The 109,908-nt window shown below is 52.4% G+C and overlaps 1 protein-coding gene across 1 annotated transcript; it reads left to right on the top strand.

Annotated features, from left to right (window-relative positions):
* Positions 1-28,363: 28,363 nt before the first annotated feature.
* On the top strand, positions 28,364-104,521 carry CDH22 (cadherin 22). The gene is made up of 12 exons (XM_021540884.2): positions 28,364-28,457; positions 52,368-53,301; positions 57,201-57,495; positions 66,987-67,106; positions 76,108-76,275; positions 77,222-77,409; positions 78,218-78,471; positions 85,393-85,529; positions 92,496-92,617; positions 92,891-93,008; positions 99,918-100,169; positions 101,578-104,521. The coding sequence occupies exons 2-12, from the start codon at positions 53,077-53,079 to the stop codon at positions 102,114-102,116; spliced, it is 2,418 nt and encodes an 805-aa protein (XP_021396559.1). The 5' UTR covers positions 28,364-28,457; positions 52,368-53,076; the 3' UTR covers positions 102,117-104,521.
* The last annotated feature ends 5,387 nt before the right edge of the window (positions 104,522-109,908 follow it).

Genomic DNA, 109,908 nt, shown 5'->3' with positions numbered 1-109,908 from the left:
CTAGCTTTTGTAGTTTTTAGAGTAGAAATAACTTGACAGAGTTTCCCAAAGGGATAACAGTACAATCTTTCTCCTGGCAGGAGCTGGGTATTAAAGTGAACTTCTCATATTCTGTTTGAGAGCCTGAGCCATTTTGACTAAACGGTCTCTTTGTTGATCTTGCTTCTTAGTTTTCAGATATGAAGTATTTCTTGATGATTTTAATCAAGAGCATGTCCTGTAAAAAACTGGTTCTGAAGAAAACTTTAGTTATTAGTGATCATCTTTGATCATGTTCTGGTAACTGGCTTCATAGCAGACAGCAGGTGGTGCAGCTTCCTCATGTAAAGCTACTGAACCAGCACGTCCACACAAGGCTGGCAGACCAAGGGATTTTGTGCATCAAGTAGAATGTCTGGAGCTGAAAATTACTTGGTCTGACTCTAGCTGTACTTTCCAATAACTGGGACTTGTGATGCTTCCAGCAGGATTCACCCTGTTTACCCTGCCAATAGCTGTGAGCTCCAGGCCCCAAATACCCTGTACTTGATGTGGGGCAGTGGCACTTTCTGCCCAGGAGCTGTGTTCAACAGTATCACAGCTGCTGCTTCATTTCACTTTCCACTCACCTACAACTGAACCTTGGGAATCCTTCTGCTGTGTAACTCCCAGACTGAGATTTCCTGTCCCTGTAAATCCAAGGTAAAGGCAGTTTCATTTTCAGGCCAGAATTTGCACCAGATATGGTGCTTGAATATTAAATCCAATTGTGCTTGTGACCTGCAGAACCATAGTCTCTTGCTTCCAGCCTTGTTCCCTTTTTAAGAGAGAAGTGATGCCCAAGAACTCCAGCTCTGTCTTGGAGCTCCTGGAACATGGCAGAGATGTGGGCAAGCTTGGGAGGGGTGGGATGGGACTGTGCTGGTGTAGGGCAGTGCAGCAGAGTGTTAAAGCAGCACCACGCCTCTGCTGAACACTGTCTACCTTGCTTGAATGGGCACTAATATTTAAAAAAAGGAGAAAGAATCTTTGCCCACCCTCGTATAAGGAATAAATCCTACTGTGCATTGAAAATGCTGGAAATGGAAAAAGACACAAAGATGAAGGACTTGGAGGAGGGAGCCAGGAGTGCTGCAGCAATGGCACAAAATAAATGAGAATGCACAATCCTGTAGTGAGTGTTGAAGTACAGACTGTAGGCATAAAAGTAAAATTGGAGATTGGAGTCTACTGAGGAGGAAGGATGGACGTATGGACAGGATGGTAGTGGGAGCTGTTTGCCTCTGGAAATAGCCCTGGGTGGCTTTGCAGTGCCTTGGCCAGAGGTAGTCAAGGCCTCTTAGTGTTGCTGAAGCTGTTTGAGGCTTGGATTGATGCAGTGGGCTTGGGATGGAAGCCCTGGGAGCATCCAGCCTTGTCTCCTGCCTTTAGGAGGTCTCGGTGCCACAGTGTGGTCCCTGTGGCTGAGAGGAGTGGTGCAGCTCACTGTGCAGACCACTTTCTGACAAGCCTCAAGCCAGGGGCCACTTCAGGGGCCAGAGGAAGCAGTTTTCAGTACAGACAAACTCTGTGGCACAGTTTGGCTCTGCCCCCTTCTGCAAAAGAAGTGTGTGAAGGCTTGAATGTCCTGGAAGCACTCTGGAGCAGGGCAGTGCCAGGGACACATGTGCTGCAGCAGCCCAGGAGGATGAGCCCTTTTGTGGGGAGGGCTTGGGGGTGTGTTTGTGCTGCTCAGACCTCCCTGTCTCTGCCAGCCCCACACCAACACAGCTACCCTGGCAAGGGAGGCTGCCATTGAATATTGATGGTGTTTGAACTCATTAAGCAGCGGAAGCAAAGCTGAATGAGTCTCAGAAGTGCTGCACTCCTTCCTCAAACTCTGTTCCTGCCTGTAAGACCAGGTGTTTACATGTGTGATGATTCTGCTTCCCCACACATCCCCCGGGGAGACCTCTTTATTGAAGAACAGATGCTTGGCTTCCTGCTAAAATTTCAATACTGTAAACATCCTGAGGGCGAGGAGAAAGTGTCCCTGCAGACCCCCCTGCACTCCTCTGGTCCTCCGCCCAGCAAACAAGGTATGTAACACCAGTGGGCTTGCAGTGGGGAAGCAAGCCTGTCTCCAAAACACACAGGAGTAGCAAGGCAGAGCAGCAACATGGGCCTGGTGCCAGCAGTAGGGACGCCTCAGGATGTGCTTCATTTCTCATTTCAGCCGAACATCTCTGTAGTATTAATTACATGGTTTGTGGTTGGTGCCTTGTGAGGTGGGGAAGGGGGAGCTCAGGGTATAGATGGGAGGAATGCTGGTTACTGCCAGCCTGGGGCTTTAAAGGGCTCATATTCTCCTGCAGACTCTGCAGTGGTAAAAAACTGCCTCTGACTCTGATACCCCTGCTGCTGCACTGAGGCTCTCTTGGTGTTTCTCCTTGCTGGGGTATGCAGATTTTGATGTTCACAGACTTGGATCTCTGCAGGGTTTTTCTGGGAATTGCATTTTCCATTGTCCTCTTGCTGTCATTGGCAGAGTACACCTGCACCAGCCCCCTTCCTCACTGCCACATCACGCCCTGGAAGGCAAGGAATGGGGGAGGCTTTGAGCAGAGAGGTGGGTGAAGAGCAGCTGGGCAAGAGAAATTGTAGAAATGGCAGAAGACAAAGAATTTGAATGTGATGTGATCACCATCACAGCATGGTTCAGGTTGGAAGGGACATTGGAGGTCATCTTGCTCAAGCCCTCGCTCAAGCAGAGCCAGCAAGAGCTTCTGCCCTGGAATGTGTCCCAATGGCTTTGAATATCTCAAGGATGGAGACTCCACAACCTTTCTGAGCACCCTGTGCCAGTGTTCAGCCACCCCTGGGGGAAAAAGTGGCTCCTGGTGTTTGGAGGGAGCCTCCTGTTCCAGTTTGTGTCCATTGTGTCTGTCTCTGGGCACCACTGAACAGAGCCTGGCTCCATCCTCTTTTCACCCTCCCCTCAGGTATTTATTGACATTGACAACTTTCCCCTGAGCCTTCTCCAGCTGAGTAGTCCCAGCTCTGTCAGCCTTTCCCCAGATGTGAGGTGCTCCCAGGCCCTTCATTATCTTTGTGGCCCCTTGGTGGCCTCCAGCATGTCCATGTGCCTTGCAGTGACGAGCCCAGCTCTGGGCACAGCACTGCAGGTGTGGCCTCACCAGTGCTGCATAAAGGCAGGAACCACCTGCCCTGACCTGCTGGCAGTTCTTTACCTGAGGCAGCCCAGGATATTGTGCCCGTCTTGGTGACAAGGCTGTTCACTCAGGTGAAGGTGCAGGTGTGCAGCTAGAGGGCAAGAACCTGCCCAGCCTAACACTGCCAGAGGTTTGCTGGGACAGAGAGCTGTCCTACAACACCTACAGTGGCACAAGTAGCCCTTCCATCTCATTTTGTGCTCTCCAGCCTTGCAGAGCTGTGTAATTGCTGTATCTATCAGTGCTCCTTGCATTAACAGGCAGTAATTGACACCTGTGTTGAAGAGCCTGGTTTCAATTACTGCTGAATGCAGCCCAAACCCAGAGCTGGGAGATTACAGGGGGGAGGAGCTGGAGTGCTCACGTTTACGCTCTGTTTTTCCACCAGGTGCTCCTCTTTCCCCAGAGATGAATCTTTTTTCCGTTTCTTGCTTGTGCCTTGAATCTGCAAAGCTGCCAGCAAAGGCTGCCTGGGGAGCGTGGGGCTGTGCCTCAGGAGCAGAGCCCAGCTCTGTTCTTCTTCATCTGGATGTTTCTTACAGAAGCCTCTGCTACAAATCCTGCACTGAATGGCGGGGCTGCAAGGTGTGGGAGGAAATCAGTCTTTGTCGGTGGTGGTGTTCCCCCAGCCCATGCAGCAGCAGTCCTGGGGCTTTCCCATTCCCTGCCCTCAGCTGCACCTCCCTCTCTGCTTTCCAGTGCATCAGCTCTCCCCTGTGTGCTGCCCTGGCCCCTCCTGCTGCCATCCATCATTTCTGATCCAATAAATTACAGTGCCGTAAAAATGCAACAGGGAATTGTTCTCTGTGTTATAGAGCCATGAGCCCTTAAATTTCCATTTGTTCAGTGGTTGATGAATGGACAGTTGTGGCTGGTGCTGGAGCCATGTGGAGTGGTGGGAGAGCTCTGACAACAGTCAGGGCTCCCTCCTGCAGCCTCAGCAGCACAGACCTCATTGGTTATGAGGGAATACCTGTCTGGGGCTCCCCTTCCCAGCAAAACTGCTCAGTTCACAGCTGGGGTCAAGGGAGGGGTTTGGAGAGGGTAAATCAGAACATTCAGGCTTTGTTCCTACCCTGTGCTGGGTGTTTTATCATGTCTGGGAGGGAGCTGCTAGGGGGGATGCCAGGGTAAAAAGTTGTGCTGCAGAAGCAGGACTGGGAGTCCGGGGCCCATCACTCCCTGAAGGACTGGAGGAGTGGGAGCCTGATATCAGGAAACGGGGATAAATTGAGGAACTTGGCACAGTGTCAGGGCAGTGGGACGGGGAAGAGGACTGGGATAGCTGGTATAAATGCAGGTCTGGCTACAGGCATATGGGGGAAGGCTGTGCTGGCATCCAAGGAATGCTGTGGCTTAGTGGCTTCCCAGTGACAGAAGAAGTTCAGCTTGATGCTGGAGGTCAGCATCTGTGCTGCTGTTGTCTTTCTACTCTCCAGTAATCTGGAGGCTGCACCTGGACCACAATGCTTAAACTGTGAAAATGGCATGTGAGGGGCATGGCCACCACTGCATAGTTTGCTTCCCTTTTTTCCTAAGTGGCTATTCTCCTCCAAATGTGGTTTTAAGTCAGTCTTGCAGCACCTGGGACCTGTCTAATGGTTTTGACACTGGATGTAAACTTAGCTGCATGATTTGTGCTGCAGTTGAGTCTGAGTCCTGCCTTAAGCAATAATAAATTCCTGATCTAAGCTGCTCTGCCTGCACTGCTGATGCATGTCATGTTCTTCTCCTCTTCCCTGTCTCTTCAGACTGCAGGCCACTGGGAAGAGCCTGGGAGAGACCTCCAGCTCTGTGCTCCTGTTCCAGGGGTACAGCACAGCACTCATTCCACTGCCCCGTGATCCAGCACTTGCATAAGTGGCAGGAGAAGGCACAGAAGGAGTTAATCAGTGCTGGGAAAATTGGTATTTAATCCATTGCTGTCCCTTCTAGCTAACCTAGATGTGAAAATGCCTCCCTGTTGGAAACAGCACCTCTCAAAAATGGAAATGCAGGATGGCTGGGGATTAGGGTGCCTATCACTGGAAATGGGTTTCTTATCATCTCTCTGAGCTGAATTGGTGGGACAGCCTCTGAAAATTGAATTGCCTTCCCTGTTTTGGTTTCTGCCATTGCATCCCTCCTGTGCTCCAGCTTTGCACCCACCTTCCCAGCCTCTGGCTGCCTTGTCCCCATGCTCAGCAGAGCAGGGGCTACCTCTGAGGGGCTCTGTGGAGAGGGACTGTTCCAGCTGCAAGGTGGGCAGGACTGGCTACCTCTGGGAAGATTCACCATTTGGATTCTCAGGGCCAGGAGGATGGAGTCCCTCTTTCCAGGCTTCCCTCTGACCTCGCAAGGGCAGTGATGGCCTGGCAGAGCCTGGGTTAGGTCAGCCTGAGGAAAGGTGTGAAATGATCAGAGGACATCAAGCTCTGCTGGTGCTGAGCAGCTGAGTCCAGGATGGATGAGAGGCAGAGAAGATGAGGGAGCCATAAGAGATCCAAGAGGGACCACGTGGGAACATCAGAGCAGGAATGAGTGTGATTTTAAGACTGTGGGCAGCCTGAGCCCTGGTCTGTGCCATGCCAAGAGGAGGCATCTCTCCCACCAGCTGTTCTGGGATGGCCAAGGAGGCTTTTCCAGTTCCTCCTCACAGTCTCTGCACACCACAAGCAGCAGCCAGCCTGTCCCCACCATTGCCCCCACAAAACCTCAGGGGCTCAGTGCTCCTCTGGCCCATGATGGGTGAGGCTGAAAGCTGATCAAACCCTTTCTCATGGTGCAATCTGCAGGTCCCAGCCCAGGTGTGCCCAGGTGTGCCAGTGATCATGTCCAGGCACAGTGCAGGGACTCCTTAAAAAGTCTTTTTTCCAGTGTCTGGTTTGGGAATAATTATCTTTTACTGAGCTGTATTTTACCATAGGTTTCCAGTGCCTAATTTCATCCTTGTCTCTGTCATAGTAGGTTTGGATTTTTTTGAGGAATTTCCCATCCTCTGTTAGAATTAAATGTGAGCCATAGGCACAAGAGCTGCTGAGTGTCCACCTGTCTGTGGCTTTTCAATTCACCAACCTGCAATCATGCTGCTCCAACACACAGTTGGTGCCCTTGATTCTTTTTCTGCCAGAACACATTGAGTTTGAAAGTAAAAATTATTTAGAACTAATTGGGGATTTTTTTTTTTACTCTAACACTATTACTGTCCATAGTTAATGTAATCTGAAGCAGATCTCTGTCTCAGAACAGCCCCTCTGCACTGAGCTGGAACACATAAAGTAATGCTGCCTGTCAGGGCAAAGCACTAACCAAGGGCCTGGCTTCTTTTGGAAGAAAAGGCTGTGCTCAGGTTGCAGAGTCTTGCTGTGTGCCCTGAGAAAGAGAAGTCTTCTCTTCTTGCTAAGGTGTTGTTCTCACCCTCTGCTGAAGGTCTGACTCAAATTGCTGACAAATAATAGAGAAAAGGTTAATTTTAATCATACAAGTGCCTCCTTTTATGCTGAGGGAACTCTGTGGTCAGGTGTAGCATCACGAGAGGGGTGGGGAACCTTTATCTCTGCAGAAGAGGACATCATGGCCAAAGGCTTTAAGCTGTTTGAGGGCCCTGTTCCAGAGCCCATCCCTGGAGTGGGATGCAGGTTTGCTTGTTGGTCCTGGCTGCACCCACCCCTGTGTGGGAGAGCACATTGACACAGGCTCAGCCTGCAGTGTGGCCTGCAAAGGAGGGACAGGGATGGGGGCACAGCAGTGGCAGCCACAGGACAATCCTTAATGCAATTTTGCAGATTTTCCTTGTTGCCATCCCTGGAAGCATTCAGGAAGCAACTCAATGTGGCACTCAGGGTATGGGTTTGTTGATATGGTGGGTTTTGGTCAAAGGTTGGACTTGATGATGTTGGAGGTTTTTTCCAACATCTATCTATTTTTCTATGATTCTATACTTCTTCACAGCCTCTGCCCTGCCCCAGGACCTGTCCCTGGGGAATGGACCCATGGAGTTATCCCAGGTGGATTTTTCAAGGGGGATGTTTCCCCAGCTCTTGGTCCAGGTCCACCTCCACTCAGAGCTGTGTCACCTGTCAATGTGAATTGTCACCAGCTGGGCACAGGTGCCCTATGGGGCCATCACAGACTCCTGGTCATGAGTGGTCATATTTTTAACAGTTTATCCAAAGCAACTTACTATTTCATTTTGGGTTAAAACTGATAAATCAAGGTGACTTTGGGGAGAGAAATAATTCCTTTTGCAGGATTTGCATAATCCTGGCTGGTGATATGATAATGGTGTTTGTTAAAGACAGAACACAATGAATTAATACAGTTAAGTTGCTGCTGCAAAATGCAAAGCAGGTAATTTACAGTGGGTGCAAGCAGGAGAGTGACTCCAGCAGGCTTGGCAGTGGAAGCATCAAGCCCAGAAGGCTCCTTGCCTCAGCTCCAGCCAGGGACTGGCACAGAGTCAGCAACAGGTATCCCCTGCACTCTGTTTGGCCCTGGCTAAAGGCTGTGCTTGGCTTCCCCAGGGGAGGATTCCCTCTTTCAATCCCTTTTCCCACTGTCTCTGTGGGACTGGGACCTGCTTTGTCCCCCAGATCATTCTGGAGGGCCACCCATGCAGGGCCACTCGCTGCTGGAGGGACAAGGGAGGTGACAGATGTCATGCTGGCTCTGAAGAGCTCTCTGGGCACAGAGATGCCCTGGCAAGGAGATGGGCTCTGGCACTGGCCTTGATGCCATCCTGGGCACCCCCAGGAGGCTCTGGAGGCCTCTGGTTCCTCCCACAGCAAAGATGGAATCGTGGGGAGGGCACAGCAGCCTGGGGACCTGCCAGCTCTGGCCTCAGCCCCCAGCTCCCGCCCTGCTCAGCTGAAGGAATGGTGCTGCAGTGAGGAGGAAGAGCTGGCGTGAGGCAGAGGTGGAGGGAGGTGTTTGGGAAAGGTGCACGGGTGTCTCGCTCATTCCCTGCGCTTCCAAAGCCATCCTTCCTGCCAGACCCCGCTGGAATCCTAATGCACTGTTTATCTCTGCAGCTCCACAGCTCTGTGAGAGGGAGATGCTGTGCAGGAGCCAGGGCAGGATTTCAAGCTAATTGGATTCTGTGTCTCCGTGGCTTCCCGTGTAGGCAGGCGACTGGGATTAGTGCAGTGTTTCTGAGGAATGCAGGAGAGCAAGGATGGCCTGCATAGGGACTTCTTCCTGCACAGCTTCTGCTGCTACCTTCAGGAAAGGACTGAGCAGGAAGGATTTTGAACAGACCATCTAGGTGAAAGGGCCCAAAGCAGCATGTCCCCACCATCCAAATTGTTTCTGTTCTTCCTACATCTTTGAGCAAGGTGCAGTTCCCTTCCCAGAGAAGGAAACAGCTCAAATACCTCCTGAGCCAGCCTGACATGGGATTGGTCTCTCTTGCTGACTCCTTGTCAGGGAACCAGAAATGGAAATCAAAGAACCATGGCTCTGTGCTCCACCACCACCTGCCTGGCTTCGCTTCCCTTTCCCTCCCCACTTCCATCCCCAGGCCTGGCTGCTGCTGGGAGCAGAGCACATTTGAACCTTCTCCTCTGCTGCTTGCTGTGTTTCAGAGCCTGTCAGGGCAGGCACAGGATGCAGCTCATTAGCACAGATTTATTCCTGTTTAAACATTTCATTCCTTTAATTGCACGGCAGTCACGCCGCCGGCAGCAGCAGGAGCAGGTGGGACATGGGGCTGGGCACTGCCACCCTTGTGCCACACACCCAGGTGCCCATGGGCACAGATCTGAGCTGAGCAACGCAGGATCAGCCGGTCTGGATGAGTGTGTGGCCCCAAGCACTGTCTTAAGGGATGACAGCAGGTCTGTGGGGTCATAGAATCACAGAATCCTAAAATGGCTTGGGTTGGAAGGGATCTTAAAGATGGTCTCGTTCCAACAGCCTGTCATGGGCAGGGACACCTTCCACTGTCCCAGGCTGCTCCAAGCCCTGTGCACCCTGGCTTTGAGCACTCCCAGGGATGGGGCAGTCACAGCTTCTCTGGACAGCCTGTGCCAGGGCCTCCCCACCCTCACAGGGAACGATTTCTTCCTAATATCCCATCTAACCCTGCTCTCTGTCACTGGAAAGCCTTTCCCCTTTATTCTGTCACTTCATACCCTTGTACAAAGTTCTTTTCATCTCTCTTAGAGCCCCTTTAGCCACTGGAAGGACCTCTAAGGCTTCCTCAGAAACTTTTCTTTTCCAGGCTGAACAACATCAGCTCTCAGGCTGTTTCCAGAGCAGAGATGCTCCAGCATCTCCCTGGCCACAGGTCTGTGGTAGGACTGGAGTATTTGCCTTGCTGTGCAGAGGAAAGGGCAGATACCCAGAGGTACCCAGCCCCTGGCTTTATAGGCAGTGTAGCAGAACATTGAGTGAACCCCTGTGTCAGAAGCTGTGCACCCCAAAAGCTGCTGGGATTCTGGGTGTCTGTGTCTCTGCTGTGCCAGGCTGGGCACCTGGGCAGTGGGATGGAGCCTTGGCATGGTGCTCATCCCCACACTGAGCCATGCAGGAAGCTGAGGGTGGAGAGAGGGCCTGAGCCTCCGTGAGTGCCAGGGGGGGTTCCCCAAGGAGATCTAGGATGTGGCTGGTTCCTGCCCTTTGCCAGTTACTCCCTGTGGCAGTACCAAAATGCTGCCACCTCCCAAAAGCTTCCTGGCAATCCCTTTCTGGCAATGGAGCACCTCTGGGGCCCCACTGGGTCAGGCATTGGTGCAGGAGGGTGCACCCAGTCAGCAGTGCCTGCTGGGCTCTGAATGCAGGGGTGCAGGGACTTGGAGACCTGCTGCTGCAGCTCATGGTCTCTTCTCCCACATCTTCATTCAAATGTTAATTTTATGGATGCCTTTATAAATCTTGTGGCTTTCCCCTATCCACAGGCTACATAGATTTCATCTTGTTGAGAGGTGACACTTCTGGCCTTTGGTACCAGGCAATCAATTTAATATTCTGAGAGTAGTAAAAGACATGGGACCATATTAACTCACCATTACTCTGCTGCTCCTTCCTGTAACTCTTTCTGTGCCATCTGAAATGCCAGGATGATGAATAGGTGCCTCAGCTGCTGGCAGAGCCACAGGCATGGGACAGCACCAGCCAGAGCCAGCCTCCTAGCTGGAACAGCTGCATGGTGTCCAAATTGTGAGCTGCTATTCTTCTGCTTGCCAAGAAGACAGAGGCTTGTGCCCACCTCTTTGTTAGACCTGGCAGTCTGGAGAATTGCTTGTACCTTACCTTTGAGGCCCTTCCATGTTCTGAGCAGGGGACACCTGCAAGTCTGCCAGCCACCCAGCACATTGATTCACCAGGCTGAAAGGAAAAGGCACCCCTCTGCTCACTGTGAGGCAGCCTTGCTGCTGACCAGCCTGGAAAAACATGTTTGGGTCATTCCATCAATGTAAAGGTTAAATGTTTAACTGCAGCTATTGAAAACAAAGCAACAGCAGCAACAACAGCAGCAGCAGAATAGCTGGATGCCTTATCAATGTCTGGAATTAAGATCTGCATCTCAGCACCTACCAGGTACAGTGCACTGAGCTCCTGTCTGGGCCCTGCCCTGTTGAGTGTTGCCTCTCAGCACTTTGCAGAGCTGCCCGTAGGTGACAACAGCTCAGTCTCCATTCACCCCAGCTGAGAGCTTTGCAAAATGGATTTTTAGACTCTTATTTTTGCCTGGGAATTTTGAAGAAGCACCTGATATGCTCTCTGTGCTGATAAAGAGGGCTTCTTTATGTTGTATCCTTATTTTCAGCCACTGAGCCTCTGTGAGTATGCCAGTGAGAGTTACTTGAATACAGGTCCTTTGTTAAGTAAATATGGACCTGGAGGTGTCATTGTTTTCCTACCCTTCACATCTCCTGTTTCAGTAAATCAGTAGATTTCTCATATATTTAACTCTTGTTGTTTTAGAAAAAAGCAGTTTCTATTTTAGCATCACAGAACAGGTTGTCATTTGGAAAACGTGGCTCACAGCTTTCATGGCTCCATTACAAGTTGCAATATGCATATTAGTGAAAGAAAACTAAAACCTCATCATGACACAATATATCCAAGAGTCCCATAATCCCGAATTCCCTCTTCCTGTCACATTTGTGGGCATGTCACAGAATTGTCCTGCTGCCAGGCTGTTGTCTCTGGAGTCTGGGCTCACCCCTTGCAGTCAAATGCCTGGCAAGCCTGCAGAGTCCGAGGCAGACACCAGGAGACATGGGCAGAGGTCCTGCTCCATGTTTACTCCTCCCTGTGCTCTCTCTCTCTCTCTGTGCCTATTCTTGTCACTCTGTCTCCCAGGATTGATGTTCTTCCAAGCTCTTGCTGGCACAGTCACCCTGCGATGGGCCCCTCTGGGCTTGAGCTGTGATCCACTGCAATCCACAACCAGCTGGCCCTGCTGACCAGCAGTCTGATCCTCTGGGGGACTTGATCCAAAGGCTTGGTGGGAGCAGCTCTGTGACTCTGCTGGCTCCTGACTGGAGCCCTGGTGGGATGCCCTGGCTCCACGAGCTGCTGGGCATCAGCCCAGCCACAGCCTGCAGCCAAATGAGGCTGCTCTGGGATGCAAGGGCCCAGTGAGCACCAAGATCTTTGCTGGGCTGTCACCTGAGGAACAGCAGCAGATGGATGTGGAAAGCCTTTAAATTCAGCACATGATCAATACTAAACTGATCTTCTGGAGTCTCTTATAAGATTACCCCAGTCTCATGCATCCAATTGCAAAAAAATCACTCAGCACACTAGGGAGATGTGAGAAACGCTGCAGCCCCCATTTAGAATGCATAGAGCTAGAGTAAGTGACTTCACAATTGTTTATTGCAGTAAATAATTCATCCACTTTACATTTGGTTTTGTTGCTACCCCCATGCCCCTGCCTCAGCTCCTTTCTCTTAATCCTAAAATTCCCATGCTGGGTTGTTTCTGTGGTCGTGATTCCCAAACGCACACAAACACAACCCTGTCTCAGTGCAACCCTTCCTGGCTGTCATACCAGGGAGAGCAGTGCTGAGGGAGGGACAATCCTGGTTCACTGCTCAGCTCAGCCCATGCCCAAGTCTGGCTTTGCTGCCTTGGTCTCTGCCCCAGTTCTGCTTTCACACAGTGGCAATGCACAGAACTGTTTGGAATACATTAACATTGCTAATAGTGCTTTTATACTAATTAATAATGACATTTGAACAAACTAACACAAATTATCAGCTGGCTGGGTGTGGAGTGAGGATTGCAGCTGAGACAGAGTGATGGTGAAGGGGTGGATGCTGCTCTGGAGTGAGACCTGGCTGGGACAGGTGCACCCCACCCTGGGCTTGGGTCCCTGGAGGCCTCTGGGCTGGGGTGCCTGCAGGGCTCTGCCCATCCTCATCACACACACTTGCCTGGGTGGATTCTGGTGGGCTTGCTGAGCCTGACAGCTCCTATCTCACTGCAGGTTGTTTCACCTGCTAAAAACAGATTAATGAGAGTCCCTGCCATGGGATGAAGCTTTTTGAGTCCTGTCAGCTGAGACAAGATTGTTATATGCATCTCTGAAGCCCTTGGCAGCATGCTAGCTCCTGCTCCTGGATAGTTTTGTCAAAAAGACCAAGTACAAATTGGCACGTGTCTCTTTGAATTGAAAATTGTCTAGAAGAGTGTTAGGAAGAGCATCACACCAGAGTGCTCCAGGCAGCTGTTCTTGGCTACTCTGGAGACATAACACAGGCTAGGAAAACTCTTGGGACAGATTTTGCTCCTTCCTCTGGAAACCATCTTGACTGTCTGTGCCTTGGAGCCCTGCAGACACTGTGCTGGGAGTGCTCTCATTTGCACAGGTGGGTGCTGAAGCTCTGATCCCACCTCTGGTTCTGTCCACTCCTTATCACTGTGGAGGGCTGGAGAGTTGAGATCATGGTGGCAGTGGTCTGACCTGAACTGCATCTTCAGGGATGGATCCTCCTTTACAAGCATTGCCCAGGCATCTCCACTGGCTCTTTCAACACTTCATCCAGCCAGGCAGCAGGTGACCTTTTGCAGTAAAATGATCCCAGCATCCATACGGTATTTTGCATGCTGTCCTCTTGGGATCTGTAAGTAGAGGCCAAACCAATGTTATTTTCATCCACTGCTTTCAGAGGTGCCAGTGAGATTTCACCATCTGGGATACAGTCACTGCTCTGGGTGATTTTTTTTCTCCAGGATAGAATCCCTGAAATACTTCAGGGTCATTTCTTGATGTGGCTCCTTGGAGCCCTTCCTGGGGCCTGGTTTTTGGGGGCTGGAGCACCCTCAGGCATGAGCTGCTTTTCCAGTTTGTGATTCCTGCTGCTCCTTGCCCCAGACTCTGACTGCAAAGAGGTTGTTACCCCTCCTCAAGGTGTCAGTCCAAGGCCCCCAGTGCCTTGGACACACAGAGGACTGCATTCCCAGCAGCTCAGGTAGGCAGCTGCACAGGGTGGGTGATGTCCCCAGGAGTGACCTCTGAGCTGTGGAAAGGGTTCTCCACCTGACCTTGGCCTGAGTTTGTCTATTATGTCCCATCAGGAAAGCCTGATTCCTAACCTGGGATTGTAACCAGGGTGGGTGGTAAGGAGGTGTGTGCACAGCCCTGCCAGATCCTCAGCTCCCTGCAGGCTGCCAGCGAGTGAAGGGGGCTGGAGGAGCACAAGGTGGGTGCCCAGCATCTCTGCTGTCCCTGGGCCAGTCCCTGGAGCAGAGCACTCTGGATACCTCTGCAGGTGGCAGCTGGTGGCACTCAGCACCTCTGGAGCCATTCTTAAGGCTCTGAGCTTGTTTCCATCAAAGGTGTGTGCCTTGGCTCCAGCCCATGTGCTTCCCATGGGTTTTGGCAGGCTGTTCCCATGGGGCTGGCTGCTGACAGTCCTCCCGTGCCAGCAGATAGCAGCTGGGCCTGGGGCTGCACTGAGCGTCAGGCTGAGCTGACAGGCCTGGTGTGAAACAAGATGAATGGGCTGAAGTTGGTGAAAATTATTCTAATTTATAATCTGCTGCTTTGTGGAGCTCCCCAATTAATTCTTTCTAGATACATAAGTAGGCCACATGTTTGCTTTGCTTCAAATGTAATAAACATTACACTCTGTCCCCTGCTTTTGGTGCTGGTTCCTGTCAGGGCATTAGTCCCTGTAGCTAATTCCTCACACCTGTCTCTGGGGCTCCTGGGACCTAGGCTGAGCACAGGGCGGAAACGCCAGGCTCCAGGAAACTTGTGGCATGGAGAGATAAATTGCTGATCAAAGGGCTAATGCACAGTGCCTCTAAATATTTCGTTGTAGGCACGGCAGCCCAGCCAGCTCAGGGCTTTGTTCCTGGCAGCACAGCGAGCACCAGGGATGGGGTGCTGGGAGCTGTGCAGCCCCAAGCACAAAGAACTGGGGAAGAGTGGGGCCCGTGGGGTGCAGTGTCTGTGGGGAGCTGCCCTTCACAGCTCTGGTGTCAGCACCAGCCCTGGGCAGGAGCATCAGCCTCTCTGGCTGGTGCAGAAGTGACCCCTGCACCCACCCTGGGGCAGGGGACTGATGTTCTGCCCTCCACAATGCTGCAGAGCAGGAGCTGAGCACAGCCATGGCTGTGGAGTCAGACCAGGAGCTGCAGCCTCATTGCTCAGAAATCCTGGAAAAGCCAGGAAGAGGTGGGGAGGTTCCAGCAAGTAGGAAGCAGTGGTTCCAGAATGTCCCTGGGATATTCACAGCCCTCAAGTGCCAGGATGTCCAAGGAAAGGCCCGTACTGCCTCTGCAGCCAAGGACAGTATAAACCAAGGGTTTGGGCACTGCTGGCCCAGGCAGTGCTAGTCCTGCTGTCAGGGGGAAACAGAGGTGATGGGCAGCTCCTTGTTCCTTCTGTGCATGTAAAAATAGAACCAATTTTACAATGCCTTGCTGATCCCTCTCACCTCCTTCCCTACGTGCAGGGGATGGAGGCTGATTCTGGATTTGCTGATAACAAGGGGGCAGACAGATTTGCAGGAGCAAAAGGCAAGTGCTGGATGTTGGGCTTTATTTTCTGTTATGATTGTCTTGTGACTGATCACAGACATCACTCTCTGCCTTGATTTCTACCTCCTCTCCTGGTACCATCATTGTGATCTCATCACCTGTCTAACAAGTCAAGCCCACCTCACAGTCCTCGAGGGTGAAAATGAGTTGAAAAGCCCAGGTTTTACCATTTCCACCACATCCATCCTCCACGTAAATTCCAAGAATTTCCATCACTGAGGCAGCAAGCTGTGATGCAGAAGCATACATGACATTTTACTGAACTAGAAGTGACCCTGCTGTTTGTCCTATTGCCAGTGGTTTCCAAGGTCCCAGGGAATCTGGAGACTTTCCCCAGGCCTTTTTCTCCCTTCCACACACAGAAAGCATCCTCCATCCTTGCCTACTTTCCCCCAGCCTGCTCATCACCCTGGCCTTGCTCTGGTGCTGTGTTCTATCCACAGGTGAAGCAGGGTAGAGCTGCTTGGCTTGCTGAGATGCCTTTGGTGGAGGATGAATGAATGGGGGCTGGTGCCTGCTGCTGAAGGTGCCCACTTCCACCTGGTTTGATACAGTGATGTCTTCTAGCTTGCTGTGCAGAAGAGTGGGAGCAGATTACTTGGCACTTTGTTTGCACCATCTGCAGAGGAAAGAGAATTTTAAAAATAAGTTTAGAGTGTAGTTTAATAGTGGATTGCAGCATTCCTGCCACGAGCACTGCCTTGCTCTTTCCTGTCACCTGGCCTTACCCCTCACCTGCACAGCTTCTCTGCTGGCATCCAAGTGCAAGGAAGCAGCTGCCTGGCCTTTAGCTCCTGTCCTGCCCTGGGTGGTCCAGAGCCAGCAGCTCCATGTCCTTCAGTGAGTTTTGGGACAGGGATGAATTCCTTGAGCACTGCTAGGGAAGAGGTGCTGGCTTTGCACTCTGAGCCCCAGCACCTTGTTCTGTGAGTGCCACAGGCATGAGGAGCCTGGCTCAGCATGTGCCAAGGGTCTGAGCACACCGAGGGCTGCATCTCCCACCTACCCTTCACCGTGGGGGTGAGCATTCGCTCTACACTCCCTGGGGGTGTTCCAGCAGGAGAAGCTGTGCTGGGGGCTCTCAAGGGCAGAGATGCCAGCCTGGCCTCAGGGCACATGGTCCCCCCTGAGTCCTGCAGTGCCAGACACGGGCACCTGTGTGCCCTGTGCAGGCCTGCCAGGGAGGGAAGCCAAGCAGCCGCCGTTATCAGACTCACACAGACCTTTCCCATCTGGCTGCTCTTCTGAGGAGTGATCCAGACTCCCTGCAGGTGCCAGCAGCCAAGGCAGGAGGTGCAGCTGGTCTGCTTGCAGGGTCTCAGGCTGCCTCCTCCAGTCCAGGCTGGTGCAGCCCCTGCAGCCCCTTTTCTCACCTCAGGTGGAGCTGACAGGGAGTCCTGAGATTTGAGTTGGCTCAGACAGCTTGAGATGTGTTGCAAAAGGCTGGAGACACAAAGCTCAGCCTTGGTCTGGGTCCTGGTCTGAGTCCAGAGCACAGAGGAGGGAGAGCTAGTGTGCAGTGAGTGACAAGAGGATGCACAAGATCTTTGAGATGCTAAAACCACCAGTTCTCTCAACTGCTGTAAGGGCCAGTCCTCCCTGAATCCTCCCCCCAGCCCTGCTGAGGTCTGCCAGGGCCAGGGGTCTCCTGGCAGGCATGGTCTGTGTCAGCACTGGTGCTCTTTGTCCTCCTCACAGCCATTTGCAGTGTGCCACTGGCAGCAGAGGGGGTTGAAGGGAGAGCTGCCCACCAGCCTGGGTGGAGCTCAGAGTGAACACCTTCCCCGTGGTGCTGTCAAGCTCTGTGTCTGCAGAGCCACTGAGGCTGAGCCAGGATGTTGTCATCTCCCCTGTGTCTCCAAAGCTATCCCCCCAACTTCTACAAAGGTCTGATCTAGGTGGGTGTCCACCACCCCGTTTCCAGACTCTCTTGCAGAGCTGTGGGGCTTGGGCTGGCCGTGCTGGGGAGGTTGAGCTGGGCTGCAGCCGTGCCTCTGCCTGCGGACACTTCTGCAGGGCACAGGAAAGCAGCAATCTTGGTGCCTGCAGCTGGCTCAGCCCCTGGCAGATGGGGAGGGGTGCTGGCTCCTGGGGGGCTGTTCCAGGACACGTCTGCAGGCCTGAGGTGGGAGTGTTTCTCCCTGATGCATGCAGTTTGTTTCAGAGGTGATGGAGCACTTGCTGCAGGAGCTGGTGGACCAAAGCTGGTGGGCAAAGGGGCAGCCCGGCTGCTGAAGCAAAACATTTCAAATGTTTTTCATTCCAGCTCTCTGCAGCCCATGCCTTGCCAGGGGCTGCTCTCTGTTTCCAGTTAACATGGTAACTGCAGCAGGACCAAGTAAACAAGCTTTCCAAGTATGCTGCAGGAGCCAAGGCAGCTCTGGGCATCTTGGTCGTGTCCCTGGGGGCTCAGTGCTGCTGGGTGTTGCTCCTGCTGTGACACAGCTGCTCCCATACCTTGACTTTGGGGATCTCAGCACCTTCACTCGGGAGACTGAGCCGGGGGTCTGGAGAGGGAGAGGGCATCCCCCAAATGCATCCTTGGAGAGCAGGACTCTGCTCTCAGTCTGGGCTGGACACTCCAGCAGGGTTCTGCATGTGTTTCCTGCTCTTTTCTCCTTCCATCTTCACCACAGACACAGGACAAAGCATCATGAGGAGTTAGAAGAGGTAACAGAGCAGAGCACTCAGAACCACCAAGCCCTGTCTTTCATGGCACCCCACTACTCAGAGAGCTGTAAGTGCCAGACCCTCAGCTTCCCTGTCCTGGCTTGGCTCCTGTTCTGAATATATTTTTACATTTTGTGACTCTCAGAGGTTTTTAAATTTAATGGGTTCCTCTTTTTTCCTTCCTCCTTCTTATCACCTGAGCCGGATCCTCTCTGAGCTGCTGCCAGCTCCAGGGATTACAAGTGAATAATTTACATCTGATGGCACATTTGAAATTTAAGAAAAGGAAATGGCAAGTGTAGCCTGCTCCTTATCCCTGCCCTAGAGCCACGGTGCAGGCTCCTGCTGTCTCTCCAAAGGCAATTCCAAGGATTCCCTAAGGAGCCATACTCTGCACATGGCATGGCCCTGCTTGGGCACGGCCACCCAGATCCTGGCAGCCTGGAGCTGAGGGATGCCAGGGCACCACAGGAGCAAAGGACCCATTTTCACCCAGCTGCCTTCCAGGCTTCTGCTGTGCCAGGAGGCAGCACGAGGATCCACCCCGTGTGTGCCATGGGCTGACCTCCCTTCCCCAGCCCGCTGCCAGGAGGGTTTCCCTGCCAAACCTGGATGTGTCCTGGCAGCCCTGCAGACCAGACAGGCAAGGGGCAATGTCTCCTGCTGCTGGGCTGGCTGCTGGGGCTGCCTCGAGGGCCACCAGCCTGCTGTGTCCAGCTGCAGGGGGAGGAAGGAGGGACCGGCTCCCTCAGCTGTGCTGAGCACAGCACACGCCTCTGCTCGACCTGCACAGGGTCTGGGGCAGAGAATCCCAGAATCCACACCCAGGGGCTGTGCTGCCGCTGATGGGCTCTGGGCTGGGCTTTCAGAGCCCAAACTCGTTGCTAATTCTCAGTGCTGGGGCCACAGGAAGATACTCCAGGAAATTATTTTTAATTCCCTGCAATTCACTCTTCAGAGCTAAGTCACTTTTATCAGTGCTGGTTCAGCCCCAGTGAAGGCAATCTTTCCTCATACATACACTTCTCTCTGCAAGGTGGCTCTGACAAAATTTAAATATGAACTTTAGTGGTTTCCAGGAGCTCTTGGAAGAACTAACAAGCATATCACAGGGTCCAGCATTAAATCCTTCCCTGCTGGGATGCAGCAGAGAACGGAAACTGTCAGGCAGTTTGAGATCCACTTAGCAATTAGTGCAGATGAAAGAAGCACTAACGTGAAAGCCCTGGTCTCTGTGCTGCTGGTGGGAGGAGGAAAGGAACGTGTAAGAGAAACATAACAAAATGCGACTGTGTATCCCATAAAACAATGAATCATTTTAACATTTCCAATCCTTTTCAAGCAAGCAGAAACAGTCGATCAATATGTGACAGAATTAAAGACCTGCAGTAAAACCTTGGAGCTGAGGATCTGTGAGAATTCTGAACACAAACTAATCTGTGAAATTCTGCATATGGCAATAGCACACCAGGAAAGACCAGCATATGTACAAGAGCCAGAAGCTGCAACAGAACAAGTCTGCTGGGCAAGAAGGCTTCTCTGCCCACCCAGAGGAACACCCACTGCAGAGGAGAAATCATCACTGGCAAAGGATATGCAGCAGCTACAGAAAGCAGGAGTATTTCCCAGAAAACTCAAAGTTACAACAAACGTGGCCCTAAGCCATATCCTTGTAAAAGCCTGTGAAAATGTATTTCCAAATGTGTATTCATAAAAGCTGCAGCCATAGCCATGGCTCTGGAGGATTTTGGGTCAGTAAGAGCATCTCATAAGCATTTACAGTCTGAAGTGGTGGAAACAGCCAAGAGGTGCCATTCCATGAGTGTGCCACAGCTAACTTCAGGAAAATGACAATTCCAAGGCAGGTTAGTAGGACAGTATGCCTGGAAAAAGGAAATGCAGGCATACAACAGCTAAACAGGTGACTACTTAATTATGTGCTCAAGGGAGGTGATGGACTGTGTTTGAATCTATTCTAAAAATATCTATACTGGACTGTGTGAAATGTAGTAGGAAAGACACAAGTATGCAGTTTGGAAATGCTAGTATTTTTTAAAAGTTAGGATCATTCTTTGGATCCTGGCAATTGAGTGAGCATAGGAGCCCCACTGATGCACTTACAGCATGTCTTTGGCAGGTTCAGGTTCCTGCAGCTGCACTTTGGAAAAGCTGTAAAACCCTGTCAGATACTCACAGAAGCCTGCTAGTCACAACAGCAGGACAATAAATGGCACAAGGAAAGTGTAACTTTAAAATCATTTGCAGTGGGACTGCCACAGGATGAAAGAAGCCAGGGAACTGACTGCATGTGCACATATATTGCCAGTTAATTTAACAGTGGTGGTGGCTGAGCAGGATTTGAGTCAGAGGGAACAGGGCATAATGAAAGATAGGCAGAGCTGGGGCTGATGCTGCACCTCCAAGACACTAAACCAATGCCCTTGGGCACAGGAGGGCTCTGCAAGTCCTTCCCAGCCACATTATGGGGACCTTCCCAGCCGGAACTGCAAATCCTTCCCAGTGCTGGACTCAGCACTGGTGTACTCCAGCAGTGCTCACATCACTCTTCCTTTCTGGGATGTGAGTCCAAAGACCATCCTAGTTACAGAAATAAACAACTGTTTTCCAGCTTACAGCCTCTCCCCTGCTTTTTGCAGTTACTCTGTGATGTTCACTGCACCACAGTTCTCCTGTAATTATCACAGGAAGATTGCAATTGCTCTGAACCTCATTTTTCTCTGCCTTTGGCTGACCTCAGGGCTACAGAAGAGTGTGTGTGAGAGAGAGTGTGTGCCTGCATGTGTGTGGACTAGGGAGAGAAGGACAAAGGGAGGCTGTATCGTGGTCCTCCTGCCAATTAGCTCTGGTCCTAAGCTTTCCATCTAGCTGGGATCCTTGGATACAACCCAGACTTGATCACCCCAACCTCTTCCTTTCCTTATTTTCTTTGCCCTGTCTTTTTTATATTGCATATCTAGAGCATAGCTTCAATTATCCACTCTCCTGCAATGCCTAGGTGGTGAGCTGTGCATCTAGGTGTAAGTCTTGGGAGCAAACAACTTGGAATAAGCTCCTGTGCCACTGAAGGGAGGGCACTTTGTGAACACATCCCACAGCAGGGGCAATTCATCTGCCTGCCCATTAGCAGAGCCAAGTACTTGTCATTGGTCTTTCTTTGGTCTGGGCCTGGACCAGTAAAGCAAATGTTGAATGACTGCTACAAATAACTGCCCCAGCCACCAATTTTTATAGACAGAATGGCAGCATTTCACGCTGGGCACAACAAGCAGTGGAGATGACAGCTCAAAGCCAAATAGACATCACAGAGCCAGTACAGATGTGATTTATTAAAGAAATGTCTGGATTGCAGAGGAAGCAGAAAGGTGTATCTTGAAAGGAACCTTTAACGCCTATGAGTGAAAAGGAACAAGGGCTGGGAAGCAAGGGAAGCTGCCAGGGGCAAAAGCTAATGGGGCTGGTCCTGGGGTGTGCTGTCAGCAGGGGACGTGTGGCTGCAAGCCAAAGGGTGAGCTGTGCTGCTTCATCTGTAGGCATAAAAGCAAGAGCTGAGTAAAAGGGCTGCCCAAGCTGAGATGAGAGGCAAGAGAGTGCTGCTGGGGAAGGGAATAACCCCAGGCTCCCACATGGGACTGACATTTTTCACTGGTTTGTGCAGAGAAACCAATAACCACACACCTGTGTCAGCAGGGCACATTGCATTCTGCACTTTCCCAGGGACTCCAGCTCTCACCTGGTTCTCCAGACCCTGTTCCAAGTTCTGACCAGCACCCCCCATCCATCCCTCCTTTCCCAGTGTGCCAGCACAGCTACTCCAGGCTGGTTCCAAGCCTTGGGCCTGCCCTGTGCCAGGACAAGTGTCCAGCTTCCAGCAGCTGCCCAGGCCCTTCCAGCTGCACACGCTCAGGCCAGGCTGAGGTTCTTGTGGGGGGAGTTTTGAGCCTTCCCTTCCCATGCTGCAGCCCCCCACTGCCCAGCCTTGTGGCAGCCCTCTGCAGGGACAGTGCCAGCACATGCTGTGCCAGCCCTGGAGCCACTCTGAGCAGCAGAATCTGCTGCATTAGGTCGATTACAAGAGCCCCTCCAGGTCAGTTAGCAATTACCTGCACCAGATACACGCTTGGAAAGGAGCTTCTGATCTCTTCAATGCACTCGTTTTCCTCTTTCAATTTCAAATTCGCCTCACTGGAAATAGGCACTTCAGCCTCTTTTACAGACCATGGTAAATTAGGATTTTGTCCAGTTCTGTTGGTTGTGCTGATACAGATATTTTCCTGTGCAGAGGCAATGCCATGGCCAATCTGAGGTGTGTCCAGACCCTTCCTGTTCAGCCACTTCCAGCTGAGCCTGTGGGTGATGTCTGGTACTGAGTGTTCCTGCACACACCACTGGCCCTTCATGTGCTGAGCAGCTGCTCCTGGGGTGGGCACCCTGGTTCCAAAGCTCCTGTTACCAATTCAGACCGGTGTCCCATGCTGTTGAGACATGGCCAATGAGGAATATCCTCCTTTGAGGAGCCAGCTGAAGTGCAGGTTTCCCCCTGCATACTCCAGTCTTGTCCTGGAAGGGGAAGGACTGGAAAGAAGAAAATCCAGTGTGTTTGCATGCGTCCTTATATTTGTGCTGAAACCTGAGTGCCATCCACTTGTCACAAAGACATTTTTCACAGTGACATCCTTCATGCTGAGCTTTTCCAGCACTGCCCTGGTCACACTGTGGGAATGCTCCAGCTGGCTCATTCTGCTGCTCAGCTGAGGGAGACACCTCTCCTGCCTGTGCCCGAGGACAAGCTCCCAAGGGAAGGGAGGCTCACTGCAGTCCTGCAGCTGCTGCATCTGCAGCAGCCTCTGGGGCCAGCATGCAGCCATCCCCTCGTGGTCCCTCCACAGGCTCAGCAGAGGCACCAGGGCCAGCAGGCACAGGCTGCTGGGAGGGGGTCTGGCAGTTTTCTTCTTGCCTCATCACAGGGCACCCAGAGCCCGATAGGGTCATGCAGAGCCCTCTCCCAAAACTGGGATTCAGTGCTCAGAGGCAGAAGCAATTTTACATAAAGTTCAATTAAATATTTGCTTTATAATTGCGCAACAAATTATTCATAAAGGCATTGGAATCTAATCACAAGCCTGACACCGTGGAGTCTGCAAATGACACAGTACTCGGAGAGAATAAAGATGGGGGGGAGCTGCCAGGCTGTGGTGACAGGCAATGCCTGAATCTGTGGGGCAGTGGGAATGTTCCAGAAAATGATCCACAGCAGCACAGAAGAACCTCAGCAAGGCAGGGTCACTTGGCTGATGAGTAAGTAGGGTGGCATGTGAGAAATGCCTCTGGATGAGAGTTTGGGGCATTTGGCTCAGATGTGCCCAGCAAACAGGGCAGTGCTGGGGCTGTGTCCCTCCCAATCATGTTTTGTCACCCCCATCTTTGTGTGGACACACTCTGTGTTGTGTTACAGTGTCCCCAGTTCTGCAGGACTTGTGTGAGCACAGGACTGCTCCCTTCAGCTCATGTCCCTATGTCCAGCAGGAATCATGGGGCTGGACCTTTTAAGGGGTGCAGAACCTCTCCCACAGCCATGGGTTATGAAGAAAGCCATGTGGTACAACCTGCCTGTGGGGTCCATCCTAAACCATCCTAAACCATCCTAAAGCAGAGCAGCACCCAGGTAAAGGCAGGAGGCAATCTGGGCATGTAGCAGGGCATCCCACATTGCAGCCCTCCAGAGACGGGCAGTGTCTCTGAGACAAGGATGAGCAGCTGGCAAGAGGGAGCTGAAAAGCACAAGGGGAGCAAATGTGACCTCCCAGGGACCCTTTGCAGGGAGTGTGCCAGGGGGACTTGTCCCCATGCATCTTCATGGCATCCTGAGCTGCAGCTCTGTGAGCAAAGCCTCTCTGCCAGTCCTGACACCCAGCACTCAGCTCCTTTGAGGGTGAATTTTGGAGGGCAGCAGACTGAATCTTCCCCCCAGAAGAGTGAGGCTGTTGGGACTGAGCTGTGTGCGTCTCTGTTGCTCTGCTGAGACAAGGTGGGGAGTGAACACAGCTCTGCAGGACAGGTGCTGAGCCCAGCAGCCACTGCAGCCAGGATCTCTTTGCCTAACGAGTGCACATCCTTCCCAGATTCTGTCCCCCACTGTCACTCTGGGCTCTGGGCTGCAGGCTGCCCTTGTGCTGCCAGGGAGAAGCCCTGCAGGGCACCCAGTGTTAGGAAAGCTCTGACTGACAGGGGAGCTGGATCCTGGACAGAGCTCGACTGGAGATGGATTGCCTGCCTGCCAAATGTGGACATTAGACAGGGAGTTAGATTAATGGGAGATGGCTCTGCCAACAGAGAGGTGAGTCACAAAGCTTGTCCTGTGCTGAATCTGTTTCTCCAATAGGGAAGGAGTAGGAGGATTTAGCAAGATTAATCTCTCACAGAGTTGTGAGAATAGCCAAGATTCATGGGCTTCTCAGCAACAAATTTCCAAGTAAGCAGACAGCACTTGGGCTTGCTCCATGTGACACAGCACAGCTCTGTGCTGGTAACTCTGGAGTTCCCTGCCACTGGTCACAGGTAAGACTGACCATACTCCTGTGCTCACACACAAGCCCTGCAAAGCACAGGCTGCACAGGAGCACCAAGAAAAGTGGCTTGAAAGCATCAGTTCCCTGAATTTCCCTGAAGTGGTCTGCAGCTGCTATACCCCAAACAAACAATGCTGGACCTTGCACAGAACACGAGAAGGAGCTAAGAAAGAACTCCTTTTGGCAGCTGAGAGGAGCTGGTGACACATCACCTGGGAGAGTTTGCCAAGTCTCTGCCTTCTTTGCATGAAGGAAGAGTAGGAGCAGGGTTGGAAAAGAGCCAGAGCACCTTTCCTGGTGTGACCAGCACTTCCCTCTGGATTGCAGTTTGTGATCCAGCACTGACACACCTGGCAGGATCTGTTAGAGATGGGGAAGGGAGAGCAGGTTGCTCACAGCTACTTTTTTGGCAGATGATGGGGAGCTCTCAGGCACCCCTGTGTCCACCCCCTACAGAACTGAAGTCTCCAGGAAGGAAGATGAGGCCAGGAAAATGAAATCTTGGTAAATGGGGTTTATATTGTGGTAAATGGGGTTTATGTTGTGTTTTAAGGAGCTGTGGAGAGAAAAATCTCAGTGCTAGTGAAACAGAGAAGGTTATTTTGGAAAAGGAAGATTTCCATTCCATGTTGGGAGTCCTGTTTCTTTCTGATATTTCTTCAGTTGTTCATGTCATGGCTCTTCAGTCTGAGCAGTTTTACAAATGTGTTGTGGAGATGAAAGCACCAGGGAAAGCTGCTCAGGATCAAGTTGGAAAAGCTTTTAACTTTCAACTCCTTACAGACAAAGGCACAGAGAGGAAGGGGGGAAGTGCAAAGACTGGGAAAAGGAAGAGGAAGAAGCAAAAAGAGATAAGGAGAATAGAAGAGTGAAAGGGACAGAGCAGAGAAGACAAATCACAACAAGAAAAGGAACAAGGCATCAGCAGAAAGAAAGGGAGAGATAGGGAGAGAACAAAGCAAAGGGCCTGGAGCTCAATGAGATGGGGAGAGTATAACAGAGTAAGGGAACAGTGCTGCAGGTAGAGGAAAGCTAAAAAATACAAAAGAGCTATTTAAATGCTGGGGTAAAGCATTGCTGAGAATAAGAGGAAAAGAGAAGCCAGATGAGGACTAAATTCTCATGGAGAAAAAGGGGATGGCAACAAAGTCAAAGGATAACCTGTCCATCCTTCTGTCACTGCACATACAAGGCATGACATGACAGTGACATGTCAGCTTCTCAGAGGGGCTGAGACACAGCTGTGAAGGCTGCACCCAGTGTTCATGGGGAGCCACAGGAGAAATCACATCACAGGTGGTCCTTAGTTCTCCTGCTTTGCATCCTCCATCTCTCCTTCCCCGTGGTGGCTGCTGGCCATGTGACCTGAGCATACTCTGAAGCACCACTGATTTTGGGTGTCATGGAAGGACTGTCATAAAGTGCCTTGTGGTGCTCTCCAGGGCTCGTGTGGCAGCTGGGTGGGACAGGCTGCCCAGCCTTACCAGCACCTGCATGGCAGCAGCAAGAGGGCATGGAATCATGGAGTCATAGGATGGTTTGGAAGGGACCTTTAAAGGTCATCTAGTCCAAGCCACGTGTGATAAGCAGGGACTTCTTCAGCTAGATCAGGCATGGAGCTGCTGTGCCACAGGGGAGGAGAGACAAATCTGTGTCTTCAGAACAAGGGTGTCTTAGCAAAAACAGGCTGGAAAGAGCACCATGACTACAGACAAGTGCTGGGACCATCTTCCAGTATCACACCAGCTTACTGGATGCTTTCAGTCAGGTAGTCTCAATTCCACCTGCACTGTGCGAGGTGACCTCTTGGCTGTCCCAGGGAAAGGATCTGGGTGTTCCCAGTGCCAGTGTCATAGCTGGCACAAGAGCCTTGCAGCTGTCCCAGGGCTAGATTGGCACTGAGCACACAGTCTCTGTTTGCAGCCTGTGTTAGCAGTGCAGCAGCTGTGCTCCAGGCTTTGCTCCTTTCCCTACAAGAGCATCAGGCTCAAGTGGGATCTACTTTGGCAGCAGTGCTTGCAGCTGGCAGGTCTCTCAGTCTCACACTGGGATTGAGGACATTTCTAGATGCTTCTGTGTCTGAAGGGGCTGATGTGGAGCATTTTTAGGATGTCTTCAGGGCTCCCTTGGCTTTTGAGGGTGGGGGTCATGCAGCAGTAGGATGGGGGGAAGCCTTGTGCCAGCCTGTGCAAAGGTAGGAAATAAAGATGCCAGAGCCTGCTGCTGGATCTGCGTCCTGCTCATCTTTTGGTCCTGGAAAGGAAGAGCCACTCCTCCTGGATCCATGCTGTGCTTATAAGCCTCTCTTTTGCTTTCCACCCAGCCCTCCCTCACCTTCAGGGCACCTGCCTAAACAGGAAGCACCAGATCCACGGAGTCTGTGGATAACCTGCTCCTGGGTTACTACTGTTTCTTGACCAAATTGGCCATGCAGAGGATTTGTTTCTGTTGTACACAAGGTGTTGTACAGATGGAGCAACACCACATTCCCTCCTCTGGTGTTCTCTTATGTTCTTTTCAGGGCCAGACTCCAAGTTCAAATAACAGAGAGTGCCATGGACACAGGAGAGTATTTTGTCCAGGTAAGATGTGTCTCTGGGCAGTGGAGACTGGGAAATGTCCCACTGGAGTCTGTTTGCCTGAGCTGTGACTAAAACGTTACTTGCAAGAGCAGATTTATCCGTCCCCAAATACAGTACTGCAGCCTCACCAGCCTTGAGCTTCTTCCCTGCTTCCATCTTCCACTGGCCCAGAGCAGTCTGTACACCCAGCATCCCACTGCTGGTGGGTGACTCTACTGCAGGCAACAAGCCTCCACTTCTGTCCCTGCACCCTCAAAATGCTGCTGGGCCAGGACAGTGCCCACCGTGCATCGAGCGAGACTCTGGAGAAGGCACCAAAGAGCTGAGGTGGGTGCTGAGGATACCAGTAGCCATGGCCACCTGGTGCACAGTGGGAGGGGGTCTGACAGCCTCAGCCTCAGCCCAGAGATGCCCGGAGCCCCGGACAGAGCTCCTGCCACGATGCCACTGGGCCATCAATGCCTGGCACCACTCACAGGCAGCGGAAGCGTAGCCTGGGGTCTCTGTCCCTGACCTGTCCGATGCCGTGGCAGCCCGGCTCAGTCCTCTGCTCCCCGCACTGAGTTAGATCTCAGCACCGGGCTCAGGAGGGCTGGCCCTGACCTGGGGGTGGCCAAGTCTGCCCCTGCCCCTGTCCGCGCCCTGCTCCCGCCCCCGGCGCGGCCGGCAAAGGCACCGGAGCGGCGGAGACGATGCGGGCGCCCGGAGCGGGGGCACCGCGGGGCGGGGAGAGGACCCGAGCTGCGGGCAGAGCCTCCCCGGCCCGCCGGGGCCCGCGCCAGCCCGTGGGGTTGCGGGGCCGCTGCCCCGGGGCCGGGGACGATCCCTGGGGCGGGTCCCTGGGGGAGGCCCCGGGGCCAGCCCGGGGCGCGGACCCGGCGCTGCATTCTCAGAGTCTCCAGCAGAGGCTGGGCCGGGCCGGGCTGGGCAGGGCTGGGCTGGGCTGGGCTGGCGGAGAAGGAGGGGAGGCAGGCAGGGAGCGAGGGGGAGGAAGGCGGCTCTCGCCGCACATGCAGCCCCCGCCGCGCACCCGCCGCCCGCGCCCCGCCCGCCCGGTGCCGGCAGCCGGCTCCGCTCGCCGCCGCCGCTCGGGGCTCCGCGCCGCTGCCGGGCTGCGATCGCTCTGTGCCCGGCTGCCCGGGCTGCGATCGCTCCGTGTCCGGCTGCCCGGGCTGCGATCGCTCTGTGCCCGGCTGCCCGGGCTGCGCTCCGCTCCGCGCTGCTGCCGGGCTGCGATCCGCTCCGTGCCCAGCTGTGGGGGCTCCGCTCCGCTCCGTGCCCGGCTGCCCGGGCTCCACTCCGCTCCACGGTGTTGCCCGGGCTCCGCTCCGCTCCGTGCCCGGCTGCGGGGGCTCCGCTCCGCTCCGCTCCGCACCGGCGGGGCCGCGCAGGATGCCGTGGGAGGCCGAGCGCCCGGCGCGGGGGAGCCGCCGCGGCCGCCGCCCCAGGTAAGAGCGGGCTTGGGGCGGGGGTTCGGGGCGGGGTTCGGGGCCGGGGTTCGGGACGGGGGTTCGGGGCGGGGGTTCGGGGCCGGGGTTCGGGGGAGCCCAACTTCTCCGTCCCTCGCCGCGCCGCAAACTTTGCCGCCGCTCGGCGGGGCTGCGGCGGGCGCTCCCCGCGGGTGAGGCGGGCTCGGCCCGGCCCCGGGGTCGCCGCCGCCTCGGGCCGGGCAGTCCCGCGGTGCCCCGGGGTGCCCGGGGGCCCCGGTCTCCTCGGTGTCGGCGGGCGAAGGCAGAGGTTTGATGCCTCCGGCGCGGCCGCGCCAGCGGCGGGTCCGAGCACACCCTCCAGTTGAAACAGTCCGGTGCTTGAAGAGCTGCGGCTCCTTTTCTAACCGGTGGTAGCTTAAAACATCCTCTTCGGGCTCGTCCTGCCCAAGATCCATCTCCCCATTTCTCTGGCTGAGACCAGAGCCTTTGCACCCATTCCGTGCCCATTCCGCACGGAATTTGCCTTGGGCGCGTGTGGATGTGTGGCTGCTGTGCCCGAGGAGCCCAGCGGGGGCCCTTTAGAGCCGTCCGGGTAACATCTCTCTTCACAGAGCCACATTTTTTTCTAACAACAAACTAAAAATAACTGTTCTAAAACTAGCACTTTCCTCATTTAAAATGTGGTTCCCAACTGGCTGAGCACAGGCCTTCTGGGAGCGAGATGTGCAGCCGCATCTGCTCCCTGGCGTGCCCCGGCCCAGTGCTGCCACGCCAGGTGCCTCTCACCGGGCAGCCCACCCTGTGCCATCTGGGCTCCTGCGGGCACTTGGCCGTGGGTCTGGGAGTGGAGGGATGCAGTCGATGCCTCTTCATTTTTATTTGCTTTCTGACCGTTTTAACATCCTGCACAATCTGGGGACATCTGCTCTGTCTTCTCATCTAGCCTGGTTTTATGCATGAACAAGACCAGTTACAGGGGTGATGGTGTAGGCAGCAGTGAGGAGGGGCAGGCTCAGGAGTTCAGACATAACTTCATAAGACAGTGCAGTGCACCTCAGGGAAGCCTTTGGACCTGAGAGGGCTGCGAAGGAAGGATGGGTGGCTCTGCCAGAGCTCTGATTCTCCTGAGCTTGTTTTCATGGCCTGAGGAAATAAATGGGGGAATGTGCCTCTCTGTCCCTGCTCCTGGGTTGGTACTTGTGCTGTTAAAATGCTTGTGTTGCAACACAGTCGTGCATACCACTGAGGAAATCTCAGCCCAAGACTTGTTTCTTTGGGACCTGTTTCTGTCTCTTCAGAGTACCCAATGCACAGAGCATGGCTGCAGTCTCTGTACTCATAGACTGCATGCCCAGCTCAGAACCTGGGCTTTGCCAGATTTTCCCTATGAGGCTGATGGATGCTCTCCACTTCTTTCAAGAACACTGGGTAATGAGTATTTGCAGAAAACAATTATCAGGGTTGGAGATCATTGTCCTGGTACATGAGTTTTTAAATGCTGAAAATAAATTGTTTCTCTGGCTCTAAGTCTGAAACGGTTTCTCTGTTCTGGTTCTGTGTTTGTTTGTGTTCAAGGCCAAAAGGTGGTTCTGCTGCTCATTGATGAATTCCTGAAATGTTGACAGTACCCTGAGAGTAGCACAGGGTAGAGCCCACTGAAATCTAAATAAGGTGGCCCAGATTCTGTGCTGACTTTTGTCTCATGTACGCCTCTGCTCCAGTGAGGTGAGGGTCAGATCAAGTGAGGTTTGGTCTCTGTATGAAAAGCCGATTGCTGAATAATACAGTGCTGAAATTGGTGGGCTTATGAAAGAAAAAGTATGTGCTGTTTCATAGTTAAAAAAGCCAGTTTTGTTCCTTCTGAAAAAAAAATGCCCTTTGCTTTTTGGTGCATTGACACTTTATAATATGATATAGTGATTTCATACCTATGACAGACAAGTGGCTACTGGAACAAGGTCAGTTTTAAAAGTCTTTTTCAAAAGAAGCTAGCAGGACTCCAGAAAAAAAAATTGAACGAAAAAAAGTTGTCTTTGGGTTAAAAATAGCAGTTAAAACCCTATTCTTCCTAGCTCCATCACAAAAATATTATATTTTCATGATTTAAATGCAATGTCATGTTTGAAAAATTCATAGTTCTTTCTTGTGTGTAAGGATTATGAGAAAAGGGTCACAATTTACTGTTGTTTATATTCTCTGGTCAGCTTTTGGTGTTTTTTTGCATTAAAAATAATATTGAGCTAGCAAGGCTTTTTTTTGCAGCAAATTTTACTTTTGTGCTCATAGTCACTATCCCATAGCAGTAAAATTTGGCTGGAAATGTTGCAGCAAGAATGTTTGTTTATTTGAAGCCCCTTTTTCAACCCACAGACTTTATTTCATTAGAAGGATTAGATTGTTTATGAAAGCTTTGAAACAAAACTGGACTTCAGGTGGGATTTAACCTGCTGTTATTCCTTTGAAGTACAATTACTTATTTTTTCAAATAATTAGTTTTTATATTTTAAAAACCCACATTTTAAAAGTAAAGGAACAGAGTTTGAAAAAGAAACAGTGTGGTGACACTTGGGTTCTTCTGACATCATGTCGCTAAAGAGTATTCATGCATAAGGATACAGCCATGTATGAATTTTTGTTATCTTTTAACCATGTGGTTATGCAACTGTGTTTGGGTTTACAAGCAGTGACACTTCTCTGCAGATAAGTCCATGCATATCCTGAGGCACAGGCCATTTTGAGTGATCTGCTTTCTTGAAAAATTACATGTAAAGATGAGGTGGGTGTGAATCCCATCCAGATTGCTTGCCCGAGGCTGTAGGTGGACACGGTGTACAGCTCCTTGCTGTTGCTGGGATCTCTTTTGTCTCTAGCACCAGCTTACCCCATGGTGTTTCTCGGTGGAAGAGGTGCCCAATGGGGAGGGATGTCACCAGCTCAGCCTCAGCCTGTTTGTTGCTCTGGGAATGTCCTGGCCATGCCCCCAGCACCCGTGTGCTCCTTGCTCTGCGGGCAGCAGGGTCCCCTGTGTCACCTTGGTGTGCCCTGGGCTGCAGGTGGGGGCACAGGGCTCTGTGCTTTGGCTCGGCCACTGCAGCATTCACAGGGCTCGTGCCTGCCTGTCCCTGTGAGCTGTGGTACTTGTGAAGTCCCAGCTCTACCCCAGCAGAAAAGCCAAGCCTTTGTGGCTGGATTTCAGCAGCAATTGCTGTAGACTTGGAGCATAGAGTTGGACTTGGACTCAGCTTTCACCCAACATGAGCTGAGTGTCCACTGCCTGCTCAGCTCTGTGGGACATCTGTCTCTGCAGTTGGGTCCATTTTTAGGGTTAGTTTCTGCTCTGGAGAGCTGTGGAGGGCTCAGGCATGGGGCTCTCTGCTCCTGCTGGCAGCCACTGCAGAGACCCATCCTTCCAGTTACTTCACAGTTTCTTTTTCATTTAGTCATCACTTTCTATTATTTGCGAAGTCCATAAAAGGAATACAGCACATTACAGTAATTTTCAATTTTATCCTTTGCAACAACTCTGCTTTCAGAGACTAGTCCAGGCTTTACTTTAGCCTGGCTCTGTATCTCTTGCATTTTTCTTTCTTTTTACAGTCCTTTGTGCTGTGGCAGGAAGAAGGGAGTTCTGGTTCATCCTGCCAGGGAATGGTTGTCGGATGGCATTTTTGTACTGGTTCTGCAGGACAATGTCTGGGTAGCAAAAGTGGATCTTTCTGCAGCAGTGTCTGCCTTTCATTACCCCACAGGGCTGGCTGGGATGCCTGCAGAGGGTCTAGGTCTAGCTCTGGGTCTTCTTGGTGGTGCTGCTCCTCAGATCCTCTTGCAGTGTGGATTTCTTCTTGCAAATGGATGTCTCAGCTCTTTGACAGCATTACAGCACCTTCTTCTGAGGGCCCGTGGGACTCTGTGGGCCTGAGCAAGTGGTAGCTGGCAGCTGGGTGTGGGGCCCAGGGCAGCCCCAGAGTTCCCTTAGCTATTGATGTTTCCTGGTGTGTGTACAACAAATGGGGGTAGAGGACTCTGCTGGGAGGTGGGAGCACAAGGAGGGACTGTTCACAGCACACGGGTTGTCTGGGGGTGCCTGTGCCTCAGTGGCTGGGCATTTTGTCTTCAAATGGGTTTCCAAGTGCTGTCTCAGCTGCTTCTGCACTGCTGACCCAGCCTCGGTGCTGGTGAGGGCACATACCAGTGTCACCTGGGGGTAGCTCTCCCCAGACTTCCTAGAAGACATCTTTGCCTAAAAGTTGGGGGACAGACCCTGCTAAGCTGAGGCCCCAGCACTTTTGTTCTTGAAAGCAGGTGTAGTTATGCCCTTGGGCATAGGAGAGGCAGCCAGCTCAAAGCTGGTCCATCTGTGCTCCAGCCCAAGGGCCAGGTTCATCTGGATCATTCATTGCTGCCACACCTACAAGCTGAAAATCAAGGTGCTTTTCAGAACGTGTCTCCTTTCTGCTGGGTGCCCCATCTCAGGATAGCTCACTAAACACAAGGCAAAGTTGCAATACTCATTGCAGGAAGGGCAGCACTTCTGTGTTCCCAGTCCGGCCCTCCTGCTCTTGTCTGGGAAATCTGCAGTTGCCTCCTCTCTGCCTGCTGTGCCCAGTTCTGCTGTCCTGCTTTTACTCACTGCCTTGCTCTGGCAGTGCCATCCACGAGCCTGGAGAAAACAAACCCAACAGAACTCATCCAGTTTTGACTCTACTCAGTGCTGCACTTCCTAATTTCAGATCTCTTGTGAGAGAGCCATGCTTTAGCTCACACTCCTCGGGGCTGAAGCTGTGGGCTAAGTGCCTGTTAGCAGTGCTGTCACACTGTTGTGGGCAGGGGGTGCTCCCCAGACAAAGCCACCTTGCTTGTCTCACGCTGTCAGTGCTGTCATTGTGCTGAATTTGGCCCTGCCTGGCTCATGATGAAAGCTGTGGCTGTGATGGAGGTGATGCTGGGCCTGGTGCTTCTCAGAAGCATCTACAGATTTGTGTCTGCCCTGTAGGAGCATTTAGTGAGGTGCCCTGTAGGAGCAGAGCTGGGAGCTCTGCCAGGGCACTGGTGTGTCAGGGCCGGTCACTGCATGGACTCAGATGGTCCTGAGCTTTGGTTATGGCAGTTCTGTGAGCTTTGCTCATTGAGAAATCCTTCAGGGAATCATGAAAGCAGAATTGTTTGTCCAGTACCCTTTTGCAGACACCCCCTGCCCCTCCCTGTTGCTCCTCCCTGCTACAGTACTCGAGGGAACACCAAAGGGAAGGAGACGTGGGCTCACGCCTCTCCAACACTGCTGTGCTCACCATTCATTGAGGGTTTTGTTAAGCCCTTCCCAATTGGATGTAGCCAGTGGCATCAACAACTGCAGGTGACTTGAAGCCTGAGGTCCTCAACTCACCTGAAGCTGCTGATGGCCAGAAGCTTTCCACAGCCAGTGATGGGATGTGAAGGTAGTCGCCATAGAAACATCTTGGACAATAAGTGGAGCCTTGAAAGCTCTGAATGCCTTTTGGCAGGAGCCCACGTGTGAATGTGGGTACAGGTAGTGATGTTCACCCTGCACACCAAGGCTGTGAGTGAGACATTTGGAAACTGCAGCTGTGGAAGCAAGCACAGGATCTGAGTAGTGCTTTGGTAAGCTGGCACTTCCCTGAGGTTTTGATGGCAAAACAGAGTCAGAGCAGGAGGGTGTGATGTGGTCACAATACTGGCCTGGCAGGAGGGAGTTCATTCCCACAGATGAGCTGTCCAGTTCTGTGCAGCAAGCAGCTCCTCCTGGGTGCTGCAGCCACAGGCCTGGGGCAGCTTCATCCCCAGTGCTGTGCCCAGCAGCACTTGGGGACTCAGCACAGCCTCTGCAGGTGACACCTCTCTGTCTCTGGACTCCTTCTCGAGCACTGCTGCCCTTCCCCATGCTCTGGTGAGCTGTGTGCAGATAGACACCAGCCAAGGAAGGGCCCCATGCCCACCTGAGAGGTGTTGGAGCTGGGTGCCCTGGGCTGTGTCTCCTTGGTGCCCCTCTGCTGCCTTTGGGGCAGAGCCTGGGTGCCCCTGGCTGGCTGCTTGCTCAGAGGTCACAGGCTGCCCAGGGAGCCTGATCATCTTGATGGGAGCTTGTGGGACAGATGGAACCTCTGGCTCTGAGGCCCCACTGTTGGCCAGAGTCAGCAAATACAGATAAAGTTTTGGCTGGCACAGAGAAACCATACTGGTCTGGCCATCCCAGGAGGGAAGAGAGCTGGAAGCTGTGGGACAGGGCCTTGTTCTGGCAGCCTCTGCTCTGGAATGGATGTTCCTTTGTGCCAGAGAGTAACTTCTGTGTGTGCCTGGGGATGCTGCAATTCCTTCTCCAGTCCTGCTTCCTTGCATCTCTGTCTGTCACACTGGGATTATCTCCCTCCGTTCCTACTGCAGCTTCTTCCCGGAATCCCAAATCCCCAAAATGCTGTTTTTCCAATAATCCTTGTCATTAAAAGTGGCTCCTAAGCTCCAGGCACCTCCTCCTGTCCTCATCATCCTCTCTAGAGAGAATCAGTTTGAGTTGTGCATATACTAACAGTGAGCAAATCATCTTGTTAACCTGAGACAGGACAGTTTTGTTCCCCCCGCCTCCCCACCCCCACTACCAGACTGCAGAGTTACCCTTAGATCTTTCTGTATTTTCACTATTCAGTGTTTTTAGCTGTGTGAAAATGTGCTTTCTTTGCTATTGTTATGGCCCCAACTAGGCATGTGGCTGTTGCTGACAGTGTTGTGCCTGTGTGGGAGAGGGAATTGTTTCCCCTGCCAGTGGAGTCTGGAAGGTCAAGGATAGACAGGTGAGGGAGGGGTTTGCATGGAGAGCTGGACTTCACCAGCTTTCTGAGCTTGGCTGCCTTCCCACTTATGAAATACAGCTAAACCTTTTGATGGCAGGTAGGAATAGCTGAGCATCAGCAGAGTCCTTAAGAAATTACATCCCTGCTTAAACTTTAAAAAGTCAGCTGAACACCCATTTGCTACAGCCCTCCCGGGCTGTTTCCTAGCGGCACGGTATTTTTTTTTTCCAAAATAATTCCTGCTGCAGCAATGCTGTCCCGAGGCAGGGCACCCCTTCCCTGGGCATCCTCCGCCGTGCCGCAGGGATGAGAGCTGCGGGATGCGGCGCGGGGTCAGCCGGGCTGCGGCTGCTCCCGGTGCCGGGGCACGGGCGGGGGCTGCTCCCGGTACCGGGGCCGGCAGAGGGAGCCATCCTTCCTCCTTTCCCTGCACAGCCGCCGTGCCAATTAACCAATTAATCTGAAAGGTGCTGCCCGAGGTGAGCTGAGAGCTAGGCTCCTCCATCGGGCAGCGGCTCTGCTCGTCTCGCTGAGGAGTGACCGTGTCTTTCCCAAATCCCTCTTTCCTGCCTTGTTGCCCAGATTCATGTCTCCGATGAGCCCTTGGGTGGGTTTGATCCGGCCCAGCGTGATGCAGGAGCGGAGCAGCCCCGTGGCAGCTATGGCAGAGGCTGGTGCCAGCTGGGTGTGTGAGCGGGGGACAAGCCCCAGGTGTGCCAAGGACTGGGGCTGCCACTCTGAGTCCCCTGGCATGAGCGGCCAGGGGCTGTGGCTGACCCTGCAGATGAAGACATGGCCTTGCCCAGGAGTTGGCAGTGGATTAGTGAAGGCAGACAAGGGCTTTGGAGAGCTTTAAGTCCTGCTAAGAGGACTGACTGTTGTGCTGACAGATGATGCTGCTCCTGTCCTTGGCACCACAAAGCAATGGCTGCAAGGAGTGAGTGTAGGCACTGAACTCTCCCCAGCTCGAGTAGCCACCACAGGTGGGCATTTGTGGATTTTTCTCTGAAAAAGCGGTTTACATTTTTGTGTAATGGGAGACTCACGTCTGGCTAGGAAGGATGCTGGAACCATCAGTTGAGGCTCTAATTGGTTTTGCACCTAGAGTGCTAATATATTTCAGTGGATTAGATGGGGAGTGGGGTGGTGCTTGGCTGCTCCAGAACTGGAGATGTGAGCTCTCATCACAGGACTGAGAGGCTCAAAGCATTGTGCAAGGAGAATGGCAGCTTCTCACTCTGCCACGGCTGCTGCTTTCTGGTTAATGCATTTGGAAGGGTTCAGTCTGATTTCCTCTGCTCTGGCTGTGAATGTGGCCTGCACTGGTGCAGCCGAGTGTTTTGGGCCTGTTATGGGATAGCCATGGTAAGCAGCTAAGCCCCACACAGCCAATTACTCACTCTCTCATTCCCAAGTGGGTCATGGGAAGAGGAAAGGAAGAGTAAAAGCAAGAAAATGTGTGGGTTGAGATAAAAATGGTTTAAAAAGTGAAAGTGAAAGAAGAGAGAAAGAAAACAAGGGATGTGAAGGCGAACACTCACTACCTTCTGTGTGTGAACTGATGTCCAGGAGTTCCTGAGCTAAGGGTGGCAACCCCACCCCAGGATCTCTCCTCTCCCTTTTTGTTGCTGAGCATGATGTTAGATGGGACAGGGTAGCTTTGTGGTTGATCTGGGTAATCCACTCCCAAACTCTTGTGCACCCCCAGTCTGCTTACTGGGGGATGTGGTGAGAAGCAGAGAAGGCTTTAACACTGCAAACACCATTTGGCAGTAGCTAAAATATCAGTGTGTTACCAGTTTTGTTTTGGTCACAAACCTAAAACTCAGCACCAAGCAAAGCTAATTAACTCCCTCCAAACCATACCCAGTAGAGGACATTTAAACATCTCTTAGTGCTCACACTGAGGGAGATGCCTTGGAAAAGAGTCCTTGGGCAGTAGGAGATGGGGCCTCTGTCCTGTGGATCTGCTGGCCAAGGCTCACTCAGGCTGACCAGGACAGAGGCATGGCACTGCCTGGGTGCTGCCAGGCATGGGAGAAGCTGGAGAAGCAATGGAGTGCTGGAAAGCAAGCCTTGGTAAGCAGGGCTGTGTGACAGTGGTGAGCTGCTCACTCAGCTGGTGTAAATTATTCTCAGTCCTTCAGAGTGCTGGAGCTGGCAGGACAGGCTCTGACCTGGGACTGCTCAGGGCGGCTGCTCAGCATCTCCCTTCACGTCCTGGCCACAGGCTCCAGTCAAGTTTGGTGCTTCTAGGGAGGCATTTTCCAAACCTTAGGCTGTCCCAGAAGGAGAAAATCCTGCAGCTGAGCTTGTATTGCTTATAGTAAGCGCTGTCAGGGTTGTGAAAAGCTGCTGTGAAATAGAATCGAGAGGGAGGGACTGTGAAGCACCAGGCTGGAAGGCCTTTTCTTTAAACTGCAGCTGAGCTGGGCTTAGGCAGAGGTAGGACACAATGTCTGGTCCTGGTTTCCAGAAGGCAGCACATGCATTTCCCTTGTGAGTGATCAAAGGCTGGGACTGAGACTCATCTGTATCTTTTTTATATCTAGTCCATCACTATGCTATCTGGTGCTTCCCAAGTATATATAGAAATAGCTTTTTTTTTCTTTGTCCTCTTCTAGACAATGCCTGGAGTCTTTGAAAACTTCTTATGTTTTGTATGTTTTTGTGTGTGAGGTCTGACTGTGCCTCTGTGTACCAAGATGTAGAAAGCTGTTTCCTGAGTGAATGCTCTTGGTGTCCTCCACCCTGGGGGCCCAAGGAGTGCCCAGATGCAATGCTTGTGTCTGGCTTGGTCCTGAAGCTCTCAGAGATTTGTAATCAGCCTTGCTCAGGGCAGCTGTGTCTTGTTTTTCTGTTTTGGAATCACAATGACTGTGTGTTCAAGGTGTGAGTTTCGGTGTCACACCACTGTGAGGTGTGAGGGGCAAGACATGTACAACTCAGAGGTCCAGGGGGGCTGGAATGGCTTCTTGGCTGGACACTGCTTGGATTTGGATGCCCAAATTCTGCCCGAGGTTGCTGCCAGCCCAGCAGCCTGAGTTAGGTGGTGGGTGGGAGAGGAGGACGTGAAGTCCAGGTTGACACATTCCAGTATCCAGCTGGAGCAGTGGGGCCTGGAGATGGTTGTGGCAGCACTCAGGGGGTGATGCGCAGTTTGGATTTCAGCCCTTGTGCAAGTGACCACATAGGTTGGGTGTGGTGGGCTCTGGGCTGGGGACTTGGGGCTGTGTGAATGGGCTCTGATGTGACTGCCATCAAGGGAGCTAGAAAGGAGTTGAAGGGAGAGGTGAAGCAGCCCAGAGGACAAAGGCAGTGCAAGCAAGGGTCTGCAGTGCAGTGACAGAGCAGGATGCAAAGGGTCAATGTGTGTGAGGGTGACAAAGCTGGAGAAAACCATACAGGGAAGCGGCTGTGTCTGTACATGTGTCCTGCCACTTCTCCCTCTTGCAAGCACTGCTTAGGGGAGAGCAGGGGTGCTCAGAGCTAGGGTCTGTCCGTGTCTTTGGTTGTGAGGATCTTTCTCTGTCAGAGTGGCTGCTGTACTGAGTGGGGAGGGTGGGTCAGGGGAGTCCTGCGTGTGCCCTGGGTGTTCTCAGGGAGATCCCATGCTGAAGCCGTGCCAGGCTGCCAGCCTGGGGTGGGGCAGGAGGAGTGGGAGCTGCAAATGGCTGCACCTGCCTGTGTGAGTGTCTGTGCCCTCTCCTGCACGCCCACACTCCCACATGTTCCAGCACAATCCTGCTTGCTCACGTGTATGTGTATCTACTTCATTCTATTCTTTCCCATGCACTTTGTCCATTCGCCTTTCTGTCCTCCCTATTGCTGCTGTAATCTCTCTCTTTCTTTCTCCCTTTGTTGCCTGGGCTGCTTTGCTGCCTCTTACTTTACCATGTCCCTCTTTATTCCTTTTGATAATAATAACATTAGAACATACATACAAGGCCCCAAGGTCCCAGCTTTGTGCAGATACATGAGGAAAGACCCTTCAAAGCCTCTGTGCTGGGTTGAGAAGATTCTCACAGTCTCACTATTTCCCGGAGTGTCAGAGGCAAAGGGCTGGATTGTGAAATGTGAATTTTGACTGTGCAAAACCTCACGCTGCGTCCTCTGTCCATCCAGGAATGTCAGAAGTGAGGATGCCAGTCTTGTTTGATGGAGTTTTACACCAAAGCCCTGAACCCCCTGTGCCTGATGGAGGAACTGAATGATAATCCCCCTTTATCAGTTGTGCTGAGCAGAGTGGTTGTTCCCAGGGCTCCCAGTCTGTCCCTTCCTCTTTGTGCTGTTGGTCTGGTAGTGACATTAAAGTGAAGCTACTTGCAGATTCTGTTCCAGTCTGCTGTGTTCATGTGCTTCAAGCTTTCAGAAATGTTCTCCCTTTCAACTGCAATTTGCACATTTGGCCTCTACTGAGAGGTGACGCTTCAATGGGATGCTGAAGTCTGGTGGTTGGAAAGCAGTGTTTCTGGTGATGCACTGAGCTTTGCATATGTGATACCCACTGTATTTCCTGTGCTTGAGGGCCCTGTGTGGCTGCTAGATGCTGGCTCACAGTCTGAAAATACAGCAAAATTTAGCTTGTTGCTGTTGTCTGCAAGTTGGAGGAGGAATCAAATCCGACTTTGTGGAGGAGGAATCAAATCTTTTTCCTCACTCGACATAGTGGTCAGAATTTCTTGCAAAAGGAAGGCTGGTGCTGCATCTGGCTTGCAGAATCATATCCAGAGACCCACAGGCTTGTCATAAGGATGTATCTTTGCTGTGCTAGTCCATCACAATTCAGACCATAGCTAGCAAAGGGCTCTGAAATCAGGAGACACATTTAACACCTTTTATTCCTCTTAAAGTCCTCCAAAGAATGTACTTCCTACGTGTAGTGGTCTCTTTCAGCCTTGTTCAGCCACACTCCAGTTTTCTGATATTTCCACTTCAGCTCTCTCATAGGTGAACCTTCTGTTATTTATGCCTGTGTCCCAAATCTCCTTGCTGAGAGCTGGATTTGGGAAAAGAGCAAGCAGTAAAATCAAAAGCCATCACCTGTTCCTGTGGTTTGCTGCTCTTTGCTGCCCTTTGAGTTTATGTACAACAAATTGTCTGTTGGAAAGTCTGTCCCTGCAAACAGCAACAGGCTGTTTTGGGATATTTGCTTCTCCTGTGATTTCTCTTTGAGCAGCATGACTCAAGAACAGTAGAAGGAGATAGGGGTGGGCTGTAGCAGCAGGACCCTCTGTTTTTGTCTCTGCAGTAAAGGGGCTGTAACACCTGTGCCAGCCTTTTCCTGGGCACCTTGCACCACTGTGGAGCCTTTTTGCCAGTCACTTCATTGGGACTGGCTGTCAGCAGGATCATTTCCTTCTTTCTTTGGGCAAAGTGCCTCAGAGAGCCTGAGCACACTTTCCGAGGAGAAAGTTGGTCTCTCCACAGACCTGGGGGAAGATGTCATTTGTGCATGCAGCAGGGTTGGCAGCTCTGGGTCCTGCAAATGAAGATTTTGGGAATTCCACCTGGGAGCACCTATGTGTCAGTGCTGGCAGCAGAGAGCAAGGCCAGGGACTCCCTGAGCAGGTGGCCAAGGTCCTTCTTGATGAGATGTCCAGTCCTGTCCCAGGCTCACCACCCTGGGAAAGGGAAGTGGGTGATGTTGCTGCCCTTAGGTCTGCCCATTGTTGCTCTGCACCTTCCTGCAGCGCTCAGGAGAGTCCCTGATAGGTGAAGGTGGAGGAGGAGAGTGATTTCTCCCTGGGGAAGTCATGTTGGAGAAAAATGAACTGGATCTGGCCAGGTGAGATTTTTGAACAGTACCTGTAAATTCTGTTGGGGCTACTCTGTGGTGGCTGCTTCTCCAAGGGTGTATATTGCTTTGAACTCATCCTGAAGCTGTTTGGAATGTGGAGAATGGCATCATCCTGCTTACAAGGGGTTTGTGAGAGGTGTAATATTGCTGGCAGAGCAGAGAAAATTGGTGCCTGTCCAGTACAAGGCACTTCAGACAGGACAGAAATTGAATAGGACCTCGTCAACTGTTGTAACATTTACTGGTGTGTGTTGGAAGATTTGCCCTTCCTCGAGGCGAGGAGGAAGGACCAGCCCTGGAAAAGACAGTGGGACTGGTGTGCATCTTTCTAAAGTGTCCCATCATTCCTGGTCTGCAAACTCTCCTCCTCTTGCTAGTTAATATTAGTATTCCGTCTGTGGAACGGGCGATGCAATTAACACAAAGGTACAGTCATTCATTCTGGCTGGAGGACTCATGGGATCAGATGTACTGGGGATAGGAAGCGGAGGCTTTCTGCTGGGAAAGAATGTCACAGCACAGCGGACACAGAAATGAAAAGCTATTAATAATGATCCCGGAACTTCACTTCCATCAGCTGTTTATTTAAAGGTGCTCCATATTCAAAGCCTCCTGATTTATGTGGGCAATAACACTTACAGTCCTGGGATCACTTTTTTAAGCAAGGCTAATGGGGTGAAACCATCATACTGCGACAGTAGAGATCAAGCTGGGAAAATGATACTGGAGAGAAAAATAAACTATTGCCTAGATAATCCCTGAGCTATGCTGGGCTGGGAGCTGGTGTGAGCTCCCTGGTCTTCCAGTATTTATTAAGGCTTTTACTTTTTTTTTTTTTCCTTGGTCTTTGTGAACAGAATTTAGTGGCCATGGAAGGATATCAAAATTTGATTTCTACAAGACTGGATGCTAAAATGCTTCTTCATTTGCATGCAAGTGACCTGGGACATGTGGTGTCTCTGCCCCTGTCTCCAGAGCCCCCATCCAGACTCGGTCCATTCCAAAGGACTGGTTCCTCTGGGGAAAGGTGTCTGTGCCCTTTGCTGTGTGGGTTTTGTCTGCAAAGTGGTTGCACAGCACTGCCTGGGGGGATGCAGTTGGGATGTTCTGAGCTGTGGCACTGAGGGGACGAAGGTCTGCTCTGCTCTGGGGGTGTCTGGTTTCCATGTGGGTTCTCTTTATGGGGCTGTTTGCCCTTGCAGGAAGGGCTTCTTGGTGGGGCCCAAGTTGGGCCATTGACATGTGAATTTTGCAGGAACTCAGAGTAGCTACCTTGTTCTGCTGTTAAACCATGGCAGTAGGCTGGCCTCAAAGTGCAAGAGGGACTCTGGGCAGGAGAAGAGTGAGTGTGGTGCTGGTTTCTTCTGGCTGCAATGAGCCCTTGGTGGACAGGAGTTGGTTTCAGCAGCTCCCTCTGGACACGGGGCAGTGCGTATGTGGTGTCTGCAGGGCAGTGAGCAGCTTTTGGCAAAGGCTGGGTGTTTTCCTGGGGAGGTGAAATAGCTCTGAGGTCACTGAGCTTTGGGCTGAGTCGCTCTGGGCAGGGAGTGACTCCTGGGACATGACTGTAAGCACTGCTCATTGTCAGGAGCTGGTAGTGGTGATGTGATTAGTAGAATGAAGCAAATTATTCCAGATAAATAATGAATCAATCATTAATGGTTGAATGGAAAATTTAGCCTGTTGCTGTTGTCTGCAAGTTGCTTACAAGGAGGTCAGTCCTTTATTTTGCAGGAGGCTGTTATCTGCAGCTCGTGGCCAGACGCTGTGCTCTGAGTATTCCTGGCACAGCTGCCCCAGTGTGTAGGTCCCTGGCCCAGCAAGATGCTCTGGTCTCTCCTGTTTGTTCTTTGTGAGGGGAGAGTTGGGCTTTGTTTCCAGTGAGTGTTTACCGGGGTGACCATCCAGAGGCTCCTGTGGGGCTGTGAAGCTCCGGGGCTTCTTGTCGAGAGCTCTGCTCACTGCTGACCTGTTTGTGCTCAATGTGCAGCCTCAGGGACCCAGGAAGGGACTAGGAAAGCTCTGATCATCTGGGCAGCCCCTCTCCTTGCTCTGCTCCTCTTGGAGACGTTGGCTTTCAAAAACACTTGGCCAAAATGCACTACCAGTGTTGGAGACTCAGCTGCCAGGAATTTTTGCAGCTGTGGTGTTCTGCACAGTGCTGCGTCTTAGCAAGGCATGTTTGCCTCCTCTTTGGGGGGATGAGGCTGTGCACCATTCTGCTTCAGATTCCTAAATTCCTGTGGCACCTGGATTCCTTCTTCTCTTCCTGGTGCTTAGGAATTCCTGGGGAGCAGGAAGGTTTGGAGCATCTTCTGCCAAACCAGAAAAGCCTGTCTGTATGCAGGGCAGTGTTGGATTTTAGCAGGATGTTGCAGAAACAATTTTCTTACCCATTATACTATCTTGTTTCTAATTTTTATTTAATGAGCTCCTCTCAAAAAAGGAAAATCGTTGTAACAGTTTTCTTAAGTGTGAGAGATCAGGTTGAAATTGGCATTAAGAAGACTAATTACACTCATTCTTCCACCTTGCTAACAGCTGTTTATTGCTGCAGGCTTGTCCTGAGGTGCTGAGGAAGTCACTTAGCTTAGCCCAAAGGCACCCAAAGAGGTATCTGCAGTAGAAAGTTGGTCCAGGCTTCTAATCTGGGCTGTGCTCAACCAGATGATCTTGTTACACTGCAGACAAGGACTGTGAAAACTGCAGATGCAGCCCCCCAGGTCTTTTCTGGTTTTTTGCTGCTCTCCTGTCCTCCCTCACAACCTTCAGCTTCATTGTGGAGGAGGATCCTGTGGGGGCCTGGTCTTAGTCTCAAAATGACAGTGTGCTGTCAGGGAAGGGACTTCCTCGGGCTCACGCCTTCTGTGAAGAGAGGTTGCAGATCTCCTGTCATGAAGATTGAGGGATTTCCAAGGACAAAATTGCTAAGAGGATTAAGATGTATAGGGAAGAAGAGTGAGCAGCAGCAAGACACCTTCCTGAAAGTGATGTGTGCCTGCCATAGTATTTATTTCAGCAGAGGACTGAGTCTGAACGTGACCTTGAACCTTGAGAAGCAAATTGAAGGAGGTTTCTTTAAACCTTTTTGACTCAGTATAATACCCACTTGTTATTCTGTGTAGGAATTTGAGGAGTCTTTCACAAGAGGTAGAAAGTTGCAGACAAAGCTATGAACATCTTCAATTTTCCATTTAATCACACAATATTGAATGATAAATAATTCATGCATCTGCCAAACATTGGCTTAAAAGAGCCCAATTCCCTCCACATTTGTCAAAGCTGAAGAATTCCATTTTGTGCTTTTTTTATTTTACTTTGTCCTTTAATTCCTATCCGAATGGCCCGTTGTCTGGGCCATCAGCTTTGATTCCACCTGTCCTGTTTGGGGTTCATGCCTTTCCTTTCTTGTCACTTTGGCTGGTGTCCAGGGCCCAAAGCAGTGGCAGCAGGAGGCAAGGAGGGGGGTGATGGTGGTCCCTGTGTGTCCTGGGGCTGTGCCACAGCTCAGCTCTGGCAGGGGAGGCTGGTGGGGGTTCTCTGCCCCACTGCACAAGAGCACTTCAGGCTCCTCAGGTGGTGCTGGGGCATAAAAGATGCAGCTCTTTTAGGAATGCAACTTCTGACTTTATACAGGGTATAAGGGAACGACTTTCAGATACAGCTCTCTGTCCAGATCCTAACATGAAAGGCTTGGTCTGAGCTCTGGAGCTCTCTCACCACAGCAGGAGGAGCTCTGTCTGTCTCAGAAGTTGTGACAGAGGTGCTGTGATGGCTGCTTCCACCTCCTCTCAGAGACTGTTTTTAAAGACAAATTAAAAGTATTGTATTCATGTAGACAAGGCATGAAAATTCCATATTTGGAAAAGAATTGCTGCAGAGCGAAACCGTTATGGCTGTAAAAACCTCTTCCCTAGGGCAAATGTTGAGATTTTCTTTGCAATTAAAATTTCTTTGAAACTTGGACTAGAGAAGATTTGGAGGAAAAAAAAAACTCTTCTAAACTTTGAAAATTTTTTTTTCCAAACAATGCTTGTGTGAGAGCTTTAAAAAATACTGTTCCTCACAGTGTGTCTGATAGCAGAAAGTGACTGAACATGAGAAGTCAAAAGGTTGTGAATAGCGCCTGCTCTGGCAGTTGCCTCATTTTTCTATTATAATTTCTTAAGGCAGCATCAAAGGGGACAATAATTAAACTTAAAGCAACTTAAAAAGAAGGGAGAAAGAGGCATGTTTAGTCATACAGACCTGAGCATTGTGTAGGTACACATTCCTCTGCCAAAACAACTTTTCTCAACTGTGTGCAAGTTGATCTGAGAAGAAAGGCAGATGAAGGAGTTCCTTGCTGAGAGAATAGTTCCAACGAAGCAGAAAGAGAAAATCCAGAGAGTTACTTCAAAAATAAGCATGACTAAACTTTTACTACGGATAATGGATTTTCTGCCCTGTTGTTAAAGCTGAAGCTATGGTGACATCAGACAGAGAACTTGATTTTATCATTGTCTGTCTGTCTTCTGTGCTCTCTATCAAGGCTGAAGACTTGCTGAAAGGCAGATTGATACCAAATGTTGCCTTGCTCAGTCTGGACCTGCATTTGGGATATACTTATCCAGTAAATGGTTACATGACCCTTTCACTGTGTAAGTAAAGACAAAAGTAATTTAAATATCTTAATTCAAAAGGCTCTGCAGTTTTGGATCCTTTTGCCACTGATCTCCAGCATTTGTACACAGTGTGATGCTATGTGCTATCCAGGTTAATATCTCTTGCCATCTCCTGCTTGATTGGCAAATTTTGGTGATATTCTGGAAAGGACACTGGGTTAGAGTCTGCCTTCTGCAGGATCCATTTGAGCAGAGGGTGCAATGGGAGTTCCAGAACTTGCAGTGGCAAAAACCTGTCTAGCTTCCAGATGCTCTCCGTGGCACCAGTATTCTGGTACTTTGTCCAGCTTTATCTGAACATTGAGACTAAAATGGCACTGATGGGATCTGCTGTGGAATGAGAGCTTGCAGTGCAGTGGCTGTGACCATCATCTGTCTTGATGGGAGTGGGCATCCCACTCCTTTTCTCTCAGCAGTGCTGCCACCCCTTACAGAATTAGAGATGTATGTTCATGTTTTCCAGTCAAGGACACTGGTGCCCTGAGCATTCCATTGTCCAGCCCGAAGCCTCTTGAATTCTGGAGAGGAGCTGTGGGAGGCAGTGGGGGTATGGGTGGGTGCTTGGCCAAGGTGCTTGGTGTGGTACTGACATTTCTTGCCAAGAGACAGTGTGTGGGATGCTGGAAGCTTGATTGTGATACACCTGCCTGGCCTGGAGCTGAGAGTATTTTATGTCTGGCAAGATTGCCTCATCTCTCGTCTTTATATTTCAAGGAGAAGTTTATAAAAGGGAAAAAAGTCTCATCTTTGCCTCATCTTGTCTTACAATATCCAGTAGAGAAAGTGAGCTCCAGAGAGCCTGAGTTCATGTCTTAGCCCTAGGCTTGGAGATTATGAACCATCTTAGAGCTTTGCAGCAGCCTTGCCATGCTTGTATTACCTCCATACAACAGATCTGGGGAGTGTGCTCTAGCCAGCCTGTTCCTTTTCCCAGGAAGGAGAGCTTTAAGAGGATTTGAATCCTGTGTAACAGAAGGAGATGTGGTCACAGCCCGTGCTGCACTGTAGGCAGTGCTGGAAAAGAATTTCTGTTGGAGTAATTGCTGCTTTGTCCTGCCCCATCTCCCAGCAAGGGCTGTCTGAGGCTGGGCTGTTGTGCTGCCCACGCTCTCAGATGTGAGGCAGGTGGGCCCCTTGTGGGGTGCAGACTGAGCTGGTACTAATTTGACTCCCAGAGCTGCTCTGTGGCTTCAGCTGCTCCCTCGAGGTGACACAGCTGACCCGTGTGGATGGTGCTGGAGCCAGTGCACAGCCTCTGAGCTGTCAGGTAAAGCCACAGTGGGGTCAGAAGGAGCTGGGCAGAGAATGGAGGGGACTGGTTGGTGTTGGAGGTTGGCCCCACTCTTTAGAAAGGGTCTCCAGATAGGTTTGCATGTTCTGGGAGCAAGCTGGTGTGAAACTTGTGCTCTTCTTGCTGCTATAACAGTAAGGCACTTATGACTGCTTGCTGGGAGTCAAGTAGGAGCTTTTGTCCATCTTTCTATCCTGGGTTATCTCCAAAAGTGCTGTAGTCCTTCCTGTTGGAAGCAGAGCTGCAAACCATTGACAAAGCTGTGACTGTGCTCTGTCTGCATCTCCAACCTGCCTCTTGCATCTCCCCATGCTCTTCTCTGCAGCCTCCCTGTGAGGTAGCTGTGGTCAGTGCCCAAGCTGGCAGAACAGTGCTGGACCTGTGTTGCTTCCTCATGACTGGTGAGAGATACCTGCTGCAGAGCTTGGGGATGAAGGCACACCACAGCTCTTCTCATGCCCCTTTGTCCCTGCATGACCTGCCCTTGGGAGGGCACATTGTAAGGAGCAGCTCTCTGGCAGCATGGGAGTCACAAGCTCCCAGTTTTCAGCCATGGGGCTGGGATTCTGCATGCAAGTGCTGGCAGCCACTGCTGTCCCCACCACGAGGACTGTCCCTGTTGTGCTGCTGTCTGCTCCGTCCTTGGAAGTGGGTAGTGGGGCTGGAGCTGTGTAAGGAGTGCTCCCATAAACTCCTTCTGCAGGCAGCTAATCCAGCAGCAAAAGGACTGGGGATGTCAGGACTGAGGTATTGCCTCTGTCCAGCAACCATCCTACTGCAGCCTTCATTTCCTTGTGTTCTCCGAGGTGTGGAAGGGCTGTGGTAAAGCAGAAGAAAGCCCAAGCTTTAAGGAGCTCCTCTCCTGTGCTTGGTGTTCATGCTGTGGCTCTGCATTCTAGAGGATGGCACAAGCAGTGCCTTGCTCCTGCCTTCCTCCTCAGCAGCCTTTGTAGCACCCTCGTGGCTGTTCTGAACAGCTGGAGCAGTCCTGATGCTTGTGCTGGTGGTTGGTGCCACTCTGCTGGGAGGAGTGGGGAGCCAAAGCAGGACATCCAAGCTCATGTTTGTTGAGGCTGCAAACTGGGGTTGAGGAGAGAGGGCTCTCTTTCCCTGCCTTGGCATTTTCTGGTACCTGGTGGGCAATTCTGCATTTTTTACCAATTATTAGGGCTTGTCAGAGGAGCATTACTGGTGTGTCAACCCTTCCAGTAAAGCTACATGCATGGGAGCACTGCATGAGGTCCTGGGGATGCTCCCTGGCCTCTGGGTGGGGTAATCTTCCCTGGGCTGTCATGCAGGACTGTGGTGTACTGGGCGCTGCTATCCTGGTGTGCTATTGCCTGCCCATGTCTTCCCCCTCCCCCTGCCTACTTTCTCCTGCATCAGCCTGCATTTGTAAAATGAAATAAATATTGACATGGACAGGATGCTATTCAATTTGTCCTGATCACTGGGCTGCGGTGAGTTCTGACAGAGCACAGTGTAAAACATAAGCTCAGGATGTAATTTCTACTGTCAACATGATGTACAGTATAGCTGTGCCAAATGCACACCAACAAACTGCACGGGCTCCTGTGGGGAGGGGAGGGGGGGCTTGTGCTGATAATTGGAAGCAGGATGGCAGAGCAGCAGGAGAGGGGACATCACCCTGGGCCTGGGGCAAGTGTGAGGGTCTGGTGCTTCACACTTGGCATGGAAACCTGCTTGGTGTGGTAGTGCTGCCAGGTGGGAGCACGTGTGCTGCAGTGGGCTGGGCTGGCTGCAGCAGCAGCTCCCACTGGTTATTTACAGCCCCACTGCTCTCGTGTGGGCACTTCCAGCTGTTGGTGAAAGGCTTTCTATAACACAGGGAAATAAATATTGTGCTAGTCCTGGTTCCTGTGGATGGGACCTTCTGGGGTGTCTTGACTCCTGCTGCTGCAAGGGCATGAGTAGGACTGGGGGCTCGTGGCTTTGCAGCCTCTGGAAGAGGTCTGTGATGTGACAGCTGGAAAGAAGGTTTTGCACACTGAGGAGAGACATGACCCTGAAGCTGCCACAGAAGAGACACAGGCTGCAGATTTGTCACTGGAGAAGAAGGATCTAGTTTGCAGCAATGAGCCTCACTACAGATATATCTGTGGGCCCACATTTTGTGCTGCAGGGGACTGGAGGTCGCCACAGGTTCTGTAGTTGGGCTTTGATGTCTGGGACCTGGATGAGGCAGCTCAATCCAGCATTGCTGCCCAGAGGAAGAGCATGCAGACAGCTCAGCTGAGAGTAGCTGAACTTTGGACATGTGACACTATCGCCAGCAAACCACATCAGCTCAGATGAGAAATATGTTACCTATAAAAAATAGCACCATAGCTGAGACTACACATAAGGTTGTGTTTCCCACAGCAACACAGCCCAGCCCCATGGGTGCTCAGCAGGACTCTCCATGGCAGAATCTGCTCTGTGGAGTGCTCAGATGCAACAGGGCTGAACAAGTTGCCTTGGGAACTGTGGGCCAGCTTGTCTGCCAGCCAGGGAGCAGCTCTGCTCAAGTGGAGCTCCCCACTGCAGCATCTTCTGCCCTCACTTCTCTTTCCTGCCTTGCCTCAGTGTCTGCATTTAAGTTGTTGTTGTTACTGGTTTATTGATACTGTTTGGGACTGTGCTGCTTCCATAGGTGTGCTGTAGCTCTGATCAGGCTGACAGAGTGGCCCAGTGTCCATTTCTGAGCAAGGAGCAGTTCCATTTGTGTGTGCACAGGGCTGTCTGCAGTGTGTGCTTGGGGCAGCTGTGTCGTGCAGGAAATTGGGCACCGTGATGAGGGGAGTGAGGGTGGCTGCTCCTGCTGTCACAGAGCCAGTGCTGGTGCTCTCTGCCAGCTGTGTGCCCGCAGTGCTGGGCTCTGGAGGCAGTGGCAATGTGCTGCCTTCATGTGCCAGCTCGGTTGGAGACCCTGGATGCTGATGTTAGTTGTGGTGCCAGGATTTGCTCCATTGGACTGGCTTCCTTGCAGCCTCCCCATGTGCTCAGAAGGCCTTCAGTGTTGCAGAACTGCACCCTGGCAATGGCATTGCTGCCTTGTCAGGCTTCTGGCAGGGCTTTATAAATCAGTGTGGATGGATCTGCTTGAGGATGGCAAGGACAGGATGCTGGGTGGGCAGAATGGGAGACTTCAGCAGGTGGTGGCTGCTTCTCCCCAAGGCTCTGGCTGACACAGTTGTCCTGAGACCACATGCAGATGGATTATTTTTTGAATTCTCTTTCTGGCAGTTGAGCTTACCAGCTACAACTCATTTGTACTCAGATTTTGGATGCAACTGGAGGTGTTGCCTGCAAAAGTGCTGCAGAGTGACAGGCAGAGATGCTGGGTAGGGAGTTCTTCCCACACTTACTGTTTACTCTTGCTGACCTCAAACTCTTGCTCTGGAACAGCTTATGCTGCTCAGTTTATTGACATGTCTCACTATCTGGCTAACCTACTGCAAAATAACCAGAGATCTCCTAGGTGTGAGAATTTGGAGAGGTGCTGTTTGTGACAGTGATGAACTATGTCTTGCTGTATTTATCTTCTGTATACCCAGGTAAATGTGATAAAGCACACTTGCACTTGTGCTGTTTTTGTGAGTGCCTTGCTCTGAAGCCTGCTGTGGGTTGGGCAGGCTCCGTTGCTCCAGAGCAGGGACCCCAAACTCTGCATTTGATCTGTGAAGTTTCTTTACCCTCTGCAAGGGAAGAGATGGCTCAGTCTGTCTCCCACCTAACAGGTCATCGCTCCTCAGTGTGCAGTGTTAAATACTCTGGTGTTTGATAGGGATCCTCAGCAGCTGCCCTTTGGGAGCAGGAAGTACTTCTGCATGGGGAGGCCTGCCTGCAAGACACAGTCATGGCATTGCCAACAACCTCAACTGGCTGGTGTAGAAACACCTTTATAATAAATGGGCTGGCAAGGAGGAGGAGTGGGGAGCAATGTTACTGCTTCTGTACCATGATTGCTAACATAAAAATACATTGGAGACTCTGTTTTCCTTGGAGCATGAAGTGCACAGGGCTGGCCCATGTGACAGCAGATGTGCATGTGTGACAGGCAGTGTGTGTACATGGAGAGGAAATGGGTGTGCACACTAGTGAGGCACAAATAGACAGAAGAAGCCAGTGTGTATGAGTGATCATGGCTGTGCATGGGGTGGGATGTGTGTGAGACCTTTTGGTGAATGGATTTGTGCACGTTGTGTGACACACAACTTGTGAGCCATGAACAGGCAGTGCAGAATGAGGCGTCGTGGTTCTCAGGGAAGCGTTTGTCCAGACAAGTGAATGCAGACAGCAAAGAGTGCAGCAGACATTCCCTGTTTGGGAAGCAGTCCCATTGGTGGAGTCACACTGGGGAATGGCAGGTGAGGGAAAGGGCTGGAGAAATATGTGGGAGCTGTCCCTCCTCTGAACTGTTCACATTCATGCAGGGGTCAGTGCAAAGCACAGTCCAGTTTCCTTTCTATGGGGAGCAGATGAACATCTAGTCCAGTAACATTTGCATTTCCATTCACCCTTTTTCTGCTTCCTACTAAGAGTAACAGCTGAACAGGAGATTAATTCTGCAGACTGGTGCATGTTTCATGCACCAGGCTGTGGCTGGTATTGCAGAGTTCTGGTGGACCTCAGGGCATTGGTGCAGGGAGAGATAGATGCTGCAGCCCCATCTCCTGATGAGATTTCTTCTCTCCATGTGCTCACTGGGTGCAGTGTACCCTTGGTTAAAGGTCTCATGTTTCAGCCCTTAGTGCCTTGAGGATGGCTTGAAGCTTACACCAGAGCCCTTTTTCAAACTGTTACCTTTAGAGTCAGCCAGGTGGCAAATTCTTGAGCAGATGCTTTCCTCTTGCCCGTGGCTGCAGAGGTGAGATGACAGAAAGGTTCTGCAGGGAAGGCTTGCAGAAGTGTCTGCACAGGCTGTACCTCCCATGCTCAGGTGCTGGTATCCCCCAGTGTGAGCCTTGTCTGCATGTGCAGGACTGCTGTGGTCTGGTCCTGCGCAGGCACCGGCAGCTGTGCTGTGCCAGGAGTGATGCTACACATCCCCTAACAGTGTAGGTGGGCACCAGTGACTCCCTCCAGGCGCAGACCTCACTCCTCTCAACAGCCAGGACCATGTGGTGAGGGGGTGCCCTTGTCAGCAGGGTCCTTGGTCTCTGAGTCCCTGCTGGAGCAGATGTCTGCAGTGCTGAGAGCTCTGCAGCCTTCCCTCTTGTGCTCCTGCTCTGGCAGGACCTGTGGGTTTTGGCTCTGCTGTGGAGCACCTGGGGCAGGGCAAGAGATACTGAGCAAGGCTGCAGGAGCAGCACAGGGGGACATTGGGCTGTGTTTTCATACCAGCTCTGACACTTTGGCTTTTTCCAGGCTCCTGGAGATGCTGCTGACTGCGCTGCACCTCCCTGCGTGAGCCAGCAGAGAATGGAAGTGACCGGAGTCATCTGGGCAAAGGACCCTTCACCAGGCACTGGGATGGTGTCCCCCTGGAGATGGGAGTTACAAATGGCCTTGTGAACTGCACAGACACCTGCACTGCCACACGCCTGGCACAGCGGTCCCAGGCTGCCACAGGGCAGGCAGACGTTGGCCACAGCAGCTCATCCTGTTAACTCCTCTGCGAAAGCCTTTGTGGAAGAGCTTTCCTTCTCCTCCTGTGAATGCCAGCAGTGGGTGTCCGTGCCCCGTGTGCCCGCCGGCGGGGTGGGCAGCAGGCTGTGCATCGCCCCCTTCCCCAGCGAGACCGGCGGCAGCCGAGCAGGGAGCCCTGCAGCTCTGTCCCGGGGGACAGATGCCAGCTGCCAGACTCTTCTCTGGAGACCCAGGAGCAGCCTGCGAGGCACCAGCACTGACTGCTCCCACGGCAGCAGCGGGCAGTCCGGGACACCTCTTGTCACAGATGTGACTCACTCAGGACGGGAGCGCTCCGGCTGCAGGGCACGGCATGCAGCAGGGACGGGGATGCTCTGTGCTGACCGGGCAGCCTCACGCTGCTAGTGCGGACTTTCCTCCTGCTTTTCCCTAAAGGATGCTGGCTGCACATCCAGAAGTTCCTGCTCATGCAGCCTCCTAGAGTGCCATGGCGAAGGGTCTGCAGGGCTTCTCGTGGACCATGCTGCTGCTGTTCTGCGCCATCCAGGAGCTGGGCTCCTGGGCCATGCACACGGCGGTGGAGGGCCCTGGCCTCGGGGAGCCCGGGGATCCTGCACTGCTGGCCAGCGGGCGAGTGAAGCGTGGCTGGGTTTGGAATCAGTTCTTTGTGGTGGAGGAGTACACGGGCACGGAGCCGCTGTATGTGGGGAAGGTAAGCTGACCTGATATCTCCATGGGGCTGACAGAGCTAGGGGCAGGGTGGACATGCTGGCAGTGCTGAGCAGAGAGAGGGCTCATGCGAACGTTGTTCATGGCAGCCTGGCTAGAGAAATACTCTTTGGACTGCAATGGCAGGAGCCTGGTCCCTGCTGGGGGTGGTGAGGTCAATGTGCTCCCAGAGAAGATAATAGAACAGACCAAGATTTACATCTGTGTTCTTACAATTGTATACTGGCTTCTTGTGATGTCTGGGGGTGGATGCAAGCAGCCCTGTCTCTGTGGGAGCTGCTGGCAGGTGACAGTGCCTTGCTGGGCAGGACTGGGTCTGCAGGTGGGAGCTCGCCACACTTCCCTGGTGTGTGACCTCCTGAGAAGGCTGGACATGGACCTCTGCTCCCTCCAGTCCTGTGGTTGAAGGAGCATTTCACCTTGGGGTTCCTGGGCTTTATCCTTTTCTAGGAGCTTTGGAGAAGCAGCTGCCCCAGGTGTCAGGCAGACAGGGTGTTTGTATTTGGATGAAGGCAGTGCTAGCTGGGACCAGTCAGAGGAGCACACTACAATCCAGCTAGAGCTGGAGGCATGGGCTCAGCCCAAAGGAAAGTGCCCAAGAGCTTGTGCAGCAGGGCTGTCTGATGGCCTCAGCCGTCTGGGCATGAGTCTGGAGGAGGCTGAAAATGGGTTTCTTGGCTGGGGGCCAGCAGGGATTTCAGCGGTGATTTGTGTCCGTTCCAGCAGACGCTCCAAGCCGCGCTCCTCCGCCGCCCTCGGAGCAGGCACAGCTAATTCATGGCTCCCCTGCGAGCAGAGGAGGCACCGGGCCCTGTCCCAGGCCTGGCAACGCCTCAGCTCCAAGTGAACCGAAACCTACAACTCACCCGTTTTACAGCCCCTTTCCACATCAGCCACCACATCACCCGCCCGGCTCCCAGCAGCAGCACTGGCATCACTGCCTGTGATCCCCAGGGCTGAAAGCCAGCAGGGCCAGCCTTTTCCTGCTTCTGGAGAGGATGGAGTGCTCGCCTGGGACACTCTTTGTCCCCAGCAGTGTGCCAGCCCTCTTAGCACAGTCTGTGGGTCCAGAGCCTTCCTGCACTGGGGAGCCCTGCGGAGTAGCTGGGGCTTGCCCTCGGTGGATGCCTCTCACACACCTACATGTGCTTTCTGCTGGGCCAATACCATTTCCATAAAATCTGGGCTCTCTAGCTAATCCTTCTTCTGAACTGTAATTTCCCCTGAGGCTGCTGTCAGTTTGATGTGGATTTCTTTGGGTTTTTTAAATAGAATTATGGGGTCAGCACTAGTTACAAACTTCTGCATGTGGACAGATCTATTTTAGATAGAGGAGAGGATTAAAGGGAAAAAAGCAGATTTAATTAAGTTGCTAATATTTAAAGAAAATTGATGAACTCGGGCTTTATGAGTTGGAGCAAACAGAGTGCGCCTTTATTATGGGCTAGTTTTTATTTGATTTTCTTTCTTTTCTAGCCCCAGAGTCATTTTTTATTTGTGTGTCTGTGCTTTCTGTTTAATTGCTTTTAATAAGGAATGTGCACCTCTGTTCATATTTAATTTTGATTTAATTATTAGTGTGTAATTAATGGCTTCGTAAGAATTCCGGTTGTAGTCTTCTAGGACAAGAAAACAATTTTTCTGTTTAACGAATGGGACAGATCAGCCCATTGTCTGCCCTCTGGATGTCCCAGTTCTGCAGACACTGCTGTCCTTGCTTGGGGCTGAGCTGGAGGCAGGGCTGGGTGGTCCCTCTGCCCGTGGGGCACAGCGTGTGCCAGAGCTGCATGACTTCAGTCTCCTGCCATGCCCAGGGGTGGAGGGAGCCCTGAGGCTGAGTGAGAGAGTGGTGCTCCCCAAGCCTGCTGTAACAGAGAGGAGGAACATCCCTGGGATGTGGTCGGGTCTCTGGCATCTCCTCTCGTGTTTCTGTAGTCTGCCATCCAGCCCTCCCCCATTAGTTGCTGTTTAGCCAAGCAGCACAGATTTAGCTCTTTTAATCTTCCCCTGTAAATCAATCTCTGCAGCCCCTTGAGCCCAGGCTCCATTTTTCTTCCTAGCATTCCGGTTTGCAGGGACGCTGGTGTCTGCTCCAAGCAGTCAGTGATGAGCAAATATGTGAAGAGGATGTGCTGAGAGCTCAATGTGATGGTGGCTGCTTTATCTCTAGCCTAATTATTAATCATGAGCCCGGTGTTCAGCAGAAAATTCAGGTTTCTGCTGCCTGCGCTGTACAGACCTGCTGCTCCTTCTTTGTTCTGAAAAGCTAACGGAGTAGCAGTGAGAACTGGGGGAGGATGATGAAGAGGGCAGCAAGCTCTCCAGCAGGCAGCAGGGAGGGTTGAGACTGGATGGCCAGGATGGGATGACCATCCCCACAGACCAGGGCAGGATGCTCCAGGCAGCCAGGGTGGGGTGACCACCCCATAGGCACGTTTGCAGCCAAAGCCATCAGGGTGGTCCCAAACTCTGCTGGGCTCACAGCCCCATTTGTGAGCTGAGTGAAGGTCTCCTTCCAGGCAAGCCTTGAGAGATGTGTCACCGTGGGCAGTAATCTGTGAATGTTGTGCAAAATGCACTGAATTGCCTAACGTGCAGGTCCCTCACTTGTGAAATAAATACATAAACTGTATCTAACAAGACAAATATAATGAAGGCATCGTAAAAAAAGAGGCAGCTCTGGTATAAATTCTTGCTGGTAGAGCTGTATGTCTGAAAGGTGGATTATAGAACTGCAGTTTGGAAGATTGAATGGCCCATAAACATTTTCATATTTCATTAGCCGATTAATGGACGGCTTTTTCCTTTTTGTGGCGGGGGGACATGAATTTGCTGATTCTAAGCAAAAATTGTAGGAAACAAATGAAAGCAGCTGATGAAACCTTTCCGGGGGCCTGTCCCATTATGGATTGTCCCAATTAATGCCCATGCTGCTCTCTGTCAAGATGCATTCTGCCTGTCCAGTTACTGTTAATAGATTTCTCATAAGTGGCTGGATTGTAAAAACCTCATAACTCAGTTTAATGCCACCAATAAAATTATCTCTGGACGTCTGGCCTGGATTCCAGTCAGCTCTTGGTCCGTGGGGAACTGCTGTTTACCCTTTCTTTTCCTAATTCCAAACATTGTCTTAATTAAGAAATGAAGCAGCAGAGATTGCCTGCAAAGGCATCTTCCTCAGGGTCTGTTTTTAGTCCTGAACATGAACTGATTTGTCACAATCAAGATTTTGTCAAAATCTTCATAGCTTTTGTCCAAGTGGGGCTCTGGGCACGATGATAGGATGTTGTGACCCTTGTTACCCTGCAGCATAAACCCAGTACAGGGATGCAGCAAGTGTGTGAGCTCTTCAGCAGGGAGACTTGTCAGCATCAGCTGCCCAAATCATGGAAGGTAGCTGTGGCTGAGGCAAAGCAGGTGGATGAGGATGGACTTTGGGCAATTGATTGCATAGAAGGGGAGGGATGCAGATGGTGAGGTACCTGTGCAGCTTGGGAGAGGTGATCCCATGCTGCCAGAGTCCTGGGTCCTTGCCCATAGGGAAGCCTCTTTCTTTGGAGTGCAGTTGAGTTATCCTTTGCTTCTCCATCATCTCGTAACCCCTTATTAAAGGGATTTTTCCCTTGGTTTGTAGTGGGGGTGGGCACTGGCAGAATCTGTAATCTGCTGAGCTGTAACAGGAGGCCTGAAATTCCAGTTTATTGGGCCTTCCTTTATGCACAGGAGTTGTCTGGTGATGCTCTCTGTCACTGTCCAGTCCAACAAGAGCAGAGGGAGCAGAGGGGCATCACACAGGGACCATGGGCATCTTGTGCAGGTGGCTAGGGTTGGGTACAAGCACAGCCCCAGCCTGCTCCCACCCTCTCCCTCTTTCCCTGGCAGATCCACTCGGACTCGGATGAGGGAGACGGCTCCATCAAGTACACCATCTCCGGGGAGGGCGCAGGGACCATCTTCCTCATCGACGAGATCACAGGTGACATCCACGCCACCGAGCGCCTGGACCGGGAGCAGAAAACCTTCTACACGCTGCGGGCACAGGCCCGGGACCGGCAGACGGACCAGCTGCTGGAGCCCGAGTCGGAGTTCATCATCAAGGTGCAGGACATCAACGACAGCGAGCCGCGCTTCCTGGAGGGGCCCTACATCGGCAGCGTGGCGGAGCTGTCCCCCGTCGGTAGGTCGGCTGCGGGGCAGCGCGGGCTGGGAAAGCTGCACCTCGCTCCTGTCAAGCCTTGAGCCTGCTGTACCTCACAAAAACCACTTGCAAATCTCAGGGATTCCAGAGCTAGGGAGCCAAAAGGGAGAAAGAAATAAGGTGGCTTAAGGAAAACAAGTGGATAAATCCTCTGAGCTGATTGCCAGCCTTTGGCTGAGCGCTCAGTCTCAGCCCTAAGCCGTGCTCTGGGGATGGGTGGTGGTGGTGGCAGCTGCCTGCTGTGCATTGACTGTGGCTTTGCGCAGCCCCCTCCCTCCTAAATGCTGGGTGGTTGGACTAAACCCTCACAAATCAAGGGGCTCCAGTCTGCCTGTGGTTCAGATTGGTCTGGGTGGTGCTTCTCCCCCAGCTCAGGCCATCCTCTGTGTGCTGCCTTGCTACTCTTCCGAGCCCAGACATCATCCCCCCATGCAGAACTGCCAGGCCCTTCTCAGCTGGATCTGCTCTTCTCTGAGGGGCCAGGTCTTTTTGGCTGAGATTGGGGAATTCATGTCCCTGTGACAGAAGTGTGGCTTCCCTGTGCTAGCCTTAGCTGCCGTCCCCTTGGCACCAGGCCCCTCTTTAGTGTGTTGGTGATCAGCCTCACTGAAGCTCTGAGGGTCGGGCTGGGGTGGTGGGGCTGCACGAGTCTATCCCACTGGGATGGCAGAGCAGGACAGTTGGCTTTGTGCTCACCCAAGCCTCGGGAGGGATGCAGGGAGGTGATGTGTGAGCTGCAGCACTGCTGCCCTCGCTTCTGCTGGGTTCCCATGCCGTGAGCACAGCTGGAGTCCAGGAGAATGGCTGGTGCTGGGCTGCCTGAAGCCGCACCGTTCCCTGTGCACGCTGGGCTCTCTGCTACCCCCACAGCAGGCTGTGTGTGCCGGCATGTGCTGCAAGCAGGAACTGTAAATCACTGCTCCCAAAGGCTGTGTCCGGGTAGCAGAAGCTTGTGAAAGGCTGACATCGACGATCAGGCAGGACCGCAGCAGTGTCAGCAAGGGATGAGTGAGCACAGGGGCAGTACCAGTGCCAGCACTGCAGAGCCCCAGGGCAGGGGCAGCAGCTGAGCTGCACCAGGGGCGTGAGAGGCCAGCTCAGGGCAGCCACCAGGTCCTGCTGTGCTGCTGCAGGAAGCTCTGGCTGCAGAGGCATCTTGGCAGCAGAGTGCAGGGAATGGTGCTCAGGTCTGTACTGCCTCAGGACAGAGCTCCAGCTCTCCGTGGTTTGTGTGCAGCATATTGTAAGGCTGGTGCGTGGCCTCCAGCAGGTACAGATGTACAGGAATTGCCTGCACCAGAGGAGCTGCTGCTGCCTGGATTCTCTTCATGTATGGAGAACAAGCTCTTCTGAGGCATCCCAAGCTCTCCTGCTTCTAGTTACCTCTGCAAATCCTTCCCTCAGTCAGAGAGTGACCCCTTGAACTATTGCTGGGTGCTCCTGGAGAAATGAAAGACAGCATGTGGGCACCAAAGCAAGAGGCATCCTGCTCCCAAAGGGAAGAAAGAAATTAAATTAATCTGATTTGCTTGGACAACATTTTAAAACGCAAGGAATTCTCAACTCTGGGTATTAGACAAGGATCCCAGTTCTTTGAAAATCACTAACAATTATGGAGCTGCCTGATCAGACTGATGTGAACAAGACATATCAAAGGAGACAGTTTCTATGCGAAATTGGAGATCAGAGGGAGAAAGAAACACGGTTTCACAACATGAAAGAAGGCGATTCCTGCAAATTAAAATACTCGGAAGTTAAAAGTGAAGTGCTGTGAACGGCGTGGGCTGCATTTGCCAGCTGTGTGCTTAGAGAGGGGAGCTGGAGCCAAGAGCCTGTTCTGCTTTCCAGGCTACCTGCCTGCCACAGCCTCGGAGCCTTCTGCAGTCTGGCCATCCTGGGGAGTGTACGGGCTCCTCCAGGGCAGCCCTGCCTTGGAGACAGCCCAGGAAGGGCCTCACACATCATCTTCCCTTCACACATCATCAGTGAGTGCAAGAGCTGGAGGGACCCACATGCTGCTGCTGCTGCCAGTCCCCAGCTCCCTCCCACTTCTCCCTCAGCTTACCAGTGCTTGCCCCAGGAACAGGCAGCACAAAGGACAAGGTGGACACATCCTGTGAAAGCATAAACTGGCAAGACTGGCAAGGAACTTTCTGTTCAACCCTCTGAGGTTCAGCAGCTAGAGGTAGATAGGGCTGGTTGTGGACCTGGTGAGAGAAGTTCAGCTCCAGATGCTGTAGGAAGGGCTGAGGGTGCAGGATATGGGAAGCTGCTGGGCCAGAGAGGTCAAGTTCAGGATATTCTTGTGGGAACAGACCTGCCATGCCCTTTTTGTGTGGGAGTGCTCCTTTTGTGGCATCAAGGCTGGGTGCCGCTGTGCTCATGGCTTTGTTGTGGTTGGTGTTGATAGTGACATTTGCTGTCTCTGAGCTGGACAGAGCACCTCCCCTAGAGCTGTGGGGTATTGTCTGACTGAATGGGGAGTGTGCCGTGCTGCCTTCCTGAGTGGATGGAGGTGATCCCAGCTTGGTGTTGGCCAAGCAGGAGAACGAAATCTGGAGAACTTAGGTTGGCTATTAGTGTATCAAGATCAAAGCCTGGGGACCTGCTGGTGGCCATGCCTGCTCTCAGCACCACTTGGATTCAGCTGTGCTCTGCTGGGGAAGGGGCTGGGACGGGGCCACTCTAAGGACAGGGCTGCTCTCCAGCATGGAGCTGTAGGGAGCTGCTCCTTCCCTGTCTCTGCTGCTCTGAAGCCTTTGCTCTGTATCCTAGCCTGAAAAGTTAAGGGTGGCCCCTTCTTTCTCCTCTCAAGGTCTTGCCTTCCCAGACCTCACTGGGGTTTGTGCTTGGGTGGTTTTTGTTCTCACTCAAGGCAGCTCTCAGCTGCCAAAAGCAGAGTCCCAGCTCCCAGAGGTGGGTGCCTTCCTGGGGCATGAAGAGGAATAAACCAAATACAGTCAGATCCGCTCTGTGACAGCAGGAGCAGATCAAAGGACATTATTTGCATAATGAAGGAGTACTAATTGGGAGGGAAAGTCATTTGATTTCCTAGTGTCTAAGAGGGAATAAAAAATGAGAGAAGTGCACAAACTCTCAGAGTAACTGGGAGTGCTTTGCAGCACAGCTGCCCCTTGCTCTGCGCTGGGGCCAGGGCAGTGTGTTTGTATGTTCTGCCTGAGACTGTGGCACTGAGGGTGGACTAAAGGCCTCTTTGTTCCAGCATCTTGCCTTGGCAGTGGCCAAAGTGCATTCTTAGGAAGGAGGAACAGCACACACAGGACATGTGATGCTCCTCTTAATATTCTCCCAGCCAGCATCTGTTTTCAGCTTGGAAATTTCTTTGTCTGTGGGTGGTTTCTGGGGGTTTAGTCAGCTTTAATATCTGTCTTCCATGAACTCATCCAGACTCACTGTAAACCTCTGCAAAGGGAAAAGGAAAGGGATTGCTGTTGTTATCTGATGAATCAAAAGTGGCAGATGCAGGATGGTCAGGAGGATAAGGGATTTGTAAAGGGCAGAGGTGGTACCTGGAGCTAGCCCCAGCCTATGAGCCAGGCTGGAGAAGTCATTGTTTTCTGCACAGGGATATCCTGCACTTGGAAGAAGCACATCCAAAGTGGAAGCTGACCCAATAGCTTTATCTGGCCTCCTTTGGCACAGCAGAACCAGCTGCAAAACCAGAAGTTGGCTTTTCTGGAGAAACCTGATCTAGCCTGGGGCATCAGGAGCAGTACTGCAACTGCTGTGGGAGGTTTGCAGCCTGGCAGGGAGGGCAGATGGGTCTGCAGAGGGATGGAGAGGTTCCTGCTCAGCCCCAGAGGGAGCTGGGCTGGAGGCACTGCCCTGGAGTCACCCAGGCTGAGGAAGGCAGTGGCTCCTGTGGAGTATTTGCACTGACTCCCCTGTGCCCACAGCATGCATACCAAGGAGCAGTGAGTGTGCAGGATGGGGCCTGAGCTGCAAATCCTGTTTACAGCTTCACTGCTGTCCTGGAGAGGCTGCTGGTCAAGAGCTCACAGGCTGCTCTGTGCTGGCACCCCAGGCTCAGCCTCTATGGATACCCCTGGGTGGATCTCTCTAAAATATCAGAGTTGAGCAGAATCCAGCACCAAAGGGAGAGACCTGCAGCTGCAGAAGAATGTAGGATGGGATCCAGCCAACTGCCTTGGAATGGCAGGAGCTTCACCTTGTTACAGGAGGTGCTAAAATTAGCTGTATTTTGGGCTCCTTTCCTGATCTCCCTGAGGTCTGCTTAACAGCTGTCTGCTGCACTGAGGTGTGAGCCCAAATCCAGCACACACTGCCTCCTGTTAGACAACTCTGTTGCTTGCACAGGTTAGGTGTTGCAGCCCAGAGCTCACTTGTGGGGTCCTTGGGGAGCAGGCAGGGCCTGGAGTGAGGAGCATGCCAGGAAAGGCATATGCTTCCACCAGAACATCACTCCTCCCTTGGTGCATTTCACTCTCATTTCTCTGTGTACCACCACGTCCAGATTAGAGGCGATTTGGCTCTACAGACAGAAACCTGGGGTCAAGCCCTGACTCCAGCACAAAGCTGGCTGAATGAAGAAGTGATTATTGTGAAGAGAAATTGTTTAATCTCTGTGCTGGAAGCAGAGAAAAACACTTTGTTTACCATGCAGCCAGAACACTTGCAGGCAATCGGATTTCCCCCCACTTGCTAGAAAGTGCTGAAGTCATTTGTGTCTATCTGGAAGCAATCTCCCAGTGTATCTGGCTGGGAGCTGGGGCTTGCCCTGTCTTTCTTTGGTGAGGTGAGTTCCCCCCTTCTGCACTGTGCTCTAGGTCACAGGACAGGCTCCAAACACTGCCCTGCCCAAGTGAGGACCTCATCCAGGCAGCCCCTCAGGAAACCTGAACTTCTCCATGGGATGCTTTGGTTTGCTCCCCATGGCACCACCTTTACCTGCTGCATGCCAGGGGATGGGGTGCTTTGTGCAGTGCCTTTCTCTGGCCAGGCACCCCAAAAGGAGTTTCCCAGTAGCACATTGGAGCAATTGCACCCCATCAGGTTACTGCCTCGGGCTTGTCCTGTGGGGTTGTGCAGTGAATCTTCTCTGAGCCTGGCTTTCTACCAAGTCAGGATGTTCACAAGATTGCAAGAAACTCATTTCTGCTCCAGTAATTTTAAAGCTACTCTGGTTCATTTTTTCCCTGATGTCCTGCCTGAATGTGTCTGGGGTGCATCAGCCACTGCAGGTGTTTGGGGCCAGACAAAAGCTGTAAATTGCATTGTTTATAAAATCCCACCTGCCTCCTGCCCCATGGCACCCAGGCACCTGGCATGAGAGTGCTGCACGCTGGCATCAGGCCAGGGAATGTGGCTTTGTGTGACACAGCACTCCTGGCAGGGTCCCTGATGTTCTGCAGGGCTGAAGTGCCCGAGTGCTGTCCTGGAGCTGGCCAGATCCACACAGAAAGGGCTCTCAGCATGGCCAGAAAGTGTCCCTGGTCTCTGCCTGAGATGAGGGTGGATCTGAGCCCCAGAGCTGGTCTGGAGAGCAAATGGAGGCTCCTGGTTTCCTGCAGAAGGCTACTGCTGCCATGAGGAGGGACAGTCAAGTTTAGCAAGTGCTGCTTTTTCCTGCTGCTCATCTGCCTCTTTGCCTGCCCAGAGCCTGGCTGTACATGTCCCTGGGGAAGTGACAGGTCCCAGCCACTTGCTTGTGGATTCAGTGCAGGGCCTCTCTGCTCGTGGGTGTGTTTGGAGTTTGCCTGTCAACATTTCTTTTAGCTGAACGTGTTTGGAGTGAGTGGCATAGCAAGTGGTCTGGAGCTCTCAGCCTTCTTCATGCAGGGTCGCTGGGACTGGCCCCAGAGCTCTGGGTCCTGTGGGAAGGCAGTCACAGATGCCAGGACAGGCCTGCATTGCTATTCCAATGCCCTGCAGAGCCCCAGCCATCCCATCCAGGGCACTGGGCTGAGCTGCTGTGCCCTGCCAGCCCTGGGGACACTCAGCGTGGCAGGGTGGCTGTGGGGGCTGAGCTCTGCCCTCAGGGGAAGGGACCCTGCAGAGATGCAGATCCTGCATCCCGCAGCTCCTGGGGCGTGGGGGGCACCTCTCGGTGTGGGCAGCCCCTCCCTGCCCTGCTGCCCCTGCTCACAGCAGAGGAGGGATGCTGCTGGCAGGGCTCAGGGCTGGCTGCTGGCCCTGGCAGGTCTCCAGGATGGCTCAGGGTGTGGAATGGGGACAGCCCAAGCAGGGCCCATGGGGACAGAGGATGGCTGGCAGCCCCAGTCAGCTAGGCTGAGGGAAGTATTGCTCTGGAAGTGAGGGTCTTCTCCTTCCTTCTGGAGGAAATCAGGATTTGTTTGATCTTCTGTGACAGAGCTCGCCTTTGCAGAGGAGAATAAGAGACCAATTATGACCTGTTAATTTTTATGTAAAATTATTGGTTTCCTCTGATCTGTGGAGTGAGCTTGTTGGGGGAGGAACCAAGATCTTATCTCATTTTACATGTCTAATTATCTCTCCGGATATGGGCTCAGGCTTCTTGGTTATGGGAGGCGGGTGATACAGTACATGATGGATGTTTAGATTTTATTTGGTGTATCTTTTATGGCTAAGGCATGTGCCAGAAAACTAAATAAAAGCTGTACATTCTGTACTTGCTGTGGGCAGTGCTGTGCTTGGAGAGCAGGGACTAATATTGAAGCAGGGTGGGAGGCCAGGGAAAGCTGAAAGGAGGAAGGAGGGGACCAGGTTAAGCTGAAATTGAGTATCATTGCTCTTCACATGGAAAGAGAATAGGAGAGAAGAGTGGGAATGGGGTAAGTGGAGGTTAGGGGAGGATGCTGGAAAGTTAAACTAGTAAATTCCTGATACCCTTTAGGTGACCTTGAGCAGGCACGTTTGCAGACAAGAAGTCAAGGCACAAAGTGGGTCAGTGTTCCCTACTTGGCTGATGTTGCTCTTTTGTTAATGAGATGCTGTGAGGGCAGGTGTGGAAGGGCAGAGCCTTCATCACCTCTGGCATTGCTGGCTGTGGCCCATCTCTGCCTCTGAGTGAAGCTATCTTGCTGCAATGCTTCTGGTGCTGCTTGGTTTCCCTTGCCCTAGAGCAGAAAACTCTGGTCCCAAACATGGGGCTCCCCCCTGGGACCTGGAGGTGGATCTCCTGCCCTGTTGCTCCAGTTCTTGGGAGTGCCCAACAGCTGTGGGCCAGGAGCTTTCAGTGCTGGCACAGGAAGCCTGAGAGCAGCAGCCTACCTCACCTGTCCAAGGCATGGCTTGGAATGGTGACACAAGCTGTGCTCTGGGTGGGCACAGATCCTGCCTCCTCTTCAGACTCTGCAGTTTGGCAGCATCTAGGTACACAGGGAGTACAGCTGTGTCTGATAGGGGTGGATTAGGAGGTGAGTTGTGCAATTGAATGAATGCATCTTGGGGGAAGCAGCATGAATTGCAGAGCCTGGTGCAAATGTTTAGTGGCCACCTGCCTGTCATGATCCCTGGTTTGGGATGACTGCACAAACAGGGCTGGAACAGGAGGTTGTGGTGGGGTCCTTGGGACACCTGCTCTGTCTGCAAGTGTGCAGCTCTGACACAAGGTGTACAGGACAAGGGCAGGGGAATAAACTGGTGGGCAGGGGAATAACTGGTGGGTTCCTGTAGGTGAGTTTTGAATCTCCTAACCCTCAGCAGGAACAAGTGGTTCTTGGAGCGTGGGACATTTGTGCAAAGTCAGCAGCTCTGCCTGTGCTGCAGGTGCAGGAGTGGGTGCTGCTGTGGGCTGGGCTCTCAGCTGATTGCTGCCAGGCTCTGCAGAGAGCCCTCTCTTGTTCCCAGGGGCAGGCACTGCCTTCTATGATTCTCACACTTTGGCACCTCCAGCATCCCTCACAGGCTTCTCTACTGCAGCTGGGAGAAGGATGCTTGGAGACCCTGGTGTCATTTCCCTTCTCTGGTCCCTTTTTTTGCTTTCTGATCAGAAAATTCCCAAGGGAACATGCCAGGCTGCCCGAGGGAATGTGCAGTGCTGGTGTGGGAGTGATCTGCCTTGGCTCATACCTGCTTGAAAGAGTTGTGTTATGGCAGGCAGAGGAGGAGGAAATGCAGCAATAGTATTTCTTAAACAGTTGTTTGCAAGGCAGAGAGCCAGTGTTGCCGTGGTGTAAAATCTGGACGTGCCTGGCAGGGATGCACCATAACTTCACTGGAGACAGCAAAGCATAAATAAGTTGACTCAAACTAGCTTGTTGCTGAAGACCGATGAGGGGGATTCTCCTGTTATCAGCAGAGCTGCAGCTCTGAGAAGGCTGCCAGGGAGAATGAAAAGCAACCATGGTAACTGCTCACTGTTTCCCTCAGTGAACACCCTTTCCAGGAGTTCAGAGTGAACTGGACTGGGGGGAGTGTATGCATCCCAGCTGCTCACATCTGCCTCATCTCCTGATGATGCCTGAGTCCAGGCAGGGCTGGTGCAGGAAATCCCTGGCTTGCCTGCAGGCTCTGGGCTTGTTGTCTCCTGACAAAGGAGGAGGAAGGCACCAGGGACTGAAGTCCCTTATCCTCCTCTGGATGGTTTCAGCTCCATATCTGCCTCCTGTGACATAGGAACAGAGGCTGCTTCTGACTGACTGGTGCCAGTGCTTGACCCCTGGGCAGGGATGCGCTGAGTCTGGTGCTAGAGATGAAACAGGGTAGCCTGTCCTCACAGTGCTTTGGTCACACCACCTCCTTTCTCAAGGTGTCTCTAGGTAGGGGTAGGCTTCCCTTCCTTTCTCCCTTCTGTTATCTCTGTAGATCTCAGCCCCTTTGCTCCTGCCCCCACCTTCATGTCCTGGGTCCTGCTTTTGTTAAATTGAACATGATGTCGAATTAAAGCCATCACAGGGACAGTTGGAGTGAAGTACCCAGTTTAATGAGGCAGCCTTGAAAATCAATAACTTAATTGCAGACATTTGATGGACTTTTATCCAATTTATAGTCCTCCTGCCCTGCTACGTGTAGAGCATGAGGACCTGGTTTTGTCTGGCTCTGGGCAAGTGAAATCCTTTCCTCTCCTCGGGCTGCTGTCCCTGTGCAGGTCTGCCTGCTGCAGTAGTGCTGCAGTGTGGATCAGCTGGCTGGTCCCTCTGTGGTCTGGAGGTGACCACATCACTCTGTGCTGACAGGAAGGGCAGGTGTGAGTATGACATGCTCAGCTTCTTCCCAGGTCATCCAGTAGAAGGCTACTGGGAGAAAAGCTCCCAGCTGTTCAGACCAGTGATCTCCTGGAGAGCAGGTCCTGCAGGCCCAGGATCCTGTCCCTGATGCCACTCTGCAGCACACCAGAGGCATTTGCAGCAGTGTCTGGAGTCCTGGCTTTCAGGCATTTGGCAGGGAGGTGATGCTGCATTTGCACCCAGCTGTTCTCTTTTCCTCAGTGTTGGGCCCTGCTCTGAAGTCTGTGCTGCTCTTCTAAACTCCTGCCTGATTTTGTTTTCTTTCTTGTCCTGCTGCAGGCACCTCTGTGATGCAGGTGATGGCCTCTGATGCTGACGACCCCACCTATGGGAGCAGTGCCCGGGTAGTCTACAGTGTGCTGGAGGGGGAGCAGCACTTCACTGTGGACAGCAAAACAGGTGAGCAGCACCCAGCTGGGCTGGCCCAGGAGATCCCACAGTGGCTTTGGGTCCTGGGCATGACTGTGAGCCAGCAGATCTGTGCCTCTCTGCTGGCCACTGGTGCTGGATACTCCTGGCAGGGGTGTTGGAGAGGAAGCTCAGCAGCCCTGCTCAGGCTGCTGCACAGCTCCATGCAGCAGGCAGGATCTGCAGCTGCCTGCCCAGAGTGCCTGGTCTGCACCTGCACTGGCCAGAGCTCCTCTCTGCCTGGAGCACGAATGCCCCCACAGGCACATAAAACTTCAGTGTAGAAGGTTTAAATACTACCAACGGGGCCTTACCAAAGGCTGCACCATTATCACCAGGGCTTTGATTAAAGGTAACACTTTAAATTAAGGATAGGTTTATAAATGTTCTATTAATATTTAATGAAAGAACAGTAGAAGCTGCTCCATTCCTTAATAACTTATAATAGAGCCTGTTGTAAATGCCTCTGTAATAAATCCCTGGCAGATGATGCTCTGACATACTGGTTAGAGTAGACCATAACCAGGAGATGTTGGGGCATATATTCTCCTTGCCTCCCAGGAGTTTGACTCTCATTACCCTTAATGAGAGCCTCACAAGCTTGCTAAGAAGGGAAGACACTCAAATGCTAATAAGGGATATTTAAGGCACAAAGCATGCAGTAAAGTGCCCATAGTTTAATGAAAATTTGTCAAAGGATGAGCAGGCCAAGGAGCTGCAGCTTGTGCTGAAAACTGGACAGCAAAGCCCTCCCAGCCTATTGCTGAACCACAGTGGCATGAGCTGAGATCACCCCCTGGCCTGAAATAGCAAGTCTCTGTCAGGCTGATCTGTGTCTGTGCTGATAGACATTTTCTAAGGCTGGAGTTTGTTTGGAGATGCCAGTGTAAGGAGAGTGTAAAGAAGGTCTGTGTGCCTGAGGCTCTGTACCTGCAAGAAACCTCCTGACAGTGCTCTGGTGCACATGGGGAAGCTGGGGCCAGCCCTGGTTCTGCCACCAGCCTGGATGCTGCTGAAGGAATGCTCAGGTTTGGGAGTTTGGGAGCTCCTACACACACCTGACAGCAGCACTGTGGAATGTGCTGGGAAATGCCTCTGTCTGGGCTGGGGCTGGTGCAGTGGGGAGAGGGCACAAGCAGCAGGTTGGGGCTGTACCCACCCACAGCTCAGGAGCTGTTGCACCTGGGCTCTCTTCTCTCCCAAATTTGCTCTGTTTTATATTGTGTGTGTAAGAACAATAGGCTAAACACTGAAAATTCAGGTGCACGTGAGATCCTGTTAATCTGAGACAGCTTTGTTTGAGTGGAAGTCTGGCTGCTGGAATGGAGAGGGACCACTGGGAGCAAACTGCACAAGCCAGGACGTGCAGAGGCTCAGCTTCCTGCCACATTAATGCTCTGTATTAAGGCATAAACTAAAATGTGCCCTGTGGGACTGTGGTGAGAATTAATGCCACTCTGGGAATCCAAGCTTCTTGATTCCTTGGCTTTTTGTGTCTTAATTCTCAAGCTGGCTGTTTCATACACTGGGGGGTTGATTTATTCTTTTACTTGCCTTTGTTTCACAAAGGCAAAATTGCTGACAGTCTGCAGAAGACTCCAGCCCTTCTTGATCACATCTGTTTGCAGGATATCTGGCTGCTAACACAGGTGTTGGGGCTGACTCTGGGGGGTCTCTGAGCTGCAAATGGCCTGTGGCAGCTGCCTCACCAGCGCTGCAGGAACTGCAGGGCTGCAGCTCTTCCCATTAGCTACTCAAGTTGTGGCTGCAGCCTGTCCTGTGCCCCTCTGTCAGCACTGGCCCATGTGGGTGCAGCAGTGCTGCAGGGGCACAAGGTGTCATCATATCCACCCAAGCACACGCCAACCTGCTCTCACTCTTATTCTGCTAGAATAAGACTTTATGCTGCACAGGAGAATCCAAGTCTGATTGCCCGAGGTGGCCCAGCTTCTGCCCTGAGCACAAGATTTAATTATCCATAGCAGCAGCGTAGCTCTCAGAGCCACCATTGTTATTAATGGCCATAAAAAGAACCATAAAAACTTGGCATGTTACATTTCTTATAATATATGATAATGAAGAACAATTTGATTTCCATTTTTGGTTTTGACCTCCTTCTCTGCCGTTTCTTGCAGGTCCATGCGTGCATGTGCTGCCTTGCACACCACCTCAGCCCCTGACTCCTTCCAGCACAGGTTCTTTGTTCCTCCCTTCTCCTGTGCTCTTTTCACACCCTCCTTCATAGCACAGGTGTGGCATGTACAAAAGTGTTTTCCATGCTGGAGTACAGAACATGGACCATGTGCAGCTGACTTTGTCTCCTGTTCTTGGATGTTTCCAGCTGTAGTGTTCAGCTGGGATTTTGTATTCAATGGACCTTTCACAGGCAAACCCAAACTGTCTGGCTGCTGTGCTGTGCCAAGACCTGCCACTCAGTAAGCCCTGAATGCCTGTAGCATCTCAGGTCTTTTTGGAGGGAGACAAGCATCTAAATGGCTCCCCTGGAATAGTGGGAGCAGCAGGATGGCATTTATGCTGTAGAAAGATTCCAGAATTGAATGATGGCCAAGAGAAAGCACAGCTGATGCATATGAGCTTTTCTTTCTTTCATATACAGCAAGCAGCCACTCTCATGCTTTGAGATTAGTTTCACAGACTGGAAACTTGTGTTGTGTACACCAAACCAGGTACAAGAATTTCACCTGTGTGTGCTGAAGGTCAAGGCTGGCTTTTTTTTTTTATGTGAGTGGGGATCTTTATATGCGTAAGCTTTTGAGGCAAGGTTTTCTTGCCAACTGTAAGAATATCCCCGTGGCTTGTTGCAAGAGCCTGCAGGCATAAAGCTTTGTGAGCTTTGTGCTGCCTTCCTCGCTCAGACAGGGTGCAGCCAATCTTTGCTCCTTGCAGCAGGTGAGCAGCAGTGCCCGTGCTGTGGCTGCCCTGATCTGCTCAGGAGGCTGTGCTCTCACAGCAACCAGCACACAGCTCTGCCCTGCTGCTTCCAGTTGAAAACAGCTTCTGCTGCTGCTGTGCTGGGTGTTGGCTCTGGGTGAGAGCACTAATCTGACAGCAGAATCCCCCTCACTGCTGCTGGGCCACGAGCCCAGCTCTCCCAAAGTTACAAAAGATGGGAGGTTGAGTGGCAGCTCCTGTTCCAGCTCCAGGAATCTCATCCTCACCAAGGTCTTTCAAGCTTATGCATTTCGAATACAGAGGCGTGCACCTGAGTGTGGGCACATTTATGTGAGAGGGGAAATCTGTGCATTTAAATCCATGGGCTGTGTTTTCATGCAGCTTTATATCACCCTACATTCTCTGTACCACTGCAGATTATTCACCTTTATAGGGGCAAATCTCTCTTTTGGCAGGCAGCTGTGCCTGCCTGCTCCTGTCTGTTCCCATGTCCTTTGCAGTGCCTTTTCTTACCCTGGGCAGTGTGGCTGGAGACTCACTGCTGCCTGTGATCCCGTGCACACAGCCTTCCTTGGGAGGGAACCTGAAACTGCTCAACACTCCATAACCTGATGCCTCTGTTTCCAGCAGTCCTGTTCATCCCTTTGTAGGGATATTGAGTGCTATAGAGCAACCACACTATGTAACACCATAGGTTTCATTATGTTTACTTCCTCAAAAGCCAGATTGTCAGTTTGGGGCTGTGCATGGGAGCCTGGCTTTTTACCATAAGGAAGAGGTTGTTCTTCAAATCTGTCACTCTGCTGAATGCAGAGAAAAGGCAGATCTCAGAAGGTATTTGAAATGCAGTCTGGCATTCATGATGACTTAAACCAGCTCCTGAGTTCTAGAGTCTGTGTCCTGATTTAGACTGAGCCATAAGGGCTAGAAGCTTTTTATGCCAGGGAAAATGGAGATACTGGCCTGCTGGGATGGAGCTGATGGTTATTTGTGTGCAGTCCTTTGTTGCTTCATCCCTACCTGCCAGCCTTGCTGTGTTTGGAGACAGACCTGCCCTAGTCCTGGGGCAGTAAGGCTGGACTGGGAGAGGAGCTGTGTCTGGGAGCCTGCTGCACACTGAGCTGGGCTGATGAGCTGTTGATCTGTGTGATGTGGTGGTGGAGGCAGAACACGTTTCTCTGCTGCTCTTGCCAGTTTATTAAAAATGCTCCTTGGTGCCTGGAAACACAGATGTATCAGTACATGTGTGTTCCTGTGTGCCCAGAGGTTGTGCAGGTCTGTGCTCCATCCCTGTCCCTTATCCACCAGAGCTGTGCACAGGCACAAGGGAGTCTAAGGCACAAGAGTCTGGAGAGAAGCCACATCTGTTTAAGGGGATTCCTCTTGTCAGCAAGATTGAACATTAACAGCCCTTTTCTGAGACTGGTGCAGGAACTTCAGCTGATTTGGGACCAAATTATACGTTTGGTCATCTTGAGGAAATTCAAGTGTATCTACTAATGTGCCGAGGGAATTAATGTTAAGTGATGAGGGACTTAGCTGCTAAAAGAAGAGACAAAGGAAGGGTGAGTGTGCTGGCTCTGCACTGGCATGGGCAAGGCTGATTGCAGCCTGGAACAAGCCCTTGTTAGGTGCTCCATGAGCCTCCTGACCCTTTGTGCCTCATACTTCACTCAGAGCACTTTTAGCTTCTGCCTTTCAAAATGTGCTGAGCTGAAGGACAGGATGAGGGGCTGGAGGATGACTGAAGTGCTGGTTCTTGGAGCCAAGACCTCTTCTGCAAGGGCTGACCTCCTCCAGGATGTGTGCTTCCAGCAGGACTCATGTCTTGGCAGATATATTGGTATTTCTGTGTCCCTGCAGGCAGGTGAGGGCACGGGTGAGGAATCTGCAGGCAGTTTGGCAGGTGCTTTGCCATTCCTGGCCTGAAGCAGAGATGGGTTTGATCTAACTGACCAGGCTGCTGACAGAAATTAATCTGGTTTATCCTAAATAGGAGAGGGATGGCGGATACAGACCCAGATTCTTCTCAGGCATGCGCAGTAAAAAGACCCAAATGGCAGGAAGACAAGGCTTGTCACCATGATGGTGGCACTTCCATCCCTGGAGATACTAAAAACTTTACTTTTTATGGCCCAGGATAATTTCATCTGCCTTTGAAGACTGCCTGCTTTGAGCTGTAGATGGATCAGGAACCTCCTTAGGATTGGAGGTTTTCTTGTTACCCCATGACTTTCTGGCTTATTGCTCCTCCTGCCCTCAGCTGGAAGGTGCCTTGTCCAGGCAGTCTCTGAGGATGTGGACATGACCTAGAAGTACCTGAGAGCAGAGCAAGGCCCATAATGATGGGATTCCTGGAAGGCAGTTACCTGCTGAGTGCTTTGTCCTGCTTTGTTTTTATCACCCAAAGAGACTCTGCTGTTGGAGCAGATTCAGTGGTATTTATGTGATGCTCTAAGTGTCCCCTTGCCTGGTAATTATACTGATTAATCTGGATCATGCTGGAAAGCCACATGTGCCTTGTACCAGAGGGTATGCCACCATGTGTCCACATTATTCAGCTATAACAGATACTGACAAGAATGGGGGAGACAAGTCTGAGCTCGAGGTTGTTCTTGCTTTGTTAGTAGTGTCTGGGAAAGACAAAGTTTGTCAGTTTTTCCAGCTGGAAAGAAGGTGAATCTTGGGAGATGATAGCAATGACTTTTCTGTGCTCCCTGTACAGCCTTGAGGGAGGTCGGTCTCCATCCCTTGCAGCTTCTTTGCAGAGTCCCTGGGAGTCAGGTTTTGGGAGCAGAGACTCCTTGGCTCTGGAGGATGGGACCATGTGGGTTTGCTGCTGGTGGGTGTTTGAGGCAGTGCCCTTAGTGCCACATGAGACCCTGATTTGCCACGGCCATTAGCAAATGGTGATGGTACCTCGGCCTAGAAGTCAAAGCCAGCCTGACTCTTGGGCTGGTGGCCTGGTGTGGCCCGTGCAATTTGGGAATAGCATCCCAGTGAAATCCTGATGGGTTCCTGGAGGTCTGGCAGTTTGTCTGCAGCAGATCCCCACCTTTCCAGGATGGACTGAGCACACAACACCATGAGAGGGAGTTTCTGATCAGTCTCCACCCTGCCACAGGCAGAGATTTTGTCTGCCCTGTGCTGCTGGAAGAACAGGAGCTGGTTGGGGACATTCACCCTACTCTGCATATGCCAAACAGCCTGGACTTGCTCCCCTTTGGGACGAGTGACCTTGGAGGTGTTCCGGGAAGTGCCTGAGCACTTTCCTCCCATCTTGCATGGCATATTAGCTATATCATTACAAGCAGCTCAGTTAAGTCATTACAGCCTCGGTGAATGCATGAGCTTTTTCCCTCTCATCCCAATTCATCACTATTGTGCTGACATGAATCATTTTCATTATAAAATGCTTCAGACCCCGTTAATTAACAGAATTGCTTAAATTTCAATGAGATAGCGCTTGCCCAGAAATAACGGTTTTGTATTCACAGTGGAGTGGCAGAGAGGCCTGTCAGCACGAGCAGCTGGGCTGGCCCCTGAGCTCTGGGTGTTTGTGCAGGGCTGGCACTGCTGCCCAGGTGGAGGGTGCCATCCTTGCTGGCATGGCTGCCCAAGGCACGTTCTTGCCTCCCCTTCCTTGGCTGCTCTGCCTCTCTGTGCGAGCTGGAGTGGGGCTCCTTGCTCAATGGCTTCCTCTGAGCAGAGCCAGGATGAATGAGGGGGTCAGAGCAGGCCCTGGGCCCCATCACAGGATCATCACCTGCTCCCTTATCCGTGGGCCTGAAGGCAGGAGAGTCCAGGCAGTTACAGAACCTGAAGTGACAGAGGGACAAGGGAAGCTGGGTGACAATTGTGCCTATCCATGAGAGCTGGAGAATGGCAATGATCTGAAATGGTGGTATTGTCTTTATAATAAATCCTAACAATGCTAATCATGGGAATAATTGCTAGTTTCAGAAAGGAAGGAGTGATAAATGTCTCCTGAACAGTTTTGCCAGCTCCTGCTACACTTTTAATGTCATGCAAAGGGCCAGGGGGAGGAATTTCATCCTCCCAGCTCAGTGGCATTTCTGGCTACCTCTGGACCACAGCACCAGTGACTCCATGGGGTGAGCCCTTGTCTGGAGGTGCCACACCAGACACTTGAATGGGGAACCTGGAAAGCTGCTGGCTGCGGTGTAAAGATACCTGGTAGCCTTGGGGTCCCTGTAGCCATATCTTGGCTCTTTGCAGCCTGCTGGAACTCAGCTCCCCCTCTGTTGTGCTCTTGGTGACTTGGACCTTTAATGCTCTAGCACTGCTCAATGTGCTGCACATCAGCAAATGGATTGCAAGGTGCTCAGACCACTGGATGGTTCTCTATTGTTTGCTCAGCAAGAGAGGAGTTCCCTGTTCTCTCTGGGTCAGAGCCCTCACTGGGGACCCATTCCAGCAGCCTCCTCCAGTTTGGCCCTGGCACTGGGCAGGATTACTGGTGAAACAAAGCAGAGATGAATTTGCAGCTCACAGTAGGAGGAGGTAAAGCTGATAGTTAAACAGAAAACCCTGGAAGGGAGAGGATTTACAAAAACATAAACCAGTGTCTAAATCTGTGGGAATGTTAAAAAACTGAGCTGGAGGGGGTTTTAAGCTGATTCCTGTCTGTTACGGGCTGCTGCTGGTACAGTGGGACTGGAATGTGGTGTTAATGACCTTGTATCCATCTAGGCATTCCTTCCTTCCTGACCCTGCTGCCAGGTCAGGCCAGAGTCCTCTCTTTCTTTTTTTCATCCGCAATTTTTTTTTCCATTTAAATGAAACAGTCATGGGTGATTGGCAATTTCTGCCATGCACGGAGTTTTCAGGCTTTTACTGCTCTTTGTTTCTTGTTTTACACTCCTTTATATTTTAGTCCTGGTTATTTCCCCAATCCCAGATGAATACTGGAGACCTATAAACACGGTTTTTAAAAGAGTTACTTTTGTAAGTACTACCATACCATTCATTTTGTTAAGCTCCAGTGAATTTTCTGGCACAGAGCATGTGTTTTGTCATCTCTGGTCTCCTTAACTTAGAAGGACACTTGAAAACAAGGGGTTTTGTGCAGACAGACTTTGAGAAATGTGCTGCCCACCCCCCCCCCCCCCCATTCTCCAAATCACACAAGTCCCCCTGAGAGGTGCCACAGAACCTGGTAGATGGAGCCTGGGCTGGGGCACCCCTGTTCTGTAAGGGGAGCTGCAGCAAGCCTGGCTCCTGCTCAGCAGATCAGGATAAGTGGGCTGCTGTAGATCTGTGCCAGAGGGGTTTTGTGACTCAGCCTGGGTTTTTCCAGAGCAGACCTTGAGGCTGGCCCCAGCACAGCCCCCGCATTTGGATGGGGGTGAGGATGAGTCCTCTCTTCTGTAACTCTTGCTCTCACCAGCCCTCTGGCCTCCACAGATCTTTCACCCACCTCCTGGTCACCCTGGAGAAAAGCACAAACCTCCTCTGTGCCAGGGTTTAACCCAGTGGGAGCTGCAAGGAGCCCAGAAAAAGCAGCAATTGGGACTCTTTCACGCTTCATGAGGAAACTTGCTGGGAACCAGTTGGGCCTGTGGCTATTCCTGGGCTTTAGGAGGATTTTTGGGATATTTCTGGCTGGCTGACAACCTCCTGGGCTTGTTCTTCTCCCCAGTGCCCTTCTCTCCCCTTGGCTGGCTTTTGCTCACATGCTCTCTTGCAAAGGGGTTCAGCAGACACTGTTTGTGGCCAGCAGTGTGTTCCTGAGGCAGAGGTGGCTGGCAGCACCAGGGCTGTGGCTGGGAGAGTGTCCCCAGCAGTCGAGGGAGGTGACAGTCCCTTCTTCTGTACATTGGTGAGATGCAAGTGCTGTACCTGACACCAGATATGCTTCTGTGGGCATACCAGAGTGAGTCCAGGCTGTGAAGTTTGGTGAAATACTGGAGCATCTGCCCCATGTGAAGAGGGAGATCCAGCAGATCCTGTTTAGGCCTGGATCTTGTCCAAAGTAATCTCCAGGGACCCCTTCCAGCCTCAGCCTGTCTGTGGCTCTGTGACCTGCTCTGTGCTCAGCTGTCCTGCTGGTTTCCAGGTGTGATCCGGACCGCCGTGGCAGACCTGGACCGGGAGACTCAGGACCGCTATGAGGTGGTGATCCGTGCAACAGACATGGCAGGACAGCTGGGTGGCCTGTCTGGGTCCACCACAGTCACCATCGTGGTCACTGATGTCAATGACAACCCACCACGCTTCCCTCAGAGTAAGTCCTGCTGGCCATGGGGTGGACACTGAAGCATGTCCTGGTTCCTGTGGGTGGTGGGATGGAACCTGCAGGCTGAGCCAGCCTGGCCATTCCAACTGCTGGCAGGGTGACAACACCAAAGATCCACGACAATACACAGCTCCTGGCCTCGGTCTGAATGTGTCCCTGCCTGGCAGCACAGTGGGTGCCAGATCCCTGCTCCAGTGCAGGTCCTGGAAGCAAGCATGGCTTGTGTGGTAGGGGAGAGCAGGCCAGCCCTTTCCTGAGCCCTTCCAAGCAGCTGGAAGCCAGCAAGGTCCACCATGTGCTGTCCCCTGGGAGCTGGGGCCAGAACTTGGCTGCTGGCCTGGCCCCTCCTTGCTTGTCACACCCTTGCCCCAGAGCAAGGACAGTGACACTGCTCAGGAGCAGCAGCCTTGTCACAGCACAGCTATTTTCCAACCTGCTGCTAATGGCCTGTGGCTGATGCTGGTGTCTGGTCTGGGACCCTCCCCAGACAAGGTGCAGGGTGATCCTGCTGTGAGGAGTGGGCTGTGAGGGCTCTGCAGCGTGCTCCAACTGTGGTCCAGCAGCTCAAGGCTGGCAAGCCAGGGAAGGGGCTGCAGCTGGAGAAGGCTCAGCTCTTGGGCTGCATCTCCTAGAAATCAGAAATTGCAAAGGAATCTTTGCAAGGAATCAGAGAGCACTGATTGCAGGGCAGTGTCTATACAGAGAAATCAGCCCTTACTTCACACAGCACCTGGAATGTCAGTGCTTCCCAACTATCTTAGCACAGCCCTTGTTATTGGCTATGTATTTGCTTCTCCTGTTGGGACATTCTGGACTGCAGACACAATGGGGTTTGAGCAACCCTCACAGCCCAAAGGTGCCCCAGGGAAGTGTGTGAAGGGTGGGGGCAGTTCAAAGGCAGAAGCAGTGACCTTGGTGCCCATTTCTCCTCCAGAGATGTATCAGTTCAGCATTGTCGAAACGGCCCCCGTGGGCACTGCCATCGGGAGGGTGAAGGCAGAGGACTCTGACGTCGGGGAGAACACGGACATGACCTACCAAGTGAAGGATGAGGAAGGGGTGGAGATGTTCAAAGTCACCACGGACAGCAATACCCAAGAGGCTGTCATCACGGTACAGAAGGTGAGAAGTGTTGATTGAGTAGGGAGGGCACAGGTCCCTGGGAGGACCCTTTCCTTTGGGGACTGCTGCTGTTGAATCTGAGTTCAAGAAAATCCTGAGTGCTGCTCTTGCAGTAGCAGTTGCATTTTTGTGCCTGCTGATGCAGGGAGAAACCTGTTTCTGCTCTGCCTGCATGGCAAAACACAGGGCTGTGTCTGGGAGGAAAGGGTGAAAAGGAGCAGCAGAAAGTGCTGGCTGGCCCCCAGGGTGGCTTGAGGGTGGCAGTGAAGCAGTGAGCTGTGCAGAGGAGACACCATGCACAGGACTACAGAGAGAAATGCTTACAGCTGTTATTGATAGCACCTGTTAGAGGAGAAAAATGCCCACCTAATTCGTGTACCTGACCAGCAGCACTTTAACTGTATCTGCTTGTGGTGGCAAAAACAATCAAGCAAATACTTGGTGCAGGCAGGGAAGAATGATTGTTTTTCAAGGCCACTGTATGCAGCTTGCCTCGCCTGTAGAAATAAGAGCAGGGTGATTAATGATGAAAACTCGCTCATGTGCAGCACACACTGTGCTGTCTTCCCAGTGAATCCTGGCTGCTCCCAGTCTGGGCACCCTGTTGGGGGCCCTGAGTGGAGTGGGCTGGAGGCTTCTGCTTCCTCCTGCCCCCTTGGTGTGGGTGCTGCTGGCAAAAGGGCAAAGCAGAAGCCCCCAGGCTGCTACAAAGGTACTGCCTGGGAGCAGGTGGCTTCCTCTGGTGAAGGAAGGGGCAGCAAAGGGACTCCTTGGGCTGGCTGTGGCTTACCCTCTTCCCTTGTCCCAGCCTCTTGACTACGAGTCAAAAAAAGTGCACACTGTCGTGGTGGAGGCCCTCAACAAGTTCGTGGACCCGCGGTTCGTGGACCTGGGCACTTTTCGGGACCAGACCATCGTGCGGGTCTCAGTGCTGGACGTCGATGAGCCCCCCGAGTTCCGGCCCCCCTCCAACCTGATGGAGGTCCAGGAGGATGCCCATGTTGGGTCTGTCGTGGGGGTGGTCACTGCCCTGGACCCGGACACAGCGAACCACCCTGTCCGGTAAAGCGCCGTCCAAACCCCACATCCAGCAGTGGGCACGGGGTCACCTGCAAGGACACGTGGCCTGGGAGGGCTTGTGGCCGTGGCTGGGGCAGAGGAGGTGGGAGACTGCAGGTAAAAGTGGCAAGTGCTGCATGTGTGGCCCAGTGTGTGCATGTCTCGTGGGACAGGCAGCTGGCAGGTGAGTGGCAGCCTGTGCACAAGCAGGCACAGCGGTCTCTCAGGCAGCAGGTATGTCACTGACAGGTGACGGCTTTGTGAGTTCAAGGGAGTGTCAGGGAAGGTGGCTGGGTGATACTTGTGTATCCTTGCTGCTAACAGCGAGGTATCTGCAGTGGTACCTGACACCAGGAGTGGCAGGAGGACAGTGGTGAAGGGTGATAAATGAGGTGAGGCTTGGGAGGTGCAGAGCCACAGCCCGGCTGTGTGTGCGTGCATGTGTGCATAGGATCAAAGATCAGAGGAGTTTATATTTGGGCAGGGGACATAATCCAGGCAGCAGCTTATCTGCACAGGACATTTCCCATTTCCATTTAATTTGTGGCTAAAGAGATTGTTACCTTGTTAAATTGTTATTACCTAAGGCACAAAGCAGCCTTCTGGCCCTGCCAACTGGCCTGAGTCACAAGCAGTTGGGCTGGAAATCTGGTGTTCAGAAAACATCCTCAACGTGGAGAAAATTTCCTTGAAATGTGTGTTCTGGTGCCAGGTGCCGGCGGGGCCGCAGGCGCCCGTGGAGCCGCTCGCTTCCAGGGAGCAGCACTGGCTGTGACTGAGAGCTCTGCAGGGAGTCAGCCCGCAGCAGCAGACTGGCAAGGACAGGGATGGGGATGGGGCCAGAGAAGACTCAGGTAGAGCACTTGGTTGCATTCAGTGATGTCCCCAGTGCCTGTTTGGGGCACTGAGCTCAGTGCTGTGCAACCATTAGTTTCTGCTTCATGTCCGGTGAGGAGGATCTCCTGATCCTCATGCAAACAAAGACTGTGATGATTAGAAAGCTCAGAAATGCATTTACACATGGAGAGCTGCCATCTACAGATGCCTGGCAGCTAGCAGAGACTACTGTGTCACAAAGCTGGATGCTCAAAGTTGACTTTGGGGGGAATGTGAATGAAATCAGCCTTGGTGTGCCAGGAACTGTGTATGTGAGTGCTGCGTCGCTTGCACTAGTGGGTGCTGAATGCTGAATGTGTTCTCAACATACCTTTGCTCACCTCATCCTGTAACTCTCCAGCCCCTCTCCAGTCAGGCTATGTGTCTGATTTCTTCCTTTGTTGCCCCTGAGCACGTGTCTGTCAGCACACACCCTTCAGCAGAGTGGTGTATCCACATACCTGTGTGTGTGCACATGTGTGTGTGCTTTTTCACTTGACTGTTTCTAGCAGTGCTGCAGAACATAGATTTTATTTTCTGATCTGTAATTGTAGAAAAAGGACCTTGGGGACAGAACTATTCTTATTCTTGTTTTTTCTTGTTCTTTCTGCTGCTTCCCTGTGGAGCTTGCTGCATTGTTTGCAGACAGACCAAAAGAAAGCAGTGGAGGCAGGCTCTTAATGCTGTACAGAAGAGATTTGGACAGAGAGAAGCAGATTCAAGTACTGGGCAGGAATGAGATGGTGAGACCCCAAACCTCGCTTTGGGAGTCTCTCCTACAGTAAGCTCAGTGCTGGCAAGGCAAAGCCTCATGCTCAGACACAAGGACCCAGCCAAGAGGGCTTCCAGGCATCTGCTGCAGCTTGGGAATTGCCATGTGTTTTCCCTTGTCAGGGCTGATGCATTCAAGTACGTGTCCTGCCTGCAGCTATCCCCACGCAGGTCGCTCATCCTGTGTCCCCCATGCTGCCCTGTGGGATTGGTCCATCCCTTCTCTCCCTGGTGCTGGCAGTCCCTGCTGTCATGAGCAGTGGCAGTGCAGCAGGATGAGCCTTCACAGGCATTTATCTTGTACCAAGTGGAGCTGCAGGTGGATATTGGTCATGCTGATGCAGCACCAGTGCAAGAGGAAGGTAGAGTTGGATTTCTCCTGCTTCCCTGTCCTCTGGCTAGCCAGGTAATTTAATAAAATACTTTGCTGCGTAGGCAGCTGTTAACAGCTTCAAAGCAGCACACAGACATTAATGCCAGCACCCTGCAGCACCAGGATGTGACACTAACCCGTCAGCAGTAGAGGCAGTAAGTCACCTCTCGTTTCAAGTGTGCTGCTCGGAAGTACAGTCACAAGAAGCCAGCACTTGTACTTCACCTCTGATACATTAAAGAGCACCTGGTCCTGACAGCACGACCAGCGTTTGATCCTCATCGCCTTGAAGTTGCTGTGAACCCTTTGAAGTTGCTGCAGTTCAGTGGATCCCTTTAACTTCTGCTCCACATCTGCCAGCGGTGGGAGCAGAGGCACGGCTGTGCTTCTGCAGGGGCTGCTCTCCCGGACTCGGGTCTGTGTGTTGGCTCTGCCTGTGAATAGGGGACAGCCACCACTTCTGTCATGTCGAGATGCACTTTCCCCTTGAGGCAGGAAAGAACAAGGATTGCCAGAGACAGCAGAGCAGAAATCAGCTCTGTCAGGATTTCCAGGTCCTGCTGACACCAGGCTGCCAGTAACGAGGTTTAGGAGGTATTTTTAGCCAAATGGGAAGGGAGGTGCCCTTGGCTTTTTGTTTTCAGCCCCAGGCCAGCACGAACAAGGCTGTGCAACTCCTGCTGCGCTGCCCAAAGCAACTGCTAGAGGTGTATTCCAGCCTGATGTTCCCCTGCCCTCCTGGTGATCCACGTGTCCCACAGGATGCAACGACTTTGTTTGATTACAAATCCCTTCCCTCAAGCTGGACTGGGTTGCAGTGACCTGTTAGAAAGATGTGAGGATTGAAGGGGTGTCCCTGAGGCACCTCCTCCCTGCCTCACTCCAGCTGCACACTGCCTGCAGAGCCCCTGGCAGCTGCTTGCCTTGGGTGTGAGGAGGCACCTGGAGATCACCCCATCTCTGAGAGCAGGGCACCCTCCCAGTGACACCAGTGCATGAGCAGGGAGCCCCGCCGAGCTCAGCACGGCCAAGCAGCTGTGTGAACCCTCTATGGGGCACAAAACCTTCTGTGGTACCACTGGGGGAATTGCCCTCCTAAATGTCTGGCTCTTTTTATTTTATTCCATCCTTGGTTTTTTGCTTGTCAAAGGTTGGAACTGTTTCTTTTCAGAAAAAAAAATTAGTTTCCAGTTGGCTTTTTTGGCTTTGGCTGTGTGTTTTCTGGGCGTAGTGCAGTTTTTCTCAGCTGAGCCATTGTATGAAGTAATACAGTGATAGACTGTGTGTGTGTGAGGCTGTTTGTATGGGAGCCTTTTGTTTCTCTCTCTGCAGTGGGAGCCTCTGCTCTGATTGTGTGCATTCCAGGCTTTATCAGCACTGGGAAGATGTTGCTTGGGATTTAAGGTTCTCAGAGATATTCTTGTTTGGCATTCACAAAATCTGGAGACACGTGTTGGACATGGGCATTTTATAGACTCCAACATCACAGCAAGAGCTACAACCTGCTTCAATACAAAAGGGAGAGGAGGAAAAAACAAACACAACAAAAAGCTTTTCATACAATGTTTGAAAAGCTCCCTATTAACAAAACACATGGCATAAAATGTGCTTCTTGTTGTGTTCAGGGGAGAAGTGAAACAAACTGCTTGAGAAACGCATTCATGGGAAAGATGAGCACCGAGAAAGCTGTTGAAATTAAGCAGTCACTTGTTACATCCAAACCAACAGGCAGTGCCAGCAGGAGGAGAGGGAAATGGAGTACAAGGTCTGCATCCCAATCAGAGCTGGGCACTGCAGCTCCAGATACCATGCAGCAGCCAGCTGCAGGAGAGGTGAGCATAGGTCCTGTCTCTGAGTACCTGGAGGAGGAAGGATTAAATGCTGCCTCTCCCAGGTGAGAAACACTGTTTGACTTCAGTGGGATGGGTGAATATGAAGCTGGAGTAGAGGTGGAGAGGCTGGTGGTGAAGGTTGTATTGCACAAAATGATGTGAGTGAGCACAGCAAAGCACTGCTCACTCCAGCGTGGGATGAGATGGAAGCTGTTGGAAGGTGAGGTCTGTTGTGGGATCTACAGCTCTGAGCAGGTTATGGCTGTGGCTTTCACGGGTGGATGGACATCCCTGTGCCATCATCCCAGTCCCCAGCTCCCACAGCAGCCGAGCATTCCAGAGCATCCTTGGCCTTTGGCACCTGCAGAGAGCTGCAGACTCACCTGGACTGGCCACCTCCAGTCACAGTGAGTGACAGCAGAGTCAGGCCTGCCATGGCAGTTTGCTGAGCTCTGTCTCCTTCCCTGGGGCAGTACTGAGAAACTGGCAGTGGTGCAAAGGGATCAGAGTTGTGGTTTGGTTTGTGCCTGGCCATGGGGTACAGGCAGCATGTCCTTAAAAGACCATTCAGAAGGGACAGAAGGCAGCCTCAGCAGCAAAGCTATGAGAAGCATAAGAGCAGGTTCCCAGTGCATTACCCTGAACATTCCCTGCCATCCTCCTGCCCTCTGGCCAGGCACGCAGCCCTGTCAGGTGTGTCCAGCCTTGGACACTAACCCACTAACTGGGTTTTTCTGTGTAGTTTTTTTTTGCAGATGTCTCTGTTTATGCAGCAATGAGAGAAGTGTGATCAAAACAGGCATGTGCTTATCTGAGAGGCAGGGAAGCCATGGGGAGGGTGAAGTACCATCTTGAACTTAAAAGCATGAAAAAGTAGAGTGGAAGGCAGGACATGTTCGAGGTCAGGGATGTGGGAGAAAAAATGGAAGCAGTTATGTAGAATTAGTTATGCTATTGGAAAGGTATTAGGTGTTGTCATCCCAGTTTCTGTTCCTCTTTCCAGCAGAACATAGGACTGAATTGTACAATTCAGAGTGGCCATACCTCTCCTTTTCCTTTGCAGTAACAGTGAACAGAGTGGATGAGAGGCTGCAGTACATGCCAAGACATTGTCACTGTCCCTTTTGGAGTTGGCTGTGCACCTGTAAAAGCTCTGCTGCCAGCTGGGAGTTGGGGCAGAAAATGAAGGCAGTCCCTAGGAGCTGGTTTTGAGATACATGATCACCTCTAGATGCAAGGGGCTAAGAGGAATTCAGCTACATAACTACTAGATGTTGGCTGGATGCAAATGAATTTAGATAGTGAATGTTGAATGTTTTTATTTGGCTACAAGCAAATTCTGTTGTATTTACTCTCTCATCTCCCCATCTGTCTGAAAGGGAGAGAGCTAGGAAATGTAATCTGGTATTGTATAATATGTTAAACTGTAGGAATGCCTTTTTGTGTGCCTCCATCAGAGCTGGAGCTGTGTGGATGTACAGGGGCTCTCCAGAGGCACTCCCATCTGCAGCTGGCCCCATCTCAGGGCATGGGGCAGAACAGCACAGGGCCATCTCTGGTCATGAAGAAGGTGAGCTGATGTTCCTTGGCTGTGAGCCATGTGAGTGATGGACCCACAGCTGGAAAACTGCTCTGCAGCACATGGAGCACTTCCTCTGTCCTGAACCTGCTTCTAGCCTGGTGCCTGTCCTGCTCTGCTCCTGTCCAGTGTGGCCTCTCAGTCCTATTTGCCAGCTTTCCAGTTTGCTTTGTCTCTACATTTATCTTCCTTCTATGGTTGGACATGTGACTGAAGGCTTGAATTTATTCACAGCCCTGCTTTTGGTAATTTATCCTTTGTACTCTTTGCTGTCTTGTATTATTTAATTCTGTGAAGCACTCTGGGATTCAGTGTGTGTGAAAGATGCTGTACACAATAACATTATGCTGTATTGTTTGTGATTTGCAGGCCTTCTGGATTTCTAATTCTGATTGCAGTGGTGGTTTGTGTTATTTGTGCTATGGCTGTGCTCAACGGCCTCAGCTGGATCAGACTTCCCTTCCAGCCCTTTCCTTCAGGAGCTCACATCTCATTGTGCCCTGATTTACTGCTGGCTTGCTCCATTCCATGTGTAATGGTTGGAAATGCAGGACATACCACTGGGACTTGCATGGATTTGTGGTGTCCTGGTGAAGGCTCAGGGGCAAACCTGGTGTCTGACTCCTCGTGAGCTGTGGGGTTGCCCCTGGGGAGAAGTGGGAATCATGCTGTCTGGAGGTGGCCCAGGGAGTACATGGGTTCCACCCTCAGGAGGGGCTCTTTGGGGCAGCACTGAAGCAGCAGAATGAGCAGAGTGAGAGCTACCTGTGGTAGGTTTTTGCTGAGCAGCTGGACACAGCCAGAGCTGGAGGAGCTCATCAGCCTGTTCCTTGTGGGACAAGAAGATCAAAATAGGGCAAATCTTGGGGCTACTGGCATGATGTGCTGATGGAGGGATGCTGCCCACTGCTCTGCTGCCAGGATTGCTGCACCAGTTGCACATGGTCAGTTCAGACCCTGTGCTTTGTGCCACTGTAGCTGCAGTTGAGGTGTCTGCAGATGTGGCTTACAGCCTACTGTGTCCTGCGCTCTGGATGTCTCACCTGGGAGGATGCAGTGGCTGGAGCAGCAGAGGGGGTGGCAAGTGAGATGGGCTCCTCGAGCAGGGGTGCCCACCTTCAGTTTGGTTCATGCTTTTTCTGAACCTACAGCACTGAAGCTTCCCAGAGTCACAGGTGAGGTTACAGCCCACAGCTTTTGTATTGCTCTGTCTATCCAAAGCATAAGTTTCCCATCAGAGTAGGTTTTTCCCCTTGTCTAAAGTCTGTGCACACTTCTACTTTATGCACCAAAAGTCGCACTTTAATTTTAGTTGAAGGCTCTGGGCTTGCAGCCCAGTAGAAACGTGGCCTTTCTCTACCATGCTGCAGCACAGGACAAGGAGAGCAGTGACACAGGGCCTGTGGTGTTAGACTCCAGTACTGCTGGGGCAGCTGGTGAGGGTGGGCTTGGCACCTCCAGCTGCTCAGGGATTCCCCTTTGCCCACTCCCAGGTACGCCATCGACCGCAGCACGGACGCCGAGAGGATCTTCGACATCGATGCCAAAACAGGCGCTATTGTGACAGGAAAGGTCCTGGACCGGGAGACAGCAGGGTGGCACAACATCACTGTCCTGGCCATGGAAGCAGGTGAGATGGAGGAATGCTGTGTGGGGCAGGGTCTGTGGGGCTGGAGGAGGAATATGGGTGCTGTCATTGCAGGGGTGGCCAAGACACAAGTGTTAATCAACACTGAAGTCAAAAGGAAAAATAAATGCAGCAGCACTGAGTCTGACATCTCCCTAGACAACCTAAAAATACTCTTCCTGAGTCGAGCATTAATAAGGGAGCATGGTCGAATAGTGTATTTGATGAACACTAATCAAATTTGTGTTATCTCTGCGCCATCTCTGCCAGTCATCCCTGCACAGCTTGCTGCCTGCACTCACACCTGCTGAGCAGCACCAGGGGCTCCCTGGGGGCTGTGCTCACATCACCTGCCTCCCCTCAGATCAGTCCTGTGACATGGTGGATGTCCCCTCAGCCAGAGCCCTGTGGCACTGCAGGACTGTCAGCATTGCTTCTGCCAGAGCTCTCAGTGTTTGGGGTTCACACACTGTACCTGCACCTGGGTGTGTAGCTCTGGATGCTTCCTGTGTGCTTGGGGTGGTGCAGGTTTGGCACAGAAGGGGTGGAAGGGAAGTCCTGGGGCTGCAGCAGTGGGAAGAGGCTGGGGGAGCAGAATGTCCCAGGCACCATGCTGGGAAACAGAAAGGCATTGCCATATTCTTTGAAGTTTTCCATATTTTGGATGTGCAAGTCACCAGGGTAGCCTGGGCCCTGCTGTGCTCTGCCTCTGCCCTGCAGTGGGTACCAGGGAGCTGCTATGGCTGCAGACCACCTCCTTATCCCTGCTGACTTGTGCCAAGGCCTGCCTGTCTAGGGGCAGAAACCTTCTCCAGGCTTTGCTCTGAGTGTTTATTTGCTCCTTCTTGAATGTTGAAGCTGCTGTTCATGTTCAAGGAGCCAAGTCAAGGCCTGACTTGGATCCCAGAGGTCAGATCCTGCCACCCACTCTGGCCAGACAAGGGTACAGGCCTTGTAGCCCTGGGAGAGGAAGGGTCAGTGGCCAGACCCCCACTGCCCAGAAGGGATATCTGTGGCTCTGTGGTGCATCCCAGTCCCTCTCTGTGCCAGTGCTCTGTGCTGGATGACGGGAGTGACCCCTGCACTCTCTGTAGTGAGCCCTGCCTGGTCACGTCCCAGGGAGGGCAGTCCATTGCCCAGCTGTGACCTGTACTGGGGGCTCCATGGGGAGGTTCTGCCGGGAGGAGGGGATGGCAGCATTGCAGCACAACTCAGCATCCAGAGGAAACGTGAGGTGACAAGAATCAGAAGGACAATATTTACACACTGTGGCTAGGATTTCAGAACAAGTCAGTAAATGCTGCAGCTCCCCTCTGGCAGGGAAGCCTGTCAGGGTGGATCGCTTCAAAAGCCAGGGAGACTCTTCAGTGCTCTGACTTCTCCCATGGTGAGCTCTGACTCATCCGTTTTAGCTGCCCAGACATTCTTCCCACTGACATTATCCTTAACGTTTTGTAATCATGAAATATTAATGACTGATATTGAATTTAAAGTACAATTTATGTCTGAATCCTCTGGCGGAAAGGGCAGTTGTAAAGGTACACCCTTCTGAGTGATGGAGGGCTCTGGGAGCGGGGCCATGCAGCAGCTGTGCCTGGCGCAGTGGGATCAGCAGTGGGGAATGCAGCAGCTGGGAGCCTCCACACTTGCAGCTGCACGTCCAGCAGTGCAGGCACACAGGGGTCTGGGGCCAGGGCTGCTGGCAGGGCTCTGTGGTGCTCACCATGGGCATGTGGGGTGCAGCTGGATGCCACAGGGCTGGACGTCACCAACTCCATCAGAGGCAAGTGGTCATATATTCTCTCTCCTCAGTGAGATGTAAACTTGGCAGGAGGAATGGAACATACCCAGTGGGAGTCCTGCTGCCCAGGGTTGTGCCTGGTGCCCCAGCTCGTTGGGGCTGGTGGGAAGCAGTACCCACTATATTCCCATGGTGCCAGGACCTACTTGATTCCCATGGCACCAGTTACATGGCCTGGAGTGCATTGCAACAAGATATTGCATCCCTGTGGCCTCCTTGAGCTGCCCTGCTGGTCTGCTCTCGGGGCTGTCCTGGGCAGGGTTTGGCCACTGCAGGCTGAAGGACAGCCAGCCCCACTGACTGTGCCACTGGCCAGCCCCACTGGCAGCACTTGTTCCCACAGGCAGCCCGTGGGGCTCGAGCAGCTCCATACAGGAGGTGCCCCCACCCTGGGGAGCCCTGTCTGGTGCCCACTGCTGCAGCAGAGACCGTGTCCAGGTTATTTCCCACCTGCGGGTATCAGAGTGTGTTTGCCCCTGAAAGCAGTAAGAAAAGCTGCAGAAGGTGCCCAGCTGTGCCCATGAGCTGTCTGGGCTCTCACTGCTGCCGTGAGGAGCAAGGGCAGCTCTGCCCCCCCAGCAGGAGTGGCCAGGGACCAGCAGAGTGTTTGGCCTGGCAGCGTGGCAGCCAGCAGGAACCATGGGGGCTGTTCAGCTAATCTGGCCTGGGACCAGGCCAAGCGTTTCCACAGATAAATCTTCATCTCCCTTGCAAGCTGTTTACCTTCCTTGGGCTAATATTAGTGATTCTCTTCCTGTTTTCCTCTTTGCTCATGTAAAATGATGAGGCCTTGACTGCTGTGTCCACTGCTGGTAATTGAGATGATAAATCTTCCTGCTGGAGACTGGCTTTAATCAGAGCATTGTGTTTGGATGCAATTTAATGACTCTCATGCTGCTGAGTTTGGGTAGGACTCAGGAGAGGTGAGAGCCGTTTATGTTACTTGGCTTAACTGCTGCTTCCACTTTGCTTCTCCCCAGCTGGGGGCTGCGTTTTCAGCTCCAGCCTCTCATATAGCCACCTGTCAGACAAGTCATACCCCTGGCATGCCCCTGCTCTGTCCTTGGCATCAGCACTCTGGTTTGCAGGCAGGAGCTGCACAACAGCTACAAACCCACCCTGTGCCCCAGAGCCATGGTGTCAGGGCAGGAGAGCGGAGTGGCACATCCCAGTCTTCTGTTCTGCATTTTCTTCCCCCAATTTGCTGAGATAGTGAGGAATAAATTCAACTCCTTCCTCTTCTGACTTCCTTACTAATGTAAAAATTTTGAATTCAGTGTTGTACCGATTTGGTGTCAACACAGAAAAGTAGATTGGATGCTGTGCCCAGCAGTGTCCCTGAGCTGGTCTGCTCCAGGTACTGCAGCTGCATGTGGCTGCCCACAGTCCCCTGGGCTCTCCTCAGACCCAGAGAAGCTGCTAAGCACTTTTGGATGTGTGTGGGGAGGAAGACAAATGGCATTTGCTGGATTTGGAGCTCCACAGGAGATGTTTGGGTGTAAAAATGCAAAGTGTTTATTGTGAGATTGTGTGAGGGTCTGGAGGAGTAAGGGCTGTATCCTGGCACAGCAGAAACCACAAGACCCCTTCTTTCCTGCCACAGCAGGGGTGACCAAGCCCAGTCAATCCCTTCCCATCCCTGGGAGCTGCTGCAGAGCTACAGCATTGCTGAGCAGTTGCCCAGAGCTGCTCGGTGTCAGTCCTGTGAGCACTCAGCTGTCTGCAGCTCAGGGAGAGACCAAGTTGGTGTTTTGCATTGGAATATTTAAGAGGAGCATATTGTCCTGTTGAGATTATGTACTTAGATGATTAATTAAATAAGGAAATATTCTGGGATGTGGATGAAGATTCCCCTGAAGCATTTGACTCTTGGCCTGAGGGTTGCCATGCAGCAGGACTGTGACCATCTCATGCTCCAGAACCCTGGCACTGCCTGTCCCATCCCTGCCAGTCCTGTCCCAGTGCTGCCTGTTCTGCTACATGGCACCTGGGCAGGGGTCTGGCTGGCATGTCCTGAGCCACGCTGGTGGCTGTGTTGAGGCAGGCACAGATGCAGCAGCGTGGAAGCTCTGGGCAGAGCTCTGTCCCCCACACAGAGCAGCTCCAGTGGCTCTGAAATAATTCCCCCCATGTTGGCAAAGGCAGCTGCCAGTCACCAGCCTGGAGCTCCCATACTGCATGGCTGTGCTTCCAGCATCTCCCTCTTCTTCTGTGTGTTTTCCATGTCTCTTTCCTCAGTCTTTTCAGATTAATAGCATTCCAGCTCCTGAAGGAAATGCAGAAAAACGGCATGTTTAATTTTAATTTAGGAAAGCGTTTAGGTAGCAGCCTAGTTTTCTCACTGCTGTCAATCAGGTTTTCTCAAGGCTGACATCAATTAGTTTAAAAATATTGAATGTAATTTTGCCTGACACAACATATTGCAGCCACTGCAAAATATAATTTATTTTAGAAGAAGAAATAATTAAACTAATTTGCATGTCAGTCAGCTGAGCTGGAATACCGAGGAGAGACGCTGCGATGGAAGATGGTTATTTTCCCTTCCGGGTGCCCTCAGCCAGCACGTGCTGCCCTCGCCTCAGTCACGGGCCAGGTGCCCCTCACAGAGCCCTGCCAGGGCAGGTACCCACGCCACAGCCTCACCCATCCTCTCTGCTTCTCTTTCTGGCACTGGGACCTGCCTGCTGAGCCTTTGCTCCTATGCTGGCGCATTTTGGGTGCGTGCACACAGGTAGAAAAAGCACAGGCCAGAGTTTCTCACCTCACAGATGTGAATCCTGTGTTGGTTGAGTGCTTTGTGCCTTTCATCACAGATATGCTCCAGCATTCTCAATCACCCTTCTGACCATCATAATATCAGTTTATGCCACTGTTACAAAAAACATATTTCAGATGTTTTGAAGGTAACTTCTTTCGAATACATCCAACCATTTTCCATTTTTTCCACCTGTAAATCCAGGTACTGGCTCAAAGGATGAGGGAAGTTGATAAAGCATTGAGAAACTTTCAAATATACATTGTACAGCCAAAATAAAAAAGAAGCTGATGTGTGCCTCACTGGAAAGGTAGACAAGAGTGCAGCAGTTGCCTTTCTAACCTTGATGTTCCTGGACACGTCAAATTTTGACCCTGTCACTGAGCCAGGAGTGAGCATGAGCCTCAGGCTTCAGCAGTTTTGGAAGGGCAGAAGGGGAGTTTTTTTATGACAGGGTGCATTTAGAAAGGTCACTGTCTCAGAGCTGTGCCCAGGGAAGCAGGACGTGAGCCCTGGCTCGGGAGGGGTCGGTGCAGGTCCCAGCTCTGTGCTGAGGCAGGGATGTGACCCCGCTCCTGGCAGCCACGGCTGGAGCTGGGGACAAGCACAGCCCTGTGCTTCTGCCTGGCTCTCAACACACTGATCCCATCCCTCCTCAGGGGCTGGGGGAGGTGGTCTCGAAGAGAAGCTGCTTTGCTCAGGATCACCTGGATGTCCAGAGCTGGCACGCACCATCCCAGCAGCTCCTGGGGAGGGTTTGGCAGTGCTGGGATGGGTTCCTGCTTGCAGCTGGCTCCCACACTGTGGGGCACTAAGGGACGAGCTCTTCCTCTGGTTAGTTAGGAAGAGAAAGAGCTGGGTTCCTGGATTCTTCCTCCTTTCAGGCTCTACTTCCTCTCCTCTCTTTCTGCCTTTCCTTGTCCTTCTCTCAGCAATCTCAGCCTGCTCCAGAGCTGAGCAGCAGGGATGGTTATCTGTCTTCCTTGTGGGTTGAAGAGGGGGTGATGAAACGCTGTCATCCTCCTTCTTGCAGGAACTGAACCCTTTCTCTTCCTGCTCATTTGTGGGCATCAAGCACACACCCCGCCGCCTCCCTGGGCTCCCTTCTCACCCTGCTGCCTCCCCCTTTCTCTCTTCCTGCAAGCAATTTCACTGCACCAATATGCCTTTTAAAATAACACATAGTTCTAGGCTTTTAGTCACGACTTCAGCCTCCCTCCCCCAAAAACAACTATCTAATCACCAGAGCAGCTGGTCTGGGTGAGAGGGAGTGATAGCGTGAGAACCGGGTGAAGGCAGCTCTGGGGAGGGGGCTTAGATTCCTGGCTAATTATGGAGCAGCGCTAAATCTCCTCTCCCCTGGGTCCTCCCCCACCTGATCTGTTGGGGCCAGTATTAATGTTATAGACAAACAGGCAGCAGAACTCCTGCCTGAGCGTGGAGAGAAGCATTAGTTCTGTCACAGGTGCAGCCTCTGGGTAAAACAAAGGAGATGGAGTAAGAGGGAGTTCTCATTTCTGGTGATATATGAGGTGCTTCAGCAAACATCAGGCCCTCCAGAGTGATTTATAATCCTATGGCACAGGCTCAGTGTCCCTTGGCAGTGTTTGCAGCTCAGTGACGCTGCAGTGAGTGGAGGTGTAAATGCTGCCCCATCCCACGTGCAGAGTGAGCCCCAGGGGAGGGGGGTCCCCAGGACCACTGCCTGTGTGAGGCTGGGCTGGTGAGTGCCAGGGAGAGGGGGCTGCCCTCAGTCCTACTGCGTGACCCCCTCGTGCCAGCTGATGGATGGGACTGTGTTTAACTTTAGGCTGCAATGGCAACAAAAACCCAGGGTCAGCATAAGAGGCCTGAGTCCCTGGGCAGGAGCCTCGTGCCTCAGTGGGGCACATTTGACCCTGGGTCACCTGTGCACAGCATAGGTGGACAGACAGATCTCACCACCAAGCTGTGCCCTTAGCTGATGCAGCTGTTTCACATCCCAGCTCCATCTGATGGCTCTCAGATGTTGCTGCCAGTCCCAAGCACCTATGGATCAGGATCCAGGTCAGAGGGGGATCTCACATCCAAGTTTTCTGTCCCATTTTGGTGCCGTTTCACTGCAGCACAGATCCTGAGCCTTATGGCTGGGACTAGCTTTGGGCTGCTCTAGTTTTCCAGGGGTAGATCAGGTGGTGTTTCCGGAGTCCTTGGCACACAGCCCAGCGGCTGGGCTTCTTTTGCAGGGTGCAGTGAGGCTGAAGCATGCTCTACAGGTGCTGCTGTCCTGTAGACAGTCTGTGCCACAGGCAGGCAGAGGTGCAGTGCTGGCAGCAGCCACGATGGCCTCTGGGCAGATGGGGATGAGAGGTTTGTTCCCTGATAGCAGCAGCTGGAGCTTTGTCTTGAAGCTCTGCTTCTCTTTCTGTTTCAGATAACCACTCCCAGGTGTCGAGGGCCTCTCTCCGTATCCGAATCCTGGACGTCAATGACAATCCACCTGAGCTTGCCACGCCCTATGAAGCTGCTGTGTGTGAGGATGCCAAGCCAGGCCAGGTAGTGAGACCCCCAGCCCTGGTCCTGGGCTGCAGGCAGCACTCTGGACTAGTGTCAGCTTGCCCATCTGTCCCCTTCTGCCTGAGAGTCTTCCTGTGCAGCCCCTGTGACAGTGAGAGTTGCTCTGCTGGTGCCACTGAGCCCTGGTGCAGGGCTGAAGGCTCATCCCACTCTGGCTGCAGCTGGTGATGCTGCTGGCTGGACCCTGCACGTGGGACCCTGGGAGAGGCTGTGGGAGCAGCTCTGGTGCTCACCTCTGCCTTCTCCCCACAGCTGATCCAGACAATCAGCGTTGTGGACCGGGATGAGCCTCAGAGCGGCCACCGTTTCTACTTCACGTTGGCACCTGAAGCCACCAACAACCACCATTTCTCTTTGCTGGATATCCAGGGTAAGTCCTGCTGTACCCTTGGCCCAGCATCCTTCAGGCTGAGCAGCACCTCTGGCCATGGACAGGGAGGTGGGTTATGGTCTCTCTGTGCCAGCTCTGGGTGCTCCAGGCATGGTGCAGAGCTTCTTGTCAACCTGAAATGGTGGCACTGATCAAGCTAACAGCTTGGATTTCCTCAAGGAGGCTCTGCCAGCTTTATTCCTCACTGCAAGCAGCTACAAAGCTCTTCTCGTGCTGTCTTGTTAAGCCTTTGGTATTTTCAGGGCTCTCAGTCCTTTTCTTGATGGGAAATCTCCAACCTGCCTCTAGGCAAGGAGATGATGTGGATTTATAGATGAACACGCTCCCATTTTGAGCGTTATGATTTATCCTCTCCAAGGTAAATCCTGGAGCATGGGTCATCTTGGGGCTGCTATGTGTTGGCCAGCCCTGTGCCCCTGACAAATGGGAACAGCTCCAGAGCCCTGGGAGGCAGTGGGGCCATGCTGTAGCCAGCCCACAGCCATGGTGGGTTCTCTGGGACACAGCCTGCACAGCCTGATTCCCTGTGAGGTGGTGGCTCTGGGATGCAGTTCCTCTGTTTCCTGGGGCTCGTCCTCTCCTTTAGGACAGGCAGCTAGGCAGAGCCTGTCTGTTCCTCTGAGCAGCTCTGGGATTCTCTGCATCCCTGAGCTCAGCAGCTCATCCTGAGTGACTGGATGCTGCTGTGAGTGATGGGGTGCCATGCAGGTTCTGCTGGCTGAGCCTGGCAGCTGTTGGATTTTGCAAGCTGTCAGGTCAGGCTGCATTTGTGTAGACAATAGCAATCCAGAGAAATAGTTAACAGGATGCTTCCTATTTTTGGTTGGTTTTTAGGGTGAATTTAGGTCCTGATTGTAGCAATAGGTACAGCAGGGTCCCCTGTAGATACTGGGACCTTCTTCAGCCACATGTGTACGTGCTTGTCACAGGGCCCAGCAGACCACATTGAAATTCTTCTTTGGTTTTGGTTGGGTTTTCTTTTAAAACCATTCCCTTTCTCTGCTTTTGCAGCTTTATCTGTCAAAAGCCTGGTTTAGTTTGTTCTGAGCTTATCACAGGAGCCTTCTGCTGACGTAAGATCCTGCTTGCTCAGTTTGGTTCAGCATTATTAGGGATAGTCAAAATGGAAAAGCTTCAGATGTGATGGTAGCACAGCTGGATATTGCTTTGTGTCCTGAGTAGCACAGCTGTCCCTGACCTGAGTCTCTCCCTCTCTGCTTAAGGGCAGCTGTTCAGAAGACCTTTGCTTCTTATCATGTAAACAGGCTTTAATCCTCAGCAAGATTTTGCCCCACACCCAGCGATTAACTTCCCACACTTTCCTTGAAAAGCCTTATGAAAATGTGCTTGAACACGCTGAGCTACAGCCGGGTGTCCATCCCTGCCCAGACTCTCATGAGGCTCCGAGCTCTGGGCCAGGGTGTCTGCCATGGCCAGTTGCCATCCCAGAGCCACCACCGCTGTTTTGCTCGTCTGGCAGGGCACGAGGCTGGGGCTGTCTGGGGCTTAGCAGGGGCTGCTTGGCTCCCTGGCTCTGTGTGGGGGTCTGCCAGCAGTGGCCCAAGAGCTGGCTTTGCAGTAGATGCAGGACACGTGTGCCACCATCTCCTCCAGAGCTGCTGCTCTCTTGAGTGGGATGAGGCTCTTGTGGCACGGGGTAGCTCTTTGTGCTAAACGATCCCTGGAGCTTTTTGTGTGGTGTAACACTGCATAAAATGAGTAAAAGCTGGCATCACCTCCCGCCTCCTGCTCTTGGGAAAACAAGTGTTGTTGCTGCAGGGTTATTCCCAGAGTGTTTGGAGACCCTCCCAATTGCTGAGCAGTGCTGTCTTCCACAGCAAGCGGAGGTGGCTGCCGGTGGCAGATGGAGGCACCCCTCATTTCTAACGGGGTGCCTTGGTGCCATCTCCCTCCCTTTGATTTCTGCCCCCTTCTCCAGTCCATCAACTATCCTGGATACACTCACCTTTGCCCCTGCTCTCGTAGGTGTCCTTGCTACATCCTCCCTTGCATCCCCATTGCTTCCCTCTCCTGCATTCACCCCTCTTGCACTTGTCTCTACTCCCCCGTGCAAATATCAGTGGTGACAAACTGCTACCACCGGCCCATCTGTTTCTTTGTACAAATTTGTAGCCAGTTTTGAAACGTGATTTATAAATATTGCTTTTGCAGCCAAGGAGTGACACTGATGGATGTCAGCACAGATGGATTCTCTAAGCCTTTGCTTAAATCCTCTCTTTTGCTTTGCACCTACTTCACTTGGCTCCTCTGTGGCACCAGAAAGCCACCTCAGGGAGTGACTGTTCTCAGCAGGGTGGGGACCAGCACCCACTTGGGAGTGCTCCTGGAGCAGTGGGGCAGGGCAGAAGCATCTGGCATGGTGGGGCTGCTTGGGGGCAGCCTGGGGGGCTGTGACCTGCCAGCACAGTTGGGGTCCTCCAGGAGTCCTGGGTGTAGCACACGGAGCTGTGCTGGCTCTGGGTTGGAGATGCAAAAGCCAAGGGTGTCCCTGCAGGTGACCACATAGCTGAGTTACAGGTGGTTGGCAAGAGCTGGGCTTTTGGAAACAGCCCCATTGCATGTTGGTGCCTCTCTTTCCATCCTTTTGCTCTGTCTGAGGGAGTGCTCACACACTTCCTGATTCATCAGACAAGGAATAAATGTCACCTGTGGTAACAACAGCAAGCATCCAGGAGGAAGATGCCCATCATAGGGAGTGACTAAAGGAAGAGATGGAATTAGAGAAGCTGATCATGTTAAAATCCAGCTGGTGCCATTCCAAAGGCATTCACCATCCTCTTGTTTCCTAACTCACCTTTTGCTGGATCTTTCTGGCCTAATAAAATTGATTACAGCAGGATCAAAGGCAATTAAAGCCTGAAATCATGTTCTCCAAGAAGTGCTAATTGTGTTGGAAGGGATGGTAGAAAGCATCCCTGCCCAGCAACCTGGAAGGAGTGCTAGGTAGTATGGAGGGACACATGGAGCTTCTGACTCCAGGGCTCAAGGGCTCTGCAAGCAGATGTCTAAACTCTCTGCAGGTCTCATTAAGAGCGTGTAATGGGTGATAGAAGATCTGAAAATCCTAACAATCAAAAGCAAAATGTTAGGATTTGAGGATTGCCTGAGGATAAAGGAAGCCTCCTGGAGCCCTGCAGGGATGCCCCTCTCAGCACAAGCAGCTCAGATGCTCGTTTGACTGGGGCAGGGTTGGGGTGTGTGTGTAAAAGAGCATCAAACCTCCTCGGGGCTGAGCAAACAGCGAAGGAGCAGCAGTGGTGCTGTGGCCTGGTACCCAGAGAACTGAAAAAAAGGAAGAGGCAGAAAGGAAAAACAGGATGTTTCTTCTACCAGCTGCACCACCTAATGCTGGAGGAGGTCTGCTCCCTTGGGCAGCTCTGGCAGCAGTGTGCCTGCAGGCCCAGCCGGGTGCTGCTGCTCCTCCCGGTGTTCCCAGGCTCTGGTGCAGCAGAGCAGCTGCTGGAGAAGGGGAAGGTGGATGCTCACAGGGCCCTGTGAGTGTGGGAGAGGGAAGGGACATCAAAATCCCTCCTGCTCTGCTAGCACTGTTTGAGATTGAGTTATGAGAAGGATTTATTAGTTCTATCTTCAAGGCTTCCAAGACCCTCTTTGGAGAGGGAATCTGGGGACTTAATTATTTTATTATTCCTAGTGACATTAGGCTACCACCAGAGTATATTGTCTTCCCAAACTTTCCTCTTAGGGCAGTATTGATGAGTCCCTGTGTGTTCAGCTCATGTCAGTTCCTGCCCTGTCCAGAGTCCTGCTCCTCAGGTGGACAGAGGGGCCATCTCCTGCCCTGTCACGCAAGGTGATGTGATGTAACACAGGATAATGTCACTGCGTGCTCAGAGAGACGGTGGCAGTGGAAACCTATGAAGAAAATGTCAATTTGTGCAGCAAGAAAGCAGTGATAGTAGAAGGTTGGGGCATCAGAGGACACTCAGCATGGCTGCAGCAGAAGGTGCAGCTTTGTGGGGACTGGGCAGGAAACCAAGGGTGAAGACCCAGCTTCGTCTGTGCAGGAAAGCTGTGGATTAACGTCTGCTCACATTCCAGTGCTGCTCCTCAGCAGCACTGCTCCTCAGCTCATCACCCCAGAAATGGATTTGGCAGGAAGCTGCTGCAGAGGAAGAGACACGAGGGCTGCAGGGCCAGGGCTGCCTGAGCTGTGCCAAGGCAAACAAATCTGCACCAAGACACATCCCAAAGCAGCTGCTGTGGGTCAGCTACATGTAAAGAAACAACTGCACCAAGAGAAATGGCAATTGTTTTGTAGGAGGTTGCATTTTATAGGATGTACATTCCAAGATCTAGGCAAAATTTTCCCAGATCTGTGATCAAAAGGATTACAATCGTATGGCAGAACACTTTTTTTGGAGTATCTCAGAGGGGAGCACAGAGGTTTGTGAGTAAGGGGTGCAAACACCCAACAGAGAAGAGTTCATGGTGGTGGGGGGCAGGTGGTGGAGCCATTTCAGCACCAGAGGTCCCTGCCAGGCTGGGCTCTGGCTGTCGAGCCTTGGTGAGCAGTTTCATCAGTGTGCATGAGACATTTCTGTGCATCTCCCTCCTGGGATTTTATCTCCTGCCACCCTTTTCAGGAGATAAAATATAGTTTCATGATGTTTAAAGCAGTGTTTGTAGTTGTGATTTTTGTTGCTCCCTTGCATCAAGTTTTGGGTCACAGCCCCTTCCTGAGGCGAGGTTTCTCTGAGCAGACCTGCCTGTCATGCTGCTGTTAAATTTAAGTACCACATTCTTTATTTTGACTTGGTGGGTGGCAATATTTCTTTTTCAGTGGTGCCAGGCTGCCTAAACTGTCTGGGCTGAGCTGAGGTTGGTGTCTGCCCCTCTGCCACTTGCATTTGTAGTTCCCCTTGGTTTCTAGAGACTGCTTCTAAAAATACAGCATGCCTTGTCGCAGGTCCCTAGCAGGAGCTGGAGCTGGCTGTAAACAGAAGGGAGTTGCCAGCCTCCTGCTGCATTTCCAGAGAGCTTTGGTGCTGCCCCTGTGTTTACACAGTGCCGAAGAGCAGCTGGGGGAGTTCCCAAGCACTGTGTTCCCTCAGCCCTGTGTGATGGGTGGGCTGAGCTGCAGGGCTGTGCGCTCAGGGATCCTCCGAGCCAGGATCTGACCCCAACCCCAGGCTGGTGTGACAGTGACAGCAAAGGTGACCTTCCTGGACTGTGCCTGGAGCCTTGCTCTCTTCCAGCACTTTCATCTGTCCTTTCTGTCCTGTGGTTTTATCTCCACTTGATCCAGGTGTCTGAGGCTTACTTTTACCTGGGCTGGCTAGGAGTTAGTCCTGGTCTCTTGCTGAGATAATGCCATTAATGTTATTTATATCCCTCTGCTACACTGCAGCAAGGAGGGGGCACCAGCACCAAATGAGATCTCATTACCTTTGTGCAAACTATTTGCATAACAATATTTTTTTTCCATAGCTCATCCTTGGTAGGCCACCAGCAGCTCTGAGATGTTGCTGCCACCACGCTTAGTTCAGCCTCCTTCACCCAGGGGCCAGTGCTCCCCTGTTTCCCCTGACACCTGTGCCCAGTTGCCATGGTGCTGCTGCCACATGCTGCTCCAGGATTCTCAGCCACAGTGGCAGTGTCCCACAGGACAGGAATCTGTGTTCTGCTGTGCCCTGGCTGCCACACAGAATCTCTGGGATCTGCTTCCTGGCTGACCAGCAGATTTTCCATCCTGGCTCACCTCCTGTCCCCACCATGCCCTGTGTGCTCTCATGCAGCACCCAATCCATACAGCAATTTCCGTGATGGCAGCAGCCCAAGAGCCATGTTACAGTACATGTCTTTTCCAGTGGAAGAGTTAATTCATAGAGAAAGGGGATGGTCTGGCATAAATCAGGTCTGATGAGCAGAGTCTGCAGACACCAGCACCTTGCTGTGAGTGGGCCAATCCATGGTTTATTAGATAAAGGCTGCAGACAGTCAGCAGTGGCTTGTGACACCTGCCTCCAATTGTCACCTGCTGCTCAGCCTCACCCTGCCCATGCTGCTGCTGCCTGGCAGCCTGCAGCACCCCTGAGCAGGGAGTCAGTCCCAGTGTCAGTCCCTGTCCCTGCCCTCCCTCCCTGCTCCTGGCTGGCAGCAGCTGTTCCTTGGGTTCATTGCTGGCACCAGGTCCCTGGAGGGTCCCGTGAAGTGTCTGTGTTAATGGGATCTTAACGAGTTGTGCTGTGCCAGCTGAGCCCCTGAAGCAGCAGGGTGTAAGCAGATGGGGAGGAGGTTGCCTGACTTGGCTGGGAAGCTTGGAAGAAACTGCCTACTCCTTCAGGAGTTACAGAGGATTACAGGGTTATCTGGCCCTCCGGCTGAGGCAGGACCATTCACTCATGGCTTTTGGCTTTGGAAGAAGCAGTGTCTGCTCTTGCAGTCTCAGTGCCACCTGCAGACCCTGTCTGCTCTTGTGTACATGTCAGCAATTGATTTTTATCCTGACTCTGTGCCACTCTCAGAGGGTCTTTTGGAAGCTTTCCCCCTCTCTCTGTGCCGCCTGCGTTGTTTGTCAGCATGGTTCAGGCACTCGTGCTGCTGCTCCTGTGCCAGGCTCACTCCCAGGTGTAGTGACAAAGGAGGTGCCAGGCTGGCTCTGAGGTGCTGCTGGCAAAGGGGAAAGTGCAGGAGTGGAGCTGCCCATGTTCAGGCACAGGCTGCAGGGCTTCTGCAGTGAGCTGGGTCCTTGTGATGGAGGAGAGGAAGACCCGAGGCTCTCTCAGGATAGCTGCTGGAGTGGTGCAGGAGTAGCTGCTGTTCACCCAGAGCATGGAGGAGCTCTGGCAGGTGCTGCAGGCTGTGATGTGGGGGTGACTTTGCTGTGGTTTTGCTTGTTCCCTGCAGACAACACGGCAGCGGTGCACACACAGAGAGTGGGCTTCAACCGCCAGGAGCAGGATGTGTACCTGCTCCCCATCCTGGTGGTGGACAGCGGGCCCCCAGCCCTGAGCAGCACAGGGACTCTGACCATCCGTGTGTGTGGCTGTGACAGCAGCGGGGCCATCCAGTCCTGCAACAGCACAGCCTACGTCGTGTCAGCCACGCTGAGCCCCGGCGCCCTCATCGCGCTGCTGGTCTGTGTCCTCATTCTGGTCGGTGAGTGCCTCCCTGTCCCCTGAGTCCTCCCTGTCCTGTGCCAGCTTCTCTCCATCAGCATCACGTGAATGTGTGCAGGCAGGTGCTGTGGGCACAGAGCTGTGGGCACAGAGCTGTGGGCACAGAGCAGCCTTCTCTGCATCTGTCTCCTCCCTGGGAGCTGCAGCATGGGGGGCACGAACCTCAGCCCCTGCTTGGGGGGACCATGTGTGCCACAGCTCATGTGTGCTGGGCTCCACAAGGCAGCCAGAGCAGAGTTCCCTGTGCCAGGCAGGCGTGGTGCTGCCCAGCAGAGCCTGGAGAGCTGCTGGCTCGCTCCCTGCCTGGACAGGCAGGAGCCACGAGCTGCTTGCCAGCTGCCATGCTGTGCCCACAGCAGGCGCCTCACAGCAGATGGGGCTGTGTGATCCCAGCGTGTGGGCAGGGCTGCTGGGTGTGGGGCACACAGGTGTGCTCTTCCCTCAAAAGGTCAGTGTTAGAGCGTGTGTGAGTGTGTGGGCGGGATGCAGAGCTGGGCTGTGGTCAAACCAGAGCGCTGTCTAGGTCAGGACCTGTATCCTGGGAATGCTGCTGCCTGCCACTGGCACACTGGCACAAGCTTTGCTGGGCATGGGGAGTGGGTGCTTGTGTGCATGTGGGAAGGGGCTCTGAACGGGGGATGTTGCAGTGCCCTCAGGTTTAGCACAGGACAGTTGATGGATGCAGCTGCTGAGAGCCCTCTCTGGCCCCAGAGCTGGCTCCTGGCTGGCTCCAAGGGCTGTCCAGACAGCTGTGGGAGGCAGCACATCGTTTGGTGAGGTCTCCTTGGCATGGCTCCACTCCCTGTCTCCTGCTGCATCTCCATGCAGAAGACCCTTTCCTACAGGGTGCACTTTACACTGGTTTCATTATCCAACGCAGTGCAAACAAATTTCTGCCTAATTGCCCAGACAAATAAAGTGCACATCAGTGCTTTAAAGGTGATGGGCTGAATGGATTATGATCCCGGACACAGCTGTGGCTCACTGCTCAGGCTCTGTGCCATCTGCTCCACATTCACCCACACAATATTTGGCTGCTACTGTGAATCACACACCCCCTTTTCCTGCTCATCATCTGCACAACCCACCCGTTTGTCTATCCAGCTGTGTGTTTATCCATCGCTCCCTCCTGTCTCGGTGGTCGTGCTGCATGGCAAAGGAAGCTCCTGGGCTGCCCTGGAGCCCGGGCAAACCTGTCTTCAAGCCAGTACAGAGCAAGGTTGCTGCTTGATGAGCCTGGCTGATGGGAACCGACTGGCCTCCCGGCAAGGCTCCCTGTGCCAGGGGTGCTGTGCCTCCCCCTGCCACCAAGCAGGGGTCATCCTCGCCCCATGGGAGCACAGCATCCTGAAACTCTGTGTTTATCTGACTGTCTCTTCCTTTCCCAGTGCTGGTCCTTCTGATCCTCACGCTGAAGCGGCACCACAAAAGCCACCTGACCTCTGAGGATGATGAGGACATGAGGGACAATGTCATCAAGTACAACGACGAAGGAGGCGGTGAGCAGGACACAGAGGCCTATGACATGTCAGCCCTGCGCAGCCTCTACGACTTCAGTGAGATCAAGGGCGGTGATGGAGGTGGGGGGCCAGGAGAGGGGGGTCCAGGCAGAAACCCAGCCTCCGAGCTCCACGCCCTCCCACAGTGGGTGCAGAGCCCAGACCTGGACTTCTCTGTGTTCAGAGACTACATCTGCAGGAAGGTGGAGCAGGCGGATGAGGACCTCTCTGTGCCGCCCTATGACTCTTTCCAGACCTATGCCTTCGAGGGCTCGGACTCCCCAGTGCCCTCCCTGAGCTCCATCAACACCTGGTCCAGCGGCTCGGAGCAGGACTTCTCCTACCTGGGGGGCTGGGGGCCGCGATTCCGGCAGCTGGCAGCGCTGTACGCGGGGCGCAGGGGCGACGAGGACAGCGAGGAGTCCTAGCTGCCCCTCCGGCCACCTCCGGGACCGGGGCTCAGGCGTGAGGGGCACACGGGGATCGTGGGCTGCCGGCGAGGGGCTGCACCGCCACCGCTCCTCTGCAGCTGCCTTCGGCCCGGCTGGGCTCCAGCCCGCCCGGGGAGCCCGGAGGAGCCACTACCGGGGCGTCCTCATCTCCTCAAAGCCAGTCTTCATTAAAGCACTAGCATTGACTTAAGAAGGAGAAAATCTAATTCAAGAGGGTTTGGAGAGGGTTTCTCCCCCACAAATTATCATTTAAATAGATCTGTTCGGTGATCCCCATCCAGGAGAGGAAGAGCAAACCGGGAGCCTTTTGTTGTCTAAATTGTTTTTGTCACTTGAGTCAGAGCATTTGAAGAGCTTTGATTTCTTTAAGAGCTTTCCTTGCTGAGGGAAACAAGCTTTTAACTTCTGTTCAGATTTTCCCCTCCTAAGTTTACTTGCTTTTTGAAGTCTTCCTTCTGCTCCCTGTGGGGCTCTCAGTAGCCCCCGGCTGCGGGCACGGTGCCACGCTGGGATCACATCCTGCAGAGCGGCTGCTCACCTCAAACCAGGTTTCCCTTCCATGCTGCAATCACTTTGCCCCTGTCTTGTGATCACAGAGGTGCTGGTGATGTGAAGGGGATCCCAAACCCTCCCTGCATGGCAGACATTGTCTGTGAAGTCCTGGGGTGCCCCACAGCCCCAGTGGCAGACGGGGATGTCCCACCTGTCACCGAGGCAGATGCTGTGGCCTGGGCCAGAGCAGCTGCAGTGCTGGGGAGGGCCATCGGAGGGGCACAGAGCAGCACCCCCAGCTGGGCTCTGCCAGCCCCTCACACAGGACTTGGCGTTTGCAGGGCTCCCAGCCAGGCACTGGTTGTCACCAAATGGTGTGAGCTGCACAGGGCAGCAGGCAGGACATCAGTGCTCCCTGGCCCACAGTGGCAGGGGAAGAGCTGCATTCCATGCAGGACCTTGCTGCAGGCTGCAGGAGAACCCCAGCCCCTGGCTGGGAAGAATAATTCCTGCTTGCACCCAGCTGACAGCAGAGCATCACCATTAGCAACAGAACAGCCATCCCCAGGAGATGTGTGTGAGGCCAGAACCTGCTGGCACAGCTCTGGGGCTGAGCTGGATGCAGGTTGGGCAGCACATCTGTGACACCTCAGGATACCCAGGGTGTCCCCACCATAGCACAGTATCCTGCATTAAACCAGCATGAGCTCCCAGCAGGACTGCTTTTGCATGTAATTCCTGGGTTTGGGAAGCAGGTGAGGAAGATGCCAGTGGGATGTGCCAGTGCTCCTTAGGCTGCAGGTGATGCTGGAGAAAAACACCAGGTGCCCACTGCCTTCCCAGCCTGCCAGCTACCACAGGGAAAACTGAAGAGCCTGTAGAGTGATGTCCTTGCACAGCACCTCAGGCCATCCTGGCTGGTGCAGCTCCTTATCTGTTCATGTTGGGAAAAAATCAATTCTATCATTGATAGGTAACTGATACGGTCTCCCAAGGCCTGACACATCCTGGGCTTGTCATTGGGTTTGTCCTTTTAGTTGAAGTACAGACACTGTTTTCTCCCTTTGGAGAAGGTTTAACTGTAAATGTACACGCGTGTCCATTTTTTTTCTGTGTGTTGCTTCCCAGCTGCTGGCGTTGTTCCTTTGGCTGCAGCACGAGACCTGGCAGCGGAGAGGGACAGGACCTGGCTTTGCCACAGTGCCTGCCCTCAGCTGCTCCTGCCACTGCCACCACGGCCCCTGTGCAGAGCCCCAGCGTGGCTCACACTGGGACCAGGAGCCCCTCAGGGCCTCTCTGGTCCCTCCGAGGAGGCGTTGGTGCTGTGGCTGGCACCTGTGCCCAGCGTGCTGCTGGTTCACTGTGATGATGCTGGGGAGGCAGCAGGGTCCTGGAGTGCCAGCTCTGGCCACGCCATCTCAAGCACGCGACACCCCGCGCCTCCAAGCAGGAGAACGGAGAAATCCCTCTCTTTCCTCAGGAATGTGTTCGTGTTTTCCCTCTGGGCTGCAGAGCTGTGCCCCTGCACTGGCCCTTCCTCTAGCCAAGTGTTGTGCAATAGCAGGGCTCTGTCCTAGGAGATGGGCTCTGACAGGGTCCGTGTTCAGCAACCCTTGTGTGGGTTCTCCCATCCCTGAGCAGCCCGTGCTCCGCGGCGCGCATGCACTCACGCTTGTGTTTTAGTTTCTGTCCCCCTGCAAACATTCGGTGCCCGCACCCCCTGCCCGCCCCGCAGGAGGAGCTGGCAGCTGCCACCGTGTCTGATGGAGTCCCTTCCGTTTTGTTTCTCTACCCAGATGAATTTAGAAGGTTGATTTCCTCACCCTTGGTATTTTTTTTTTTTCAAGGTCTTTCTGGGATCTGGAAATAAATTATTTCCTTGTCGTCTAGCCTGAGTCTTACGTGCTTCCTTTTGGCTTTTTTCTTTTCCTCATGTTGCCCTGTTATTGTGGTCCCTTTGGTGCCTTCCACAAGGGGCTGGGTGGCTGATGGGCCATGGCACAGCCAACCCCTGCAGCATGTTCCCATTGGTAGGATGCTGCATCTCTGGCTTCTTCCCATTTTTTGTTGAAACGCTCATCAGAAAAAGCTTCTTCAAGAGAAGGGTCATTTTTTCTCTCTGAACTTGAAAAAAAATGAAAATGAACAATGCAAAAAAATGCCCTTGGTTTTCTCCATCCTTTCAGGAGAAAGTTGGGCTGTGCTTTGAGCAGCCCAAACCATTGTATGATTCTGTAATTCTTGATGGATTCAATACAGCTGAGCATTGTCAACAGCTTTGGTACCTGACCCGTTCTCATTTGGTCATGCTGTGTGTTACAGCAGTGTTCAGTTACTGGCAGCAGCTAAAAAACCCTCCTTCAAACTCAGTTTTAATATTGAAATGATGCAAATAAATGACATTCTGGCCTGACCCCAGCTAAATCAATTGCTGGTGGTTTCCTTGGTGGCCAGGGGCTGGGGAAAGATCTAGGGGCTCACGGCAAAGAAGCGTGACCCTCCCTGGGCCTGGGAAGCCTCACTGAGGTGGCTGCAGATGCTCCAGCACCCATCAGTGTGACAGTGGCACACCATGGAGGGATGGAGCAGGCACAGAGAGAGGGGACAGAGAGAGTGGTGGCCTCAGTCTAGGTCAGCAGAGAGAACAGGCAGACTTTGAACTGCTCCATAAAGGAACAGTCATTTAAACAGCATCTTGCAGTCCCAGATCCAAAACAGGATTATTGTTCCCCCAGGTCTTTGAGTGTTTCCTTATCCTTCACCATCCCCCTGCCTCCACTCCATCCTGCTCCCTTGATTATTCACTAAATGTTATGGAAGAAGCATCTGGTGACCTTTGATGACAGCAGTTACTGGGAGGCTGTGACAGAAGGGGGAAGTCTTGAGGCTGGAGGGTTTTCCAGAGGCACAAGGTGTGCTGTCAGATCTCAGTGACCATGCAGTTTTCTTTCTCACAGTGAGTGCCTCTACAGCTGCCAGCCTTGAGGAAACCTTTCTGCTGGCATCACCATTAATTGCACCGTTAATTGCACCCTCACAGCAAATCAGTCAGTGCTGTGGTCACAGCCACCTGCTCTGGCAGGTCTGGACACTTGGCCCGTTGCTGTTTGCAAGGAGCTGAGTGTTTGTACCCGAGTTTCCAGCCCAGCTCATTGGTAAGAACTCTCATCCAGCTGCAGCTCTCCAAGTCCTGCTGTCCCACTTCAGGCACCCAAACACTTTGAGATTCTACAGGCTGGGGTCTGGAGTGTTCTGGGAACTCCACATTGAGGAGGAAGAGGAGGAGGAGGTGTCTGCAGTCACTGTGCTCATTGCAGTGGAGGTGACAAGTGCCTGGCATTGACTGTGAGCCTGCGCTGTGCAGGAGGATTTGCTTCTTGTATACTGTGGGGAAATGGAGAGAGCTCAAAGCAACAAATTGCCAGTCAGAACCAGACCCTTCACTACAAAAGAGGAGGATTATTGAGAGCTTTGATTGCAGAAGCATCTGTGAAGATGCTTGAATAGCTCCATGCCTCCTCAACACAGCCCCTTCTGAGGAAGTTTTTCTATAGCAGCTTCTCTCTCTCCAGCAGTTGCACAACAGCCCCGATGCAGGGTAAGAGCAGGTCTCTCTCCTCTTTCTGCAGGAGGGGAAGCCAGTCCTGCTCTGCAGATGATGGGATGTGACCTGTGGCTGTCTGCTGGCAGTGTTGGCCAAGGACAGTGGCACTTGCCACTGTCACGTTCTGAACGGGTCCTGCAGGGCTAGTGCTGCTGTGTCCCATCAACCACGGGCTGCTGCAGCCCCTTTTCCTTCCCCAGCACAGGGAGGCTGCATCAGCTACCTCCAATGCCTGCACTGAGCCATGGCAAGCTCCAGAAGGCAAGGTGTCCATGTCTCCTCTAGAGAGGTATTTGCAAAAGATGGATGTGATCTGCTGGGATCATTAAAAGGAAGTGAAAAAAGGGCAGTGATACCTTCACCCCCAGGAGGAAAATCCATCTCTGGTAACTGAATGTAGCAAGGCTGTGTCAACCTCTACCTCCCGTTCCCACTGGCAGTATCTTGCTCTGGAAGGTGATCCCTTCTCTTCCCTCTGAGGAAGCTGCTTTATCACCAGAAAGGTGACTCCTTTAACTACCTCCACCACGGCTAATATCCCAGCCCTCTACATCCTTTCATTTACCCAGCCCTTGAGCAGCTTTCAGGGTTGGTATCAGACTCTCCCTGCTCAGCAAAATCTGTGTTTTACATCTCTGCCCTGTGCTTGGTGCAGGCAGCAGCTCTGTCTTGTCAGGGCTCTCTGCTGTCACAGAGCTCTGGTTTGTGCTCTTGACTTGCTGTGGCTCTGCTGCCTCCCAGCCCATCCCAGGAGTGTTCCCAGTATCTGGAGATGACCTGGCTTTGTGCTTGGAAGCAGCAGTTCTCACTCCCCTCTCACTGGTGCGAACAGAGCTGTGTTTCCAGGCAGCTGTCACAGCTCTGTCACCACAGCCAGAGAAGTTGGAGAGAAACAAAATCATTGAATTTCACTTGGCCCTGGAATTGTGCTTCTGGGCAGTCAGTGGGGCTGAAACCACCCCTCAGTGTCTGGAGCAGGCAGGGTGGTGTGGTGGAGAGCTGGTGTTCCTGCTGCCAGCGGGACTGTGCCCTCTCGGGATGCTGGTGCCATGCTGAGCAGCCAGGCTGGCCATCATCTGTCGCACACACATCCCAGCCTGGGCTTTTTCCAGCCTCACAATTCCTTTCCAGATGAGTATGGATTGTATGACTGTTCTTCAGATTTTTAGAGAAGTTCTTTTGGCTTTGCAAAGCTGAATCCAGCATGGGTGGGGAGAGTCTGAAGCAGTGGGATACACAGCAAAGCACAACCAGGGCTCCCCACGCAACAATCACACAGCCCTGGCTTTCCCATGGCCCTTCCCATCCCATCAACACTGGAACCCAGTTGTGAGGGCTCAAAACTGGCATTTAACAGCATGACATTGGGCAGCAAGAAAGGGTGAAAGCAGGAGCATTGGGGTTTGCCTCCCCTAGGCTGTGCAGGGAGTCTCACCATCCATCCACCTGTGCTGCTGCTGCTGTGTGTGCCCATCAGCCGTGGCTGGGAGGACGAGTGGTGATTCTCAGACATCCCTCATCTGTAGTCAGTGACAGCAAGTGTTTGTAGCTCAGGGTTGTTAACTGCCCTGTCCAGCTACACTGCAGGTTTATAGACATCCATTTTTCATCTCTCTCCTTCGCTGCTGCGGAGGAGCTGCTCAGGTGAGCATGAATTGGTCCAGCTGTTCACTGGGGGAACAGCCACCAGCCATTTCTAAGCACAACGTATCCCCTTAGCTTGTGTTTTAACCGTGGTAATTGGTGGAGTTTTAATCCCTTTTCTGCTGGGGGAAGCACGCGTTGCCATCCACCCCGGCAGAGCCGGCCCACGGCAGCCTCGCCGCGGTCAGGAGCCACTCACCTTTAGCCAGGAGCCAGGCAGCTGTTGAAATCCCTTCACACTGCACGCAAATTAGGCATTGAAAACACTCATTACAGGCAACATGACACGCCTTCATTATTCCAGAATAATTGTCTGAAAAGCTCAGCTCCCAGCACAAGCTTCACTTGGTGCAGGAATGTGATAAAAAGAAAACAGGAAGTGCAATCAATGCTTGTAATCCTTTTAAATAAAAAGGTACTTGCTAGTAGCTGCCAACATCTTTAAAAAGCTGTGATTTCCCCGGAGAGAGCCCTTATCAGCTATGACTGCGTGTCATTCTGGCAGTCTGTCAATCCATCAGACTTCAGTGCCACTGACATTAAGAAGCCAGGCGTTAAGATTATCACATTTACCCGTAATGTAGCACAGATTGTGTTGACATTTGGGAAGTATTCCACCACAGGAGCTATTTGACTTCAATTCTTTCTTCCTGAATTAAAAAATGCTTTGAAATACTCGAGGGCAGGAGCCTGCTCTGCCTGCAGCATGCTGGCATGGGGAGTAGGAGCAGAGTGAGGGTGCACACGCGATGACCCAGGATGCATCCCAGGAATCTTGCTCTCCTGCTCTTTGGCTGCACCTGGCATGGAGCAGGCAGATATTTGGGTTGGCTGAGGAGGGTTTCCCTATGTCCTCCCCTGAGGCAGCTGTGGTTCAATCTCCACGGGGGCCCAGAGAGCAGCACCATCTGCTTGCACCCCTCCTTCCTCCTCCTGGCACTCCTCCTCCTGAGAAGGTCTCAGCTCTGTCCACAAAATATTCCAGGCTAGGCCGTGGAAACAATGATAAGTGACCTAAAATGAACTGATTAATCTCTTTAAATAATTGTGAAGCCATTTTCCAGAAAAAGTTCATCTACTCTAAATGGCTTTAGTGTTTTTCTTGGGCTCCAATCAATATGTGGTCGCTTGCTTTTCATGTGTAATTCACAGTAATTGCAAAAGAGCATTTTCTGAAGAAAATGACACTCTGCAAGCAGAAAAGCAAAAAGACACAAGGGCCAATTGTCTTTAAATCCCAGCACAAGGCATGCTGTCAGACATACTGGTGAGCTGGAGGTGCTTCAGCATCACAGCTCTGTGTCCTAGGTTCTTCTCTGGGAAGCTGCTGGAGGTGCTGGAGCGTGTTGTTGTGTCCAGATGGCTTGATTTGGAATCTCATCTGTTTCAGGTCTGGCTGCCAGGGCCCTGGCCTGTGGACCCCTAGCCCACCAGCTGCACTGAAAAGTTGGCTGAAAGATTACAAGGTTAGGCAGAGACACATGCCTTTCCTGTCACTGCAGACATCACTGGGATCCAGAGGCAGCCACACTCCCTGCGAGGCTGTCCCATCCAGCCAGGACTGCACAGAGCACTGCCCATGCACAGCAGCACCCAGCCATCCCCCAGGACCTCTGGGGCCTGGGATGAGTCCTGTGTGCAGAGCTGGTGCAGTGCAGTGCAGATCACATCCCCAGGTCTCTCCTGTCTCTTTCATCTCCTGCTCAAGTTTGCACCAGCCAGGCTTGCTTCATCCACACCAGCCTCGAGCTATTGCTGCCTGATGGTAGGACAGGCATCCCCTTCCAAAAGAGTCCGTTGCCTTTCCATCATACGCTGTAAAACCAGAGCATAATTTTCCAGGATGTCATTCTAATTCTACTGAGAAAGCTTATTACTTGTGATTTACCCATAAAAAAGGCCCGGTGACTTATGCTGGTGTGTCTGTGGGTTTGCCCATCAATCCATCACGGCAGGCTCTCCGCAGGGCAGGGGGAGCAGATCCAGGCTGAGGTGAGCATGCCACTGTGATTGACACGCTGCTTTTAC

This window comes from Lonchura striata, chromosome 17, assembly GCF_046129695.1.
Source record: "Lonchura striata isolate bLonStr1 chromosome 17, bLonStr1.mat, whole genome shotgun sequence".
NCBI lineage: Eukaryota > Metazoa > Chordata > Aves > Passeriformes > Estrildidae > Lonchura > Lonchura striata.
This window is presented reverse-complemented; position numbering and strand designations above follow the sequence as displayed.

Coding starts and splice junctions, on each gene's coding strand:
- CDH22 (XM_021540884.2), top strand. CDS start 53,077: ATGGCGAAGGGTCTGCAGGGCTTCTCGTGGACCATGCTGCTGCTGTTC. Junction 77,410..78,217: donor CTGTCATCACGGTACAGAAG/GTGAGAAGTGTT, acceptor CCCTTGTCCCAG/CCTCTTGACTACGAGTCAAA. Junction 92,618..92,890: donor AGGATGCCAAGCCAGGCCAG/GTAGTGAGACCC, acceptor TTCTCCCCACAG/CTGATCCAGACAATCAGCGT.